This window comes from Vipera ursinii, assembly GCF_947247035.1.
Source record: "Vipera ursinii genome assembly, chromosome: 3".
Taxonomy (NCBI): Eukaryota; Metazoa; Chordata; class Lepidosauria; order Squamata; family Viperidae; genus Vipera; species Vipera ursinii.
The window spans coordinates 189,195,295-189,319,751 of record NC_139516.1 but is presented as its reverse complement, the minus strand read 5'-3'; the positions used below and the strand labels follow the sequence as shown (position 1 = coordinate 189,319,751).

The 124,457-nt window shown below is 38.7% G+C and overlaps 5 protein-coding genes across 5 annotated transcripts; 2 read left to right on the top strand and 3 right to left on the bottom strand.

Annotated features, from left to right (window-relative positions):
• Window positions 1–26,478: 26,478 nt before the first annotated feature.
• On the bottom strand, window positions 26,479–47,996 carry POP1 (POP1 homolog, ribonuclease P/MRP subunit). The gene is made up of 16 exons (XM_083357964.1): window positions 47,898–47,996; window positions 46,693–46,839; window positions 45,208–45,279; window positions 44,420–44,595; window positions 43,670–43,918; window positions 42,519–42,606; window positions 41,891–42,078; window positions 40,430–40,680; window positions 40,241–40,334; window positions 38,676–38,793; window positions 38,055–38,165; window positions 34,497–34,609; window positions 32,327–32,518; window positions 31,369–31,523; window positions 29,799–30,134; window positions 26,479–27,858 (listed from the first exon to the last, which is right to left on the bottom strand). Exons 2-16 carry the CDS (start codon window positions 46,835–46,837, stop codon window positions 27,204–27,206), a joined length of 2,943 nt encoding a protein of 980 aa, XP_083214090.1. The 5' UTR covers window positions 46,838–46,839; window positions 47,898–47,996; the 3' UTR covers window positions 26,479–27,203.
• Window positions 47,997–48,220: 224 nt separating this feature from the next.
• RIDA (reactive intermediate imine deaminase A) lies at window positions 48,221–63,804 on the top strand. The gene is made up of 6 exons (XM_083359388.1): window positions 48,221–48,363; window positions 57,601–57,706; window positions 59,666–59,720; window positions 60,574–60,642; window positions 61,423–61,478; window positions 63,568–63,804. The coding sequence occupies exons 1-6, from the start codon at window positions 48,299–48,301 to the stop codon at window positions 63,637–63,639; spliced, it is 423 nt and encodes a 140-aa protein (XP_083215514.1). The 5' UTR covers window positions 48,221–48,298; the 3' UTR covers window positions 63,640–63,804.
• A 3,745-nt stretch (window positions 63,805–67,549) lies between these two features.
• On the bottom strand, window positions 67,550–75,855 carry ERICH5 (glutamate rich 5). The gene is made up of 5 exons (XM_083359387.1): window positions 75,751–75,855; window positions 75,429–75,640; window positions 72,046–72,534; window positions 70,757–70,873; window positions 67,550–67,773 (listed from the first exon to the last, which is right to left on the bottom strand). Exons 2-5 carry the CDS (start codon window positions 75,517–75,519, stop codon window positions 67,751–67,753), a joined length of 720 nt encoding a protein of 239 aa, XP_083215513.1. The 5' UTR covers window positions 75,520–75,640; window positions 75,751–75,855; the 3' UTR covers window positions 67,550–67,750.
• Window positions 75,856–84,612: 8,757 nt separating this feature from the next.
• RPL30 (ribosomal protein L30) lies at window positions 84,613–90,334 on the top strand. Its single transcript, XM_083358962.1, has 5 exons — window positions 84,613–84,714; window positions 84,826–84,876; window positions 87,390–87,535; window positions 88,399–88,529; window positions 90,238–90,334. Exons 2-5 carry the CDS (start codon window positions 84,856–84,858, stop codon window positions 90,285–90,287), a joined length of 348 nt encoding a protein of 115 aa, XP_083215088.1. The 5' UTR covers window positions 84,613–84,714; window positions 84,826–84,855; the 3' UTR covers window positions 90,288–90,334.
• Window positions 90,335–96,492: 6,158 nt separating this feature from the next.
• On the bottom strand, window positions 96,493–123,645 carry MATN2 (matrilin 2; the record flags this gene model as incomplete). The annotated part of the gene is made up of 17 exons (XM_083360331.1): window positions 123,275–123,645; window positions 121,968–122,131; window positions 118,857–119,426; window positions 118,024–118,146; window positions 115,928–116,050; window positions 113,973–114,095; window positions 112,682–112,804; window positions 111,118–111,240; window positions 107,276–107,398; window positions 105,456–105,578; window positions 103,805–103,927; window positions 102,221–102,343; window positions 100,117–100,530; window positions 99,179–99,331; window positions 97,777–97,836; window positions 97,225–97,332; window positions 96,493–96,692 (listed from the first exon to the last, which is right to left on the bottom strand). Exons 2-17 carry the CDS (start codon window positions 122,080–122,082, stop codon window positions 96,493–96,495), a joined length of 2,727 nt encoding a protein of 908 aa, XP_083216457.1. The 5' UTR covers window positions 122,083–122,131; window positions 123,275–123,645.
• Window positions 123,646–124,457: the final 812 nt, after the last annotated feature.

Here is a 124,457-nt window from a genome sequence, read left to right as displayed (position 1 = left end):
GCCAGCCGTACCAACAGACTGAAAAATAGCTTTTATCCGTGGGCTGTTAGGCTTTTAAATGGGACATAATCTTATGCAGAATTGACTTGGGAGGCCGGTGTGTAGTGTAGTTGGTTCACATGGTGTGGTAGGATGGAGGGTTTGTTGTCACTGTGTGTTGGGGGGAGAGAGCACGGGGGGGGGGGGAGGCTCAGCTAATCTCAATGTACACATGTTGTACTTTGACAATAAAGGTTTATTATTATTTATTATTTATTATTTCATGAAAATAATGGGAAAAGAGTAAGTCAAAATCACACCTGAGTGTATGCTGGCAAGAATACATGTTTGTGCTGCAGTGCCACTTATCAGCTAATTACAGGTTAAAAATTGTGTCAATTGAAACCTATTTCTCAGTGCTGCTCTTGTTTACCTTACAGAAGTGTTCCCTAACCTTGGCCACTTGAAGATGTGCGGACTTCAATTCCCAGAATTCCCCAGCCAGTTGAAGTCCGCATATCTTCAAGTGGCCAAGGATGGGGAACTCTGCCTTATAGTATTTAGAATTTAGTATTTAGAAGAAAGACTTTCAACACCCTTTTTTGCATGCTACATTATTTAAGTGTACCATGCAATTTGCAAAACTATTTGCAGCTCTTCCTGGTAGTGATTTTTGTTCCAATTATGTGCTCATCAATAGCAGTGGACAAACACTATAGCAGCAAGTAGATTCAACTCAAGCAACTGATTCTTGTTCCAGAAACTGAACTTTGTAACTTCAAAATTGGCAAGCAAATATACAGATGTTGGAAACTAAGCCCAATACACTCAGGTTTTTCCCCCCTAATGGGACTTAGAGGAATTTAGGGCTTGGCTTAATCACTGAAGCAAAGGCCATGTGCCACTTCCCACAAGCGTTTAAACTGCAGCAAGCCACATTCACCATCAAGCCAACTATTCAGTCATTTTCTCAGTTCTTTCTCAGTTTACAAATATGCTATAATCTTTTAGCACCAATAGATTGTCATTTACAAAGCTGACCAATTGTATATATACACCTGGGCTGTGGACTGGTCCTGGTCCTGGTCCTGTTAGGGATCGGGCCTCATAGCCGGAGGTGAGTGGTAAGCGAGCAAAACTGCACATGTGTAGGATCTAGGTTGTGCACTCCTGCTCCATGGAAAAATTGTCTTCCACAAAACCAGTCCCTGGTGTCCAAAAGGTTGGGGGACCCCTGGTGTATATAACTGCATAGATGTGCACATACAATAAATTGGGAATATAGCTTATATAGATAGCTGAGTAAGTTATTCTCCGAGTCTGGACATTGTCTCTAATTCTGTTTGTGTGCTTTGCTCAAAGTGGTGCCTTCAGATGTGTTGGATTTCAATAACTAAAATTTGGGCTGGGAATTGGTCCAGAATTCAAGCACATCTGAAGGGCACCAGATTGGCTTCAGCTGTGCTCCTCTGTTGCAACAGCAATTTAATGATAGTGACTCACCTCTTTGCACTGATGTCATACAATAAATCTGTCACATAATGAGGGAGGCCATGGCTATGTCAAGTAGTTTGCTCTGCAAAAATTAGAAGTTGAACATTATTGGCTGTAATAGCCTGCAATCAAATTATTTTCACAAGGAACAGAAGAATTACAATCACTAATTTACAGGCATAATTTCTCTGTGGCTGATTATTATTCTTACCTTTTTGATAGCTAAACTTCTCCAAAGGAGAAAGTTACATGGTAGATTATATAAATATGTAAGATTCTTTCCTGTGTTAAAACAATACCAACAACAATAATAATAGAGTAGGAGGTCTTCTAGTCCAACCCCCTGCTCAAGGCAGAAAACCCTATACCATTTTAGACAAATGGTGTCCCGTCTCTTCTTAAAAACTTCCAGTGTTGGAGCATTCACAACTTCTGGGGGCAGGTTGTTCCACTGATTATATAGCTATAGATTAATTGTATATAGCTAACATATAGCTATAGAGTTCTGATGCCGTTTACTGCTATGTATAAGATTATTGTCATTTTTTTTTACTGTGGGCACAACAGCACACATCAAAAATAAAATTTAGTTGCCCGCTCTCAAAGTAAAACACATACATGACACACATCTAAACATACTATATACAATATATGTATGAACCCACACCCCTACATATACATAAAGAAATAAATATTAAATACTGTCCATTTGGAATATATAACAGAAGGAGGAAGCTTGAGAGTTCACAAGTTTAATGCTGTATGGAATGAAACTATTGCAGAATCTGGATGTTTTGCTACAGATACCACAAAGCCTCCCAGAAGGTAACAAGGAAAACAGGTCGTGAAGAGGATGTGTAGTGTCCCAAATAATCTTACGTACCCTGCTCAAGCAATACTTCTTCCTATATACTGGATGGGAGGGAGGGAACTGCCAATGATCTTTTCAGCCATCCTCACCACTCTCTGCACCGTCTTCCTGTCTGAAGCAGTGATGCTTCTAAACCAGAATGTGATGCTGTATGACGGGATGCTCTCGATCGTCTCATTTTTGATCCAAGTTACCTTTGTTCAAAAACAGCTAAAGGATAACCTAGTACCTTGACTAATTTTGTCAGATAAGTATCCCTAAATTTTTATCTTTGTATTGCATGCTTTTTTTTTCTGTGATCATTTTCTTCTTTTTAATTCATGCATAATTAATTGTATTTATTTGCATAATTTGCATAATTAATTTGTATTTGTGGATACAGGCTTGTTCAGTTAGATTTATCAGTTGGGGTGCAGCACACAGGCATATGACACATGTTTCTTCAAGACACTCATGCAGCATAGATGGGCACAAGATCGAACAGATCTGTTTCAAATATTTGGGAGTCGTCCTTCATTCTGCAGGCAGTAGGAAAGCCTATGGGGACGGCATTGCTCCTTCTGAAACAAAGGAGCTCATCAGCCATCCTTAAATTCCTTAAGATAAGAAGTGGCCACTGTATACGTGCAGCATTCAAATTATTCAAGGCCAAGCCAATACTGGTAGTTCTTCCTTAGGGGCTCTTCTCCAATTGCATAATTAAAATCCAAATTTCTAAGATCGGCCGGTTAAGACCCAAAATGTGTCTTTTTTTTTAGTTTATATTCATTTTTATTTTTCCATTTCTTCCACAAACAAGTCAACAAATATACCGCAATACATAGATACATACACGCAAGTTTGGGTGCTGCTCGTCCATTTCCCCTTTCACTGTATCCACCCTCCTTCTCTCTCTTTCCTCTTCTCTACTTTCTTTCTCCCTTTTTCCTTTCTTTCCTACTTCCCTCTTCTTCCTCTCCTCTCCTCTTTCCCTCACCATTCCCCTCCCGTTTCTCCCCACTTCTCCTCCTCTTTTCCTCTAACCTTCCTACTTCCTTCCCCCTCCTCTACTCTCTTCCCTCTCTCCTCTCCTTTCTTCCCTCCCATTCCTCTTCCGATACAATTGAGGGGTCATGTACGAGCAGCTCCTCTCCTTAGATTTTCAATATTTATATTAGGTATGATAACATTAATTTTCTATTACATCAATATTTCTATAAATCTGACCTTCTATAAATTTTTATACTACCTCCAGTTATGCAATACTGTGTCGCCTGGGTCTCCCTCCTTATCTCCTAATTTTTCTTCCATCTAAATTAGTGTTAGCCGTTTATTAAGCATATTCTCTTTTTCACCCACTCATAAAATTTTCCCCAAATTTCATAATACTCTGACTCTGTCTTATCTTTAATTATCATTGTTAATCTATTCATTTCCGCACATTCCATTATTTTCCTGATCACCTCTTCTTCTGGAGGAGCTTTCAGTGCCTTCCAGTTTTGCGCAAACACAATCCCCAAAATGTGTCTGTAATGCCACCATGAGACTAGAAATAGACCTCATGAAAGTGGAAGGTATTATTGGCTCAATTAGCCTTTTTGCCCCTTTAGACTTGCCCCATTAACTATGAGTGATGATTTTCTGTCCACATGGAAACAGGCCATGGCAACTAAAATCTTGCTCTTGGGCTTTTCTCCAGCCTTCTACTCAGAATGGGATATGATGAGGCCAAAGTACTCATTAACAAGGTATAGCAGACACAGAGTGCCCATCAGATCTCCAACCTTAATTGCCAGTGAATCCAATAGTATTCTGCCCCCTCCTCAGCTCTCCATGGCATACTTAAGTAATCTCAAAGTATCTAAACACCAGAGGGCCTTTACTCTGGCACAATGCTATGCTCTCCCCTCAGCTGACCTTGAAGGCTGATATAGGAAGATTCCCTACCCAGAGAGACAAGGCTCCTGGGACTTAGAGACTACAGAGCACATGCTTTCCCAGTGTCTGTGTTGCAGAAACATCTGCACTAGCTTCACTTCACCATTACTGCACCAATACTCTGGGCACAGACAGCAATTCTATACCTCCCTGTTGCTTTCAGATGCTAATCCTGCTATAACATGGAACGTCGCTAGGTTCTGCACAGCAGCCTTTAGAATCTGTCGGATGGCAACCTGTGCCATAAACCAGGCTAAATGAGCAGCTAGTTTGTCCTAAGAGAATGCTCTGTAATTTGATAGATATGCCACATACTAACCTTTATGGTCCCCTACATCCATTCAATGCTGCTACCCCTCTTTTTGGAGCATTTTACTTTTGTTTCTATATATACTTTTTACTATATTTATTTTTGTTTTATATTTTTTAGTTTCAAAATTGTTTTAGATTATGATGTACCTTCTATTTTTTTTAATTGACTGTACCTCACCATTTTAAGCCCTGTAACCATAAAAAAGATTGATTTTGATTTGATGTTGCTTCAACCGATGTCCTTCTATATCCTCCCCAACCTATTAATCAACTTTGTTCATTTGCTTTCAACCCAGATAGGCATGGATATGTGCATCAGTGTTTGCATGCCCATAGTCCTTCTGTGGTCATAGAAACAGCAAAGCTTCACAAGCCAGGTATCCAGGCTCTCTAGCAACCCTGGGTTCATCATCATCTTAGTCTGGACTGTGGTTTGCCAGCTTTGTCATCAAGGGGAGCAGACCCTTTTTCTGGCTCACGTTCACACTTGGCATTTCATGAAATGAATAAAAAGTGTTGTTGTTTTTTTTCAAAAAGCAGCAGTGGGGAGCCAGTAGTGTAGGGATTAATGACAACCTGGGACATGCCAAAGCATATCCTCATTTGTCCATGGAACACATCAGGGTTGACCTGGGTCCTCACAAGTTTGTTGTGGGGGATAAAATAAGTAGAAAACTAATGAGTTCCCAGAAATTTGCATTGTTTTTAATGCAAATTAATAACAGGTTATGATATTACAGGCTTATTAATAACAGGAGTGCCACCACCAAGGGAACGGATGCAGGAAGATCGCTAGCCTCCCCATCTCCAAGTGGATTAGGAGCCTCTGTCTTCAGTTCCAAACATACATCACTGAAAGTTCAGGGAAATCAACAGGATTACCATGCAAATAATTTAAATCAGCAATTGGTTCTCCCCCTCCTATAATGCTTGCTCTGATTAAGTTCCCAACTGCTCTCATGTGCATGAAGCCTATCTTAGCATATGTTCCAGGAGGAGCCTAGATGGTTTGTGCTCTGATTGGGATGACTCATTAGCTAATGGCTATTTTTGTGACCAAGACCTCTTCCAGTGAACCAGGGTTACTGCTCTTTTCCACACATAACATGAAAAATATCCTTCCACGGAGCCGAGTGAGCAAGAGCCCATCTGCTGGAACTTGGCTCTTGTTCACTTAAGCATTACACATGCCCTTTGGTAAAGCAAACCACCTGTTGCCTGTGCACAATTTAGCCCCAAGCATTCAAAATGTTTCTCAGAGGAGGAAATACATCCAAACCACTGATGGGGAGTGACAACCTTGGCATTCTTTTCAACTCCATTTGCTGGTGTGCCATTTATTGTTCTCTCCACAAAGGCTTGTGGTCTCTGGTGGAGTTTTTGCCCCCGCTAACAAAAACAGAAGAGGGGGTCTGAATAATGCCAAAAGCAAACAGCTTTTGCATTTCCCCGCTTCTCTCCTTCTCCTTTTCCCCAAGTCACCATTCTAGAACCTAAGAAAATATATGGCAAATAAAAACAGACTAGTGGGAGAATAATATCCCACACTTTGCAGCATGAGGTAGTGAACCAAGCTGCTAAATCAATCTATCTTGTATTTGGTTTCTGGCCTGGGACCAAAAATTGACTTTTACTTCAATGTTTTATTTTTAGAAATGCAGGCTAATCAGTAAGTAATTGCCAAATGTCCCTTTCAGGCCAGGTCCCTTGAAGATTTTTTTCAATATGGGTTTTGCTACCTTTGTGAGGCCACAGGTGCTGCCCTTTGAGTGTACCCCTTGTGTGGGAACAGAATGGAAAGGTATCCCACCTGCCAAAAGCCTGCACAGCAGCTTTGCATAAGATAGCTTACCAGTGCTTTTTTTCTAAAAAAATAAAAAGGTCCTGGAACTCAGAGGTTCTGTCACTGGGAGCAATGTTGGTGTCTTGCTACGGCGTCGCAGCCCGTCCTTTGCACCCCCAACCCTGCGGCTCGAAGCAACATGCCGTGGGGATTCCCCTCCCCACAGTTGCCATATCGCTGCCCGTGCTGAGCCCCCACCCGGAGCTGCTCCGAACCCCGACCCAGAGCGGTGTTCCTCGTGGTCTCTGGCGCCAAACAGCCTCTTTCCAACCACATCCAGAAAAATTTGTAACAAACATTGGAATTCTCAAGGCCATGTTTGGTATTTCCCAGCAATCTGTTACTGGAAAGAAAAAGGCAATTCCTGCTGTGTTACTGATCCCAGAGAAGCATTTGCATGTATGCAGGTATCCTTAGGGCGCCATAGTTATGGATGAGAAATATTGGTTGCAAAGTTGGCATTTCTAGATGTAATACAGATATTTTGGACTTATTTTTGTTTCTTTGCATGTTTGATATTTTTAAAAAGGCATATGCTACTGACCACACTTATTCACCTATGTAACATCTTTTGCTAGGATTCTGCTTGTCCAGAATGTGAAAAGTGAAAGATTGTGACTAAACAAAATTTTAATGTACAGATAATACCACCAGAAATTATTTTAGCCTTTTTAATTAATGTTGTTATTGATGTTAAGTTCACCATGGAAAACATCATATATTGTTATGTATATACTAGGTTAATTATTTAAAGACTGAAGTGCAACATAACTAGATTCTAAATAATCTATTTTTCAAAACACACAACAGTCCAAACACTAAAAGTAAAGTTCAAATTAAGAATATTTTCATTCTTAAGAATTGTTTAATTTAGTTTAGTTGTAATAGATGGTTATAGATTCAAAATAGTTTTCAAGAGTGTACAAAAGATATTATTTTTTTCTAGCATCAGCTAAATTAGACATATTACATTGAGAAAAATGTTTCTCATTTCTTTCCTGTTACCATTATTGATTTCATTGTAGAGTTGTTAACATAGGAAATAGATTATTTTGTTATCTAATTTTACCTTCCAAAAGACAGAAGCAGATGAAAAATGTGAGGTTCTTTCTTGTTGGCTTTTTTGAATTAGCTGTTTTAGATTCTAAAAGTTTAGTTCCTAAAGAAGTAACCTTGTAAATAATTTTAATGTCCTCCTCTAGTGCAGGGTAGGCAACCTTGGTTCTTTTATGACTCAAGAACTTCAACTCCCAGAATTCCTGAGCCAGCATGGCTCAGCTTGGAAACCTCTCTCTTTCCCCTCAGCGTGGCTGGCTCAGGATTTCTGGGAATTGAAGTCCACGAGTCATAAAAAAGAGCCAAGATTGCCTACTCCTAAAGCCAATAGAGAGAGCTTTTTTTTTCAAAAAAAAAAAAAAGGTGCCGGAATGCTGTTCTGAGCATTCTATGAGAAAAAAAGCCCTGTAGCTTATTATCTTTTGTAGGGTGCAAATAGCTGAGGTGGCACAGTGGTTAGAATGCAGTATTGCAGGCTAATTCTACTAACTGCCAACTGCCAGCAGTTCGGCAGTTTGATTCTCACCGGCTCATGGTAGATCCAGTCTTCCATCTTTCTAAGGTCAATAAAATGAGGATCCAGATTGTTGGGGGCAATATGCTTGACTCTGTAAAGCACTTAGACGGGGCTGTAAAGCACTGTGAAGTGGTATATAAGGGCTATTGCTATTACTTCTCATCATAAAAGGAGGGGGGCAATAAAATTAGATGTCCCCAATAGTGGCAAAGGGGAAGTCCCAGTTTTGATTGAACTTAGATGAAAAGCAATCCAAATTTAATGTTAGGTTTCTTTAGAAGAGAAGGAGCCACTACTGGGAATCTTAACATAGCACCCATTATACCAGTGTACTAATAGAATACTCCTTTGCTCCGTTTCATTAAATTCCTTAGGCTATTGTAATTTCAAATAAACAAACAAACAGGAGAACACAGAACATAGAACAACAGAGTTGGAAGGCATCTTGGAGGTCTTCTAATCCAACCCACTGCTCAAGCAGGAGACTCTATACCATTTCAGACAAATGGCTGTCCAGTCTCTACTTAAAAGCCTCCACTTACAACTTCTGAAGGCAAGCCAATCCACTGGTTAATTATTCTCACTCAGGGGTCTTCAAACGTGGCCCTTTTATGACTTGTGGACTTCAACTCCCAGAATTCCTCAGCCAGCGTGCTTGGCTGAGGAATTCTGGGAGTTGAAGTCCACAAGTCATAAAAGGGCCAAGTTTGAAGACCCTTGTTCTCACTGTTGGAAATTTCTCCTTAGTTCTAGGTTGCTTCTATCTTGATTGTTGTTGTTGTTGTTGTTAGTTGCAACCCTATGGACAACGTTCCTCCAGGCTTTCCTGTCCTCTACCATCTTCTGGAGTCCATTTAAGCTCACGCCTACTGCTTCAGTAACTCCATCCAGCCACCTCATTCTCTGTCGTCCCCTTCTTCTATTGCCCTCAATCTTTCCCAGCATTAGGCTCTTCTCCAGTGAGTCCTTCCTTCTCATTAGGTGGCCAAAGTATTTGAGTTTTAGCTTCAGGATCTGGCCTTCTAAAGAGCAGTCAGGGTTGATCTTCTCTAGGACTGACCGGTTTGATCGCCTTGCAGTCCAAGGGACTCACAGGAGTCTTCTCCAGCACCAGAGTTCAAAGGCCTCAATTCTTTGGCGCTCAGCCTTTCTTATGGTCCAACTTTCACTGCCATACATTGCAACTGGGAAGACCATAGCCTTGACTATACGCACTTTTGTTGACAGGGTGACGTCTCTGCTTTTTAGTGTGCTGTCTAGATTTGCCATGGCTTTCCTCCCCAGGAGCAAGCGTCTTTTAATTTCTTGACTACAGTCCCCATCTGCAGTGATCTTGGAGCCCAGGAAAATAAAATCTGTCACTACCTCCATTTCTTCCCCATCTATTTGCCAGGAATTGAGAGGGCTGGATGCCATGATCTTGGTTTTCTTAATGTTTAGTTTCAACCCAACTTTTGCACTCTCCTTCTTCACCTGCAACAAGAGGCTCTTTAAGTTCTTCACTTTCTGCCATTAGAGTGGTATCATCTGCATATCTTAGGTTGTTGATATTTCTCCCGGCAATCTTAATTCCAACTTTTGATTCATCTAGCCCTGCCTTTCTCATGATGTGCTCTGCATATAAGTTAAATATGCAAGGCGACAGTATACAGCCTTGCCGGACTCCTTTCCCAATTTTGAACCAATCAGTGGTTCCGTGTCCAGTTCTCACTGTTGCTTCTTGGCCCGCATATAGGTTTCTCAAGAGACAAATAAGATGGTCTGGTACACCCATCTCTTTAAGGACTTGCCACAGTTTGTTATGATCCACACAATCAAAGGCTTTAGCATAGTCAATGAAGCAGAAGTAGATGTTTTTCTGGAACTCTCTAGCTTTCTCCATGATCCAGCGTATGTTGACAATTTGATCTCTAGTTCCTCTGCCTCTTCGAAATCCTGCCTGTACTTCTGGTAGTTCTCGATCCACATACTGCTGAAGTCTAGCATGTAGGATTTTAAGCATAACTTTACTAGCATGAGAAATGAGTGCAATGGTACGATAGTTTGAACATTCTTTGGCACTGCCTTTCTTTGGAATTGGAATGTAAACTGATCTTTTCCAATCCTGTGGCCACTGTTGAGTTTTCCAAATTTGCTGGCAAATTGAGTGTAGCACTTTTACTGCATCGTCTTTTAAGATTTTGAATAGCTCAGCTGGAATACTGTCACCTCCACTAGCTTTGTTGTTGCTCAGCTTTTCTAAGGCCCACTTCACTTCACATTCTAGGATGTCTGGCTCGAGGTCAGTGACCACCTCATTGTGATTATCAGGGACGTTAAGCTCATTCTTGTATAGTTCTTCTGTGTAATTTTTCCACTTCTTCTTAATCTCTTCTGCCTCTGTTAGGTCCCTGCCATTTTGGTCCTTTATCATGCCCATTTTTGCATGGAACGTTCCCTTCATCTCTCCAATTTTCTTGAAAAGATCTCTGGTCCTCCCTATTCTATTGTTTTCTTCTATTTCTTTGCACTGTTCATTTAAGAAGGCATTCTTATCTCTTCTAGCTATTCTCTGGAATTCTGCATTCAGTTGGGCGTATCTTTCTTTTTCTCCCTTGCCTTTCGCTTCCCTCCTTTCCTCAGCTATTTGCAAAGCTTCCTCAGACAGCCATTTTGCTTTCTTGCATTTCTTTTTCTTTGGGATGGTTTTGGTTGCTACCTCTTGTACAATGTTGCGAACCTCTGTCCATAGTTCTTCAGGCACCCTGTCTATCAGATCTAATTCCTTAAATCTATTTGTCACCTCTACTGTATATTCAACAGGGATATGATTTAATTCATACCTGACTGGCCTAGTGCTTTTCCCTACTTTCTTCAGTTTAAGCCTAAACTTTGCAACGAGAAGCTCATGGTCTGAGCCACAGTCAGCTCCTGGTCTTGTTTTTACTGACTGTATAGAGCTTCTCCATCTTTGGCTGCAGAGCATATAGTCAATCTGATTTCTGTGTTGACCGTCTGGTGATGTCCATGTGTAGAGCCGTCTCTTGGGTTGTTGGAAAAGAGTGTTTGCTATGACCATCGTATTCTCTTGACAAAATTCTATCAGCCTGTGCCCTGCTTCATTTTGTACTCCAAGGCCAAACTTGCCTGTTATTCCAGTTATCCTTTGGCTTCCTACTTTAGCATTCCAATCCCCCATGATGATAAGGACATCATTTTTTGGTGTTAGTTCTATAAGGTGCTGTAGGGCTTCATAGAACCGGTCAATTTCATCCTCTTCAGCACCGGTGGTTGGGGCATAGACTTGGACTACTGTGATATTGAATGGTTTGCCTTGGATTCGAACTGAGATCATTCTGTCATTTTGAGGATTGTATCCCAGTATTGCTTTTCCTACTCTTTTATTGACTATGAAGGCTACTCCATTTCTTCTGAGGGATTCTTGCCCGCAGTAGTATACCTGATGGTCATCTGAATTAAATTCACCCATTCCTGTCCATTTTAGTTCGCTGATACCTAAGATGTCGATGTTCAGTCTTGTCATCTCTTGTTTCACCACGTCCAGCTTGCCTTGATTCATGGATCTTACATTCCAGGTTCCTATGGAGAAAAAATCTTTACAGCATCGGACTTTCCTTTCACCACCAGACATATCCACAGCTGAGCGTCCTTTCGGCTTTGGCCCAGTTGCTTCATTCTTTCTGGCACTACTAGTACTAGCCCTCTGCTCTTCCCCAGTAGCATATTGGACGCCTTCCAACCTGAGGGGCTCATCTTCCAGTGTCATATCTTTTTGCCTTTTGGTACTGTCCATAGGGTTTTCATGGCAAAGATACTGGAGTGGGTTGCCATTTCCTTCTCCAGTGGATCACGTTTTGTCAGAACTCTCTGCTATGACCTGTCCGTTTTGGGTGGCCCTGCACGGCATAGCTCATAGCTTCATTGAATTACGCAAGCCCCTTCGCCACGACAAGGCAGTAATCCATGAAGGGGTCTTTCTTGATTAGTTTCCATCTATTCAAACAACCTTGTAAAACAAAATTTCAGCCACTGATTTTCAGGTTTCCCATTAAGCTTCATATACACTGCAGAGGCATTCCTGGAGAAAAAAAATGGTAGGTGTTTCCAACCTTGTGCCAGAGGTAAGCAGCTGATAAAAAAAATCTCTTAGAACAGGGGTCATCAACCTTGGCAACTTTAAGACTTGTGGACTTCAACTCCCAGAATTCCTCAGCCAGCTCACTGAGGAATTCTGGGAGTTGAGGTCCACAAGTCTTAAAATTGCCAAGGTTGAGGACCCCTGTTTTAGAAGGCCAGTGGGATAAACTGAGGAGCAGAGCCCCCTGCTGGCCTTGTGGAAGACCAGCAGGACTTTCAGATCTTGGCTGTAAAATTATTAATGGAACATTTATGCCAAAATAACATTCTTCTGAAGTCTGCTAATATGTTGAGTATCATAAATAGAAATGTTAACACTATTACCTAATTCTCAAATAATTTGTATTAGTTATGGAACATATACTCTATGCCACTTTACCAAAACTAATTTCCCTTAATGTAAATACTACAAATATGCTATGTTCATGTAAACTCTACATATAAACCATATCTGCATATCAGTGACTTTATAATGTTGGGGGGAGGAAGTCCTATAAGCTCCAACCACGTTACCAATGACAAAGTTATAATGTCCAAAATATCTCTGCTATTACCATGGAATAATATGCAGTTGCCATATATTTTATTATGAATGTCATAACTTCAGATAATTCTAACAGAAGATTTGAACTGTGGAGGTCTTGGTGAGCTTAGTTGTTTGCTTGCAGACATTTCGTTACTGAACTAGATAACACCATCAAAATAGATGTGATGTTACCTAGTTGAGTGATAAAATATCTACAAGCAAACAATCAAACTCAGAGAGAACCAAGGATGCCACACTTTAAGATAATTACTGCATTTACAAACTTAGTTATTGAGAATGAGAAAATTCTTGTTGCAAGCTAGTAACGTTCTCAAGATTATGAAAGAGCAGGCTGGTGCCTCATGCTCTGAAGGAGAATGAAACTAAAAACAACCATCAGTTGTGAGGAATGTGATGAATTAGAACAGAGGTCCCCAACCTTTTGGGCACTAGGGACTGATTCTGTGGAGAAAGGTTTTTCCATGGACCGGAGAGTGCGTGGTTTTGTGTGCTGAATGCATCCCACAGATGGGGCTTTGCTTGTTTGTGCAGACCAGCTGCTGGCATGCTACAGCCCAGTACTGGACCATGGACTGGGGGTTGGGGACCCCTGAATTAGAACATAGGTCTTTTTGTTTGGGTACACGGATTCCTTTTTTAATCAACACAAGACACCCCATTTACACAGAGTGCCAGGCTGGCACGCCTAATTCTACCAGTCAAAAATACTTTGCTGGAAAGAAAAGATAGAAATAGCAGAGGGAAAACACCAAAAGTTCACTGTTATGGACAGCAATATTTTATTTTCTTTCCCTACCTTTCTTTCCCTTGCAGTTATTTGTGCAAACAGGGCAATTTTATTAAAATGCTTTTTGGAACCCTTTTAGTACAACAAATATTTTAATGCCAATTCTATGAAGATACTTACTGCACTATTTTGAAAAGGAAGGGATAGTGGAAATCACTAAGAACCCTTTCTAATCAGCAGTAGAAGAACTTTAATTAGTATATAAATACAATCAAGAAAAGCAATTATTCTTATATTACATAAGGCAAACAGGTTGGATTTTTATATCCAACCTAGTATTATGGTTAATTTGCTTGAATGTTAACATAATAATTATAGATAAATCAGTATGTCAGAGATGGTTTACTGATGGTGTTTTTCACCATTTCAGAAGCTGATTTATAACAATCTAGAGAGAGCACTGTTGGAAACCAGATGGTTTTGTAATTAATCTAGTCCATTGACCATTTGAGTACTAAAAATGAATAAATGCTTTGATTCAGGCAAAATTTCTGGTTACAGCCATGTACCAACAATATATGCACAGATCCTGGTCTTGATATTCATCCGAAGCAGTAGCTTAACCTATTTAACTTCTTCAAAATCACAGCTACTCAAAAATATACATGAAAGCTTCTGAAAAAACTCCAGTTTCTTGGCCACTCACAAACTGAGAACATTTATCATGCTCTCTATTACATAGGTTTTAACTAGTATTCCCAGCTCTCTGTAAAATATATTCCCAGAGCGGAAAAATAGAATTTTTAAAAAATGATCAGCAGGGGATAAGCTACCCAGTCTTCAAAAACGCTATGCAAGACTAAATAATGGGAGCCACATTGTTTCTCTCTGCCACTGAAAGCCTGAGCAGGCGTTCTGGTCCTCAAACTCCTGATAGGGAGTGTCAAATATAGACGCCAAGTTTAATTACGAGAACCTCTCAAAGGAAATTCATGAAAAGGAGTCAAAGCAGACTCAAATGTGAAACATAGCATTGTCTCATGATGGGGCAAAATGAGTAAACCGATCAGTACAGCAACTCACTGTGCATTTCATTCACTTCTTGAAAAGCGGGACAGGGAAAGAACCAGTAACTAAAAGTGCAAAGTGAAACAAGATTTTATTCATTTTTTTTTAGGTATTCAAGATTAAAAGGGCCTTCTTTTTTTTAAAAAAAAAAAAAAACAACCCTCAAGCTATAATAGGTGGCTAGCAGAGCTTTTTTGCCCTGCTAAGGTAAGAGAATTCAAGGCTGCCACAGAATATAATCCAGCCAGCAGCCTTAAGAGGTCCTTGTTTTTCCCCTCCCTCACTGAAGAAACCAGGACCTAAAATCTGCTTTTGCTTATTAGTTCTGGAAGGACATTTGAGACAATATTACATGCTTCACATTTTTTGGGTTGGAAAGGGAGATCCATCACCAAAGGCTTCATAGCAGCAACCATAACATCTGGAGTTACTGTTCTCCTCTATTGATATTCTGAAGGTGCTTGAAGTCAAATTGAATGTACTGGGGGCCTTCACTTTCCCCAGCGTGTCTCCAGCTTCTGTGGCACATTAGTGAAACAAGTATAAGAATACTGATTTGCAATACGGTAGTGAGAAGGGAAAACAAATCTTCCCACTGATCTCCAGGCCTTGGAACATGGTGGCTTCTACCTCAAGGGATCTCCACCCTTCCCAATTTTCTCTGTAAAAGGAGATGTTAACTATCATTCATCTGTTTTAAATACTGTTGATTAAAAGGAGATGAGGAAATGTAAGAAACAAATAATTGCCTTGAAAGGGATGTATTTGGGCTTGGCACAAATTAATAAGGCTGTAATAACACCAGCATGTCCAAACACAAGCAACTAGTAATATGCACAGTTCTTTCTTGATGCTACTCTACACATCATAGTATTTCAGAAGTTACAGAATAATAGAGCTGGAAGGGACCTTGGAAGTCTTCTACTCCATCCCCAGTTCAAGCAGGAGATCTATGCCATTCCAGACAAATGGCTGCCCAATCGCTTTGTAAAAATACTGCAGTGATGGGGCATCCACAACTTCTGGAGGTAAGCTGTTCCCGTGGTTAACTGTTCTCACTGATAGGAAATTTCTCCTTAATTCTAGGAGAATCTACAAACTCTGTTTGTTAAACTGCCATCTCCTACTTCTTGTCTTGTCCTCAGGTGCTTTGGAGAACAGCCCCTCAAATATTGGAAGATTGCTATCAAGAGGAAGACATGCTAATCTTCCTCTTTGTTAGACTAGTCATTCCCAATTCCTGCAACCATTCATCGTATGGTTTAGTCTCCAATCCCTAATCATCTTTGTGGCTGTTCTTAGAACTTTCTAGACACTCAAAGGCTTTTTTGTATTGTGGTAAACAGAACTGGACACGGTATTCAAGTGCGGTCTTACAACTGCAGTATACTGTAGAGGGGTACTATCATTTTTCGTGATCTTGATGCTATCCCATTGTTGATGCAGAGGGAACTGCATTGGTTTTTTTGGCAGCTGCAGCACATTGCTGGCTCATACTTAAGTGGTGGTCCACTAGAACACCTAGATCGCTCTCAATTACTGCTGTTGATATATATGTTGTTCATATGCCTTTTGTTCTTTTATTGTTATTACGATATACATATTTTCTGGAGAACAGGTTGAGGCACCTTTTATTCTTTGAAACCATAATTTATAGTCCTTTTGAGGTGATGTGCTCTTTACGTCCTAGGAAGCGTCCCAGATGAAGAATCTATAACATGTACTGGACTCTCCATTAGCTTTATAAACCTGAAGGGAAAGCAGCTGTAGAATGGCTACCATCTAAGCCTTTGTTGGTAATAAAAACCTTTTGCTGTATTTCACTGCCTCATTTTCAAGACAGACCTATCTACATATGCTAACATTGCCCTTCTCCAGAGTTCTAAGGCACAACTGGGACAAGTAAGTATTTTAATGCTTTTGCTTTAAAATTTATGATGGCAGTGCTTGAGTGCAGCTTTTCCCTGGCTGCTTCAAGCAATAAAAATGGCTCTGATGTGCTCTGTTTGTCTGTTTGCTTCATCTACAATATTATTCAGCAATGTAGCCACAGGCGGAATTGATGCATTTGTGTTAATAAAAAAGAGGACCAAATGGAGATATTTTTACAAGATAAAATATAGCACACAATTAAAATTCCACTTTTAAATTTTTTAAAAAGCCTGTTTTCCTAATAGAAGGCTTATATCAAATCTATCCTTTCAAAGTAAACCATTCCTGTCCTTCAGGGAATTTAAAATCTACATGTTTTCAAGGCTTATGCAATAATAAAGAAGTACTTTGCATATTCCCCAGCAGATGTAGATAAACCATCTATATTAGCAAGCAGCAGGTTTCCTCATATGTAGATCTCTAAGCTGGTGCCAAGATTCAACCATGGCTATTTATTCATTTATTTAAATTCGGGTGCCGTCCAAGTCTGGATGCTCATAATGTAAGGAACAAAAATACAGTACAAAACAAAACAAGATGAGATCTGGTCACTCCACACAAAAACAAAAACACATCCAACAAGGGTCTCCATCCAACATAATCAAAGGCCTTGGAGAAAACTCAGGTCCTTAGGGCTCTACAGAATGCCAGCAGGATGGGAGCCACACAGATTTTATGGGGATCTCATTCCAGAGGGCAGGCATTGCAAACAGATGAGGCTGGCCCAATAGATAGCACTGCCAGCCTGGCTGAGATTATGAGAGATAGGTGGTTCCTCAAATAACCCCGCCCTATGCCTATGACCAATGCCTTCCACTGCACTCAGAAATTTACTGGCAGGCAAGGTAGTTCATGAAGCAAAGGTGTCACACTGGTATAGGTGGTTCTTGACATATAACCACAATTGAGCTCAAAATTTATGTTGCTAAGTGAGACATTTGTTAAGAGAGTTTTGCCCCATTTTTGACTTACCTTCGTCAGAAGGTCGCAAAAAATGATGACATGACCCCGGGATACTGCAACCAGGGGGAGGGCGTTCTCTGTGGGTGCACCGGATTTATGGAACCATCTTCCGGTCGAGCTCCGGATGGCGCCCGATCTCCGCTCCTTCCGGCGCGATCTTAAAACCCATCTCTTTAAACAAGCTGGCCTGGCCTGATGGGACGGGGTGGGATTTTTATAAATGAACTTCAATTTTAATTTGTATTAATTTATGGGCATTGTTTAATCACGTTTTAATAATTTTTAATTTTTGTATCTAGTTTTTATGTATTGCCCTGTTCACCGCCCTGAGTCCTCCGGGAGAAGGGCGGTATATAAATTAAATAAATAAATAAATAAATAAATAAATATGTACCAGTTGGCAATCATCTGAATTTTGATCACATGACCATGGGGATGCAACGGTTTTAAGTGTGAAAAATGGTTATAAGTCACCTTTTTCCAGTGCTGTTATAACTTTGAATGGTCACTACATATACTGTTGTAAGTCAAGGACTATCTGTATACAGGCATGCACATTAATGCTTGCACTGCTGCATTCTGGATCAGTTGAGACTTCTGGTTATTTTTCAAGAGCAGCCCACATACAGCACATTATAATAGTCAAACTGTGACTAGGGGATGGGTGACTATCTGAAGAACTACCCAGTCCAGGAAAGGGTGCAACTGTAAAGATCCCCTTGGCCATAGTGTCACCTGTTCTTCAAGCAGAATTATGAGTTTGACAGAACCACCAGAATGCACACCACTCTTGAATGGGGAAATGCTACCACATCCAAGGGTGTATTGTATAGGAAGATACAATACTGTATCTTGGCATAGTCTGGCACACTTCTTTTGCTTTGGAAGCTGCTTAAAAGAAAAATTGTAATGTTCATCCTCTTCTCTATCAATGCTTTGTTTCTGCAGGATACAGGTGGCCTTCAACATACATTTGTTTAGCAATCATTCAAAGTTACAGTGGCACTGATAAAAGTAGCTTTTATGGCTTGTCCTTGCACTTATGGCCATCAAAGCATTCCCCACTATCACATGTTCAAATTCGGACTCTTGGCAATAAGCATGTATTTATGATGATTGCAGCATCCCAGAGCTACATGATCACCACTTGGGTCTTCCCAGATGGCTTCCAACAAGCAAAGTCAATGGGGGTGGGAACCAGATTCACTTAACAACCATATGATTCATTTAACAAGTACACTGATTGCTTACCGTGGCAGAAAAGGTAGTGGGTTCAACTCACTTAACATGTGCCTTGCTTATCAATGGAAATTCTAGCCCCAACTGTGACTGTAAATTGAGGATGACCTTACAGTTTTGTCGTTCAGTCATTTTTGACTCTTGACCCAATGTTGTTATTTTTTCGTGCCTGATAATCTCCTTCGGTGCCATCATATCTGAGTCTGATATGATAGTTGGGCTATTTTCATATTCTTAATTCACCTCTTCTTCCCTTCAAGGTTAGAGTAGAACAAGTTGTTTTGTTTGTATTGCCCCTTTGAAGTAGCCAAATATATGTGGCCTATTTCTGTCTAATGCTCTTTTGCAGCTTGTTGGAAGAGGAAAAAATGCATATTATTATTGCCAAACCCAAGATTAGATATGGTGTGCAAACAGGAAAAATGCAAGGGAAATAAATGGACCAGAGGCAAGATTATTTAGGGGGAGGGAGGAGGAAGAGAAAGAGTTCAGCCACTGGAGTGGAGGTAGCTTTAGAGCACTGAACTGGACAAGTTGGTATGTAGGAATCCTAATAATTGTCTCAACAAAGTTCTGCTGTGTGAAGACATTTGGGGGATGATGTTCCTTCTTAGATAACAATGGGACAGATAGGAAATACGAAATCATTCTTTAAATGATGTTACATACATGAATTGTGGCCTTTATGTACTGCTCCACCCTAATTCCCAATTTCTGGTATCCTAATTCTCTTTGGTCATAATTATTATTTGCCTGAGAATTCTTTGCCTGCATTACCCTCAATGCTATCACTAATCTATTGCTTCATTACTCTCAATGCTACTACCATTTTCCCCTGAAAATAAGACCCAGTCTTATACTTGTTTTGCCTCCAAAAGTGGCACTAGGTCTTATTTTGGGGGGATTCTTACCCACTTAGTTCAGGACCGCTGCAGCTAGGCCTCCCACGCCCAACATCTGTCACACTTCCACCTGACTTCTTCTGCAGCCACTTGAAGCTGCTTGTAGCAGGAAGCCATGTGGCACATTGTGCCGGTGCCACCGGTCGTGGCAGGAGGCCATGTGGCGCATCATGCCAGTGCCGCTGATTGTGTAAGGATACCATGTGGTGTGTTGTGCTGGTGCTGCCGCTTGCGGCAAGATGACATGTGGTGTGTTGTGCTTGGCATGCACAAGTGACACACCATGTGGCGTCCTGCCGCGACCAACTGCCAGCAACCAGAAGTGCGCCAGCAGCCACGCAGGCTCCTGCTGGACAGGGCTGCTGTTATTGCGAGGCAAGGCAGGTGTCTGGTCGTGGGAGGCTTGGCTGTGACAGCCCTGAGGCAAGTGGGGGGCAGCTCCAGTCCCCCCACCCACACCCTAGCTTGATTTTTATACCTCATGCAATCAGACGGGACGGAGTGGGCAGGGTCTTAACTAGGGCTTATTTTTGGGATAGGGCTTCTATTAGGTGCACACATAAAAATCAAGCCAGGGCTTATTTTCGGGATAGGTCTTGTTTTCGGGGAAACACAGTATTAACTTATTGCTTACTATTTTATTGGAATATAGACTCAGTCTATCAACTTCACAGTTGTACTTCCCTTTTAATCTGCAAGACCTGGTAAAGAAATATGGGAACTGAGAAAGAGATATGATTTAGTCCATGAACCTGATCCCTTGAATTCCCTCTAATGAGTTAAACCAGAGTCATTAACTATTTATATCTGTCCTTCTGGTACATCAGAGAATGGCAGCCCATGGATGGAAAGCAATGGATGGATGCACTTCCAGTCCTTTGTTCCCATTAATGTACAAAGTTACCTCGAACAAATAGATTTCATACAGACAACTCAGCTAATCAGATTCCACATGCATTTGACATTAGTAGTCAAGTCCCCCTGGATAATGGGCCAACAAATGGGTTTAAAAGGTTGCTTATAGCTACAATCAGCATACTTCCTGTAGGATTAAAAGTAGATTTAAAAAATCTGATTGCAGAATATGTTGAATTGCTTCTCTGGGCTTTCCTCAATGTTCCCATGCCTTTTTTCATCTGCTTTCTTTTGGAAAGATCTGGTTATAGTTCTTAGCTAATTTGATACATTTTTTGAGATACAATTTTGAGACCCTTGATATATTTGCCAACTGACTTACAAGAGCTATTGCACTCTGAAAGTATTTAGAAAGCCTGGATACAATTAATATGCTGACAAAATGGCTTGCAGAAAGAAGTTATAACTTTTGTTAACTCTTTAATCTAGCAACCGACTAGAATGCCACAATGTGCAATACTACAGAAGACAGTCATGTCTTTAGAAAGTCACAATATGTTTGAAAATACTAACACAGGTCCTGGCCTTAGCACACCTCCAAAAAACTACTTCCAAATAAATAAAGGATAAATTCAGATCAGATAAACCGATCTGATTAAGCTGAGTTGAAATCAATGTGTGGATGATAGGCAACATGAAGTCTAAACTGTGCATTTGCAATCATAAAGTCCATCGTGGTATCATGCAGAATGCCTCATTTTAAAGGAACCAATGTGAAAGAGGCGCCAGTTTTTAAAAATAGTTCTTTGAAGACTTAGCCATCAGCTGTGCCAATGATAAAAGACAAAAAAAATCATAATACTTTACTGGGACTGGAAGCTAATCCAGGATATTTTCTTTTAATCTGGCACAAATATGTTGGAATGGTCCCAAAGGTGCTTTTTCCAAAATGCAACTGGTCTTTCTTCTTCTTCTTTTTTAAAATGTTTCTCTTTTCATCCAAGAAGCTTCTTCAGTTCTATTTTCAGTTTATTTCATCCAGAAATAATAGGGGGTTGTAGCTTTCTGTTTGTTCTGTTTATTTGGTTGTTTTTTAAAGACTACATTTATTTATTTATTTATTTATTTATTTATTTATTTATTTATTTATTTATTTATTTATTTATTTATTTATTTTGGGACTTATATGCCGCCCTATCTCCCAGAGGACTCAGGGCGGCTAACAACAATAAAAAACCAGCAGTACAAAAGTTAAGAGAAAATTAAATAACAGCCCCAAATATTAATTACACAGTTAAAATTAAAACTTTTAAAAACCCATCATCAATCCAGGTCAGCCTGATGGAAAAAGAACGTCTTGAGGTCGCGGCGAAAGGACCGGAGGTCCGGGGCCATCCGAAGCTCAAGGGGGAGTTGATTCCAAAGGGCTGGCGCTCCCACAGAGAAGGCCCTCCCCCTGGGGGTCGCCAGCCGACATTATCTGGCCGACGGCACCCTGAGGAGGCCCTCTCTGTGTGAGCGCACTGGGCGATAGGAAGTCGTCCCCGGCAGCAGACGGTCCTGCAGATATCGCGGGCCTAAGCCATGTAGGGCTTTAAAGGTAAGTACCAGCACCTTAAATCTCGCCCGGAAGACAACTGGTAGCCAATGCAGCTCACGCAGCTTTAGATTGTTGATTTTTTTTCAAGTTTCATTTCATACTTACTGGGCAAATTAAAGCATGAAAATCTTGGATTTTTTATTTTTAACAAGAAATTCATATGCTTCTGCACAAAAAACAATTTTGGCTAGCAGCTGAATTCATCATCTATATATTAGTTGAAAATCACTCTGCACAGGGATATAGTAATTTTGATTAACAAGTCTTAAAATTTATAGTAAAATAATAAAGGGCCTAGAAGGGCATCTTTTTACTATTAATTATTGAATGTTTTAATATGTTTGAATTACTGTGACTAAAGGAACATTGAGATGTTTTAACATAGGTATTTTGAATGTTTTTCTTCATTTCACTTGAAGATTTTAATCAAGTGATGATCCTGTTATACCATAATATTGTTCCAACTGAATGAATTCCCCTACGTGGAAATCACATACAAACTTACATGTTAAATGTTTAATGAGATATGAGACTTTTAAATCCTTCACCGTGAGGAAATTTTTTTCTCAGCTCCAAATCAGAGTTCCTCCTAGCTGGAATATTTTTTAGGTATTTTAATCTTTAATTGAATGCACATATATATCTGATAGGGACGCGGTGGCTCAGTGGGTTAGGACGCTGAGCTTGTCGATCAGAAGGTCGGCAGTTTGGCGGGTCGAATCCCGAGTGCCGCGTAACAGAGTGAGCGCCTGTTACTCGTCCCAGCTTCTGCCAACCTAGCAGTTCGAAAGCACGTAAAAATGCAAGTAGAAAAATAGGGACCACTACGGTGGGAAGGTAACAGCGTTCTGTGCGCCTTTGGCATCTAGTCATGCCGGCCACATGACCACGGAGACGTCCTCGGACAAGCGCTGGCTCTTTGGCTTTGAAACGGAGATGAGCACCGGCCCCTAGAGTCGGAAACGACTAGCACGCATGTGCAGGGGAACCTTTACCTTTACCTTATATATCTGATAATGTTCCAGTAATGTTATCTGTTATTATATTTAAAAATCCTCTTTTTGTTAAGATGGTTTTAAATACATCATTCAAGGATTTACTTTTTATAAGACTGATTAAACAAGACTCAGAATATTTTTTTTAAAAAAAATAATATAACTCAACGGTTGTTTGGAAACTTTACAGCATTTGTAGTTATATTATTGCATATACTTTAAGGAGAAAGAAAATAAACTTCTGAACAGCTTCCAAAGAACATTTGGAAAATAAAGTTAAAGAAATTTAAATAAATTTATATTTACTTCAAACATATACTTTTCTGGGATCAGAGCTAATACTCATGCCTAGAAAAAGATACCTTTTTAAAGAAATCTCAATAGTTAACCTATAACCACTCTGAGTCATCTTGCTACATGGTCTGAAAGAATGGGAATCCTTAATGTGAACCACTAAAGACTTTACAATTAAGGTGCACAAGGGAGGGAGGGGAAATAATCATTACTCCTAGCATACTTTTTTCCTTAAATGTATAGATTTAGGCTTCCTTGGCCTAAATCTATAAATCATGACTGGCCCATATTATCCCTCATATATTTATATTTTATTCATTTTGGAATCTACATGCTATTATTACCTGGGTTGCAAAAATATGATTAACCACTAAATTGCAACAAAAATGCAGAGAACATTTGGAACAAAAACTTACATGAATTAACTTATTTATGTTTATCTTTAACCAGTCTTTCCAATTAAGAAAAAGTATAAAGCAGGCTGCAAGCTCACTTGAGATGATATAAATTGTAATAACATACCTGAAAAACAGCAGTTTTTGGAAAAGCAAGCTAACGGAATAAATGCAATGAATAGGAAAGATACAAGAAATAGGAAAAACAACCTTATTCTTTATCTCACCTTAACTGTTTTCCTTTACTTCAACTCATCCATTCCTGTACTGAGAATTGGCTATGGAAAAAGGGAAAAACCTTGCAGTAGGCCTTCGAAAATTATTTTAATGCCTCTTTAAGGTAGTAAATTGAAAAAGGAAGGAAAGAACCATCAACAAATAAAATGAAATATGAAAGATTAATTGAATGCAATCATTGTTACTATATGAAACACACTTTTAAAGTATTTTTAAAAAGATTTATTTGCATACATCTTTTTGATGCATTTGCCTGCAAACATAAGAGCCAAAATACTGTAGGGCATTGTTTTTCCTATGGGGACATCTTGTGGCCTGTTTTGATATTGGAAGAATTAACTATATATGCATGAAAGTGCAGTAAACATCTTCTTGCCACTTTTGTAAAAGGAAAAAAAAAAGATTTTAGTTTTTACCAAATACCAGCTTGCAACTAATCTATGATATTGTTAATTCAAAGCATGTTAAATTAGTATAATTAATGTTCTCATTTATATTGTTGTCTATACTGTAGATCAGGGGTGTCAAACTGCTGGCCCGCAGGCCGGACGCATCATGAGGAAACCGCGCCCACCCCATTGCCCACAATGGGGAAAAAGTTCCGATACGTAGCGTGATATCACGTGACGTTGCGAGTTTGACATACATACTGTAGATGAATTGTGACAGGTTTACCACAAGGAGAAATATCCTTTAATGAATTAAATAGAAAAGCTGGTTACTTAGAAAAACACAATATTTTCTTAAAAATAAAGCAGCTAATTAGTAGATAATAATTGTACTAAGAAGCTTATCTAAAATTGCAAAGACAAACTCTGGAAAAGACTGTTAGTAATTTCTTCCCAGAATACATTTATTTGATTACAAGCTTTGGCCTATTTTCAAAGTCTATAGCAGTTTAAAATTATACAAATGATTTAAAATATCTGCACATCTTTTAAAACTGCAATTAAAATATGAAGAAGCAATACCTTTAGCTCAAACAGTAAAAACTCTGATTCAGCTTATAGAATAGGCATGCCTATAGCAGCCTTCCTCAAGCTGATTCTCTTGGGATGTGAGGGATTTAAATTAAGCAATGATTGCATTCAATTAATCTGTTTTTTTCAAGCTCAAACCTTGAAAGCTTACTTATCTTATATATATTTTTAAAAAAATAATTTGAACTTTTTACAAAAGTTGCCAGCTATTTAAACAAAAATTATGCTATTTGTATAATAAAAATGTAACAGAATCTTTTAAAAGAGAACAAGATACATCTGTTTCATGTACTGTCTTAGCATACATTTGTGTTGTCAATGAAAAAAAACATGTCCTTACAGAATATCTACACATCTTTTAAAACTGCAATTAAAATATGAAGAAGCAATACCTTTAGCTCAAACAGTAAAAACTCTGATTCAGCTTATGAGGTATGCCTATAGCAGCCTTCCTCAAGCTGATTTTCTTGGGATGTGAGGGATTTAAATTAAGCTAATTCTCAAACAGCACAAACATTGGAAAAATTGGAATCCAATTTCAGACCAATCTGAAGTCTGGGCAAAATGTTCAAAATGCAATTCAGCCAGTGTTTCTCCTTGAACCAATAGTCCATCACTCAATGGTTCACATGTTGGACATGTTATGCTTTTTAAACTATGGTTCATTGATCAATGCACAACTGGCTAGGTTCACACACTAAAATTAGCAATGTACCACAATTTATAGAGCACAGAAGTCAAAACCAAGCAAAGCTGTTATGGCTTAGCGGAATACTGGAATCCAGCCAGTCTCCTCTTATAACTAATTGTTGCTACACAGAAAAATGGAGAGGGCCATATAAATCACTACAAACTGTTGGAGAAAACATAAGTAAATCTGTTTTTTTCAAGCTCAAAGCTTGAAAGCTTACTTATCATATATTTTTTTAAAAAAATAATTTGAACTTTTTACAAAAGGTGCTAGCTATTTAAACAAAAATTATGGTATTTATATAATAAAAATTTAACAGAATCTTTAAAAAGAGAACAAGATACATCTGTTTCATGCACTGTCTTAGCATACATTTGTGTTGCCAATGAAAAAAACATGTCCTTACAGAATTATACTAAAAAATAGCTGAACATTGTTTGAAAAAGTGGCTCTTTCATCAAAGGAAGATCAAGGCCAAAAAAGTTAAATCCATCAAAATGAATGTAAATATTTAAAACCAAGAGTCCATGCATATGTGTTGTTATCCATCTTAATATAAAATAAAGCTTATGATTCAAGTAAGACTTAAATTCCCAACATCATAGAAAGGTTCATTTCATTCTTTTTGGCCGTTAAAATGTGACAGTGCCTCTACTATATATTTTCCATTATGGTTTGATTCGAATCTTCAAACACACATACATGTTATTGGTAATTCTACATCTTAAACAAAACCTCAGATATTATTTAAGATCAGAATTCAACAACTTGAAATCATGTAAGGAATTCAACCAATTCTATACCAAGTAACAGAGCCATCCTGGGAAGGAGGACGAAAACTTCACAATTTATCTTCTCATGAGAATTCAAATACAACACATACAGACACAGACACAGACACTGATCTTCTGTTGTAAGAATGTTTATTGCCTTTAAAACATTCTAATGCTGACTGGTGAATGGTACTTATCATTCCAGACAAAATAGTTTGCCTTTAAAGTCAAGTAATGCAATTTCACTTTCCAATCATGAAAAATGGCACAGTTTGAAAGAGAAGCCAAGTTATCTTCTCCTGAACTTTGTGAAGACTTCTCCAGAATAGAAGATAACTACATAAGTAGAATTTGTTCAGAACAGCTAAAGCTAAAATGGGTAGCCCAATCCTTCATGCAGTTAGCAGTCCATAGCTTTATTAATTTTGGTTTCATTCAATGTTGTGTCAGATTCAGACAAATATGAAAAGTAATATTGTACCATCGTGCTATTTTCGGGTAGAACTCTTCTACATGGATTTCATAATCCAATCCCAGCTCTAGCAATATATTCAAAAGAATATTATTTAAAATGTCAATGCTAGCAGTATCAGGCAATGGGGAGGTATCCCTTGTTTAAACATACAGTGAATGCCAGTTGCTTTTAAAGCAACTTTTAAACGCATGTATATATTTTCAGAAAATTTATATCCCCCTGAATAATGGAAATGGGTACTTGAATCAACCATGGACACGGGTTTTTAAAGCCTGTTTCATGTTACATATAAACAAAGGTGCCATTCATTTTTGGAAGGCTTGAGTCTAAATGAGGAAAACTTTGTGTGTTTACTGCACGTTGTCTTTAGTACTCTTAAATATTATATTGAAGTTCAAGGCAGATTAAACTTCAACAGTAAGCCTAGCAAATCTGTACTGTAATGAAGCTGGATTTCTCAACAGTACAAGCCCCTTCTTGTCTGCCGGCTGATCAATCAACATTTGCAGCAAACCTGTCAGACTTACAAAGCCAAGAGCTTCACCACAGCCAGAGGCTAATGAGAAGTCCCCTTGAGTGACAAAGCCTAAGAGAACTCTGGAACAGTGAGATACAACATCTGGTAGAGGGTGAGGCCATAACCCCAAAACTAGATTTTCCTGTTTATCTGCTGTTCCATTCAAGGGTTTCAAGGCACTCTTTTCTGTTACCTTCCCATCATTTGATTTCTTTCTTCTTTCCTTTCGTTTCAACAGCTTGCTTTTAAATTGGTCCTTGTGCTTAGGTTCCTGAGGGCCACAAAAGTGCTGGTCTCTGTCGAGCTGAAGCAAGTCATCCTTTGCTGGAATGCAAATCATTGTGTGCAATTCAGGATTACCTTTTCTGAGAAGGGACAAGCTCACCCACACTAGGGCCCTGGGATAATGTTGATTAATAGACAATAGGGTATCTTCAGCCAGTTCTTTCTCATTCAACTTAGAAGCATGATGCTGTCGGTACCGCCTTTTGCCAGATGTAGGATGACACCAAAATGATATTTGCCTTAATAATTTTCTGGTCCTGTTGAAAGGATATAATAGATTATATTTTTCTAGTTTAAGAAAAAATAAAATAAAACATTTAAGAACTTGGGAGAATATGGAAAGCTCTCAGTTCAGACTCTAACCAACTATGTTTTTGTAGAATAATTTATTCCATGTTTCCACCTTCTCACTTCATTGTATTTTTCTTCATGTACTCTCATGTGCAGCATTTATATCCAAATATATTAAATTATGTAAAACCTATAGGGAGATGGAGTGGTACATAAACTGCACTTAAAAATAATAAAATGTAAAGTGTTTTTCTCTTTCTGGAAAACCTGGGTGCTCCATAGGCCATTAACGCTTCTTTTGGCTATAAAATAATAAATAAAATAAGAGGATGAGCACTCAAGATAATTGAATTGTATGAGATATTAATAAGACTCATGGTGGTGCAGTGGTTAGAATGCAATATTGCAGGCTAACTCTGCCCACACATCTGAGTTCGATTCTGAACGACTCAAGCTTGACTCAGCCTTCCATCCTTCTGAGGTTGGTCAAATGAGGACCCAGATTGTTGAAGACAATATGCCGACTCTGTAAACTGCTCAGAGAGTGCTGTAAAGCAGTATATAAGTCTAAGTGCTAAAGATTGTTACAATATTACTTCCAAACTTTCTAGGCTTGCATATGTGTAGACTGTATTTACTTTGACTTCAGGGAAGAGAATTTGTTCAAAGTTTAAAATAATTCATTGATATTTTTTTTATCTTGCTGAGATGTATTGTTAACTAAATCAAGACTTATAAATTAATCTAATTTTCTGGGTTCACTCAACAAACCAGAACCAGGGGGAGTTGGTTCAAGTCCACCCTCAGGGACAGAAGCTCACTGGAAGATTTTGGCCCAATTACTCTTAGTCCAACTACCTCATAAGATGATTGCTGTGTGGAAAATGGAGGAAAGGATGCTAGGTACACCATCTTGAACTCTTAAAGGAGACATAAAATGTAACTACCACTTTATTATGATTGGTTGTACAGTCAGCCAGATTGGATTTGGCATTTTTATCCACCTATTGAGTCCTTCCCAAGGACCTAGGATAGGCAGATGTTCTGGTCTTATGGTGTTAAAGGTATCAATGCAGATTATTATTATTTACTATTATTCAACAGGTAAACATATAATCTGGTTTCACACAATATGCTGGGCAAAATATCATTAATTTCTAGATCAATGTGTAGAGTGAATCCTTTGGCATGCTGGGCCTTTCCTCCATCAACCTCAACTGCATCACTCTAAGGGGCTTGGGGGTGGCAAATGTGGGAAGGACAGCGTTCCATGTGACCTGCATGTTGCTTTCCTCTGTACTGTACTAACATACATGGTAAATAATAAAATAATATTATATGCTCTATACACAAATGAAGTTCACATTGTACGTGTTTGAATTTAGTAAAATGGATGGGTGCAAGTTTGGCATCTCAACCTTTAAAATATCAAAGCAGAAGCCTCCAACCTTATGGGTACCAGGGACTGGTTCCACGGAGAGACCAGAGGGGGCGTGGTTTCATGTGCTTCCTGCATCCCGTGGATGGGGCTTTGCCTTTTTGCGCGGACCAGTTTCTGGCAGTGCCAGTCCACGGACCAGGGGTTGGGGACCCCGATCTAAAGAGTAGCAAAGAGTATGTAGTTCTTGCTATTGACATTCCATCCTAAGGTATTTCTTTATTTGCATAAGGAATGGCAGGGAAAAGATGCAGAAACTCAACAATTGTGCTGTTCTGACATCTTACAACAGTTCCTTAACTCAGACAACTGAAGAAAAGTCAGTAAGCAGAAAGATCTACCTAGGCTAAAATGAAAATTTTGTATCCTGAAGATGATGATTTGCTCTACATTTGCTCTGCATTGTAGGGATTCAATGCAGTTAATTACCTGAGAGTGATTGATACGGCACACATTTGTTTTACATACCTGAGAATACAGAAGGCCGGATTTGAAATGACTTCATCTGTTTTGCATGGATCTATTGCCTTTTCCTCATTTTCCATTTGCATGATTTGACAGGATGCATCTATTTGCTGGTCTGCTTTGCTTGTTGGAGCATCTACCATACTTGTTGTAGAGCTGGGACCACCAAGGACCTGTTCTTCAGATACACAGTCTTCCCTGTCCACAGTTGATATCTGCATAGTGTTCGTAGGGACTTTGTATCTAGTCTCCCAATCCTGTGCGAGTTTATCCCATGGACAGAGGAATGGAGCCAAGGTCCCGTGTTTAATATAATTGGCTCTTTTTGCAGGAGGTCGCCTATGATTAAAAAAAACTTTCTATTTTGCAACAAAGCCCATAATACAATATGAAGTTATCTATTTCCACAAAAACATAAATATATTTTTAAAATTGTTTTCCTCTTCAGCTACATACTGAGCTGCAAGACACATATTTGCATGTATAACAGACGATAAAAAAAATCTTTTATGTCCACGCAGATACCTGATAAAATCAGAAGCTTTAACACTGGACATTTTTCATCATATCCTGGTTATGTTATGAACAGCGAGATTTCATTTTCTCAACACTGAGCTGGCTTTCATATTAAGATACTTCCAAATATGCCAGAATGAATTCACTCCTTACTACTATGGCTCATTCTAAATCATCTCTGATCCCAACAGCTGCTGAATCTAGATGTTATGGCACACTAATGCGTGTGGCTCCATCATAAAAACACAGTGGAAACCTCTAAGCGGCTATTTATACACTCACATAAATTCTGGAAATGTAAAAGGAATTATGTCCGCCCTCATGTGGTACCCAACAGACTATTTCTAAAAATCCCCAAATAGCTTCAAGAGTGGGGTTCCAAGCATTCCCAAACTAGGAAGAAATTGACTTGTAGCTACTTATTGCAAATGAGCACATTTTAGAGACTAATTTCCAAATAAATATGCTCATGATACCATCCATAATATGGCTGTGTACATTTATTCTATCTTTATGTTTATGTTTATGTTTATTGGACTTATATACTGCCCTTCTCCCGTACGACTCAGGGCGGTTCACAAGGTATTTAAAATAACAATACAAATTACAAAAGTTAAGAACAATTAAAATAATTAAATTTAGTCCTTGAATAAAATAAAACCCCGGTTAAACTCCAATTAAAACCCAATTAAAATAAAATTAAAATTAAAATTCTCAGTCCTGGCCGGAAAGCTCAAAGAGCCAGGTCTTCAGGTCCCGGCGGAATGAACGAAGGTCAGGGGCAGTCCTGAGCCCTACGGGCAGCTGGTTCCAAAGGGCAGGTGCACCCACAGAGAAGGCCCTCCCTGTGGGAGTGCACAGGACGAAGGGAGCTTGATGCCGGCAGCAGGTGTTCCCTCAAATATCCCGGACCCAAGCCATTTATTTGGAAGGGAAAAAAGTATAAACATCATCATCACCACCATCATCCTTCTAGTGCACACAACAGGCTAATAAAATGCTACTGCATGTTGCAGGACCAGGTGTCTTGATCGTAACACCTCAGTGAGAAGTTTACCTTTTAAACTTCTCAAGGAGATTCTCCTCTAGTTCTTTTGCAAACTGGCTTCCAGCAGGGCAGTCTGGATAATCATGAGGAACATGGGGTGTCCCCTTATACAGGGAGTGTTTCAAAGCTTCTTGTAAGCCACCGACTCTTGCACCTTGATATATCTACAAGGCAAGACAATGACATGGTCTCGGATGCTGGTAAAATAAAAATTATTCTCACTCAGTTTAATATGGAATCAACAAAATGCCTTCACTTTTGGTTTTCTTATCTATGTTCCATGGGTAAAGGTTAAAAAATGTGGTGAAAAAGTATGTTACTTTTTTCACATGTTCAGTTTACTTACATTCTTGAGTACAATTATTTACATTTAAAATACTCCATTTAAATTAAAAACAGTTATTCTAGATTTATATCTGTTGCTACTTTGGAGTTGCATTTTTGCACTTTTAGATTTTCTTCACGAAACTTACACTATAATATCTACTGTATATGCAAGCATGGGTTAGATAAAGAAATACAGAAGTTCTTTTATATCTTATGGGGAAAATCTCTATTGTTATTTACTAACATATTTGCAAATATGGATGTCCAGAGAAATAGCTTGCCAATAAATGTTTGCATTGTGTATATGCTGTATATTATAAAAATAACTTTTGAATTAACTTACAATTTTATGAATGTAAAGAATTTTTACATTAACTTAAAGTTACCCTGTATTTTTCTGTGGAAAAAGGAGCACACCTGATTTAAGAAAATAAATACATGCATGCATGCATGTTAGACTGTTCTTCCCTTTGTTTCCACAATAAAATTGGAAAAGAAGTTACAGTCATATGTAAAAGTATATATGAACTTTCAATGGAAAATACAAGGCAAACTCTTCTTGGAGCACCAAGCATCGTGAGGTTACATAATACATAATTTATGTTAATTTCTCCTTATTTCACTTTGAAACATCACTTACAAAAGGCAGCCAGAAGGCCATGCCCCAACCTTTGGGCAGATAAATATCCCAGCCACTTCCCCATCCTAATCGATCAACTCCAAGCATTTTTCCAGGCTGTTGAACCAGAAGTATAGGAATCTTGGATTCTCGCAGACCCAAATCAAGGTGAGATCCTGGTACCAAAAGTTTACTTCTCAGATTATTCAAATCCTGGGAGGAAAAAGGAGGAGAAAATGCTGTGAAGTTTGGATTCAAAGATATTTCAAAAATAAATCAGAGCTTGTTAAGTGCACTGTATATTAGGCGTCCTCAACCCTGGGGCTGCGGACCGCTGTCAGGCCACAGGAACCAAGGCCTCCAAAGAGGCAGGCAAGTATGCAAAGCTTCATTTGCCTCTAGCCTCCATGAAAGTTCTTAAGAGATACTGAATATCACAGATATCCCTATAAGTTGCTGCAGTTAAAGCAAAGCTAATTTCAGAAGCTGGGGCAAAAAGATAAAGCAGACATTCTGAATGTATTTTCTGGGAACCAGTACTGATTAGCAGCTATATTATATGAAAATAAAACACTCAGCAGGTTTTATTATTACATTAGTATGTGGGTAAAAAACAGGGCAGTCACAAATGCATTTTGGATTGGCTGGAGCAGCCTTGCCCAACCTTCTTGTGATACATTGAGAACTGCAACTCCCAGAATTACCCAAACAGTGTAGTTAGTACAGATAGTCCTTAATTTAAAACCTTTCATTTAATGACCATTCAAAGTTACAATGACACTGAAAGAAGTGACTTACGATCATTTGTCACGCTTACAACCATTGCAGGATCCCATGAAAATTCAAACTCTTGGTAACTGACTCATATTTATGACTGTTGCAGTGTCCCAGGGGTCATGTGATCACCCTTGGCAACCTTCTGACAAGCAAAGTCAATGGGGAAGCCAGATTCATTTAACAAGTGTGTTACTAGTTTAACAACTGCAGTGATTCACGTAACAACTGTGGCAAGAAAGGTCCTAAAATGGGGAAAAAATTCACTTAACTAATGTCTCATTTAACAACAGAAATATTGGGCTCAGTTGTGGTCATAAGTTGAGGACTACCTGCAAGAGGACTGAAAAATATAAATAAGAGAGAAAGGGAACAAAACACTGCAAATATATGGTTGGAACGTAGTTGTCATCCCTGGCAGTCCTCCAATGAACATAACTGTTCTTGGTAGTGTGCAACTTCCATGTTAACATATTACAAAACATAGATGGGGAAGAACATGAGATGTTGTAGCTGAGCAGGTATGAGTCTGGTTACCAGTATTATTTAGATGTCCTATATATATTATCTGAGTCCTCAGAGGCAAGACAGGAAGAATGTAATGCTTAAATCAGCAGAAGTAGTTCTTGTTGATGGAGGTTAACCAACTGATTAGAGGGGCGGAAAGGACATCATACTATAACTTAGTCAACACCCACAGAGACATGCCGGCTGGTGGCCCCCAGGGGGAGGGCCTTCTCTGTGGGCGCCCCGGCTTTGTGGAATCAACTGCCGGTTGAGCTCCGGATGGCACCGGATCTCCGCTCCTTCCGGCGCGGGTTAAAGACCCACCTATTTGAACAAGCTGGCCTGGCCTGATGGGGAGTTAATTTGGGTTTTAAATATGTATATTTTATTGTTTTATTTTGGGCATTGATTTAATTCTATTTTAACTTTTGTATTTTTGTATTTTTATTATATGCCCTGTTCACTGCCCTGAGTCCTTCGGGAGAAGGGCGGTATAAAAATTTAATAAAAACTAAAACTAAAACTAAAAACATGTAAAATGTAACAGAAACTTTTGATTTATAAGCATATTAATAGACATTGCAGGTCTCAAACAGTACTTAATGTTGTGGAAGATACAAAAGACCCACAGAAAGTGGGATAACATGCAAATGTTACACATGAATGGCGTTATAACAACTTTTGTGTAGACTCAGATAAGGAGCTACAGAAACACAAGTTCACTCACCCAAGGAAAGCTTGCGGACTAGACTAGATTTTTACTGTATTTTTTTAAATCTAAGTTCAATGATCTATTACAGCAAACCCACTAGACAGAAATGCAAATTACCTAGGAAAAAAAATCAGCTTATAATTTTTTGCATAAACATGGAGATTTAGGAATGGGGATTGTTAATATAGTGAAAGCTACCTGTTCTGACATTTTATGGTCTGTGACGCTCTTACGGACATTGGAGTCCCAAAGAAAGCTCTGAGCACATTCTTCAGATACACCTTCTAACATCAGTTGTTTAACTTTATCTTCTAAAAGAAAAAAAAAAGAGAATCTTGTCATCATGGAAAGGCTACCATTATATTGTACAAGTAGAAAAGTATGCAAATTAGTAGCTAGGAGAAATAATTCTGATAATATATGTATCTCTAGTAGATTCTTCATTAATGATTCCTCATTAATTCCACAAAAACTTTACAAGTTGCTGTAGAACTGACATCTTAATTACAGTGCACTCTGAATTTAGAATATATTCTACATAACACTTTTAATTGCAGCTATTAAAAAATGGGAATTTGTGATTTCAATTTTAGCTTTATCCAGTAAAAGTGCCCCTCTGACCTTCAGCATTTAAGATATGAAGACTATATGTATTCCTTCCTAATTACATAGCCAAATGTGTTGGCGAATACTCTGTCATTAAGTGAATTTTTAAACACTTCAACAGTCATCCTTGTTTTTCTAGTTGAAGTATCTCAGATGAGAGCTAAAAAAGCTTTTGTGCAAAAAGATGGAGAGTGAATGAAATGCCGGATGACTGGAGGACAGCAAATGTTGTCCCTATCTTAAAACGTCTGAAAACCACATACCAATCAGTCTGACAGTATATCTCAGGAAATTCTAAGATAATAAAGGAATCAGTCAGCACATAGTTTTTAATAAAAATCTGCATGACTCATCAAAAACAAGTCTTGTTGCATTTATTTCACTTTTGGTTAGGTAAGTTCTTCAGTAAACTGCCAGGATGCTGTAATACCTTAATTTCAACAAATCATTTGACAAGATACTGCACAAAATTAGGATGCGCAAACTAATTAAATATGGGCTTGGATGCATGACAATTAAAGAGATACACAGAAGAGTCAGAAATTATGCTCAAGAAGAGCTCAGTGCAATACGGCTCTGAGTCAGGATCCTGTATTTTTATTAATTATTTTGGAGAGGAAGATGGACCAGATGTAGAGGTGGCACAAAATAAAGTGGGATGGCTAGTATTCTAGAAAGAATAAATAAAATTTAAAATAATCTTGCTGATTGGAGAAAGACTGAAATACAGGTAGTCCTTGACTTACAACCGATCACTAATTATGAAGTTATGACCTACTTGAAAAGGGGGACTTGCAACCTGGATCTGAATATCAGATGGCTGGAATCTTAACCATGGTAATTTGACCACACTTCAGACACATGGCAACACAGCAACATTTACAGCTGTTTACATGCAACCATGTTTTACAACAGTTTTGCCAGAAACTGTCACTTTCATTTTTGGGCAAAACCATACCATAGCAAATCATGGGTTCATTTAACGAACATCACAAAGACACTCATAAAATGATTGTTACAACCAGTGCTTTTTTTGTAAAAGAAAAAGGTGCCGGAACTCACACATGTCATACAACCTGCCTTGCCTACCCTACAAGTTTCCATCCAAAAAAGGTGCCAGAACTCCGTTCTGAGCGTTCTATGAGAAAAAAAGCCCTGGTTACAACTATAATCAGCAAGCCCCATTATGGTTGTAACCTGAGGACTACCTGTAATAGATGATAGCGCCAAATGCCAAGTCTTTTACTTAGGAAAGAGAAATTAAATACACAAGTCTGAATTGAGGATACTTGGCCTGATAATGTCGCTTGTGAAAAAGAATTTGCAAAAGTGGTTAATGAACGATGATTGAATAACAAAATAAATTTGCAAAAAGAGCAAATGCAGATTTAGGCCACAGTAATAGAAGTACAATTTCCAAATCTTGAAAGTGAAATTCATAATTTATTTGGCATTAGTTAGAACCCACCTCAAGTACTGTGTCCAGTTCTGGTCACCACATTTTAAAACAGATTCAGACAAACTGGAACAGATTCAAAGAATGGTAATTCAGATGATCTGGAGACTAGAAACTAAGTGCTCTAAATCAGGGGTCCCCAAACTTCGGGCCATGGGCAGACACCGGGCCGCAGCATGTCAAAATCCGAGCCACACAAACAAGGGAAGCCCCATCTGTGGGGTGCAGGCAGCATGTGAAACCACGCCCACCCACTGGTCTGCGGAAAAACCTCTCTCCACAGAACTGGTCCCTGGTGCCCAAAAGGCTGCGGGCCATTGCTCTAAATAAAAGATTGAAGGAACCAGGAATGAGAAAATTGAAGAGGGCTCTATTTGCATTTCTAATATCTAAAATGGTATAATGAAGATGCTAAGGTCTGTTATTTATCATTTTACAGGGAAAAAAATGGAATAATAGTTTAAGATCAACCAAACTGGACAACACAGGGCCTGCTGCAGCCTTGCTGAGGTCTCAAATCACACAGCTAATATGTGGTAGCAAAAGGCAAGATTTCACTGATGCTTTTGTCCTGAATAATAAATGGGCAACCAAGCCACTCCAATTTATACCCTCAAACTTCCTTTCACCCAGGGATGAAAAGCACCATTAGAATTTGACCGTTTTGTTAGTCTGATTTGGGAGAATTTTTTAAGAGTAGAAATGGTAGTTGTTTGCCTTCCAGAGCATTCCGCTCCTTTTCATATTTAAAACCCTGAAAACCCCTAAAACAGATGGAAAATATTCTGCCAATCTAGCTGAATGGGGGAACAAATTGCAGGTTCCAAGTCTAAAAAGTTTGTAATGTAAGATGTAAGGAAACTGATTCAAGTAGAATGTTAGGGAAAAAAATCTCCGAACTATTAAGAGCAATTAAGAGCTGATGTAAAGCATTGCTAGAAAGTAAGGTAACGTCTTCATTGCATGACTTGTGACACAGCCTAGAGGAACATCGGGATCCTCAGCTATTCCTGCACTGAACAAAGGCCTGGACATGGTGGCCTTAATGGTTACTTCAATCTTTATGATTGCACTGCAGATTTCACTGTATTATTGTCTTTGATTATCAATTACCTATAACAAGTAATGTAGCAATACCTTTAGGAAGACAGATGGCAAAATGCAAAAGGGTAAACAGATTGTTAAAATTGCACTGCTAAATAAACCATGAGCTACTGTGAGCAAATAAATGTTAAAAGTGAAATCATAGTCTTAAGAATCTAATTCCAAGCTGCAGCTTGCCATTATCAACCGATGATTATTTACTCCAATTATAGAAAAGAAAAAGTCTCTACAGTAAAGCAAGCAATATCTGCCAGGAACTCTTAAGACTTCTCTTAAAATATCTATTTCTGGAATAATTTAAACAGATAGAAACAAAGAGTTATTATCTTGGGTGATGGCACCTGTTGGCCTCGCCAGGATTCGAACCTGGATCATCTGTATCATTTAACAGAGGCTTCCACTGAGCACAAGACCAGTTTGGTGCCACGCCCCTTCCTCACCACTCTGTTCTCTAGATAATGCTTTCTGGCCTGGACACATCTACTTGAATTCGAGGTCTTAAGATGTCCCATGGCAATTTTAAAAACACATAAACTTAACCTGATATGATACAGGTTATATTTTGTTACATTGTGGACACGATACGCTACCTTGGTATTTTGCTGGATTTGGCATGGATTTCGATCTCTTCTTTGGTAAATTCACTCGAGGGTCGCCAACAGTCAAGCCCAGTACAGTGCCGGATGGAATGTCTGAGGAAGCTAAACCTTAAAATATACAAAACAGATGAAAATTTAAAAATAAACATTTGTTAACTTTACATTACATAGATTGTACCCAGCAAAAGAGGAAGAACAGATAAGTAACTTTTTCCTTGCTGTGATATTGAAGACTTTTTCCAAAATTAAACCCAGAACAGTAATCCCAATTGGCTCATTCTGCCATTCGATTGTTTCAAAAGAGAGGCTCAATCCCAGCAATAGAGTGGCTTAAAGGGTGGAAGGCTTTTAATTCCAGGATCAGTTCATAATCTAGGAATCCTTCTGAATTCACAGTTCCTGCCTTAAATCACAGATGTAGCTAGGATGGCCTTTGCACAGCTTTATCTTGGGTCTCAGTTACAGATTTTTCTCAGTCATGCTCCTTGTCACTTACGTTTTAGCCATCTCATGTAGACTGCTATAATGCCCTCTACTACACGGAGCTATCCTAAAAATATTAGGAATCCACTAATGGCTTCACCTATAGAAAGATATAAGGAATATTATTACACTTACCTTGCATCATTTCAAAGATAGTCTCTTGACGATGATGGAGAGATACCCAATTAGAACTTTTGCAGTTTTCTACCCACCAACTATTAATTTCAGGATCTGTAGGATCCAGGTCCTAGTGATCAGAGGAATAAACAGAGAATTTGTTGTTGTTAGTTGCGAAGTCGTGTCCGACCCATCGCGACCCTATGGACAATGTTCCTCCAGGCCTTCCTGTCCTCTACCATCTTCTGGAGTCCATTTAAGCTCACACCTACTGCTTCAGTGACTCCATCCAGCCACCTCATTCTCTGTCGTTCCGTTCTTCTATTGCCCTCAACCTTTCCCAGCATTAGGCTCTTCTCCAGTGAGTCCTTCTTTCTCATTAGGTGGCTAAAGCATTTGAGTTTTAGCTTCAGGATCTGGCCTTCTAAAGAGCAGTTAGGGTTGATCTCCTCTAGGACTGACCGGTTTGATCACCTTGCAGTCCAAGGGACTCGCAGGAGTCTTCTCCAGCACCACAGTTCAAAGGCCTCAATTCTTTGGCACTCAGCCTTTCTTATGGTCCAACTTTCACTGCCATACATTGCAACTGGGAAGACCATAGCCTTGACTATATGCACTTTTGTTGACAGGGTGATCTCTCTGCTTTTTAGTGTGCTGTCTAGATTTGCCATGGCTTTCCTCCCCAGGAGCAAGCGTCTTTTAATTTCAAACAGAGAATATAATCAGCTAATAAAGTTAGCTCCTCTCTCTGATACAGAGAGTGAGGAAAAATATGAGAACGTGAGCAAAAGTATTGGTTTAACCCAGGGGTCAGCAACCTGAAACAGTGAAAGAGCCACTCGGAACCGGTTCCCTCACAAAAGGATAAACTGGGAGCCGCAAAAAATCTGTGCGCATGCATGTACATGCGCAGAACAGGGTTTGACTGAAGAGTGGAGCCAAGGCGAGATATGCACCTACCCTGCATATTTGAATTGATTGGTTGAACTTTTTTAGTCCCACTTTTTTTTTTGGACTGCACATAGCAGAAGACTGGGAGCCGCAGGAGACGGCTGAAAGAGCCGCATGCGGCTCCGGAGCCATGGGTTGCAGACCTGTGGCTTACCCATAAGGCATTACAAAAACCATGGTCTTCCATGCTCTTGATAAGGAAAGCAACAGATATTCACTTTTTGAGTTATCAAAAATTATGTAATACTGAAAAAAGTTCTCTAAATCTGAAACTCGGGTTTTAAACAGAAATGCTAGCAGCTAGAGCACATTTCCTCAATCCTAGCAGCTTGATGGTGTGTAGGCTTCAAATCCTAGAATTCCCCAGCCAGCAATTCCCCAGTTAGGGAATTTGGGGAGTTGAAGTCATTTTCAAGCTGCCAAGGTCAACATTATCCTGTATTCCTTAAAAAGCCAATAGTATGATAGATAATTTGAAATAAGGTAGAGCTCCTTATACAATTTGTAAAGGTGTATGTTTCTGTAATTCAACAATTATAACTAGGAATATGCAGTGCTGACTATCGTAACCGAATATTATCTTGAACACGAAAGGAAAAAAATACTGAAATTACGGATTTACTTACTGTATGAACAAATGCAACTTTGAGTGCCTCTGTAAGGACGCAGTGTGAGAGGGGACCTATCAAACGATATCGGAGAATCTCCATTGTCAAGTCACTGAAAGAGGTAAGAAATCTATGTACCTATTCAGGCAGTTTAAATAGCTTAAATTTGCAAACAGTCAAGAAAAGTTAGCCATGTTCTATATCTACCTTATGGTAATTCCAGTAGCTTGTGATGACCAGCAATATGGTTGGTGTGGATCTCTGGTTCCATCGCCAATAATCTTTTTCACTGGGACAACTGTTTCTCCTGATTTATCCTTCCTTTTCCGTTTGTGGCCAACACGTTCAGGAATGTTCATTTTGTCTTCCTCTTGTGAAAATGGAACCACAAGTTCAGGTTCACATATCTCCACAGGCTCAGAACACTGGAAGACTGATTTTAATTCAGCAAGGATACCCTACAGAGAATTAGGGGGAAAGGTCTTATAAATCTGAGAACCATCTTTAATGTATCTCTGCCAGGATAAGAGTATTGTCCTATGAATTGGAAGGAATGGAATGGTTGAAAGTGAAGACCTATAGTACATAAGGACTTCATTCTCAGAATCCTTATTTAGCCTACCAACACTGCTCCAAACTAAGCCATGTTTCCAAAAGGCATTAGTTGGTACTTGACAATAAAACACCTTTTTAAAAACCTGCGGCAGTACTGCACCAGAAGGGAAAGTGGCTTTGCATTAGTTTTTCTGCCTGATTATTTTGGAAGAGACTATAAACCAGGAAGGGAATATTTGCTCTGTAGCTAGAAGACTATGATTTTTTTTCAGCTGTGCCATGTTTTTCTGGACTTACTCTTCATATTTATCCCTGAAAGAACAACACATTTTGGTATGCAATTATCTATTATACATAGTTATACATGAATATCACATACTTCAGGCTCCAAGCGCATACCACTTTTTGAATCCTCACTACTTCCTTATCAGGGAATCTAGTAATTGCAGAATTAATCCATCCTTTTAAGATATGGAATCAAGGGGGCCCCAACACAGACAAATGTCATATTTGTCTTTGTATTTCTGAGACAACGAACTCCTTTGAGTGACCTCCAAAAACGCCTATCAGCAGCAGCCTGAAGCCTTGTTCAGCTATTTGTAATGATATGTATCCAAATGACTTCTAAAAGGTCTTTTGATAGGATTCCCTCAGGAACATCCAAGCTAAACAAGGATGGGCAGTCAGCCAATAGGTGAAATGTAGGACTACCTACGCTCTTGGGTTTTTTTAACCAATCAAAAGAGCTATTAGTGGGCTGGATCCTCAATACCCTGACCTGGTGTAAGGCAACTTCCAGTGAAACTATCCAAATGGCAGAGTAGAGAGTGAAAGTGTTCCCTTCACAATATATGTATATAACATTTGCTAAGATTCTCTTTTAAGTCTGGAAGTTGAGTCATGGCAAACAGACTTTTTGGTTTGAAATGTTTCACTCCTTGTCTAAATGGCTCCTTCATGACTAAAAATTTTCATCAACATTATCCTCTGAGGAAAAACAATAATAATAATCTGAATCAGTCTTCCACTCAGAGGAAGGGCTAACGACAAATTGAATGAACCAACCCAAAGCATTTATAACATTCATAATATTTCACCCAAGAATAACGGTACCTGCTTAAAAGCTGGGTGTGTCCATACCCACAGTTGCCTGTTTTCAGAAGTCTCACCAGACCCGTGTCTGGGTTTCCAAAGGAAAGTAACTGGACCAAGCGTATCCAGAGGATACCGATCCTTTCGGTATAACACAAGGGAACCTTGACGCTTTCCAGATAGGCAAGAAATAGCTGCAAATGTTGGTCCTGACAAAGGAGACATCAAGCACGCTTCAAAATAAGCTTCTAAGTACTGCAAACTGTGTCTATCTAGATTCAAATGATTATCCCAAACTATCCCTTGAAAGTTCAAATGCAGGGTAAAGGAGGGCCAAGGGAGAACAGGAATACAACATGTGGGATTGTTTTTTACCCATCCACCCATCATAAATATATTTTTAAATAGACTCCATTTCTGTTTAAATTATTTTTGAAGAGAGGAAGGAGTCATGGGGAATGGGAAATAAAGTGCTTAAGAGTTTTCTTCTTCTTCTAAAGTTATATTGGAATAAGGATAAATGCCAGAATACAAAGGGCTATAGAAAATACGCTGAGCTCTTCCCTAGGAACAATATTCAGAAAATAGGCTGCTAAATTCTTGTAGATATCCTTTATGATAAGTTATTAATAGTTTGAAGAAACATTACCTGTATCTACATTACACATTCGAGCAAGGGCTGTTAAAAGTGTCTCCTCTTTTCCAATCAACTCCAGACAACAATAGTACGATAAATCCTAATATAAAAGAAAACTACAGAATTTCACTTGATAAAAAATAAAATTTGGCTTGCTAGAGAAGCATAAGAAAACTCGATCGTTTACAAAAATCATACTTTTCCAGTTTAATTTACAACTCTAAGAATAAAGAAAAACAAAACAAATCACCCTAAGAAAAGCAGTGATACGTACATATCCCAGAGAAAAAACAGCTGCTAATTCTCAGTAGCTTTCAGCAGAGAATGTTTTAACTGGCTACAGAAAACATACAATGGAAGGGAATGAATTGCATTTCGAGGTGAGACATCCCAATAAAATTATTCCAGTCTCCTACTGCAAGCACTCAAGTCTATTTCCTTTATTAATTTATTATTGATCAATCTGAAGAAATACAGTTTAATGTCCTTATCAGGAAACTGGACTGGTGAGATTCAGAGGAAATGATTAAGTCTGAAGAATTGTTGCAAATAAACATCAACCTATTTTACAACATTCTGCTTTTTAATACAGGTACTTATGTCTGTAATTGAGCCCAGAATTATAGTCATATGTCATGCCATTCGTTAAGACTTTACATTTTTTTTTACAGTCTTTGTTAAGCAAATCACCATGGTCATGAAGCAAACCCATTGTCTGGAATGGACATTTTTTTTGCCGGAAACCAGAAGTAAATGTTGGTTTCCAGCAAAAGAACATCATAAATTGTGTTCATGTGACCGCAGGATCCTGCAAACAGCCATAAATGCAGGCTGATTACAGAGTGTCCAAAATATCACATGATTGCAGGTGGGGAGAGGACGCTGTCGTAACTTTGAATCCAGACTGTAATTTGAGTCCATTTTAATTTAAATGTGACCAGCTGTAACCTGAGGATTACCTGTATTGAGAACTCTATAGCCAATATGACTGAAGACCTGAAAAAACAGAACTACATAGAATTTCTCAGATACAGACCAGCCTAGTTCAGGTTTTTTTTGTGCCCAGCACGTACAGCTGAACATGGCAAAGAAAGAACCCATGGAATGCAATTTTCTGCAAGAGCAAACTGATTGGCTAACTAAGAAGGATACACTTCTAGTACCTGAAGAAGGCAATGTTCTGTCATGGCTCTGTAGCAGGCTCTATAACTCTTCATTGTGGGCTTGTCTCCTAAGCAGTATCCCCATTTCTTCACCATGTGAAACCGCTTGGCATGCCAGATATGCGTTTCCAGCCAAATGTTTTTCTTCTGCCTGCGATTGAACTCCAGCACTAAGTTTATATGACGGCGCCTGGCTTTGCGGCACTTGCTCTTTGGAAGCGCTTTTTTCTGATGTTCAGGTTTCTCTGCCTGTGTTGTTGAAGCAAGGAATAATAGCATTCACTGCACTGTTTATTAAATTCAGATAGCCTGTGAATTGTGATCAGGGAAGGAAAGGGAAGAAGCCATAATGACCCCAAAATCAAAAAGGGTTCGAATCACCAGCAAAAAATAAAGGGTGGGAGATTGGGGGGGGGGGATATCTGAATATTCCACAGAGGCTGCCTTGACACTTTATTGTGATTAAATTTTGATTAAATTTTTTTAAAAAAGAAATCCCACATTTTCTTCTAGACACAAACTTTGCAAACCTGGGTGACTCTATATATCAAGGAATCAACTTCCAGAATTCTAAACATGGCCATGTTGGCTGGAGAATGTTAAAGATTGAAGGATATCTAGATCAGTGCTTATAACACTTGGCAGCTTTAAGCTATGTGGACTTCAATTCCCTAGTCATCTAGTGTGCAAAAATTACCTAGCGTACAAGGTATTATGAAAGCTAAAATAGGTAAAAAAGAAAAAACTCACTTCTATTCTGGCAAGTTCACGGAGACGTCGTGGCAAACGTTTAATATTATGACTCATAGCTCGCCTCCTCATATGTCTAGGCAAGGACTGAAACACCAAAGTATTGGACGATTTCTGTTTAACAGCCTTCAACATAGCCTTAATTTCAGCAGCTCGAGCTTGCACAAAAGGAGACACTGGAAAAGGATATTTTGCTTTAAAAAGAAGTTTGACAAAGAGACAGTATTCTGTATTCTGAAGCAGATTTCCCCAAGAAAAAAGATTCTCTGACCTGTTTTTATTTCTGTTTTTGCCCATTTACAATTTAGCAACATTGATTTAAGCAGCTGCTAATTCAATGCTAATGTCTGCTTATGTTTTGGGAAAGCAATTGCTATTTGCGTAATCTAAGAATCAGCTTGCTGAAGAATATAGAATCCAGCAAACTACGCTTGATTAAAACTAGAAACAAAACTTCCAGTATTTTTCTTGTGGCCATCCTAAGGATGAGCTCAAGGTTTGCTCTGGATAATTTTACAGTTCAACACAAAGGAAGGTCTATAGATAAAATACAGCAGGGGAGTGGAGACAAACTGCATAGCAAAGTCTAAGATCAGATCAGATTAGAAGTGGCTGTTCTTGCCTACTTTATAGCATTTAAATCAGGGGTGTCAAACTCACAATGTCACATGACGTGTCATGACGTATCATGACTTTTTTTTCCTGTGCCGGCAATAGGTGGGCACGGTTTTGGCATGACGCATCCGGCCTACAGTTTCACAGATGTATGGCTATTGTTGGATACTCACCTGTAATGCATTTTGGCATTTCATGAGAAAGTTTTTGACAGAAGCCCTGTTGTGACGTTTCAAAATGCAACTCTGTTGATAAATCAGGGGAAAGTTTTATATTATAAAATAAGGTGTGTACATAAAAATTTAGCAGCAAATGTCTATATGATAAATTAAGTATAAAAAAATACATTCTGTCATTTTCTAAAAAAGTCTGAGATGATTTATACTTCGTCATGTTGCCACACTACGGAATATATTTGTATGGTAGTACCCTTTACAAGTAAGTTATGTTTATCTGACGGGATGGGGTTGGGTTTTTAAAACTAGTTTTAACTTTAATATGTATTGATTTTATGGGCATGATGTTTAATGACTTTTTAATCTTTGTATTCGATTTTTATTGTGTATTGCCCTGTTCACCGCCCTGAGTCCTTCGGGAGAAGGGCAGTATAGAAATCAAATTATTAAATTAAATTAAATTAAAATCAGCACCGATCAAACAGATTTTGTAAAACATTATTTATATCAAGAATAACTATAAGACCCAGCTTATGGTATAGTATGAGGTGGCTGGATGGAGTCACTGAAGCAGTAGGCGTGAGCCTAAATGGACTCCAGAAGATGGTAGAGGACAGAAAGGCCTGGAGGAATGTTGTCCATGGGGTCGCGATGGGTTGGACACGACTTTGCAACTAACAACAATATGGTTTTGAATTATAGTTAAGATACCAGTCTAGAAACTGGGAAACCATGAATTCTAGTTCTACTTTAGGCCCAGAGTCATCTGGAGGACCTTGGACCAGTCACTTTCTCTAGCCTTCAGGCAATGGCAAACCACTGCTGAAAAACTTTGTCAAGAAAACTGCAGGGACTTGCTGAAGAGTCGAGGGAGGGAAAGGGGAAGGAAATCTGACCTTGACTGATCTAAAAAGCTATGCAGTGATGGATTGAATAAGTACTTGGATGGGAGACCCCTAAAGTGTTCCAGTAGACTGAAAAAATATCCTGGAAGGAGACAGTAGCAAACCTCTAGAAATCATGAGATCCTGAGTTTTAGTCCTCCCTTAGACTCAGAAGCTGGCTGGGTGACTTTGGGCCAGTAACTCTTTTTCAGCTCTGCCCAACTCATACCGGTAGGATTCTTGTTGTGGGAAACAGGCAGGAGCAATATGTATGCTACCCTGACTTGTACAAAATAAAGGTGGAATATAAATAAAATCAAACTAATCAATCAATAAACTACCAGGAAATGTATATAAACTTGGGGAAAACATTGTTTGTTCTTACACCTTTAAAAATAATTTGAAAGTGGGAAGAATGTTAAGTGGCAACGCCTCAGTCTTCATGTTCTACCTGTGATTCCAAGACTATAAGACAGTGAACTTGAACAAGCAATAATAATAATTCTCAATGACCACTAACAGACCTCTTGACAAATTTCTTAGTTATTTTAAGAAGTTGAACATTATTCAAAGATGTAGCTATCAATCTAATAAATACCTTGCTTCTTCAGCTGAGGAGTTCTTTCACCTACATTCCAAAAATATGCTTCATTGTGACTTGGCCCAGCGTCAAAGGGATAGGTCACACTAGCAGGTTGATTTTTCATTTTCTTGCCCCTTCTTTTTTGTTTTGCATTTGACATTTCTGCAGTAGAAAATGACGCATAATAAAAGCCTTTATCTTCAGTGGTTCGAAAAACACAATAGAATACACATGCAGTATTTTAAAGCTGCTCATTATTTACATTTTTTCAACATTCTTTACTAAAAGAGCAACTTTAAAAAAAATTATAGAATTAACAGTAACAACCTATTCCCAAAATTGAATGGCACCATAACACTAATGTACAAACATAAAATTCATTAACACAAACTATAAAGTGCACACACTGCTTCCTTTTCACATCTCTGGAAGCAGTCAGAAACATTTATACAAAAATATAAAATTAAAAAATGAGCTGTAGTGAGTGATAACTCTTGCAGTCACATGCACTGAACAATCTTTTGCATTTACATGCATTACCTTCAAGCTGCAGGGAAATATGTCAGCATCTGTCTTGATGCTGCTGCACAAATACTGTAAAAAGGTGCTGCTAAACCTTTTGCTGCTTTGGTACAGGAATAGTATAGTACTAATGCTAACAAAGAAGCAACAAGGGAAAGGATTTTGCTAATCACCAGACTGGTGCTGAAAACGGGGACCATAGCACATTGCTAAGCACATTGATTTGTGCTTTAAAATTGTAAGCCGCCCTGAGTCTTCGGAGAAGGGCGGGATATAAATGGGATTAAAATAAAATAAATAAATAGCACCCTTTCACTAACATTTAAATTTCTGCAGCCTCACTGGGTACCCAACAGAAAGAACATCAGCAGGATTCTAATGAAGGTATTTCCTACCACCCAAAAATCATCAATCCGGAAGAAAATGGACTCGCCCCAAAGAACATTATTGCACTGGATAATCACACAACTGAAATTGGGCATCAATTCATGAACGTAGGCAAGCACTCAAAAACACTGCTGCACCCTCACTCTCACAGACAGCTTCTTTACAGGGCAGTTCACAGAGAAAGGGCAATGCGCCTCTCCAGACACACAGTGTTTTTCGGTTGCGGACATTCATAAGCAACCAAAGCCTCCATTCCCTTCCTTCGACGCGCCCTACCGTTTTGCTCATTCAGGAGCCAAAGAGTCACTCACCTACCGCGCCCTCGTCGCACGAGGCTTCCAGCTCGGACGGAAGAAGGCGGGGCGCTTCTCCCCTGGAATCCGCTTCTCTCCTTCCACCAATTGCGTGGTACCCGCTTCTCCGAAAAGGAGCCGCCTTCGAGACCGGCTCCTGAAACGCCTCCTTATCATGAAGACCACATGCCCCAGAATCCTTCGCGGCACCTATGGTGGGCGGGAAAGGCCCTAAATATGGCTCTTGGGAAAAAGCGCTCGCGCTTTTTGGATCTGTCCGCCGAGGGGGCGGTGCGGCCGAGGGAGGCGGGGCAGGGGCTGGGTTTTCGGGTGCGGGTAAAAGTTCGGGAGCAGCGAAGCGGCGGCTTTGTTGGCTTGGAAGTTGCTGAAGGAGGGGTTGTTCTGCTGCTTCTGCCGCTATGGCTGCGTTAGTGAAGAGAATCATCAGTACTACAAGGGCTCCCGCTGCTATGGGTCCCTACAGGTAAGGGGGGGGGAAGTGAAAAGTGCTTTTTGGCACAGCTTAACCTGTGGAAGTCGCTGCCACCAGATGTGACCTTTGCCCAATTGATTTTTTTCCCCGGGTCGGTTCCAGAGGGGAGAGCACGGATTACCGTAGCTTCTGCACGGGGAGGAATGTGAAATGGGCTGTTTCTTCCCCAGAATAGGAAGAAACTGAACATGTAGTATTATGCAATAACTTGATTTGACAACTTTAGTTGTTTTACTGAAATGCAATAATGTAAGACATTTAAAAATGTGTAGCCCTAAAACTGGTGCTTTGATGCTGGTTCTCAAAAGCATTGCAGCGTCTGAAATATGATGTCCACGTTTAGGATAGCTTTAAACAAGAATAAGAATGGGTTTTTTATGCATAGGTATAAAGCCTATAAGTAATGGATAAGATGCCTATTAAGCATATATCTACCAAACAAGGTTAACAAAACGAGCAACCAGTCACACAGCCACACTGGCACACAAGACTTTTATATAAGTTAAGGAGAATAGGACAAAAAAATCCTGCTGATGATGTTACCTAGTTTGGTAATAAAACGTTCAGAAACTATATTGAAACAAGTTTGGAGAACAAACAGCTGTCAAAATGTTTACAAAAGCATCTTGAAGACTTTCCAGGAGCCTGCTTTCTGTTTTCTCTGAGGGGCAATACCAAATTGTTTGGAGTAAAGTCCCCTGAAGTCAATGAAATTTACATTTGAATAAATTTCTGTATCCCTGACTGTTCTTTGGAAGGACAGATACTGAAGCCGAAGCTCAAATACTTTGGCCACTTAATGAGAAAAGAAGATTCATTTGAAAAGACCCTGATGTTGGGAAAGATTGAAGGTAAAAGGAGAAGGGGACAGCAGAGGAGAGATGTTTAAGATAGTGTCATTGATGCAATGAACATGAATTTGGGCAAACTCCGGGAGTCAGTGGACGACAGAGAGGCCTGGTGTGCTACGGTCCATGGTGTTGTTGAACAGTTGGACATGACAATGACTGAATAAGACCAGCCTTGCACTTATTTCGAGCACATCTTCACTAAGACTCAATCTATATCTGAGGGAAGCTGGTCTGATTGTAGTAATTTTTTTTAATTTTTGAGCAGAGTTATAGGAATTCTCTATCAGTGTTGCTAGGAATGCCACAAAGCATAATAAAAATTGTTAAATTTTAAATTGTGATATATTTTTTCCTATAGCCTCAATGTAGCATTGTAGATTTTTTTAAGGTATCTCTGCTGACCAGGTACAAGGGTTTTGGAATTTTTGCTGCATTTTTGTTGCTCTTGTTATATGGTTGAATCAACAAAATAAACTATTATCTAGGTCCTAATATTAGAAAAAATGTATAACCTACGATTCATTTTTCTTAATTTACATTTTCATTATCTCTTACTTTGTATTTTTACGAAATAATCCTTGAGTTGCTCAACTGACATAGTTAATGAATACTATAAAGTTAAAGATTGCCACTCCTGTTTGCTTGAATTCAGGTTCCTCAGTGTCTTCTTCTTGCAAGTGTGCAGATTAAAACTTGTAAAACAATACTGTGCCAATCTTATTTTCATATTTACTAAAACAATTCTAATAACTATGTTACTATTTTTCTGTTTTTTTAGGCTCTGTCCCCCAAATCAATGTATTGTGGAAGGTCACTATGTTTAGTTCAAAGGAAATCTTTAATTCATTTCATATTAAAAAAAATACAGAACTCTGATTAGCAATATCCTGTTTTATGCACAACTTTTATGCACAAACTAAAGATTTGCATAACAGCAGTGAATGAGCTTAAATGCTTGGAGGGTGACTGCCAATTGGAAAATAGGACTTGTAAAGTCTTAGAAACTACTCAGATTGGTAGGAGGCAGCTTTGCAAATTCACTGTGCTCCCCTGACAGGACACTTAGCAATATCCTCTTTTATGCAAAACTAAAGATTTGCACAACAGCAGTGAATGAGCTTAAATGCTTGGAGGGTGACTGCCAATTGGAAAATAGGATTTAGAAGCTACTCAGTTTGGTAGGAAGCAGCTTTGCAAATTCACTGAGCTCACCTAACAGGACACATGATTTTAATTCAGAGTATTCACTAGTGACTAGGGATTCACTTTAGTATTTTCAAAGAGACTTGGATGAAACTCATAATTATTTTCTCTAAACATGAATCAGTTATGTAGTAATTATAAATGCTGGTCTGAAATATAGTAAAGATAGTTATAGCCTTTTGCCACTTTCAATGTTTTTAGTTCAGGCTAAAATGTTGTAAATATTTGTTCAAATAACTAATAAAAATGCACATTCATAGCATTTCCAACGTTCTGCAATATTTGATTTGGGATGAGATTCCAAATTGGCTCTCATCCAAAATTCTTTTTTTTTTCCTGCTCAAGGATGCCCAGATTCATGCTTGGTTTCTTTACTTCTAACCTTTCCAGTAACAACGTGTGAATTGTAATCACTGCTGACGAAGTTTCTTAAATTTGTAGAATGGAAAATTGTACAAGCAGCTAAATTTTGCTAGTAAATGACTCACTGTGTAAAAGGACTGGCCTGCTGTTGTTGCACTTTTCAGTCATTTTTACAGATGCTGTCCACACTTCAAAAGACTAATTAATGTGTAAATGTGTATAATGTGTAAAAAAGAGCTAATCCTTTCTCAAGGCACAGCCTTCAAAGTTGCTTGTATGGCAAAACCTTTTTCTCGCCAACAATTCGTAGACACTGGAAGAGACCCGTACTAGTCTATCGTGACCAAAAATCAGGAGTCTGGTAGCAGCCTTCCCAAGTAACAGATTTTATTAAAAGACATTAATTATTATGAGCTGCAGCTCACTTCATCAGATCTCTACGATAGTAGAAAGTTCGGCTCTTAACTCCACCCTTAATAGGTTCGGGCCCAGATGGGAAATAATATGAGATGACTGGAGTTTCAGTTAAGCTGTCTTGATTTAGTAGAATGTGACCTACTATAAAATAAGCATGTCCAACTTTATGGGCTGCGTTAAAAATGAAAGCTTGGGCCACATATAAAATATATAATATAGTTAATTTATATAAATAAACTTTTTTCTTACGATTGTGTGGGGCCACATTACTAAAGGGCCATGTTTGAAAGAGCCATGGTTTGAACCGACTTGCTACAGAGGGAAAACACAAAGATGATATATTTTTCAGTGAGGGTTCAGTAGCCAGCGACTATTCATAACTTAGAAAAAAATGAAGATTCACAAGGTGTATTGATTGATACGTCAGGAAATAAAGATGATTGAAATAAGGATATTCCACACAGGCACGTTTGTAGGAATAGGATAAGAAAAATGATAATGGGGAAACAACAGGCTTAATTTAAAAAAACAAAAACATGTTTTGAATGTTATTAGAAGGTAAGCTCAGTCCCATGCATTTGTTAGTGAAAGAAACTTTATTTTTCCCGTACAAAATTGACTTCGTGTATTTTTAAAAATTATTTTAAACTTTCAGCATGCGGTCATGTAAACAGAAATGTTGGTCCCAGTCTGTATTTATCTCATTTAAATTGACTTGAAAGCTTCTCTATATGAGCATTGCAAAATGCTGCTGCAAATTAATTGGTTAATGCTCTAAAGCATTTAAGAGATACCTGCTGAGCTGGCATGCGAGTTAATGGCAAAGGTGTGTTATTGAACAGCTGGAAATCAGGTTAGAAAAACCATAAGAAAACTTGGGAATTTACTTCCCAAATAGCCATTTATTTAATTTCTATTATTTTATAATATTTAAACTCATCTCAATCCTGTTAGCATTAATTTTACAGATAGTTGATTAGTTGACATCGTTTATTTCTTTCTAGTAGCATTAACATCAATACCAAAAACTTCAACAGAACTTAGATTAGGTCTTATTCAACCAAGCCCTCCCCCCATAAATAACAGAGGGGGGGAATGGTTCCATTATATTTTTAATGAAAAGATATACAAAGAGTCCTCAAACTATTACCTACAATTTTCATCGCTACGCAAGGTGATTGGTGAGTTGTACCCAATTATATGATGTTTATTCCATGGTTGTTAAGTGAATCACTAAAGTTGTTAAGTGAATAACATAGTTGTTAAGCGAATCCATTTTCCCCATGGACTTTGCTTGTCAGAAGGCAGCAAATGATGATCCTAGGATGTTGCAATCATAAATACAGACGAAGTGCCCAAATTTTCATTGTGTGACCATGGAGATGCTGCAGTGGTCTTAAGTGTGGGGCCCAGTTGTAAAATCACTTTATTCAGTGCCGTTGTAACTTTAAAGAGTTACTAAATGAATGGTTGTAAGTCAAGGACTACCTGTAAGTAACTTGCCATGTAAGCCATGCAATATGACTAATGCTACATTTAAAAGAATATTGGTCTGCGGTCTCCTCCGATGCCGATCACCGGGCAAGGGCGGCGTCTCCGCAGATCAGCTGTGCGGCGGAGGCGCCGGCAACGAAACCAACAGCAGCAGCAACGGGCAGCGGCGGCGTCTCCGAGGATCAGAGGAGGCGCCACGGATCAGCTGGGCGGTGGAAGAGGCGGCAGCGAGGACGACCGCGGCCGGGACTGCTTCTCCAGGCCTAGTCGTTCGCCACCCATGGGCCTTGACAGCGGCGGTAGCACTGACGGCGCGGCATCTTCGACCCGCCCCCTGTACCGCTACGGCCGTTGCAACAATCCTCAAGGAGACGCCGCAGACCAGCTTTACAACGGTAGCGGCAGCAACGATGACACGGGCGGTGAGGCAGCTACTCTGGGCCCTGGTCGACCGTCCTCCGAGGGGCCTTGACAGAGGCCCTGACAGAGACGTTAGTAACAGCGGTGCGGCGTCTCGACCACCGTGGGCTGCCCCTGGACGGCGGTGCCTCCGAAAGATTCACACCAAAGGAGACGCTGGACAATGGAGGCGACGGCCCGAGCCACCTCCTCGAGACACCTTGATCGGAGACGGCAACACCAGGGGCATGACACCAGGGACTCCCGTACCTCTGGGAGACCACGCTCTGGACGGTCCTCAATCAATAGGCCGGGAGCAACGCCCAGAGGATCAGGGAGAGAACTGTTTGGGGCGGCTGAACCACCGGAGCTGACGCCAATTAATGGATCCCTCCATCCTGCCTTCTGCCCACTCTCACCCATCTTTGCCCATTCTCTCTCCCCACAGGACATAACGGGCCTGGGTGCTAGCCACAGTGGCAGAGTGGCTGGGCCTTACACCTGCTACCCCATAGAGGTGAGAGCTCTATGGGGTATGCCTCACCCAGAGTACGTTCTGGACCACCTCCGGAAGCAGAGACACAACCCATCGTGAGAGGATGAGGAGTGGCCTGCTTCTGGGGGTTCGCCCGGCCAAGTGGCAGTGGCAGGGCGACGATCCAGATACGCACCTACCCGACTCGACCCTCCTGCAAATTCACCATCCGGGGGACAGCCTTCCCGGAACCACCTGTGACTATGCTCGTTCAATACTCTAGCATAGCACTGCACGCCCTCAGGGGTTCCCCACTCTCCTGGGTGCGACCCGCCTGCATCACATCCAATCTTGATGACGGACCCAACCACTGGGCCTCTGAGAGATGGCCAGGCAGGGTCAGGGGCCTCCAGCATAAGCCCAACAAGAGGCCCCTGATTAAGTTCTTAGTTAAGTTTTTTGTGGGGTTAGGGAGGGGGGAGGGAGGAGACTATGGTTGTGCGGGAAAGGCACGCCTTCCAGCCACCATAACGCATGCCAGGCCCACGGCCGTTCGCGACGGCGTACATCGAGGACCAGTCGCCGATAACACCCAGTGGCGTACTGACAAACGTCCCATCCCTAGGATGGTGGGGAATGGCAGAAGGTGCACAGACAGAGGGCCGTATCGTCACCGGGAGTGTCATCTCCGCTCTGTACAGGCGGTGAGACGCTCCGACCCTCTGTTCTCCCCCGGAGGACCCGGGAGCAAAGGTGCGCACCCTCCCATGCTAAGGCTGGTCTACCTGAATGCAAGGTCCGCAGCTAACAAAGCTCACCTCATTCGTGACCTAGTGGAGAGTGAGCATGCGGACCTGGCCTGCATCACGGAAACCTGGCTGGGCCCAGAGGGGGGTGTTCCTCTGGTAGACCTCTGCCCGCCAGGTTTCCAGGTACTGCACCAGCCCCGGGCTCATGGGAGGGGCGGGGGAGTGGCAGTTATCATCAGGGAATCCCTTAGCCCGCGAGAGACCACCGTCCCTCAGATGGTCGGGTGTGAGTCTCTCCTACTGAGATTCGGCCCAGGGGCGCAGTTGGGTCTGCTGCTGGCGTACCTACCACCTAATCGTGCAGCGGCGGCCCTACCCGAGCTACTCGATGTCCTCTCAGGGTTGGTGGTTGAATTCCCAAGACTCATGGTCTTGGGCGACTTTAATCTACCGTCCCTGGGAGGATCGTCCGAACTGGCTCGGGAGTTCATGGCTTCCATGACGGCCATGGACCTGCTGCAAATAATTTCTGGGCCGACTCATGAGAGAGGCCACAACCCAGACTTGGTGTTCTTGTCTGGACGGTGGCGTGATGATGTCGGTGGGGGTGCCACAACTATTACGCCCCTGTCATGGACCGATCATCACCTCCTGCGGCTAGACTTCCCCCTTGCCACCCCCCACCGTGGGTGCACGGTGCCAGTCAGATGGTACCGCCCTAGGCGCCTAATGGACCCTGATAAGTTCCAGGCAGCGCTTAGGGACTCGCATGCACCCCCTGCTCACAGCTCGGCAGAAGCCTTAGTGGAAGCCTGGGAAAAGGCAGCCACGGAGGCTCTGGACCGAGTTGTACCCTTGCGGCCTCTGACCCGGCGCAGATCCCAGCGAGCCCCATGGTTCACCGAGGAGCTCCGGGAGATGAAGCGTCGGAGACGGGGCCTAGAGAGCCGTTGGAGGTCCAGTCGATCCGAATCCGACCGATTGCGACTAAGAATCCTCACCAGGTCTTATCTCGCTGCGATAAGGGTGGCAAAATCCAACTACTTTTCCACCCTCATCGCGTCCGCAGATAATCGCCCGGCTGCCTTGTTCAGGGTGACTCGCTCCCTATTAAACCAAGAGGTGAGGGAGGAACCCTTGCAGGGTCGAGCCGAGGAATTTGGTCAATATCTGCTGGATAAAATCGCTCGGATTCGAACTGGTCTGGACTCCAACTGGGCTGAGATGGAAGAACAAGACATGGACAGTCTTGTCGACGTCATCTGGGAAGAATTTGATCCTGTAACTCCTAAGGAAGTGGACAGGATTATGAGAAGGTTGAGCTCCTCCACATGCTTACTGGACCCGTGCCCTTCCTGGCTGGCCTATACAGCTCGAGAGGCGACACGAGGCTGGTTCCTAGCGGTCATCTCTGCTTCTCTGAGTGAGGGTCACTTCCCCACCGCCTTGAAGGAGGCGGTGGTGAGACCTCTCCTCAAGAAGCCCACCTTGGACCCATCCTCTTTGAATAACTTTCGTCCAGTCTCCAATCTTCGCTTCCTTGCGAAGGTTGTTGAGAGCGTGGTGGCGCACCAACTTCCTCAGATCCTGGATGAAGCGGTTTATCTAGACCCGTACCAATCGGGTTTCAGGCCGGGCTACAGCACGGAGACGGCATTGGTCGCTCTGATGAATGATCTCTGGAGAGCCCGGGACAGGGGCCATTCCTCTGTCCTAGTCTTATTAGACCTCTCGGCGGCTTTCGATACCATCGACCATGGTATCTTGCTGCGACGCCTCAGGGGACTGGGAGTGGGAGGCACGGTTCTACGTTGGTTCTCCTCCTTTCTCCAGGGTCGCTCGCAGTCGGTGCTGACAGGGGGACAGAGGTCGACCCCGAGGCCTCTCGCTTGCGGAGTCCCTCAGGGGTCGGTCCTCTCGCCTCTCCTGTTCAACATCTACATGAAACCGCTGGGTGAGATCATTCGCAGTTTTGGAGTAGGGTACCATCAGTATGCTGATGACACCCAGCTTTTTATCTCAACTCCTAACAATATCAGTGATGCCCTAGACGTGATGTCCCGCTGCCTGAAAGCGGTCCGGGAATGGATGGGGAGAAACAGGCTTCAACTGAACCCGGACAAGACTGAATGGCTGTACGTACCGGCAAGCCAGGAGAGTCAGAACGTCCCACTGCTTAACATTGGGGACAAGTTACTTCCCCCGGCTGATAGGGCCCGCAACCTGGGTGTCCTCCTAGACTCGCAGCTCTCCCTGGAAGACCACATTGGAGCTGTGACCAAGGGGGCCTTCTCCCGGGTTCGACTAGTTCGCCAACTACGGCCTTATCTAGACCTGGATTCCTTACGTACAGTCACCCATGCCCTTGTGACATCTCGCCTAGATTATTGTAACGCTCTCTACATGGGGCTGCCCTTGAGATCCACTCGGAAGCTTCAACTGGTGCAAAGTGCGGCGGCACGGACACTCTTGGGAGCCTCCCGATACTCCCATATCACACCTCTCCTCCGTGCGCTGCACTGGCTTCCGGTTGCCTTCCGTGTGAAGTTCAAGGTGCTAACAATGACATTCAAAGCCCTACATGGCATGGGTCCGGACTACCTACGGGAGCACCTTCTGCCGATGTCAGCACCCCACCGTCCTGTGCGCTCCCACAGAGAGGGCCTCCTCAGGGTGCCACCGCTCAAGGAATGTCGGCTGGTGGCCCCCAGGGGGAGGGCATTCTCAGTGGGTGCGCCAGCCCTCTGGAACACCTTACCTACCGAAATCCGGATGGCCCCTGACCTCCGTACCTTCCGTCGCGACTTAAAAACTTTTTTGTTCCAGCAGGCTGGCCTGGCATGATAGCGTTAATTGGGGTCCCAGTTTGTGTGCATTAGTGTTTCTTATTATTTTATTGTTCGGTCTGTATACCTACCCTTCCTCTGTACACCGCCCCGAGTCCCTCGGGAGAAGGGCGGTTTATAAAAACTAATAAATAAATAAATAAATAAATAAATCCTATAATTGTTCCACTTTGAGAGGAGATTATTAACATCTATTAACTCATAACTCTGATGCAAGTTTTAATGTTTTCTGATTCATATCACTTTGAACTAAATTCTTGCTGTGTAGAACAAACATTGACAAAAAGTGGTGAAAATAAACCAGGTTTCTAAAGGTGGCCCAGTAAGGATTTTGTTACTACTAATAATTATATATTCAAATAGCAAATCAATCAATCTTTCTTGTTCTGTTCCCTGATTCCTGTTTTTCCTTTTCTTTTTAACTCTCTTAGCCAAGCAGTGTTGGTAGATCGGACCATGTATATTGCAGGGCAACTTGGTATGGATCCCTCAAGTGGACAACTTGTTCCAGGAGGTGCAAAAGAACAAACTTACCAGGTGAAATCTGACCTCACTTATTCTACTAACAAGTCTAATATTACTTTTATGGTTGGCCATATAGTCAGCAAAGTGTTTAGATTGGATTTAGGACGTTGGATAGGCAGATGCTGTTGCTTGATGATGATGATGATGATATAATAATGATGATGATGATGATGATGGAAGGGACCTTGGAGGTCATCTAGTCCTACCCCCTCCTCAGGCAGGAAACCCTATACCATTTCATACAAATGGCTGTACAGTCTCTTCTTAAAAACTTCTGGTATTGGAGCATTCACAGCTTCTGGAGGCAGGTTGTTCCACTGAATAATTGTTCTAACTGTCAGAAAATTTCTCCTTAGTTCTAGGTTGCTTCTCTCTTTGGTTAGTCTCCATCCATTGCTTCTTGTCCTGCCTTCAGGCGCTTTGGAGACTAGCTTGACTCCCTCTTGTTTGTGGCAACCCCTGAGATATTGGAACATATAACATTTGTTGTATGAAAAGAACACATCCACAAAGTTCAAAACAGAGGATCTGGTATTTTATTTCATTGTAGAAATAGACATTATTATTTGAGCTCAATAGAGCTGAAATAAAACAAATCCCTATTTGTAATTTCAAAGAAGACGCTCTGTCAGCAAAACAAAGAGTGACTGAACTAAATCCCACCATTCCCTAGTGCCAAATATTTAATTGCTTCTGCCTTTTGACTTCCATTGACAAAATCATCAACTTTTATCTGCCAACAAATGTTTGAATTAAAACTGAATGACCTTCCTGATATTGTGGTCGTGAAAGGGCAATTATGCCTGCTGAGTTCAGCTTAAAAGGCACAGGACAGAAGCATCATATCTTGTGGGGGGGGGGGTTTGATGAACAAACCTTCCAGAGACAAGAAAGTATTAATATAACTTTTTTTAAAGTTTTTGAACATTAAGTGGTAAACACTTCATGATATCTGTGTATATGTTGATTGCTACAATAGACTGTTAAATGAAAAGGTATACATATGAAATCCATACAGGAGCATGCTAAGCAAACAAACAGTTGAATTGGGTATGTAAAATAGAGGTCCTGTTAATTATATATCTTCCAGGAAGCACTGCAAACTCTAACACAAAGTAAAATACCTGCCCTTTTCCATACTATTTCTGTATATATAACACCAGCTGCCTGCAATTAGTGCAGGTTCGCATCCCACCAGGCTCAAGGTTGACTCAGCCTTCCATCCTTCCGAGGTAGGTAAAATGAGGACCCAGATTGTTGGGGGCAATTAAGCTGACTTTGTAATAATGCCGCTTGGGGTGTGTGTGAAAGCCCTAATAAGCAGGCATATACATAGAATGAAGGCTACTGCTAAGCTTGTAAGCCGCCCTGAGTCTTCGGAGAAGGGCAGGATATAAATGGAATTAAAATTAAAAAAATTAAATTAAATTATATCAAATTGTGTTTCCTCAAGGATTGCCCTATGGATGGCAGTCTAGCATAAGGAAAAGAATGCAGCTGCTACTATATATAATTTCCATTTGTTGTACACTTACTTTCCTACCTTGAGAAAGTTAAATTCAATCAACTAATTGAATCTCTGAGGGGTCCTTGGTGGTTTCCTAACTTGGTTGTTCTCTTGCGGATGTTTCATTACCAGACTAGATATTGAATAAGGTGCTAGTCTGATGACGTTACTTAGTTTAGGGTAATGAAACATCTGCAAGAGAACAACTAAGCTGAGAGAGCACCAAGGACCCCCTCAGTTCAATCTTAAACTACATATATTTTTGTTTATTGGTAACTGAATCTCTCTGCACTGGGACTTCCATCATTAAATGTTTTCTTAGCATGTTTTCATTATCACATGCTGTTTTCCATGTATTTCATGATGTTTTACTTTAAGGTTTGCATATGATTGCATTGTACCCTGTTCTGAGCCCAAGGGATGATGTTGTCATGTTCAAATAAATTCAACTGTGTCCTCCTTAGGCCCTCCAAAACATTGGGGAAATTCTGAGAGCTGCTGGCTGTGACTCCTCCAATGGTATGTTTACACTCAAATAAATTAGTGAACTTATCTATAAATTTATAGAGAGAAAAATATATTTTCTGCCTAATGAGAAAGAACAGCTATTCATTGATTGTTCAGGATAACTGTTGCAATGGTACCCAGGATAACAGGATAATGAAGTAAAATTTCACTTCATTAACACTGAAAGGTAATTACCATTAACAACGTAAGGTAATTAAAATTTGTTTCTGGGAACATTTTTCAATCCAGTATAATTGTTCCCTGCATGATGATGGTTTTTATCCTACTTTTTTATGGAAAACTCAAGGTGACAAGCCTCCTAATTCCCCTACAACAAAAACCCTGTGAAGTGAGGCGGGCTGAGAGAGAGACTAACTCAAAGTCACCCATCTGGCTTTCATGCCTAAGGGAGATATAGAACTGACAATCTCCTGGTTTCTAGGCCAGCAACTTTAGCCATTGCACCAAACTCGGCAGACTCATTTTGATTAAATGTTACTATTTGGTAACAATTCTTTGGGAGTCTCAAGGGGTCAAATCTAAGATTTGGGGAGAATGTGTGCATTCTTGGGATCATAGATTTTACATCTCTACTGTAGAGTAAGTGTTCACAAATTGTCACTCTCCAGAGATGATAGATAACATATAATAATATCTAGACATCTTGATCCATAACCGTGCAAGCTGAGGAATTACAGGAAATGAAACCTAACATCTAATATAATTTTACATAATTTGTTTTCTGCCCGTCTCGCCTCAAGGCAACTCTTATGCACAAAAGTTCAGTCTTAATTTACTCAATTTCTCAAATGTATATAGCTAGGTGATGTGAAGCACAATTAAAAACAAGTTTCTTCATTTTTAGTGGTAAAGACTACAGTACTGATGACTGACATGAAGGATTTTAATGATATTAATGAAGTCTACAAGCAATGTAAGTATGATTAATGGCTGCATATTTAATTTCTTCACCATATTTTTTGTTTGGGTGAAGATATATTCAAATATGTCTTTAGGCTTCTGCTAGAACTATAGAGGTTTATGAATTATGTTATATCAAAGTACAAAGCAGTACTTAATTAGAGACTGTAAAGGAACATTTGAGGTGTATAATCTGTTAAAAAGCATACAAATAGCAATAGCACTTAAACATATATACCGCTTCATAGTGCTTTACAGCCCTCTCTAAGCAGTTTACAGCGTCAGCATATTGCTCCCAACAGACTGGGTCCTCATTTTACCGACTTCAGAAGGATGGAAGGCTGAGTCAACCTTGAGTCAGTTAGAATCAAACACCTGGCTGTGGGCAAAATTAGCCTGCAATACTACATTCTAACCACTGCACCACCACGGCTTTTTCCGTTGATTAGGTTACAAAGTGCTTTATGTAGGACTAAAGCTAGAAAGTGCTTTATATGGGACTGAAACTCTGTTGCTTGGTTCTATAAATCCTTCTGCTTTGTCAGACCTCATGGCATTGTTCATACCTTGCGAACACATTTGTTTAGGAAAATGCTTCCTTTTGAAAAAAATGGGGATTTAAATTCTTAAGATTGCTGATTTATCTACTTGCATTCTATATGAATCTATGTAGAATCAGGAGGCTTTGTCCTTACCTAACTTTATAACTTACTATTTAATATAGATCAGGTACACACGGTTCTCTACTTGTGCAGTCATTTATTAATTGGAGCTCTTTATCTACTCCATACAGTTTTCAAGTGCAACTTTCCAGCCAGAGCTGCTTATCAGGTTGTAGCTCTTCCAAAGGTAAGTATCAATTCTTATTTCTCTAAAAACTGGGAATTTAATGTTTTCCAGATTAGAAAAAAGGCAAACCCTTTTTCTGCATTTTTGTTATGTTCTTAAACATAACTTGGAAGTTGAGAAGCTAGCTACTTCTATTATCAGTGCAGTCTTGTCTGTGTTTATTCAGAGATCGCTTGCTGTCTTTCTGCATCCTCATTTGAATTAAGAGAGTTCCTGTAATTTGCACAAGACATAATATTTTCTGTTATTACAATACCACCATGGGATAACTCATGGATTTGCACCAGCAAAGAGAGGATTAAATCCATATCAACTTGGGGGGTGGGGGGGCAAGAGAGAGAGAGAAATGGGGAGGAAACCAAATTGGTGCACTCAGATTGATCATTATGCCCTCTGCTCTTTGGATGAGCTGTGTTGGGGTCTGACGTGCAGTGCCATCAATATACTGATGATATTTAGCTTTATCTTGCTATCCCAGATCAGGCTGGAAATGCTAAATTTTATGTCCCAGGACCTGGAGACCGGAGGTCAAAACAAGTTAAAACTGAACCCAAGAAAGATGAAGTTGCTGTTGTTCACCATCCTTTGTTAGCTCTGGGTTTTTTTAAGGTGGTGGCACTGCTCCTTAGCAAGCAGGTCTTCAAACCTGGTTCATAGTTCTGCTGAATGTGTAGCTCAGACATGTCAAACACAAGGCCTGGGGGCCAGATGCGGCCTGTGAAGTGGTTTCATGTGGCCCGCGAAGCCATCCTGGAAATAGTGAGGGAACGGCCCCCACTGCCTTGGCCCTGGCCCAGAGACCCTCAGATCTGTCCCACTCCTGCCCAGGCCCCCATAGGCACCCTTGATGCGAACGATGTAGAGCTGGCCATGCCCACCCAGTAGGCCATATGCACTCTAGCTACGCCCACCCAGTAGGCCACACCCACCTGGCCCCTTGAGGGCAACCGCAATGCTGATGCGACTCTCAATGAAATTGAGTTTGACACCCCTGGTGTAGCTGGTATGCCAGCTGTGTACGTGACTGGAATGGAAGGACCTGGCTACAGTGACTCATGTCCTTACTTACCACTATCTATTGAACTTCTGTAATAAACTTATGGGTTACCTTTAAAGTCCACAGAGAAGCTGCATTTGGTCCAACTTATTATTTGGTTCAACCTATTATTAGCACTTATTAAGTACTCCTTGTTATTTTGAAATTATTACAATGTTTTGCAGGCCCTCAAAAGTTGCCAGTAGAATTTGAAGTGTAGCTTGAAATGCTAGTTTTGACTATGAAGCCCTATATGGCTTGGTACCAAGATACGTTCAGAACTCTTGTTCCACATGATGTCAGTCTGAGATGTCTTCTAAGAGAAACTAGTAGCGATGTCCCATTTTCATGAACTAAGGGGACCTGAGGCCAGAAAATGTTACATTTTGGTGATGGTACAGCCTTTCCCAGAAAGGAGATTGATTCTTTGATAAAAGCCTTCCAGAAACCGATGCAACCAAGCTTTTCTGGAGGGAGGGCTTCTGGAGCATAATTGTCACCATTTATGTTTTATTTGGTTTGCATATTACTGTGATTTTGTGAGAGGAGAGATTGATTAATTTACTGTAGGTTTTACTATCCTTGTAAACTCATATTAAATGTATTCAAATTAAATATATTAAACCAGGGTTCTTCAAAGTAGTCAGTAATGACCCCCAAACATTGATGGGACTATCCAAGGGATCAATGTTCGTAGGAGATGACCAGGCTGAGCCCAAGGGAGGGATCAAATGCACCAACCGTCTTTAGTCCCTTTCCCAGCCACAAGAGCTTAAGCTTGCAACAAACATTTATATTCATCTGAACTATTTGGATTTCCTGATTTATCCAGTGCTTGACAACGCTCTTCTTATTACTATTATTTATAGTAAAATAGCATTTATTTTTTTCATATTTTAAATTTCTGCAAGCCTGGCTGGGGAATTCTGGAAGCTGACATCCACAGGTTGAAAAGCACTAATCTAAAACATAATGAGCTGAAGAGTTTGAGGAGCCCTACATTAAACAAACCAACTCTGCCCTGATTTTATATGTTATATTTCTTCTTTCCAGGGTGCCTGTGTGGAGATTGAAGCTATTGCCATTTCGGGGCCCCTTCAGGATGCCTCACCAGCTAAAATCTAGTAGCTCTGATTTCTTTTTGCCATGGTCATCCTCACTACCTATAGGATTCAGTTCTTCTACTGATTTTTCAAATAATGTTCATTCCTGAATTGTGAATCTGACTCATTTAGGTGTATTTGGGTGAGCAGATTGACTCATGGACACCACTGTACCATCAAGACTGTCTTGTTCTTTCTTGGTATAGCAATGTCCTCAGTCTAAGTGACTTTTAATATGTGTGCTGTCTGGGAAAGTTTTGGAGTTGAAATTCACACATCTTAAAGTCACTGAGGTTGAGAAATATTGGAGTATAGTATGAGTGAAGGAGACTACCAGACTAAATACTGCAAGCTGCTTAAAAGCATATTTTGAGAGAAAAAGCAATAGAACTCTTCAGATAAACTTGACATAGATATTTTCAGAGTAGATTTTCTAAAATTTGGGAGATTAACCTCTAGCTGTGTACTACATTAAGCAGAATTGTACATTTTAAAACATTAGAAGAAAAATATATGAAAAATAAATTAAATTGCTGTAACACTGATCAGTGTGTTGATAACATCAGTTTTGGCTTTTTTTGGAGAAAATTAGCTGTTAAACTTACCAGTTATATAATTTGTGTAGTATTTATATAATTGGCTTTTGAAAGGAAATGCTTAATTACATCACATTTTTTCCCTCTGTTGTAAAAGTGTGTTTGGGCTTTCTGAGTAAATCTTCTAATAGTCAGGTTTAGGGATGTGCTCAATTAAGAAGTTTCGGTTTGGATCCTAGTTCAGTACAGTGGAAAACAACTTGCCTGTCCAAATTGGAATGTCAATTCAGAAATATTCAAATGTTTTTTTTTCTTCAACAACAAATCAGTATAACTCTTTGTGTGATTGATTGATCTTACGGGATAGTATCACAAATAATTTTGCACCAAATTCCAGATAAATAGGCAATTTAAACAGAGCACTAGTATTATGCTGAGCACCCTATTTCTTTTTAATGATCAATTATTTTTGCAATATTAAGATAAGTTTTTTAGACACTCCCTAGGAGAACCATTTTACCAGTTTTCATATGACTAAAATCTGGATTTGATATTACACAGCTTTTCCCATGATTTTATTGCGTCTGCATCATAGTTATTGATACACAAGCAATAGCATATTGGTTTACAAAATGGTCTCCAAATTTAGATTCTAGCTTGTATAGAACAGCATGAGGGAGAACTGGGCTTTGGTCGCAACTGGGACGTGCTGGCCAAAATGTCAGAAAGCTAATACTGTCCTTACATGTAATTTGACCATAAGGCAGGATTAGAATTCACTGTCTCTCGGTTTCCAGCCAGGTGTCTTTAATCACTATACCACATTGCCATATAAACAAATATAGTCCTCAGTTGAGACCAACAACTAATTAAATGAAACATCATGGAACAATGCTGGACATATGTCAATTCTGTTGTGGTTAAGCAAATTACTTGTGATCATTAAGTGGAATAGCATGCGACTATGATTTGCAAATGACTGCCAGCTTCTCAACTGGTTGTTTGTCGGAAGCTGTCTGTTAAACTCAAATAGTGATCTTGTAACTGCAGGAAACTGCAACTGTCTAAAATGTATGCTGATTGCCAAATGCCTGAATGGTATCCGGTGACTGGAGATGCTGCAGTGGTTTTAGGTTTGAGGATCAGTTGTAAAGTTATATTTTCAATGCCAATATAAGTTTCAATGGTCGTTAAACAGCAGTCATTAACTGAGGACTACCATAGATCTGGCATAAAGGGATGCAGAGTGGATTTGTTTGTGAGCAAACCTGGGGAATTCTTGTTCATAAATATTGGAAATTCTATTCAAAGCATACAGGTAAGATGAACAGCATAAGAAATAGAAGTGGTATCACTGCTGAAGGTTACTATTAATCTCCCAGAGGTTGTGGACAATATCTTCCTAAATACAGGTAATCCTTGACTTACGACAATTGAGCCCAAAATTTATGTTAAGTGAGATGTTTGGCCCCATTTTACAACTTTTCTTGCCATAGTTAAGTGAATTACTACAGTGTTAAAATAGTAACACAGTTGTTAAGTGAATCTAGCTTCCCCATTGACTTTGCTTGTCAGAAGATCACAAAAAGTGATCACATGCAACAGTCATAAATATGAGTCAGTTTCCAAGCATCAGAATTTTGATCACATAACTATGGAGATGCTGCAATGGTCGTGTGAAAAACAGTTGCAACTCACTTTTTTCCGTGCCATTGTAACTTTGAATGGTCACTAAATGAACTGTTGTAAGTCGAGGACTACCTGTAAAATTATCCAAGTAATCTGAGATTTGCTGGAAAACTAACTAAACTAAGTAGTGGAACAAATTTTTGATTTCTCTTTTTTGGTAGTTTAATTTTTCAGAAGGTAGGCAAAACAAGGTCAACTCTCCTGACTTAATCCTGATCAACAAGGAATTGGTCAACTGATTGATGCTTTTTAAGAATTTTGAAAAAAAGCAACCATGTCAATGAGTTAACTAGGGAGGAAAAGTGAGAAAGGGTCTGGATACAATGCTTTTATTAATGCAACCAAGATTGTATTTTATTTAGCTGCTATACAACTATTTGCTCACGTTCAGCTAGTAAGTCTTGCTATTCCTAGATGCATCTTACATGCCTACCCACCAAATCAATTCTGTCCAATCCTGTACCTACAGTATTCATCTGATCTATTGGATTTGGTCCAGCATTTGAGTGTTTTGAATAGTGACTTTGTCCATAATGTCAATCTCCTTAATTTTGTATCATTTGATCAGCATCCCATTCTTTCCATCTTGTGGGTCTTTTAAAAAGGGTGTTGAACAGCACCAGCTAATAACGTCACTCTACTTTCCCTCCTGAAAAATACAGAACAATTTCTGAGCATCCTTTGGGGCTTGCAGGTCATCGAGCTATAAGTCCATCTGACTGCAATATACCGTATTTATTTACCTTAGCTGCACATACATGAGAGGACTTCACAGATACTTTGCAATCACAATGCACACCATCCGTATCATTCCCTTGGTTTAGCAGCACAATCATCAGGTCAGAAAAAAAAATAGCCTAACTTGATTTGTTCTTTACAACCCCTGGTCCCAGGAGACAGTATTGTCTTAATGTTTTCCATAAAACCTGTAGACCTTTACTGAATAGACTCCTATATTTGGACAACATTACCATATTCCACAAATATATTATTTATTTTAAAGTTTAAGATTACATTTTAGAGACTTTTGAGAAGGCATGAGACCAGCCATATCACACAAATAGCAGCAAAGAATAAATTTGTTTCTGAAAATGAGTGAAGCACAGCTCTGCTCACTTTATTGGTTGCATAGTTTAAGAGAATACTGTAATCATTTATTCCATTTTTAGTCTGACATTTGCAAGGTAATTGTTTTTTTTAGTAGGCTATATCTCCCCCAATTTTTAAATGTCAACAATTCATACTAGTGCTCATCTAAGTATTTCGAGGACCACAATCACCATTTTCATTAGTTTCAGGAAATGTAATTTATATTTTGTTTCCTATACTATATTAAAGAAATAAGATTAATACTATAAATCAGCCTAACCTCATCCTGTCCCTTTCCAGATAAGAATTACAATTCTAACATGTTTACAAGAAACTTCACCTAAGAAATGTACTAAATGCAATTAAATAATCTATGACTGCAAAAACGCCACTGGAATTTGGTTATTTCCACCCTATTTTAGACCATATACATTCTTAGCTCTAAGATTACCTGTACTTGCATTTACAATTTATATTATTTGTGCTATATTATCCTTCACATTTATTTTCTACCTAAAGCAAGTAAAAGTGTTCTGTAATTTGTAGTTCCAGTGAACTGATAGGCAGAAGGCACTTTCTGGCAGGTGTGATGGTTTAACAATGCAGTTCTTCAGTGGTGCCTTGGCAACTTGATTTTTCCATTAAAATTCCTTAAAATGGTTTTCGCTTAGTATTCAATAGTTGTGATAAGTCTATACAAGCTTTTATAAAAACTAGATTTCTGTCAAACAGGAATATAAATTTTAATTGAGCGATCAAGGATAAGGTCTAGCCGGAAGCCATAAAGTTCAGCCATGAAGTCCAGCCAGAAGCCACGGGTCATTCTTCTTCGTTAGCTTGTTCTGTAATATAAAGGCAGAATTTAAAAAGTGATAAAGATTTTTAGGTGGAGAATTTTTGAAGTAAAGGTATGTGCACATACCATGAAAATTTGCTAGTGATCTTCATGTAAAAAAACAACCCAATACAATAGAATAAGCTTTTAAAAAGATAAATTTCAGATTGGAAATGGAGATCCTGAACAGAATCCTAAAACAGAATTTAGATCCTAAAACTGAACAGACAGAAGAGATTCTGAAGCTGAATAGATAGAATATCCAACTAGATCAAGGGTGGATAATTTGCAGCACTCCAGACATTTCTAAAAGAGAACCAGTTTGGTGTAAAGGTTAAGGCAACAGACTAAAAATCAAGAGACTGTGAATTATAGTCCCACTTTAGACACAAAACTGGCTGGGTGATCTTGGGCCAATCATTCTCTCTCATCCCTAGAAAGCACTCAATGGCAAACCACTTCTGAAATCTTGCCAAGAAAATGGCAGGGACTTGTTCAGGCATTTGCTAGGAATCAGCACAGATTTGGAGGTACCAAAAAAAAACCCCAACCCCTTTTATGAACTACTGTCCCCAGCGTCTCTACTCAGCATAACCAAAGACCGGTTTCTACTTTGGAGGACTATATGCTCTCACCAGGTAAAGGAGATCACTCCTTCGCTCAGGGCGGGAGTGATAGAATATAGTCTAGTGCACAGGTAGGCAACCTCGGCTCTTTTATGACTCATGGACTTCCGCTCCCAGAATTCCTGAGTCAGCTGCTGACTCAGGAATTCTGGGAGTTGAAGTCCATGAGTCATAAAAGAGCTGAGGTTGCCTACCCCTGGTCTAGTGGAAACAATTTGCAGTTCGTTAAAAATAAATTTGAAATAAAAATGTGGGGGTTTTTTGTGTGTGTATGTCAGCACTGTAGTAGCACGTAACCAACCCTCATGGGTCCTAGTTAGTACTTTGATGGGAGACAGTTAAAAAGTGCTTTTCCTCCCTGAAATAATTGTAAAGTTTCTCAGGAAAGAAACCTCTGCTGTCAGGAACAATAAAAAGATATTGAACGACAGAACTTTTTGCTTGTTCCTTTTTGTTTGTCTTTACCTGCTTTGACTTCCAGCTAGTCAGATGAGTGAGGATGGGAAATCTCAAAGCTGTAGCAATAATCTGATACTTAATAAAAACAAGTTTGGCAAATAGTAACTATGGAATTAAGAGTGTTTAATTAAGCATCTCATTTTCCAAGTTCTTTCAGCCTATTATTGTCAGCTAATTGGTTTACATCAGAAGATTTAAGGCTATGTTAAATGCTTTCCCTTTTAAAACAGGAACCTGACTGAACAATAAGGTGAGGGTATAGTAACCAAATGCTTAATCTGTTCATCTTGCAGCCTGCTTTGATGAAGCCTGTCCCCTACAACATTACAGTATTTCTTTACTATGGTGCAGAAAGTTATGCTAAAAAAAATTTCAACAATAATCTTTGAAGGGGAGTGACAAGAAGAATAATTATAGGGGAAAAATGAATGGTACAAGTGTAGGAAGGTAGAAATCTGAAAGGGCTAACAGTCACAAGTAAAACATGAACCAGTGGTGTGCTGCACTGCTTAAAAAAGCAATCACTGTATTAACTAGAGCATAGACCCCAGATCATGGGATTTAACTGTAGCATTTACTTTACCCTATTCAGACATCATTTAGAATTTTTGTCCAATTCAAAAAAGACAATGAATTCAGAAAAAGGCTATGAAAATGGTGAGGAGTCTTGAAACCAAGCATTTTGAGGAAGAGTTAAAGGATATGGGAATGTTTAGATTACAGAAAAAATAAATCAGGAGAAATATGACAGCAGTCTTCAAATAAAGACTTGTCACACAGAAGTAGTAGACTTATAGAGGTAGACATCAACTTACGAGTGTTATTGAGCATTGAGTGAATTATGGTCATTGCGTTGTGGTGGTCATTAAGCAGATTGTGACCGTGACTGATTTTATGACTTTTTGTGGCAGTCAAAAAGCAAAAGTAAAGAAAGTAGGTTAGAAAGTAAATCTATTTTTTGCAATGGGTGCTTTTGCCAAAAACCTAAATGCCAGTTTCTGGTAAAAAAAGTGTAAATTGTGATGACTGCAGGATGCTGCAACTGCCATAAATGTGGACTGGTTACTGAATGCCCACAAAGCTCATGTGGCTGTGGGGTTGGTGGGGTGGATGGCAGCTGCTGGAACTTTGAATCTGGGTTGTTACTAGTCTGGGAGTTGCCCAATTGAATGATCACTAAGCGAGCAGTCGTAAGTTGAGGTTCACCTGTTCTCCATTGCCTGAAAGGGCAGGATCAGGACTAGTAAGTTAAGACTACAAGGAAAACGATTCAAAGCAAATATGAAGAGCTATTTCTGAATATATGTAATCAGTGGAAATGGCTGTCACATAAAGTGATTTTTTGCTGGAGGTCTTCATCAGGGCAGAAAGACATCCTTCGGGGATGTTGTAGTGCACTGAACAAGAGGTTAGACTATTAACTTTGAGGTCATGCCCATCTATGATTCATCCTATACCTTTAGTTCTCTTTTGAATATACATATCCATCATGTGCAGGTTCGCACCCCACCAGGCTCAAGGTTGACTCAGCCTTCCATCCTTCCGAGGTAGGTAAAATGAGGACCCAGATTGTTGGGGGCAATTAAGCTGACTTTGTAATAATGCCGCTTGGGGGTGTGTGTGAAAGCCCTAATAAGCAGGCATATACATAGAATGAAGGCTACTGCTAAGCTTGTAAGCCTCCCTGAGTCTTCGGAGAAGGGCGGGATATAAATGGAATTAAAATAAATAAAAATAAATGTCTTCTGAAATAGTTTCTCAAAGAAATCCCCAGCAAATGTACGTATCAATTGGCTGGGTGCTAACCTGAAATTCTGCTGTAGAACACACAAGAATATCAATACAACATATTGTGTTCTTAATATATTACATTATACTACATTTTTATGTACTCCATCAACATACCTATCTCCGTGACCAGTGTAGCTTCTCTGGTTTCTTCTTTTGTTTCTAAGGCCCCAGGTATTATCTCATGGTGCATCTCAGTTTCCATCTTTTCCCCTGTCTCACCTGGTACAGTAACTATAGAGATCAAGGCAAGGAATACTGAAAAGAGCACTGAGTGTCTCAACTAATTATAGATATTACTTTGTCAGCCATAGATTTTCTTTAAATAGGAAAAAGCACAAGAGATGCCTAGTATTGCTGCTGAGATATAGGTGCTTGTTTCTGAAAAATTCAGCCACTAAATGCTTTTTGTTTATCATTGCAACTGTCTGTTTCCTTCATGTTCACTTTTTTTGTGGCTGGCTCTTTTGGAAAAAAAATATTGGTAAAACGATTGAGAAATTAAATTACTAAAGCTGTATTAAACCACTTTCATCTATTGGCAGTCCAAGTCAAAACATGTACATGCACATAGGTGGGAATTCCCATTCCCCAAGTATTTATCTACTTTGTTAAAGTAATTCAATAAAATACTACAGATGCTGTTCCAGCAGGACACATTTTCATAGATCTTGTCATCATACTGGTACAGTATAAGAATCTGTATTTGTAGCTCACAATTATCCTAAAAAAGAGCTTGCCAGGTCTTATGTAAAAATGCAGGATCACCATTACTTCCTCCTTTCCGTTATCGTCTCGATTTCTATACATCGTTAGAGTGAGCAAGACTTAACATAAATCAATGCAACATGTCACTTTGGCAAAAACAAAAACAAACATTCCAGTAGTCTGAACCAGACAACACAGTACTATATTTTGGGTCAACAATACATACAAGGATCAGAATAATTTTATCTGGTCTGAAATACGATATTATCCTTAGCAACGATAGAGATGGTTTTGTCCCATTTGTGTACATTCGCTAAATATACATTAGAGCTTTCCCACTTAAAGTTACTATCTAATTACCACTTTATCTGGTAATAGTTACTGGAAGGAGGAACAAATAGCATGCGGTCATTTAATCTTGAACAGCTATTATAGTCTTTAATTACTTTTCCAGGATAAATTATTATTATTTTCAAATGCTCAAATACTTGCTCACATTCACTGAGCAAAGGTTTCTGCTTCCAGGCAGAGGACCCAGTTTGTTAGGGGCAATATGCTGACTCTGTAAACCACTTAGAGAAGGCTGTAAAGCACTGTGAAGCAGTGTATAAGTGCTATTGCTATTTGCATGTAAAAATAATTGTTTGAGCATGTGTGGCAGAACCTGTCCCTTGAAATTGCAAGAGAATATTTATTACCCTCTGTTAGCTGTTCCTCTTCATCCATAAGCAGTTCCGTCACAATTTCGGTTACAAAACATCGGATTTCCTCTTTTGAAGGCTCAGGGGTGCCCCCTTCTGAGGTTTCAATAGGTTCAGGCTTCTTATCCTGGAGAGGTTCTAAAGGTGAAGAACCAGCAGCTTCTGCAGCAACTTGAGGATTGCTAGCCAACTCTGTTGACTCCATAGCCTGAGGTCCACCAGCTTCAAGGAAGTCTGAAGACAAGCATTGACTTCTGTCAAACTTTTCTTCTGGTGCCATTAGCTGAGGCTCTGTACCCTCGGGATCTACTCTGTGACAGGTAGAAAGGTCACATTTTGTTATTTCCTGAATCAAAGCATCAGGCTCCTCTTTGTGGAGATCCTCATCTGTTTTTTTCCAAGATCCAAGTTTCACCTCCTCCAGGGATTCAAGTTTAGTCTGGTCAGATCCTGTGTCATTTTTATCTGTGATAGGCAAGCTGTCATCTGATTTCCCAATGTTGATCAAATGTGTGTTTTAAAGAAGAAAGAGAGAGAAACAGATATAAATATTTGTGACCACTTTTAATCATGGACTTATTTTTATGACTGTTTTGCATTTTGTTTCTTTCTGAATTTGCTATTTACTCACATCTCATCCCACCCATACGATTTATTATAACTTGCAAAACATTATTCTTTAAAGTATTACATGTTGCTTTGCTATAACTAATCTCTGGGAAATAATATGGACAGAACTGTATATGTTTTAAATATGTGTACATCACTGTGCTTACATGTAGGTAAATGAGCTAAGGTCTGCTGTTTCTGTGGAGATCAGGCTGACCCTCTTTCTATGTTCAGAAGAATGCTGAAACTGTTCCAGAAGGCATTGTACAATATTCAGGCATCTGCGCTTTTATATTTAATTGTTTTATTTTTTATTTCACTGTTATTTGATTTTATATCTGCTTACAGTTGCTTTTCTTTATATCGCGCTAACTACAAGGAGCCCTTTCACTGTGATGGGATATGATGGACGTTTCCCACAATATACAAAATCAGGGGAAAAAACCCTTGAAGGAGAAGTTCAAAAAAGCAACCTAAAGAACATTTTCATAGATATAAATTATTACCTGCTGCGGGTAGAAATCCAAATAGTAAAAGAAATAGAATGCAGTATCTTAAGAGAAGACATGCTTAAAGCATCTGAAAGCTGATCAAAATCACTTATAACCCAACATTTTATTGCAGGTCCCATGTGAACAGGTTTATTTTCTTCAATATTTGTAATTATATTATTCTGAATAAATATATATACTACTTCAGATACTATTATTATTGTTATTTATCATTATAATGATTATTGGCTTGTAAGCTGCCCAGAGTCATTTTTAGCGTAGCCACCATTCTGAGCATTAAAAACCACCAGATTTTAGCAATTTTCCTTCACATTTCAATGCTGTTTTCTTGACAGTACAATTATAAAAAAATGGTTAGACCTAACATCATATATTGTATGTAACACTGGCCTTTCATGTAATGTATTATCAAAGCATGTCAAATGGATTAAGAGATAATTCAGAAGAGTTAGAAAATCATTTAAAAACTTTTCTAAAATTGTCATATATTAGCAGTTGTATAGTTCCTCAAAAACAGAAATGAGAAAACTGATTTAAGACTTTAAATTACAAAAGTAGAGAATGCTTATTTTAAAATACAACCATAAAATTAGTCAGAAATAAGGTTTGCCATACTTAAAATTTATCACATCAAAGTGCACACAAAAATGCAATTTTTATCAACATTTTCTACCTGAGTTGATATTGAAGAAAGCATATCTTTACATAGCTTTCTTTAAAACTGATGAATAATCTTCATTAGTTTCAGTACAATTCATCTCAGAATTTTAGCAGTTCCAGTTCAACCACGGTTTTTCTTAATTTGCCAGAAAATGTTGAAAATAAACATTAAGGACAAACCAACTTGCCGAGAGAGCAATACGTCCTTATTTATTAGTTATAAATAAGGATAACGGTCCTATGTTAATTTGTTAAAAGAGAATCATTCAACCAAGTGAGAATTTATTCCCCAGGATCTACTGCCTGTTTCTAGAATAGAATTTATGACTAGGTCAATCCATAACAAATGATTGTGGTTTCCTCTTTTTTTAAAAAATCCCATTTATATCCCGCCCTTCTCCGAAGACTCAGGGCGGCTTACAATCTAAGGTACAAATCAATGTGCTTAGCAATAGCCTTCATCCTATGTATATGCCTGCTTATTAGGGCTTTCGCCCCCCCCAAGTGGCATTATTACAAAGTCAGCTTATTACCCCCAACAATCTGGGACCTCAGATTTCTTCTCAGTGCCATAGAGAATGGACAATGGTATGAATGGGGGCAAGACAAGAGCAAAGCTTAACCTTTGCAGCTGGAGGCTGGAAATGACCTGCCCTTGGATACTGGAATGGGATACACAAAGGAGAAGTCAACTAGGGCAGAGAATAGAATAGAATAGAATAGAATGGAATGGAATAGAATAGAATAGAATAGAATAGAATAGAATAGAATAGAATAGAATAGAATAGAATAGAATAGAATAGAATAGAATAATAGAATAGAATAGAATAGAATAGAATAGAATAGAATACTTTATTGTCATTTAAACGTACACTAATCAGCATACATTAAAATGAGATTTCGTTGCACACAACTCTCAAAGTACAGGCTGTCCTGAAGTAATAAAGACAACAAGTTCCCTTGTCCAGTGCGCTCCCACAGGGAGGGTCTTCTCAGGGTGCCACCAGTAAGAGATTGCCGGCGGACGACACCCAGGGATAGGGCCTTCTCAGTGGGGGCGCCTGCCCTTTGGAACCAGCTGCCAGTGGAGCTGAGGACTGCCCCCCCCCACCTCCGTTCATTCCGCCGGCTCTTCGAGCTCTCGGGCCCAGGCTGAGGATTAACCTTATTTTAACTGGGGTTTTACTTATACAGGGACGAATTTAATTTTTTTAAACTTGTTTTTAACTTTTGTATTTTGGTTTTTAATTACCCTGTAAACCGCCCTGAGTCCTTCGGGAAAAGGCGGTATATAAATGTAATAAAATAAATAAATAAATAAATAAATAAATAAATAAATAAATAAATAAATAAATAAATAAATAAATAAATAAATAAACGTAAGCAGCTCTTCAGATCGTGGGGGGGGGGAGCTGCCTTTCCTAAAATTGTGACTCCTTCTCCGCGTTGATTTAGCCCTCTTATCAGCCCGTTTTTTTCCCCCCCCCAGCCTTGAATATCTTACAGCCTCTTCCCCCAAACTCCGCTTCTTTGAAGCGATATCTCTTGCGAGGGCGATTCCTCCGCTTTGGCGCACGTTAAAAACCGTCGAGAACTCACCGCACTGGGGCAGTCCGTTGGCCTCCGGGGATTTGGGAGTTTGTCGGCCGATCTCCTTGACTTTGGTCTGGGCGCTGCTCGAGCACCCCATGGCGTGGTTAGCACCGGCTGCGGGGCGCGGAGGTCCCAAGGGCGCCAGGCAGCCAGCTGAGTCTTCTCGGCTGTGGCCGCAGGTGAGACCCCCCCCCGCCGGCGAGTCCACTCTCCGCTTCCTGCTAGAAAGGAATACGCGCAGGTGGTTCCTCCTCGGACAGGGGGAAAAGCCCAAGCAAAGCACACCCACCCACACCCACTCCCGCGTTGGGCTGGCAGAGAAACTCACCCCTTGGACGCTCGCGCGGGAGAGTGTTTATCGCTCCGGCTCGGTTGCCATAAGAACGGCTCAGTCAGGGGTAGTTTCCAACATGCCTCCTCTCAGACTTTTGGCATGCCTGGTCTTGGTGCGGGGCGCAGGCGCATCTGCGGCGGGCCAGAGCCGGGACAGCAGGAGAGGCAGGGCGTTAATGGCAGCCACGCGCGGCGATTCTGAAGGCAGCCTTGTCTGCCTGGGACGTTTCGCCAAGCGACCCCCCCCTTTCCCCCCCCCCACCCGCCAACTTGCCGTCGTTGTTGATTCCCCAAGGATGCACAATCCCCAAATCCTTTTTGACACGACAGTGATCGTTTTCAACAACTCTTCGCGGCTTTTTCACAATCATCTGAAGTAACCGCACTTCAGTGTGCTAAGAGCATCCATAGCTACAACCAACTTTCCGCCAGATATGTGGGCCTGTAATTCCTCAGCCAGGAAGGGCACATCCCGAAGTGCCAAACGTCTTTCTTGGTATGACTGTCATGGTGGTGAATGCAGTTCAAAAAACAAGGCCTCAAGATTATTTGGGGCTGACCTGCAGATGGGCAGTGCAGTCCTCAATAAAAGACACTTAGGGAGCCCCTAAAATTTATGTTTGACAAGGCCAATACTACCTTTGATTATTACTTTTCTTCTCTTTTGTAATTTCCCCCCCCCATAATATTTTGATAACGGGCATTGAGCAGCTTAGCTTTGTGAGCGTGGGTGTTGTGTGCCCGTGGTGGGATGCCATATGGTCTTGACAGACAATAGCACTATTGTATTAAACAGTTACTCATTTACTTGGTTGTTCGGTGACTTGGTTTGCAGTGCTCAGGTACAGTAACCATAATGATTTATGTTTTGAAAACTAGTTTATTTCCTGGTAAAAGAAAAGCAAAACAAATATTGCAGGTTCTTTAATTATCTTAAATAGCTGTTGCATCAGGTGGTCCATGTGGGTGATGCAGCTAGTAATTGTTTAACCTTCTGAACATTTGCAACAAACAGCCAGACATGGGAAGTATGGAGCATATAAGCTGGAGGCAAGTTTGCACAAAACAGGTAATCCAAAGCAAACAGCTTTTGTTCGATTAGAAAATACTCACATGCAACGCAAACATTAGTGAATACCGGACAAAGTACATGGCATGTACTTTCAGATGTAGTCATGAACATAAAAAGTAACAGAAGTTATTGAATATTTATTGGATATCTGTTGGGTTCTACAAGTTGACTGGTATAATTCGTTAAATTTCTGTTTTACTTTTTATTACTTTCTATTGTGTGTGTACACACACACATTAGAATGTAATAAAAAGTAGTAAGTATTAAACACCAAAACCATGTAAAAAAGCAGAAGGGTGGTCTAGGTAACAATCTTGCTACCACTTCCAGCATTACCATCCACTCTTAATCTTTTACTCTTGTGTTTCATTAAGAAACATCAAAGTTTATGTTTAAAAATTTTATTACCTGTTTCTGTAGAGCTGGAACCAACTACCTAATTTTCCATAGAAATTATCAAACAGATTCTGTAAACATTATTCATATCAGGAATAACTATTAGGTCCAGCTATGGTATAGTAACTATTAGAACCAGTTTGAAATAATAGTTAAGGTACCAGTCTAGAAACTCTAGTTCTACCTTAGACCCAGAGCCATCTGGAGGACCTTGGACCAGTCACTTTCTCTTACCTTCAGACAATGGCAAACCACTTCTGAAAAACTTTGACAGATCTAACAAGCTAACCAGGGATGGATTGAGTAAGTACTTGGATGGGAGACCCCTAAAATATTCCAGTAGACTAAACGGAAACTGAAAAAAATATCCTTGAAGGAGACAGTGGTAAACCACTAGAAACCAGGAGATCATGAGTTCTAGTCCTCCCTTAGACTCAGAAATGACTGGGTGACTTTGGGCCAGTTTCTCTCAGCTCAACTCAACTCATACTGGTAGGATTCTTATTGTGGGAAACAGGTAGGAGCATTATGTATGCCACCCTGAATTGTACAAAATAAAGGTGGAATATAAATCAAATCAAACAAATCAATCAACAAAGAGCAACAAAGATGATTAGGGGACTGAAGACTAAAACATATAAGGAACGGTTGCTGGAATTGGGTATGTCTAGTTTAATGAAAAGAAGGACTAGGCTGGGGGTGACATAGCAGTGTTCCAATATCTCAGGGGCTGCCACAAAGAAGAGGGAGTCAAGCTATTCTCCAAAGCACCCAAAGGCAGGACAAGAAGCAACGGATGGAAACTAATCAAGGAGAGAAGCAACCTAGAACTAAGGAGAAACTTCCTGACAGTTAGAACAATTAACCAGTGGAACAACCTGCCTCCAGAAGCGGTGAATGCTCCAACAGTGGAACTTTTTAAGAAGAAACTGGACAACCATTTGTCTGAAATGGTATAGGGTTTCTTGCCTGAGCAGTGGATTGGACTAGAAGACCCCCAAGGTCCCTTCCAACTCTATTTTATTATTATTATTATTATTATTATTATTATTATTATTATTATTATTATTATTATTATTATTATTATTATGGATCATTGCACAGTCAGCCAGATGTTCAGACTGGATTTGGCATTTTTGTCTACCTGTTGAGTCCTTACCAAGGACCTGGGATAGGCAGATATGGATGTTTGATGGATGGAAGCAGTTCCTAGTAAGGCGTCTTCTTCTTCTTCTTCTTCTTCTTCTTCTTCTTCTTCTTCTTCTTCTTCTTCTTCTTCTTCTTCTTCTTCTATTATTATTATTATTATTATTATTATTATTATTATTATTATTATTATTATTATTGTAGCAGTAGTAGTAGTAGTAGTAATAGTAGTAGTGTTGTATCAGTAGTGTAAATATGAATATGCAATTATTTTGGGGGATTCCTTATCAGTACTAATTGAGAGCTACTATTGTGAAAAGATAGCTATAGTAAATGGATAAAATTGCATCTGCTTTTACAATCACTGTAATTTCCACTGCCAACTAAGACAGTCATTAAGTGAATCATCAAAGCTATTAAGTGATTTCCATGGTCGTTAAGCAAATCCAGCTTCCCCTTTGACTTTGGTTGTTGGTAGCCAGCTGGGAAAGTTGCAAATGGTGATGACATGATCCCAGGACCCAGCAAACATTGTAAAATACATGCTGTTACCAAGCACTCAAATTGCGATCATGTGACTGGAGGGATCTGTGATATCATAAATGTCATAAATCTGGTCATAGATCACTTTTTTAATGCCACTGTGAGTTTGAACAGCCACTAATCAAATGGTCATAAATTGACGGCTACCTATAGAACAGGCATGTCAAATTGCTGGGCCGCAGGCCGCATGCGTCATGCCAAAACCGCACCCACCCCATTGCCAGCAATGGGGAAAAAGTCCCGATACGTCGTGCGACATCACATGATGTTGTGAGATTGACATGCCTGCTATAGAGCATCTGTATGTCACTATGTTTAAATAATATATCAGAGTAATGCATTTCTCTTTAATACTTTGTCATATCTTATTTGCATTTTATTTTAGGAACAAAAAATATCTGTATCAGGCATTTAGTGGCCCACAATTGAATCCAGTTTTATCAAAATCAATGATCTATGCCATGATCAAAATGAAGAATGGACATTTACAAGGATGAAGTCTGGCATATTAGAACATCTTTAAAAAGTTTCTCCTCAAAATTTATGCCACCTGGCAAGGAGGTTTGTGGCAGTTTTCAAGGAGGTCTTTCAGCACCAGCAGTTCTACCTCCTTTGTTACAGCTCTATCACCGCCAACAGCCTGCATTGCATCAGCATACCTTGGATATTTTTGGCACCTGCTCTGAACACCTTTCCAAAGGTGGATGGATATTTAGAGGCTCTGACTTAGAGCATATGGTGTCCCACTCCCTGTTCGCTTTAGATATCCAGCTATCCAAGGGAGCTTGGAGGTTACTCCTTTGAGAAGTCTTGGGAAAATGGCTTTCTCTTTTTTGCCAGGAAGTGATATGGATATTAGTATAGATAATTGGGCTATTCCTGACCGAAAGCCTGGGACTGATTGCAGGTCATATTATAAACCATCTCTGGATGAACATTGATGGGAGAAATAAATGAAGCTGTGACCTGCAAATATACCTATGGACTGTGGATAAATAGGCTTGGTTTAGTAGTTCAGTTCAGGTACATATGGATTGGTTGTTAGTTTGCATCTGGTTTCCCATGCTATTTAACATCTGTATGAAGCCACTGGGAAGGTTTATAGCTAGTTGTTATTAATATGCTGATGATGTCAGTTATATTTCTTTCCTACAGGCTCTGGATTAGATTCCACAAGACTTCTGATTGCCTCCAGACAGTAAGGGACTAGATATGGAAAAATAAATTGACACTCAGTCCAGATAAGACAAGTTGTTATTGATTGAAAGGGCTGGACTTGGGAATTGAAAAGAAATACCTATTCTGGATGGGATGCATTCCTTCTTAATGATCAGGTTTACATTTGGTGGGTATTTTGGGATCCATCCTTAATGCTGGACAGCCTCATCATATAAGTAGCAAGGAGGATAATTTATTAGGTTCTGTTCTTTAACTGCATCCAGTTGGGAGGAAAGAAACTTGACTTTGGTGGCTTATACAGTGATAACCTGAAGGTTGGGTTATTGTACAGTAGTGTGTTCTTTGTGGGACAGCAACAGCTCTGGAAATTCAGAAATGGCAGCTGGCCCAGAATGCAACAGTATGGGTTGTGAGTAATACTTCCTGAAGGCCTTCCTATGTTGCCCATTGAGTGTGAAGCCTATTTCAAGTTGTTCATAATAGGTTTTTCATGGGTACCAGACCACCCAATCTCATAGTGTCCACTCTGCACCTTTAATTCAATGGAACACATTTTGCTGATCCTTCCCTTGGATACATCTGACACCAGTTGTTAATTCTGCTTGATTCATTATGTAGGTCATACTGTGGAACAAACTGGCATTGGAGTTGGAACAAGTCCCTTCCTTATTAGAGCTGAGTAATTGGCTCAAAACATATGTTAATCCAGGCCTTTTGTTTTAACTCTTTAATTTTCAAAACAATTTAATTATTTGAAAATATACATTGTTTTAGTTTAATAATGTTTTAATAATTCTTTAACTGTATTTCTATCAGTCACTACAAGCCATTAAAGGAGGTGTAATATACTCTAAATAAATGAACAAATGTATTTGTTAGGTTATTATATTATCCATCTATTGGCTGTATTTTATATTTTTGATTTGTATTTTACCTTTTTTTTGCAGTGTACATAATGCTGACTCCTTCTATTTTCCTCACAACAATCCTGTTAGATGGGTTGGGCTGAGAGTGACTGATCCAAAGTCACCAGCTGGTTTCAATGCCAAAGGAACAACAGGAACTCATAATCTGTTAGTTTTGAGTCCAACACTTTAATACTATATCAAATTTTATATTATGTTTTGAGATGTGCAGTAGGAGTTGATTATTATTTTCTAGGTTTTATCTATACTTCTGTGCTCTTTGTTTTCCTAGATTTTTAAAATCTGTTTTCTGATTGGTGATAGAAAGACAAAAATGTCAGTGTTGATTCAGCAGACTGCAACCTTCCAAAATTCTCATTGTGTTGGATTTGGAACAATGAGGTTTATTTTGTTCCTAGACACCAAATGAATAGGACAGTACATGCATCAGAGGTAATTGAATGAGCATGTTTACACTTCCTTTATACATGATAATTTATCATGAACCTCAGTCTGCCACTTTTAATCCCATAGGATGAAAACTAATTAGTGTGGTTGCCAAAATGTAATTTTAACAAAGCCCTTTAGCTTGTTTGATGAGAGAAACACATGAAAGAAATGTCCAATATCTGCTAATTTTACAGTGTTTGGGAGGTTCAGAATATGGTATTAGGATCAACAATGTTCATAGTGATAAAGTACCAAACTGAGTTGAAAGGTAGCAGTAGTAAAGTAAACTGTACAGGTAGCCCTGTACTTACAATCACAATTGGAACCAGGCTTTCTGTTACTAAGCAAGACAGTTGTTAAGTGAATCATGCAGTTGTTAAACAAATTCTGCTTCCCCCATTGACTTTGCTTGTTGGAAGCTGACTGGGAAGGCTGCTAATGGGGTTCCCATGACCCCAGGACACTGCAAGTATTGTAAATACATGATGATTGCCAAGTGTCCAAATTCTGATCATATGAATGTGGGGATGCTGCAACAACCATAAGGATGAGTATTGGTCATAGGCCATTTTTTTCAGTGTCATAGTAACCTTGAATGGGTACTAAATAAATGATTAAATGGTTAAATGTCAAGGACTACCTGTAGATCAAATGAACAGACAATACAGCTAACTTAAATGGCCCTTTTTGTCCATTTGCAAACTAACAGACTTCAGAGTCTCATAGACTTGAAAAAAATAACTTGATAGCATCATCTTCTCAGTGCACATGCAACTGTTTTAATAGATGAAGACATGTTGTGGCCTGAAATTAAAAAAAGTAAGATTCTACCTCCTTTATATATAAAAGTTGACTGGATTGGCCATCAAACCTTACTGTACTTTGATCATACTTTGAGGATAAGAGAACATCTACCACACTATTAGATGTAGTAGCCTGTTGTAGGAGGACCAGGACAGGATCTGCATCATATACATTTAGAGGAAGACATTTAGACTGAAGTCCAAACTACGACCCTTGTGCAGGAATCCTTTGCTCCTAGTTAGTGTTTTGCCATTTTCATTGAGTAGTTTTCTTTATTTTATATCAATCCATATTAGCTTTATTTTTTAAATTCCAATGCAATCATTCAACATTTATATTTATTCTATTCCTCTTGATCAAACTGTATTATTCAGTTACTACATTCAAATCATGGGAGTTATCAATCAGGTCTCTGATGTACTGATAAGACATATGTCTCCCTAAGAATTCAGTTCCAGCTAGATGGCAGCAGTTAATCAGTACCTGGCTGATCTTAAAAATAAGCTGTCTAGAAATACTCTGCATATAAATATTAATAGTTATGATCCACTAATTATTTCCTAAAACAAAGTGAACAGCAAAAAAAATCTGGTGGGAAAGAATTTACTCTTAATCCAGGTTGGATTAGAAAATAGCAAAATGGTGGTTAGCATTTATGTTCAAAGGTGCTTTTTTGATAAGTGGGACAACACAAATTTTACATTCCAAGATGTTAGAAAGATATCAATTATTCATCCCTGTTTTACAATAATAATATGTTCTAGGACCAAAACTTGATGGATATCTTTGACTCATATCTCATTATTTCATAGAGAACTGTTTTATTTTTCAATTTAGTACAATATGTTCAAAGTGACTCATATACCTTCCCCATTGTTTTCATTCTTTGATTTTTATCAATCTTGTCACTTTTTCTAGTCCCATCCTATTATTTCCCCCCACCCCCCATACAATTTAGTTTTGTTTCTACACTAATACATGCAGTTTTTGGGAAAACAGCATGACACAAATTTGCCATTGTCTTTTTTATATTATCTTTTTATTGTTCAGCCTGAAGAACTGCTGTTTCTGTTACCAAGCTGGTCCCAGTTACCTCCATGGCCAAAAGCTCGAAGGTGGTACCACTTGTTGAGACAAAAGCTTGTGTAGTTCTACTCAAGGTAAAAGCCTGATGGAATGGTGATTTTAAGCTTAATTTGAAGAAGGGAACAGAACTGATGTTCACTAGTTGCTGAGAACAAAGCAGATAGGGAACACAGCAGATAATTAGAGACTTTGCTACCCAAATTCCTTTATCCTAAAAAACGGTGCCTTATCAATGAATGTTAGAGAAACTGGGAGTGATAAAGTACTTATTAACTGGTTCATTTTTCCCTAGCGAACACATTGCCATCTTCAATGCGAAGTTTTGTTTACCAATGAAATTATACAGTAATTGCTAATGTCATGATTTCCCATTGTAATGTTTTAATGTTCTAATGGCTTAGAACAAATCTATGCACTTGTCCCACAGTCCCAAATGCCCTCTATTTTGCAACTTAAAGACATTTAAATTTTGCATGTTAATTGATGCACACAAGAGGTTAAATGAATCCAGTTTGTTGGGACAATAATCCAGTTTGCTGGGACAATAATCCAAGTAAGAATGTACAGTATGGCGCTGTAATTTTCATCTGAAAATATTCAGGATTTCAAATATTATCAATTTGGACTGCACGCAGTTGTTACTCATAAAACTCAGGCACCAAGTTGATCCGGAGTTAAAAAAAGAGATCTTAGAATCTGAAAAACACCCATTATCTTTGCAAAGTAGCTTTTCCATCACCACTACCACATACAATACAAACCACAAGTACTTGAGGCAAGCAAAAGGCATTAAGTGGGTGGTGATCTCTTTGTATAGGATATAGAAATAAATGATACATATATTAGATGTGTGTAATGTGTCAGAAAACATGGTTTCCTAAACTTGAAAAGGAGGCATGGATGCTATGCTAAATTGCTAATTTCATCTATATTAAAATGCTAATAATGAACCCTAAAATTTTATGCAGCAGTTCTATACAGCCAAACTGACATCCTCCAATTATTCATTTCTAACCTTGGCAACTTTAAAATGTATGGACTTCGACTGAAAGTGGAAGTCCATTCTTCTTAACGTTGCCACGGTTGAGAAACGCCGCTTTACCCTTTGCATTGTGAACCAAGATAAAGATCGCACCCTGCGTAAACCTACGAAAAAAACGCTAATTTTATGAAGCGCGGTTGTCTCGCGATTGTTGCGTGCGCACCCTCAATGTCAGCGAGAAAGCCGCGAGAATTTTTGGACAGGCGGGGAGGGGGGGGCGCGAGGCGTCTGCTCTCGCGAGAGTCGTTGTTGGTCGCGCTGACCCGCGTGATTCTACGCGTTTCGGCGAGGGACTTCCTTTCCTCGTTGCCCGGCCATCTTGGAGGCGCTCCTCTGGTGAGCGGGTCCTGGGCCTTTGGAGGAGTGGGGAGATGCCTTGGGTGTGGGCTGCGTTTGGCGGGTGGCCGCAGTGTTTGGCCGCAGTGTTGACTATTTTCCTTTTCGCAGGCAACGGCAGGGCCGACGTGAGCCGGCAAGATGGTGGCCGCCAAGAAGACGGTGAGTGAGCGTGCCAGCCAGTCAGCCGGCTGACCTAACGATAGAGGGGAGAACCGGGATACTGAGTCCGAGGGCAGAGGCGAGAGCTTGTGGAGGGAGATAGGAGCACTCCAACAATTGCGAAAGGCCTCTGACTCGAAACGACGCATTTCTGATCAAACGGGGCGGAGGGTTGCTCATAACACCTAGATCGGGGGTAGGCAACCTTGGCTCTTTTTATGACTTCAACTCCCAGAATTCCTGAGCCATCCATGCTGGCTCAGGAATTCTGGGAGTTGAAGTCCACAAGTCATAAAAAGAGCCAAGGTTGCCTACCCTTGACCTAGGTCAGGGGTAGGCAACCTCGGCTCTTTTATGACTCATGGACTTCAACTCCCAGAATTCCTGAGCCAGCTTGGCTGGCTCAGGAATTCTGGGAGTTGAAGTCCATGAGTCATAAAAGAGCCGAGGTTGCCTACCCCTGACCTAGGGCAATCGCCAAGGGCCTCCCTCCTAGAACCTCCTAGCTTTCTGCCCTAGTTATTGATTCCATGCTGGTTGTCATATGGAATCGCAAAGATAGATGCTATGAGATATAGAAGCATGTAAGAGTCAGTTTGTAGCTCTTTGGGTGATGGCCCTAGGTATTGCTGCATTCTGGTGCCATCTGTACTGTATATGCGCACATACTGACAGGAATTATATGGAAGATCTAGGCTTTGTTGCAGCTATGAAAAATGTGTTTAACCAAGGCTTTGCCATAGCTGTTTAAATATTACTGAGTTTGGATTGCATAAGTCTCTGGATAATGTAAAGGTAAAATATACATTAATATACATTAAAAGAGCCTTGGTGGAGCAGTGGGCTAATCCCTCCCTTAAGTAACACCAGCTGCCTGCAATTAGTGCAGGTTCGCATCCTACCAGGCTCAAGGTTGACTCAGCCTTCCATCCTTCCGAGGTAGGTAAAATGAGGACCCAGATTGTTGGGGGCAATTAAGCTGACTTTGTAATAATGCCACTGGGGTGTGTGTGAAAGCCCTAATAAGCAGGCATATACATAGAATGAAGGCTACTGCTAAGCTTGTAAGCCGCCCTGAGTCTTCAGAGAAGGGCGGGATATAAATGGAATTTAAAAAAAATGTCTTAAAATATATAGTATTCCATAAATCAACTAGCAAGGGTGTCGTGGCAAGATTGATGATGATATTGATATCCATTCAGTCATATCTGACTTGGTGGTTCTATGGGCCAGGTCTCTGTATCTTAGGACCTTGCACTGAATTTTTTAATGCAAATATGCTTTATTTTAAAAAAATAGTTCTTCTGAAACTGACATGCTTTTGAATAAATGCATTCAGCTTATAGGCATTTTAAAAGATTGTTTAGTTTTCAAAGTGTATTAGTATGAAAAGAAATGCCAGTGTTTGGGTCTTTTTAACACTACTGGTTAAGCAATTTATGAATTCTCTCTTTATGACTTTGGTAGAAGATTGAACAAGGACCGTAATAGAATTATAAGCATGACTAGCTTTTGCTCTCAAACCACTTAGTATTTAAGACTGGAAGATACAGTTATAGTATAATAATTCTTGATGGAGCTTTTGAGAGAGAGAGAAAATTCAAAAAATATTGTTATTTAAATGGATTCTTTTAAGATGTTTTGGCTGCATTGCACCATGTTTAAAAAAAGCTTGAAAACTATGTTGAATAAAATGTTACATTTTGTGGTGGGATCAGCGTATAGAGCCAGATATCTAGAGAAAAAGTAGACAAGGTATTTTAATGTATTATGTATTACAGAAGAGCTAAGAGAGCCTTTTCACAGTTACGTGTTGTGTGTGTCAGTTGCATCCTGATCTGATCATCTCATGATTGGATTACTGCAACATGCTCTTCATGGGGCTACCCTTGAAGAGTGAGCAGATGCTACAATTGATACAAAATGCAGTACTGTGGACAGTTCTGGAGACCCCTTTAATGACACATGTGACACTTCTGTTACAAATACTGAACTGGTTGCCAGTTTGCTTTTGGGTCCAATTCAAGATGTTGGTCATTATATTTATAGCCCTTTGTGGCATGGGTCCAGGGTGCCTGAAGAGCTAGCCCACACTGCTTGCTCCAGTAGAAGGGGGCTACTTTGGATCCCATCTGCCAAAGAATTTCAACTGGCAGGGTCCAGGAGAAGAGTCTTTTTTGTTGTGGGCCCCCCCACTCTGGAATATTCTGCTGGTCCACCCCAACATTTCTTCCTTTGGGAAGAGCCTGAAAACTTGGGCTCTGTTGACTTGGAGTCCTAATGGAGTGTGCTATGTTGACATTGGCTGATGCGATAGAGAAAATCCCCAACCCCAGGTCACCCATCATCTTGGGTTTTAGCTTTCCCATTAACTCTCCTAATTTTAATTGTCTTGTATTATCTTTCTTTTTGACTTTTTATTGTAAGCTGCTTAGAGTTCCAGTGAGATGGGTGGCATAAAATGTAATACATAAAATGCACAAAATATTCTATACATCCACTTTTTTTTACAGAAAAAGTCTTTAGAGTCCATAAACTCTAGACTTCAGCTGGTTATGAAAAGTGGTAAATATGTACTTGGATATAAACAAACTCTGAAAATGATTCGGCAGGGCAAAGCCAAGTTGGTTATTCTAGCGAATAACTGTCCTGCTTTGAGGTACGTGTGCATTTTTTGAATAGTCGTCTTATAGGATCACATAGAGTTGTTTTATAGTATTAATGAAAATGTCTTACCATCAAATGAAAAAGATTTACTTGACATGTAGATTTGGCTTTTGTACATAGCTTTTCAAATATATTAATTAAGCAGCTGCCGGCTATCAATTTGTTGCCAAAATTTAATTTTGGCAACGAAGGGAGGTTTGATGGGACATTCCAAATAATTTTGTGATCTTGTAGGTTATAATCTTGATTTTCCTTTTTAAAAGCAGGAAGACTAGTATTTGTGATAGGGTAATGTGAAGATAAAAGTTCTGAATAGATATAAGAAAACTGATGTAGGTTGATATGCTCATGGGAAATGTATTTTATTGATGTATTAGAATTGATAAAATATGTTCTGCTTCCATATAGCAATTATATAAATACAATATTATATTGTATAAAGTCTGTATAAGATCTTGCTTTGCAAAATTATCTATACAGTTCAATAAGCACTATTAAATGTATGGAGTATTGCCAGCACCAATTATCATGTTCTTTGGCTAATAGCTGAGAGAAACTAAACTTATTCCTCAAACCTAAGTTCCAATCTATATTGTAGGTTAAAATAGGTTTAATCTAACCTTCATAATGCATTAGTCCCATAAAAATTAATGGAGTGTAAATTGAGATTGAATTAAATAGTTGTCTTGTGTGTTTATTTTGTTCATTGTACAGAGTTCCATTTGGTAAACTGATGACTGTACACTTTAATAAATGAATAAAAATTAGTTGTTAATGTCCTAATAGGAGATTGAATAAAAGTAAAATGTGACAATCTGGAACAAATAAGTACTCTGTTTATTTTTGTACCGTTAGAAAATCAGAAATTGAATACTATGCTATGTTGGCCAAAACTGGTGTGCATCACTACAGTGGCAACAACATTGAACTGGGAACAGCTTGTGGGAAGTACTACAGAGTATGTACACTTGCTATAATTGACCCAGGTATGTATGTTGTATTTAGCATCTTAGTGTCTAGAGATGAAGCTGTTTTTTAAATATGATTTGCCTTTATCTTGTTCTGTTCACTAGGATTCTCTTATCAGTTCAATTGAACTGATAGCGTTCAATTGAGAATTCTGCACTTCAGTATGCTAATACAAAATGAATAGTGTTTGTAAAGCAAAAATCATATAATTTTATTTCATATGTGGTTTAAGAACCGTTAAATAACATCATATTGTGATGGTGGGCTTGTTTTGTAAAATGTCAGTACACCATTCAGGCTTTTAGTAAATATTTATACTTTTATATGTTAATTATATTCATGCTAAATGACAGTTGAATCAGTAAATACATGTAGTGCTTAACTTACAACAGTTCATTCAGTGACTATGCAAAATTATGTCACTGAAAAAAATGACTTATGATCACTTTTCACATTTAAAATCATTGCAGCATCCCCATGGTCAGGGGTAGGCAACCTTGGCTCTTTTATGATTCACGGACTTCAACTCCCAGAATTCCTGAGCCAGCAGGAATTCTGGGAGTAGAAGTCCACAAGTCATAAAAGAGCCAAGGTTGCCTTACCCTTGACCATGGTTATGTGATGAAAATTCATATTTATGTCAGTTGCATTGTCCCAATAACATGTGATCACCTTTTGCGACCAGTGGGGAAGCCAGATTTACTTAACCATGTTATTAACTTAATAGCTGCAGTCATCCACTTAACAACTGTGGCAAGAAAGATTGTAAAATGGGGAAAAACTCATTTAACTCTCTTACTTAGCAGCAGAAATGTTGGGCTCGATTTTTGGCATAAGTGGAGGACTACCTGTACAAAAAGTAGCCTGTTTTTAAAATTAAATAAAAGCAAAGCAATAGGCAGTCTTAAAGATAGTGTGGCCTCAGAGTAGTAGTTATACTTGGCATCTCTTCAACTGTTTCCTAAAAAATGAGAAACCTGGGGCAAGTCAAACTACTGTAGGAAGAGAGGTCCATAACTAAAGCATTTTCATTGAGAAAGGTTTAACTTCCGGCTGTTGCTCCATGAACCATTGATGGGAATACCATTAGATTCTCCCCTGCTGATCTTAACTCATGACTTCGATGGGAAGTTGATAATTTGTTACTTAAACTTTAATAAACTAATGTCAACATCTTAAAATGCAATAAAAAAGATTTATATTCTTACTAGAATAACCTTTGTCCTGATTAGAAGAAAATCTGTTTGTCAGGAGGACATTGAAATTGATACTGGGCCTGTAGGTCCAGTGGAGCAAATAATTCTAAAGTTAAGCATCTGGTAACTAATAAAAGTTCATTCTTTGCTGTAAAGGTTCTTAAAGCGCATTAGAAAGTAATTTGTCAGAGGCTAGGGATTTAAACTATATGTGTTATATAATTGTGAGAAATTAATTTATCTTGATGCAAAGTTAAATGCGAATATTCTCGCTGTTCTGGGTTTGCAGTAATCAGGACAGGCTAGACATTCGCTATATTACCACTATGCACTGTGTCCTCAGAACTAGTTGGTCTTTCTAGTTCTGATTTTTACCTGCAAGTTACATTAACTGATTGAACTTTGTAGTATGATCTATCATTGGGAATATATTAAAATAAGGTTATTGAGAATTTTTTGTAATACAGTAAATTGTGCATGACAAAGGTGTTTGTGAAATTTTGATACTGAAATATGTTTTCCCCAACAGGTGACTCTGACATCATTAGAAGCATGCCAGAACAAACCAGTGAGAAGTAAAATTAATAAACTTTACATTTTGTGTAATAAAACTGGCTATAAATCTATTGTTGGTATGAGTTCTTATAAGTCAGACACAACAAATTATATGCAAAGTTTTATGGAGAAATCAAATAGTAAAGATCTAAATTAGAGGTCCCCAACCTTTTGGGCATCAGGGACCGGTTCTGTGGAGAAAGGTTTTTCCGCAGACTGGAAGGTGCGTGGTTTTGTGTGCTGCCTGCATCCCATGGATGGAGCTTTGCTTGTTTGTGCAGACCAGTTGCTGGCATGCCATGGACCGGGACTGGTCCACAGACCAGAGGTTGGGGATCCCTGATCTAAATAAAATAATTTGATTAGGAGTTAAAGACCAATGGGATTAAAGAACGTAGCCACATTTGGCTCTGCCGATTGAGTACTGTATCTGAACAGGAGAGATGACATAAAAAAATACACAAACTCCTCTACAATACCCATTAGAAACCCATCTAGAACACGGGTGTCAAACTCGTCACATGACGTGTAGTGACATATCGCGACTGCATTGCCAGCAATGGGGTGGGCGTGGCTTCGGTATGATGAAACTGGCCCGTGGGTCAGCAGTTTGACACACCTGATCTAGAGTCACTTAGTTGTATAAATGCAGGAAGGAAGGAACCAACCAACCATCTTCTAATTAGGGCTATGCAGTGCTTCACATTCAGAGTGGAAAAAGACATTCTAAGTGTGCTGAGAGACTTGCAACTCTGTTGCAGAATAGAAAAAAAAGTGCTAGGCTGGAGATAGGTAGAAGGAAAGTGCTAGGAAGAGAGGAAAAAACGTAACTGAGGGTGCAGTGAAGCAAAGAACAAAAGCCCTGTTAAATATTGTAGAAAAAGTAAAATTCAACAAGCAAACACTAAGCAACTTTTAGGCCTCAAGAAAAATTAATTCACCCTTTGCATCAGCCTTTAGTCCTTTGACTGTCATGCTAATTCTGTACTATCAATAAGGGTGACTTCACCTTTCTTTACTTGGGGGAACCTCCACACATTAACAGTAAATTAGGATATAGTTAAGCAAATTCAACCTTTTATTTAGAGCAAGAAAGACAGAATAACTTACGAACTGAAAGAAAAACAATAGTTGGTGGGACAAACATTGGACACAATTTATTGTGGGCATAATTCAGATCTAAGGCACTTGTTAATTTGTTCTGAACTTGTAATAATACAAAACTTCATTTTGAAATGAATTTTCCCTTGTGATGGCTATCCATTCCTCCAAGTATCCGTTGGACAACGCTGTTAGAATACTTGCATGATACATCTGTTTGAGAATTTTTGTTTAAGAAGCTAAGGTAGTCAAAATTTTGGTATGTATTTCTAGCAATAAAATTACATTTTATACATTGTCTCCCCAAAACCTATCCCACATATAAATACTTAGTGGTTAAAATGAACTTAGGGAGTGTGCCTTAAATTGGTTAAAGTAAAGGTAAAGGTTCCCCCACACATGCGTGCTAGTCGTTTCCGACTAGGGGCTGGTACTCCGTTTCAAAGCCGAAGAGCCAGCGTTTGTCCGAGGACGTCTCCGTGGTCATGTGGCCGGCATGACTAGACGCCAAAGGCGCACGGAACGCTGTTACCTTCCCACCATAGTGGTCCCTATTTTCTACTTGCATTTTTACGTGTTTTCAAACTGCTAGGTTGGCAGAAGCTGGGACGAGTACCAGGTGCTCACTGCTACGCGGCACTCGGGATTCGACCTGCCAAACAACCGATCTTCTGATCGACAAGCTCAGTGTCCTAACCCACTGAGCCACCGCGTCCCATTTAAATTGGTTACTTCTTCCCAATTTCCCTATCATCAATCACTTATGGGAAGAAGTGCTGGCTGTAGGAAGAGTATAAGCAACTAATATTTGACTGCATCCTTTTGGTACAGTATTACAATGAATAGTGAACAATATTTAGCCTTTCCAGATTTCTAAATAGTAAAAATTGCCTTTTATACCACTATTTTACAATATTATATAGCTTCTCACTGAGGGACGTGGTGGCTCAGTGGGTTAGGATGCTGAGCCTGTCGATCAGAAGGTCGACAGTTTGGCGGGTCGAATCCCGAGTGCCGCGTAGCAGAGTGAGCGCCTGTTACTCGTCCCAGCTTCTGCCAACCTAGCAGCTCGAAAGCACGTAAAAATGCAAGTAGAAAAATAGGGACCACTACGGTGGGAAGGTAACAGCATTCCGTGCGCCTTTGGCGTCCAGTCATGCCGGCCACATGACCACGGAGATGTCCTCGGACAAGCGCTGGCTCTTCGGCTTTGAAACGGAGATGAGCACCGGCCCCTAGAGTCGGAAACGACTAGCACGCTTGTGCGGGGGAACCTTTACCTTTATAGCTTCTCAATTGAAAAACTAGTTTTTCTAAGAAGTTTGTAATTTTATCTTAAGTCAATGCAAATATACAATATTATATGGTACTCTACTGAAGTTACAATTTCTCCATTTTGTGCGAAATGTACCTACTTACATAGCTTTGATACATTTTCTTGTGTATAAATATCCAACAAAGATATATTGCTGCTCAAGAAATTTCATTAGTATCTTAATTGACTTTCCAATGCTTCTATTCTTTTTGACATTTCTGCCAGTAAATACAAGTTAAGGAAAACAATTTCAGACTGCTTCATTATTTAAGAATATCTACACATATAATTGACAACCAGTTACTTCTTTTAAAATTAAAAACCCAGAAAACCCATGAGTAAAGAGTTAGCTGTGTATCTAGTTTTATTTCCCAAAATCCAGTGTTGATTACTTCTTGGACATTTCATTTTGGCAATGGGAAGATGGGTGTTATTTCGTTGTTATTAATAAATAGCTGGGAGTTAGAAATCCTTGCTGAGTTACTGAAGATCAAGAATGGTACAAGTAGAATTCCAATCATAAAGCTATTCATATAATTGTAAACTGTAATACAATTGTTTAACCTTTATTTATTTATTTATTTATTTATTTATTTATTTATTTATTTATTTATTTATTTATTTTATTAGGTTTCTATACCGCCCTATTCCTGAAAGACTCAGGGCGGTTTACAGGGCAATATTTAAAAGACAATTAAGATAAAAATAGAATTAAAAAGAATTAAATTAATAATAGCCCAACAATAAAACAATGTTAAAACTTAAAACTAAAACCCCCCTCAGTCCAGTTAGTATATATTACATGGGAAAGTGCATTTTCGCATCAATAGTAGTATCGTGTTTGTGGTTTTTCCAAAGGCATACACACACAAACACACAAATAAAACCAGGCTTGTGGAATGAATGCTAAAGAATTATGAGGCCTCCAGGCCTAGAACAGACTTCCAGAAGTGACATCCACGCACTTCCGGTGGGCCATTCTAGGACTGGGAAACCTCCAGGCCTCCGAGGCCTAGAACGGATTTCCAGAAGTAACATAGTTTCAGCCTTTTCTCCAAACTCAACAAAATTTAGCTACCGGTTCTACTGAACCGGTGCGAACCAGCTGAATCATACCACTGTGTTAGGGCCATAGCTAGTCTAAGATACCAAATCCCAGGAGGCGCTAAAACTGCATCTTCCTTGCAAATCAATCTAAAAATACAAATCTTCACATTGGTAGGAGGTGGCACCATCGGTCAAAATGGTTGATGGACACTATATACCCTCAAGCCCAGACTGCAGCAAAAATCAGTGGAAAACATCCCGATGCTTGGAAGATTCAAAGGCAGTTGAAACTGGCCAACAGAAAACATGTTGGGTAGATACTGCCGATGACAATAATGAGCTTATTTAAAGAAATAATAATCGACAATCAACACATCAGGTTGCACAAGGAATTAATTGAACAACAAACCACATTATATAAACTGCCATTCTGTATTTTGAAACTGCAGCTAGAGGGGGCTCGTACTTCATCATCATCACTAATGTTCTTAACGAGTGATGCATTAGTTACAGTGTACTTAGTAGGTCAAATACTTATGGTATTGCCATTCATGAAAATCAAGACAGCAAAACCAATCCTGAGATTTAGCATTATTCATCATCGTAATTCTCTCTATGTACTGAAACGTCAACAAATTGGAACAAGAAGAGGATATGAGAAAAAGAGTAGTGCATTTGCATGAAAACCATATAAAGTTGCCAGAGGACAGAATTAGTAATGCCAGATTTGGGCAGCAAAATTCCAGAGAATTGCAAATAAGGAAAGCTTTTTTGTTGCCATCTAGTGTTCAACTGGACTCTAGCAGCCAAATTCTGCAAGAAATTTTCAAATAACTAACAGTACTGCATTATGGCTTGGCAATGCATGCCTTAAAAACCAATTTCATCTCCACTGAAATTGGCCTGCCAGGAAAAGCAGATGGTGGTTCCATTTTTCCATTGTTAGCCCAGCCCTCTGGAACAGCCTTCTATGACAAGCATGATTGGCTTCAATCCTAGTCACCCTCCAGAACATGCTTAAAACAACTTTTGTGGGAAACATTTTAAGATTAAACCTAGATGCTTTTTCTAAAGCAGTTTTGTCTATTTTTTCTTCTTGGTTTTACACTTAAATTGTTGTGGTGAGCTGCCTTTTTGTGTGAGTGCCCTCATAAATAAATAATTAAATAAATATATAAATAAGTATATAAGTCAAATAAATAAGTAAATATCATCATTGATCCCTGGCAATTGCCTGGATAAGTCTGCAGTTGTCTTGGCAAGATTTTTGAAAATGGTTTACTGTTGCCTTCCTAGGCCTGCAAAAGAGTGACTAACCCAACACCACTGAGTTGGCTTTGTGACTAGAACTCACAGTCTCTTAGTTTCTAGCCTGGTGCCTTAATCACTACAGCAAACTAGCTTTGTGATCTGCCTCTAGAAGCCCCTATATAATTGTATAGGTGTTCATGTGATTAAATAGATAGATGATAGATAGATAGATAGATAGATAGATAGATAGATAGATAGATAGATAGATAGATAGATAGATGATAGATAGATAAGATAAGATAAGATAAGATAGACAAGACAGACAGTAAGTACTGTGTTACATAGAAGCCAGGCAGTAGCTAGGAATCAATATTAATTTGAAGGGACACACAATTATATTACATAATAATTAGTAACTGCAAGGAAATATTCACTAATTAATCTCCTTACCATGGAATAGGATTGGGTTTAGGGACAAACTGTGTTTGGACAGATGACTAGATCAGCACTTTAAAACTGATAGAAGAAGTTTGTATGCCTGTATTCAAAGATAGCCCTGCTATCAACTGATAGTTGGGTTTCTTTTGGTCAGAGAATTAGTGCTATTCCAGCAAAAGCTATAATCAACTGGAACACAACTGTCAGGTATGGGGAGAAACTATACTATGGAAAAACAAAGATTAGATATTATTTCTCTCTCTCTCTCTCTCTCTCTCTCTATATATATATATATATGTATATATATATATATATATATATATATATATATATATATATATATATATATATATATATATGTATATGTATATATATATATATATATATATATATATATATATATATATATATATATATATATATATATATATATATATATATATATATATATATATATAATTCCCCTGCTTTCATTGCCCGTCAGGTGGTATATAGGATAATCCGGGTTTCTGAAATGGGGATCATCTTGGAGACCTAGTGAGTAGAATAGAGATTTCAGTTTGAAAGGATTGATTTTCCCATCTGTGCAACCAGAATAGCCTTGAAAGACAGAGTATAGGAATCAGTGTGTGGAAATTATATTCCCACACAAGACTGACATGGTTATTAGATACAAGGCTGATCATATGACTGTATTATCAACATAATTAATAAAGTGCATTAGGTTGTATTTGGGGGAAAATGTGTGGAAAAGTAAGGTGGAAAAACTACTTTAACATCATAGCAAAGGATGATTTAAAGGTGTATCAGGTATAGTTGAGAATTGGATGGAAGCAATGTAATAAGGACATGCAAAAAAGAGGTAGCTATCATATTACAGAGAAGTTTGGTGAGCTTTGTCTTTTTCCATAGGCCTTCCATGTAGAACAAGGACACATACGTACTTTAAATCCACTACTAGTGTACGTTTGGCCAATTATTGTTACAATACATTTTACATGTAATTTAATTCATGGGTTAATTTTAGAAGGTCTTAGTTCCAAGTGGACTAAGTATAGGACTTCAGCCTAAGTGCAATCAACAGTATATCTCTATACAGAAACAGAAATATAATTCATTTTCAAATATATTGACTTGAAAATCTTTATGAAAAATTAATAGATATACAGAAAGGATATGTTGCTGAGTTAGTTTCCTAAATTCAGTAGTTGCAAAATTCTGGAAATTTATAAGATTCTCACAATTGCATAGGTCTTTCTTATCATCTGAAGGATTTGCTGGGGGAAAAAATAGGTGGAGTGTATTTAGTTAAATAGTAAGAAGAAATATATTTTCATTGCAAAAACAAAATCACTACAAAATCTATTTTGTTTTTAACCCATTGCACTCATTGGAAAAATGGAATTCCTGGAGTGACAAAAGAATTTTAGAAAAGTTCCTTTCTCTCTCTCTTTTAATTACTGTAGGAAAACAGAGACATTTGAGATTAGATTGAGGATTGTTCCATGCAATGCATGAATCTTAATACTGAATTATGGTAACCACTATAATAAAAGTGTAATTGCCCAAGGTTTAGATAAGAAGACTAATTATAAACAAGGGTTTCAAATTGTTAGTGGAAAATTCAGTGGTTTCATATTTACAAACAAAAAGAAACATAATAAGTGGGAAACTGCCTTCTTCTAAAACATATATCCCAAGAATCCTAGGGAATCAATGTGGATGCATAGCACAATTGTTTGATGTGACAGAAATAAATTATTCTAGTTATACAAAGTAATGGATGGTCTAAACGGAAATAAATTTTACCTGAACCTTTTGTCCATAATTGCTTTTCTTTAAAAAGATATTTATGATGCACAGCAAAATTGGAACAGGAAAGAACATCTGTGATTGCTAAGGTAGATATTTCAGGTTCTACAGAGGACAATAGAGTGAGACCAGAAGTGAGGTTATATTTCATCCTCTTATGAAGTGGTTTCTTTGTATATATGTTTCAAAAAAAACCCTGCATTTTGGTGGATATTAAGCAGTATAAAGATCTGCATGATAATTTCTGGATTAGAAATATTAATCTGGACAGAATATAATTAGTACACTTGGGGTAAATATGGCCTTTGGTTGCATTTTTGCTATATTGACCAAAATGTAGCAAAACTGCTGTTGTTTTTGCTGTTTATCAGTAACTACTATATGTGGCACAGGTATCATTAAAACTGATAACCTACTCAACACTTTCTGTATCTTATTAAGAAGTATTATTAAAATAAAAATGACACCTTAACTTTTCTTCTGGCAACGGCAGAGTGTAAAATAATCAAACTGAATGAAAATGACATGCATACACTGATGATTTCAAACCTTCAGAAAGTAAATTCATTGCATGAAGCTGATTTGTTGTTTCCTGGTAATCCTTTAGATCTAGAAAAATATTGACAAAATGAAATAAAATAGGACTTATTGCCAAATGCAGTCAGATTGTGATAGTCAACTACAACAAGCCAGATACTGCAATAGATTTTGTAATTTAAAAATTAAGTTGCTAGAATAACTTTTGAATATAAAATTAGGGATAGTTTGTTTATTACTGATTATATTTAGCGATTCAGATGTGAACTCATTTATACTGATTTTGTGATCTTAGAGATTGGGAAAATGTTTCCAGGATCACAGAGCTTTATGGAGAATAACCTTTTTTTTTTAAAAAAAGCTCCTCATAATTCTTTGGAAGCACACAGGAAATAATCTGAAGGACCACAGAGTCCACAACTCTAATACAGGTAGTCCTCAACTTACGACCAAAATTTCTGTTGCTAAATGAAACATTTGTTGAGTGAGTTTTGCCCCATTTTACAATTTATTTTTGCCATAGTTGTTAAGTGAATCACTGCAGTTGTTCAAGTTAGTAACATGGCTGCTAAGTGAATCTGGCTTCCCCATTGACTTTGCTTCTCAGAAGGTCACAAAAGGGGGTCACATGTTCCCAGGACATGGCAACCATCATAAATATGAGTCAGTTGCCAAGCATCTGGATTTCAATCACATGACCAAGGGGATGCTGCAATGGTCGTGCCAAAAACGATCAAACGTCACTTTTTTCAGTGCTGTTGTAACTTCAAATGGTCACTAAATGAATTGTAAGTCAAGGACTACCTGTATTTATTTAATGAGAAGAAGGGCATGGAGTTGGACTGTATCCCATTAGCTTCAGCCTGAATGACCAAAGATCGGAGAAGATGGATGCTGAAATCTGATAATAAGCCATCAAGTGAAAAAGTAAGCAAATGAGTCTTTTTCAATCCAAGGAGGGTGTTGTGAGAACACAGAGAGCAGCACAAATGGAGTGTGTGGAAAGTCCCTTTACATTAATGAATATTCATCCCATATTCTTTTACAAATGGTCCTAGGTAGTTTTTAGCAATATATCAGAATGCAATGTTTACAATGGTTTTTTGTGGAGTTTTGACTATGTCATTTTTGTTAAAGAGACTGAAGTAGTAAATACTTTAATTTATGATTTTGGCCTTAAAATAAAGTTATACAGTTCTTAAGTGATAAATTACAGAAATATTATTCTTCCTACTGGTGTACTGCTCATCGTGTTTTACTTATATTCCAGCAGTTATGCAGATGCTCAGAAGAAATGGACAGATTTACTTATTTTAATCTCTTAGTTTCCAATTCCAACGGACTCCCAGATTTCTATCTGTGTTAGTTTTATATTGTTTCTTGTGTAGAATATTATGTGGTGCTTATTTAGTACCTTCACAGATTCTTTTCTGTAGTTTTTCAGTGATCTCTTCCATAGCTTTGAATTCCTGAGCATAAAAAATATGTTTTTCAGCAGGATCAGAAGCAATTACTTGTAATTCTTTTTCAATTGATTTCCCTATTCCAACCGCATATATAGTGATTCCTAAAAATGAAACAAGTTTAATTTCATAATTCAGTTCAAGATTGAGCTATAGCATTAAAGCACTATTGATTAATAGAAAAGAATTGTACTCAAAAACTTAGCTACAAAGAATATTTCAAAAGCAACCACAATAAAATGCAAGAGTTCTAATTAAAATGAAGCAAGTTACATTTAATATCATAGAAATCAACTGGGAAAATTAATTCTGAATAACCTAAATACTATTATTTTCATGTACTATAATCAAAGCCAAAATATACTGTCCTCAAATTTCTTACTAAGTTGGTTACATCTAATTGCTTTGGTGTAAAATATGTATTTAGTCATTGCCTATTATTGTTACTATGATTGCAGAATCAGTCAGGGGAGTCTCAAACGTAAATAAATTCATTTGGACTGGCATTCTATGGGCAAATTTATTCATAAGTGCTCCACGCTTATAATTTTTATCTGAATTAGGTGTTATAGATTACTGTATTCTGCAAGTTGATTTCCTCTAAATACATTTGGATTACAACTGCCAGAATTCCCCAGAAATATTGCTTTGAAAACTGAAAATTTATATTGAGTCCAGTGCAAGATTTCCAAACCTTCCTTAACATCAAATAGTATGCATTTCACTTCTAGAGATTCTCCAAAATCCTTCTTCTAGAACTTAATAAAAAGCTCTAGATGAAAAAAAAGACACCGTACATAACTTATAAGAACAAAAGTAATAGCAGCATTACTTTTGCAGCTTTCGTATTTCTTTTATAGTTTATACTTCTAATAAATATTCATCCTACCACTTTGCTTTGCTTTAGCTGCCCATTCAGAAACATTGTCTTGGGCCCGTCCATCTGTAAACAAAACTGACACTCTGGGAACATTTGCTGAGATGCGCCTGGCTCCCTCTGCTTCAGTGAAGCTTCTCTCGATCATTTGCTTCAGGGCAAGCCCGGTCATGGAACCTTTCCCCATGTATTTAATTTGTGTCACTGCTTTCTTCATATCTTTGGCTGTGTTGAATTGTTTCAGTGTGAATTCTGTGCGAACCTGGCTGGAATATTGCAACAAACCAACACGTGCAGCTCTGGGAGATATTGTAAGAGAGTCCAAAATTCCCAAGACAAATTCCTTGACAATTTCAAAATTATTTTCTCCTAGGCTTTTCGATCCATCTATCACAAATACCAGATCAATTGGGCCTTCATTACATCCTGTTAACATAAAATGAACAAATGGAATAAGGGAATATTGTCAGCCAAAGAACCTATTTCTCCAACCTAAGGATTTATCATAGTCATTATGTTCAATGGAGTTGCAAAGGTACTTACATAAAAATAAAATAAAAGTCATCAATACCAACACGCTTTTTCTAAAAAAAAATGACAAAACATCAAAACAAGTTCTTATTTTTAATCTCTGCAATGAGGATCTGATGACTGGAGGAAAAAAATGATAGGGCTGAATTAAAAGCCTTTCCTCATTTATCCTTACAACAGGAAAAACATGCTTAAACAGAATTTTATTCATTTATTAATCCTATTTATAAATCTATCTCACAAGAAATGATTCTGAGTAGTCTACAATATTTTTTTATCATATCCTCACAAAGTTGCTTTACCTGAAGCGTTTGAAGTCCTCTCAACTATTCTGATGTTAAAGTAGTGTTTCCCCTTTATCCCAGCACTAGTTTCCCCATAGAAACACTTCAGTGTATTCTCTAACCACTCTGTGAACGGTATAATCAGGTGACCCCCATTCCAGTGATTACTTTTTAGAGTGTTGCAAATACAGCTCCTCCTTCTGGTCAACTTCCAGAATCATTCCGCTTTGGGCAATGAGAAAATCTGGCTCTTTGAAGCCAGGCTATCTTCTTATATTGGCCATGTACAGGAATCCACTCCCGGCTCAGAGAGATGGCTTTGAGAGAGGGTTCAACCCAAGTATCCTCTATCTTCTGGGGAAGGCGTATCCATGAAGTGGCAGAGAACAATCTCTGATGCTTCCTGATGCGGCCCTCTCACTGCCACATCTCACCAACTGCTTTTGGGGCTCCTTTTGTTGTGATTCAGGGTCAGCCTGTGGGTTCGGCAGTTGGGTCGGATGACTCAGATGAGGGGGAGGAGGGGGGTGTTGAAGAACTTGCTGATGATGGCTTTGAGGCTCCGCAGAGCCCCCAGCCAGGCCCCTCCTACCTGGTGGAGACCCAGCTGTGTGAGCCTGACAGCGTGGATGAAGATGACCCACAGCTGGCCCTGTTCAAGGACGCCCGACGCAGGAGGCAGTCAAGTAGGAGTAAACAGAGGAAGGCAATGGGGCTTCTCGGAAGGAGGGAGAGAGAAGCCACGCCCTGAACTCTTTATAAAGGACTTGTGTGGGGAGGGCTGGTTTGCTGAAAGCAACCGCTCAGATAGTGTTTCAAAGCTCCGGTATCTTGGTTCGTGTCTTGTTTGTTTTTGTAATAAATTTGGCAGACGTATTCCAGCCTCTTGCCGTCTGTAAAGGGGTTGCCTTTTCTGCAAGGCCGGTAGCAGGCTGGTACAGAACACCTTTTGGACCAAATGGATAATGCAAACTAATTAAGTATAATAACAATAACTATGTTAACTGGTTCTAAGTTAATTGAAATTATTGTAACTTAATTCTAATTTCATTAAAAATCACTTTCAGTTTCTAATTTAGTCCAAAGTATTGCTTTTTTCCCCCCTAGCTCCACTTATCTTTGGGACTAGAGTTCTTAGATTATTCAAAGATCAAGAGCAATTCTTTTTCTCCTTAAAAGCTGCACCTGTGTGCACTGAGCTGTAGTTTAATATCATATCTGAACATGGTCAGGATCTCTTTTGAAAGAGACCCCTTCCAGTAATAAAATAATAATGTGGGCAATAGATATAAATTACTTACTTTTGCATGTTTTCCCATCATTCCATAATATAAATCCTTCATGGCATTCACAGACATATGAATCATTATTATTAATACAGATATGTTCACACCCATGGTCAATGGACTTGCAGATTTCTTGATCTGGGTACAATTAAATAAAGTTCTGATAAAAGACATGATATACTAAAAACATGATATACTTTATTATTTTCTAAAGACATGATATACTATATTATTTTCTATAATACTTACTCCTTAGCTGTATATGCAATCTGGATTTCAAAAAGATTTCAGTTTCTACAAGTTTAAAGAAATATGAGGCCCAGTATTGGGGACAGAAATTGTCAGATCAAAGGAAGCCAGGGGAGGCTTGGAAATTTCTCAAAAATAAGATATTGAAAGTATAATCATACATCAGGTTAATGGGAAAAACATGGAATGGAAAACATAGGACATACAGACGGTCAGGAAACTTTTGACCCAGGTAAGTCAAAAGAGTCAAGCAAAGGAAATGGAAGAGGTGTATAATCACCAGGGAAGCAAACCAGCAAGTAGCTTATATCCCCATAAAAGTTTAAAAGTATAAAAGGAATTTAGGCTTGCAAGCAAAGCTAAAACAAACAAAGGGTGGTTTTTGTTTTTTAGCTATATATATGTGGTAAAAAGAAGAAAAAGGAGGCAATGCAGTCACTTGTAGAGGAGAGAATAACAAAGCTCCTCAACTCTTCCACTTTATTCTTCTCCACAAGGAGAGAATAAGCAAGTGAAAGCAAATAATGAGATATTTAGCGAGCAATCAACTACCACAAATGAGTTTAAACCTCCTAGATCAGATTAATTACATTAACTGTGCTAAAGGAGTTTGATGAAGTTATTTTGTATCCCTTTTCTATGATCTTTGAGTAATTCCAGAGGTATGTAGTGTTATAGAGAAATGCAAATCTTGAAGGCTTTCTTCAAAAAAAGGGGGAGGGAGTGGACCTGGGTAACTACAGGCAAACAGGCTCATTGCTGATACTGAACAAAACTTCTAATATAAAATAAATTACTAAGCAATCATTTTGTGAGTATTTAGAAGAGATAATAGTAATTTCCCCTTTACATTCTGTATTGATCCGAATACACTTAAAATTATAGTATTATGCACCTACAATATTGTATTATAGTATTATAGTATATAGTAATATAGTATTATGCACCTACAATATTGTATCAAATTCTGGGCATTACAAAGATATTGACAAACTGAAATGTATCCAGAGGTGACCAACCAAAATGATGAAGGGCCTGGAAGGAAAAAGTCATGAGAAAAGCTTAGAAACCCTGGAGTATATTTAGTTTGGTGAAGAGAAGTCTGCAAGAAAGTATGGTAACACTCTTCAAGTTCCTGAAGGGATAACAAGAATTGTTCAGAGTTAGTTTAGAACAAGAAAAGATGGATTTAAATCCTAAGGAAGTAGATATTGATTGGACTTTAAGCTTTTCGGTAAAAGCTGTTCAGTAGTGAAACAGACTTCTTTAGGGGCACGAAACCTGATCGGTCGTGCTGATTATCCATTCCTTTTTTAGCATGATAAATTCTCTTCAGGGATGCTTGCTTACTTCTGCAGGTTCTCCTATCCTTGTTTAGCATGAATCCTTCATGACACTTGCAGACATATGATTCACCATCACTGTCACAAAGATGCTCACATCCATGGTCCACCAACTTACAAAGATCTGTATCTGAAAACAATTGCCAATGCAATCTTTTAAATTGACAAACTAACACATATTAAAATAAACATTTATTGCTCTGCTTTCCAACAGATCCTGTCTCATAATCCCTATTTCTATTCCTTGTTTTATTTCACAAGTCTCAAACAAAGCAAAGCAAAAACCCCCAAAAACCTTAGCCAAGTCAACATCTATTTCCTGCCAATAAGATACTATTTAATTTACAAAAGCTGTAGTTATTCAAAATGCCGCTGGGGGGGGCGCAAAAGCCCTAATAAGCAGGCATATACATAGGATGAAGGCTATTGCTAAGCACATTGATTTGTGCTTCTTAGATTGTAAGCCGCCCTGAGTCTTCGGAGAAGGGCGGGATATAAATGGGATTAAATAATAATAATAATAATAATAATAATAATAATAATAACAATAATAACTGCAGTTTTTATTATGAATGACAGGCAACACTGACATTCACAGTGAACACATTTCCTTGCCAGACACTCCCAGAGGTCCTATCACCAGTTACAAGTACAGATGTGTGCTCTTGGTTACATTCAAAATCAAAATTTCCAAACTATTCCGTCTTTGTTGAATTTAGAAGATTTGAGTCCATTTGAAACAAAGTGAGAAATTGTTCACCAAAGGCAGCAACTGAGTGGGATTTCACATTTCTCCAAGGCCTCGGAATCAACTGATACAAATTTACAGGAAGAAAAGAAAATCCCCATAAAGAAAAGCAAGAAAAACACTTATTCCAAGAATCCTATTTATTTTTATGAAAAAAATGTAAACATTTCAGCCAGGAATCTGTATTAAACATTTTTGCTATTGTTAGCTAACCTTTGTTGTCTTTTGTAATATCTCTGTTCAAGGTCAGGAATTATGTGCATTTCAGGTAGTCTTTTATGCGCATACTCAGGTTTTAATTTCTTTCAATTTTCCTATGATTTATAATCATTTCTTACTGTCTATTTTTTATGGAGTCCATGGGATAATAAACTAGTCTTTAGGGGACCAGTACCATAGAGGTTTAACAGGAACACTGCATGTGCTTTTAAAGCTTTATTTTCCTTAGTGATTGGATTTGTAAAAAGACATTTACTTTTTTAAAATAAAGTTTGATTTTGTTTGTCTGTGATGAAATTGGTCTATTTCCCAAGTAAAATTGAAGAGCTGGAATTTCTAATTACTTACCTTCATTTTTTTTCTTTTTCTTTTTTCACTGCCATTATATCAATATGAGAGCCCTTTTTCTCACACACTGGGGATAGGGAGAGGGTGCATCCTCAGAAATAAAGCATTCCCAGAAGATTTTGTAGATGGCTGCAGTGGTGATTATCAAGCAGCTTCAAATAAACAGAGTAGGAGGTGGGGCAAGGATGACTATTCTCAGTGGTATTCTGGGAGAGCATGTTTGAAACTTACAGACTTTTACTGTGCAAGTTCAGCCATGCTACAAGTTTATTAATTTATTTTTGTGAAATACACATTTAAGAACTAAACGATACAGAAGCAATTCAACTAAAATCAAGCTTACGTTTGCAGGTTTTCCCATCACTATGAAGCACATATCCTTCAATGCATTGGCAAATGTAAGATGTTCCAGTGTTCATACATAAATGTTCGCAGCCATGGTCATTCAGCAAACAATAGTCCACTCCTGAGAACATGTTTAAGCATAATTAATTTATTTATATAGGTACATGCTCTATAATATGCTGTTTAAACATTTGTTTGGTTTAATTGTCCCTATCTGTTATGTGAACAACAGAGACAACTGATCTGGGTGTGTGTGTGTGATAGTATTTCTTTATTGTAGCCATAAACAGCCCTGGTTTCTTTGGAGCTAAAGTTATTGTTCTGAAAACTATTTCTCTTAAACTCTTATTGGAGTTTTAATTATCTTTTCCTAGTTCAAACACAGAGACAAATTCTTAGAGAAGCCAAAAGAAAACAAGGGTATTGTCTACCAAGTCTGTTTTCATCTGTGGTCAAAGCCAGGTGGAAAAGGGGCAAATGGTGGGGTTTATTTATTTATTTATTTAATTAATTAGATTTCTATACCGCCCTATTCCCGAAGGACTCAGGGCGGTTTACAGGGCAGCATAAAATACAATATAAAAGATAATATAAAATTAAAATAAATTAAATTAATTAAGCCCAACAATTAAAACAATATTTAAAAAGCTAAAACCCCTTCAGGTTTGTTTTAAATTACTCCAGTCATTGGAGGTGAGACCACTAGACATGGGAGTGCCTGTTCTAATATTATGTTACCATGATGAGTGATGGACTGGGTCCCTACCCCATCTCTAAGGGGTTGTATAATTTAAAAAAAAGATATAAAGAAATTAGGGGGGAAAGAGGAAGAAACTGAAGACAAGATAAATGACATAAAGATTGAATAATATTTTAAATCCTTATCCTGAATTACTATACAAAATATACTATATTATATGTTGGTGCCAAACCCTGTCACAGGACAGACAGAGCTCACGTATAGATGCCTCTGGCATCTCTGGTATTTTAAGAAAAACTAGCTTTAAGAAACCTTTAACAATGAAATGGATTGTTTGGATAATCAATTGTTGGATGAACCCATGAAATAATGGTGTCTTTAAAAAAATTGAAATGTTTCTCAATGAGTAGTATGGATGTTTAGAGTCATTGGTGCTCTCTGAGTATGGTTGTTTGCTTACAGACAATTCATTACCTGATTAAGTAAAATCATCTGTGCTAGTGAGTGTGGCATTTACTTCCTGTATATGTATAGTAGCTTACCCTACCATTGTTGGAGGGTGTGATTTTCACCTTGGTAGAACCTTAATTAGGGAACTGTTTTACGCTTTTTTATCTGACATTAATCCTTGCTTATCTAGGTAGGAGCTGCTGGTGAGGATGTATTTCGGTCTTTGTTTCCTTCTTAGCTTTTTTTTATTGTCTCTTTTGAATGATATATAAATGTGGTTTATCTCTATGTGTCTATGAGTGGCTGATTTGTTTGAATGCTGAACTTCCAGGAGTTCCCTAGCGATTTTGAATTTAGCTGGGCATATTTCATATGGATTACACATGTGTAGTATGAGCCACATATGCTTAAACTTCCACAATTCTTTCTATGAAACTTGAAATTTACTGCTGTATTTTCTTAATGGAGTCACATTTTGTGGAAAATATCTCTCCCCATGTCTCAGTTCCTTTGCTTTCTGAGTAGTTTGGCAAAGCACATGCTTTCCTTGACCATTTAATCCAATCACTGCTAATTAACTTGAAATTCTACTTGAATAAAGCTTTGTTAGAAATTATGGAAGCACTGTTTTGTTTACTTTTATAAAATATCTCAGGCAAGAGTCTTACGTGAACAAGTTTTCAGATCCTCATTAATGATGAATCCTTCAGAGCACTGGCAAATGTAGGATTCTCTGGTATTTAGACAGAGTTGTTCACACCCATGATTGAACTCAGCACAGTAGTCTATTCCTGAATTGTTGTGTTGAGCAGTAAAAGAAAAAAACACTTGAATTTTCAAGCCATAAAATATCCATATACTGAAACTTCAGAAACAGAACCATCCATTACAGATTATACCTTTTTGTCCTTGACATTTGTTCCCATTTTAAAAAACTATTTACGAAGTCTATCCCCATATAACAACCAAAATAACACACAGGGTTCTTCCGTGTAGTATCTTTCTGTTGCTGCAGCAGCAGCTTTGGCTAATAAGGCTAAGGCTAATAAGTTACAGTCAGTGAATTTCCAGCTCCCTTCAACATTTTGAAATCTGACTGAAGCTAAACCTTCCGTTTGCAGTGTTGCAGGCTAGACAATCTGTCCTGACTCACAAAGCTTGTCAGTTTTCCAGTTTATGCTAGAGCCTGCTGATGTTAGCAAAAGGAGAATTGTGCAGTTTGAAAAAGGTGGCAAAAAGACCTCATCCCATGCCATCCATCTCCTTGGTTCTGGGGATTGTTTCCCACAGTTTTAAATTTTTAATGTGCATAATTTCAAATTTTTAATTGCTTTTCTCTTTATCTTCTTATGATCTGTGAGATGCCCAGAGTCGCCCTATTGGGAAAATTGTTGTTGTTGTTGTTGTTAGCTGCGAAGTCGTGTCCGACCCATCGCGACCCTATGGACAATGTTCCTCCAGGCCTTCCTGTCCTCTACCATCTTCTGGAGTCCATTTAAGCTCACGCCTACAGCTTCAGTGACTCCATCCAGCCACCTCATTCTCTGTCGTCCCCTTCTTCTATTGCCCTCGATCTTTCCCAGCATTAGGCTCTTCTCCAGTGAGTCCTTCCTTCTCATTAGGTGGCCAAAGTATTTGAGTTTTAGCTTCAGGATCTGGCCTTCTAAAGAGCAGTCAGGGTTTATCTCCTCTAGGACTGACCGGTTTGATCGCCTTGCAGTCCAAGGGACTCGCAGGAGTCTTCTCCAGCACCATAGTTCAAAGGCCTCAATTCTTTGGCGCTCAGCCTTTCTTATGGTCCAACTTTCACTGCCATACATTGCAACTGGGAAGACCATAGCCTTGACTATACGCACTTTTGTCGACAGGGTGATGTCTCTGCTTTTTAGTGTGCTGTCTAGATTTGCCATGGCTTTCCTCCCCAGGAGCAAGCGTCTTTTAATTTCTTGGCTACAGTCCCCATCTGCAGTGATCTTGGAGCCCAGGAAAATAAAATCTGTCACTACCTCCATTTCTTCCCCATCTATTTGCCAGGAATTGAGAGGGCCAGATGCCATGATCTTGGTTTTCTTAATGTTAAGTTTCAACCCAAGTTTTGCACTCTCCTTCTTCACCCGCAACAAGAGGCTCTTTAGTTCTTCTTCACTTTCTGCCATTAGAGTGGTATCATCTGCGTATCTTAGGTTGTTGATATTTCTTCCGGCAATCTTAATTCCAACTTTTGATTCATCTAGCCCTGCCTTTCTCATGATGTGCTCTGCATATAAGTTAAATAGGCAGGGTGACAGTATACAGCCTTGCCGGACTCCTTTCCCAATTTTGAACCAATCAGTGGTTCCGTGTCCAGTTCTCACTGTTGCTTCTTGACCCGCATATAGGTTTCTCAAGAGACAAATAAGATGGTCTGGTACTCCCATCTCTTTAAGAACTTGCCACAGTTTGTTATGATCCACACAATCAAAGGCTTTAGCATAGTCAATGAAGCAGAAGTAGATGTTTTTCTGGAACTCCCTAGCTTTCTCCATGATCCAGCGTATGTTGGCAATTTGATCTCTAGTTCCTCTGCCTCTTCGAAATCCTGCCTGTACTTCTGGTAGTTCTCGATCCACATACTGCTGAAGTCTAGCTTGTAGGATTTTAAGCATGACTTTACTAGCATGAGAAATGAGTGCAATGGTGCGATAGTTTGAACATTCTTTGGCACTGCCTTTCTTTGGAATTGGAATGTAAACTGATCTTTTCCAATCCTGTGGCCACTGTTGAGTTTTCCAAATTTGCTGGCAAATTGAATGTAGCACTTTTACTGCACTGTCTTTTAAGATTTTGAATAGCTCAGCTGGAATACTGTCACCTCCACTAGCTTTGTTGTTGCTCAGCTTTTCTAAGGCCCACTTCACTTCACATTCTAGGATGTCTGGCTCGAGGTCAGTGACCAACTCATTGTGATTATCTGGGACATTAAGCTCATTTTGGGAAAATTGGCAACATATAAACTGAGTAAATAAATAAAAATATACTAAGCGGGTATCAGAAGGACAAAATTGCCGTCCAAGAAAACCGACCAAAACAGCAGAAACAACAATGGTTGGGCAGTTCAACCTCCCCTTGTGATTCCATGAATAGTTGCTTTCCTATGACAGTGGCAATTTTATTATGCTGGACATTATGCTGGTGCTGCTGTCCTTATCATGTCAAAAATCTGATTGCCATAGTGCTCATTCTTCCTCAAAGAGCATTAAGATTCAGCATCTTTCATTCTCTAATGATGTATTTCCCTGTCACTATTTCTACGAAATATAATCACAGAATTGGGGAACACTAACAATTAGCTGTAAAACATCCAGGAAGATGTCACTTCATCATGTTCTCTTCACAGGTATCAACAGGATTTTAAAGGCTATTGGAATGGTACTTTGAGGTAAGATCTTTCACCGAACAATAGCTCAGATTCGTGGGCAATTAATAGACTATGAGAGTATGGAGGAAGAATCACATGTCATTCATTTATTTTACCTTCTGCATGTAGCAGAAACAAGGATTTTAAGTAAGGGAAGAACTGTAACAGTTTAGTTGGTGGCGTATTAATTAGATAAGTTATAAATCCTTTTGATTGGTTGTTTGGAGACAGCATTGAATAGATGCTGATAATCTGCATGCCTTTTACATTTTGAGTCAGCAGCAGTGAAAATAGGGAGGTTTCAGGAAAAAGTCTGGAGGCACTAGCGAGTGCAAATGATGGCATTCATTAAGATGCTGAAAACTGAACTGATCTGGAGATTCCCCTTGTGGGAATCTGGTAGGAAGTGTCAGAAATCCTCTTCCCTTCCCTTCTTCAACAGGCACATAAGTGGCTGCTGCTGGATTGGAAGGGGGGGGGGGAAGAAAGGGATGTGATTATCACAAAATGTTGAAAATGAGGATGACCTGACTGTAGCAGCAGTCATTAGCACTGAAGCAGCCACTATTTCCCCAAATTTCATTTGCTCAGGAATTTTGGCCACATTAATTAGTCCATTTGAGGTACCTTGGTTAAAAAAATGTTGCCCTATGAAGCACCATTGTCTAGTTAAAGGCATGACAGTGAGAATATGAGTAGTATATAGCTTGAGTTTGAGCTACAAATTAGTTTTTATATTTTCTCTTCTACAGGTAGTAGCATGTCACTAATGAAAAAGCTTTCTTACCAGTAATTTATAGAGTTTTTTGTATCAGAGATAGCCAAAAAAATAAATAAATGTAGATTCTCATAAATTTAAAAAAAATGTAGGAATTCTCACTATTTTGGCTACCATCTATACTTAAAAAATAAAGATTAGGTAACCTAGCATTTATTTGTTCTTTTTTGGGTTTTGTAACAAATCTGTTATTTGTGAAATAAGCAAACATATTAAGTCACTTAATGAATTAATTTTAAAGGCACGATATTGTTATAGCCAACATATTCCTAGGGGACATCTTTTGTATCAAAATTAATTCTGATATGCCAATTTATTCTTTCGAATAAACTTACTTCTGCATGTTTTGCCATCACGGTTTAGAGTGTATCCAGTTTGACATTTGCACAAATATGATTCTTCAGTGCTAACGCATTCATGCTGGCAGCCATGTTTACCTAAACTGCAGATATTTATTCCTATGGAAAGAGACAACTAATAAACATGTCAAGTAAAAATGTTGAAAAATAATATAATTTATAAAACACTGATTAATAATCAGCATACCGTATATAGCATCAAAGACTTCACCTTTCGTTTATGTTCCCAGAAAGCGAAATTAAAAATTACCTGAAGCTATTGAAGGCAGTTGTGTTTGTGTAAGAAGGATCAACAAGAGGACTAGAGTTTCCAAAATTTTGGGGACTGGTATTTAAATTTGAGGACTGGTTTTCAAAGAGAGTTTTATATTGATATTGGTCGGCCTGGCAATGTACAGTAAACTTGAGAAATTACAGAGACTCACAGCTAGTGATAAGGCCTATTGGTATGATGACAGCCCTGCTTCAGGCCCTTAGTGGCCACAATTGTTTTTTAATTGTCCCAAATACCTTGGCTTGGGAAATCCATTACTCTAATCTACCTTGGATAAACCTATATTGGATTTTGTACAAAAATAGGGTAGCAGTTACCTTGTTTTTGTTTATTTGTACAGCATTAGAACAGTGAAATTTCTGGGACACTTTTTTTAAAAAAATTGAGAGATTATGAAAATATTTGGGTATAAAATATGAGACAGATTATATGCTTCCAGTGTCCATTCAACACTGAAACCAATTTTTAATTTGGAACACTTTTATATGGTACAGAAAAGGGCAGAGATTTTTTTTTCTATTGAGAACACTTACTCAGGAGTAATCTGCTTTAAGCAACATTTAAATGATGAGCAGGTCTATAGCAAATAATAAGTGGGGCTTAATCTTTCTAAGACTTTCTTCCTCATATCCTTGTTTTTATCTCATTTGAGTTCTTTTTGATATTCAATTCTCTCCCTCTAAAAAGCAAGTAGGCAAGCAATGAATAGTTAATTCTTCTCAGAGGTTTAATTGGTTATGAAATTAGGCTGAGGGTCACAGATAGTCCTAAGACCCCAGTTCCCATCACCCTGATAGAGTTTTCAAATTATTTAAAATTTAAGTCTGTGACATTTCTGGTAATCTGCTTTATTTACATGGTACTGCATTAGTTTCCTATTTAAGAAATATAAAATCTGTTCTAATCATCCAGATCTTGGCAATCACACTCCCCCCCCCAAAAAAAGTGTTTAGTTTTGGGCTTGGGTAGAATTCCAAGAGAAATGGGAATTGTTCCCTAGGAAGACTTTTTATGCACATGTTGTACTCTGACTGGTACACACAGCTTTTGACAATTTAAAAAAGTATATAAATATGTACTTGAATGAATAAACAGTTGTCTGTACATAGGAATGACTATTTAAACTGGCCATTATAAAGAAACATAGGAAGGAGGAATTTTCATAGGCATGTTCTAAAGTTATAATTGAAAAGAGATTATAAATTATAACAGCAATGTTGATAAATAAAAGCAGGTGAACTTACTATACACTTTAGGGCAACATACTTTTGCAAGTTCTCTTATCCGGATTAAGAGTAAATCCTTGCTTGCATTGGCAAAAGTAGGATTCATCTGTACTGACACATTCCTGATGACAGCCATGATTTTGCAAAGCACAATGGTCTGGTCCTGAAGATTGAGAATAAATTCTTAGAAAAACAGTAGTGGAAAGTACAAATATACAGAATGGAATGAAGATTAGCAACACGGTTTTAGTGAGCACTTTTTATCTTTGAAGATTTGGAAGTAGAGCACTTTCTTCATATAAATATTACACAATACAAAATTTACAGGCATTCCTAGAAACATAGGAATGTGCTGTTTCATCCCCCACCCTCCTACCACATACTCCAACCATGGCATAAAGATGCCTCAACATTTTTAAGGGGTGTCTAATTCAAACACTGACTCTCCAGCCTTTCATGGTGTATTGATCGCAATGTAAAAGAATGTAGATAGGGGTTATGGATTTACTGCATGTCATCCTATTGACCATCACTCTGTCTGCTCTTTGTCTAAGAGATCTTGGGTCAAAGCAGACCTTTTTGTCTTTTCCTCAAGGCAGCATACACTCTTTCAATCTCCTTCTGATAGGATGTTGCTAGTTGATATTACGGATTTTCCTATCCCTATAATTTTTTCCCTATAATTAAGTCTCCTTTCTGTTACATGTATAAAACTTATTTAATATTTGGTCGAGTTAAATTCTCACCGTCAGGAACATGCACTCACAACTTCAGCCTCCAAAACTAAAATGACCATTTCCTTTTTTTTCCCTGAGATAAGTTTTACTGTACGAACAATCAGCAACACCTCAATGACAAGTCTGGAGATTAATGCTTTGGGTTAGGGATCTTCCCAGGTCTTATTAGTTGCTTAGGTCTGCTACTGGCATGCCTGTGCCCATCCAGTTGCTGGCATTGCTCTCATAACCTCTCAGGACTCAGGATTATCAATCTCCTGACACTCGGGCATATCCTCCTGAGGTTTATCCTGAGGAGTATGCTCCTTAGTGTCAGGAGTATCAGTCTTTGTTCTCTTGATAAGCATTGCTCTACACATCTGTTTTGGACACCTGATTTTTTTTCCTTGTTGCTAAATTAACTGAGAATTAGAAATTACTCTGCAAAAAGTATTTCCTAGGAACGGGTATCTGAAATTCTTTCTGGTAGAGATGTTATGGGGTGAATCTTCTGAATGCAAAGGAAATACTGAATAATCTCCTTGCTTTGTATGCAAGGTGGTACATATAACCTTTGAAGTATTAAATAGCAGAATTGAGATGTAGATAACTTACGTTTGCAAGTTTTTTTATCTGGATTTAGAACGAACCCCTTATGGCACTGACAGTAATAAGAATCTTCAGTATTGATACACTCATGTTGACAGCCTTGGTTATTCAGGGCACAATAGTCCACAACTGAAGCACAAGCAAGATCAAATTTAAGACAAGTTACTTTGATACATGATAAATATGTATCAATATGATGAATCTTCAGAGACAGTTAAACCTACAATACAATGGAAACTAGCTGAATAGAAAAACAACTACAATTGATGGAAATTAGGAAAAGATAACATAAAAGGAGGAAGTAAGATAAACACCTAGCAGTTTAAAAGCGTCATCATGAATAGAAAAATAGATAGCACTTTGGTGAGCAATTAACGGGGGCATGAAAGGAGCCCTCAACTGGGCATCCCTTGGGAAACAGTGATGTTACCATTTAATCCTTTCAATCCAGAAGCGCTTTGGTGCTTCTGACACGAATGCAGTTGATACTGAACAATATTTGGAAGCTTTTTATCATTTTGTTATGTCAAGCCTGCGTGTTTTACCCAGGCATAAGACATGTAGATTATTTGCTGGAAATTCCAATCAAATCAAATTTCTCTTAAATAACATTCATTTTCAATTGCCTCATGAGATGCAATATTAACACAAATCTATTATAATTATTGCCACATTTTAGGAGATGATTCATTGATTAGTTTCAGTAATAAAGCTCCAATCAATAGGAAAGCATATATCACGGAAATAATTTTGAAATAATACAAACAGTAAGTTGTATTGCAATTTTTAAACAAATGTGTATTTCATATTGTACAGATTTATTTAATAGAAAATATATCATTATTTCTGCCTCCAAGCCAGCAATTAATAACAACAATATAGGAAGAATAGAGAAAGAGGTTAATTATAATTAAGGGGAAAAAATCCTATGCAATGCCTTACTTCATACTTTGAAGTTGCCAGCTCCTGCTGCAATAATTTTTGGAGGTTTTTCCCTCTTCAATAAATTGAGTGGCATGATGGCTTAGAGGTGAAGATGCTTGCCTAACACTTGGAAGGTTGAGAGTTCAACCTTCAAACAGATAGTTTCTCTATCTGTTGTGAACTCTGCGTGGTGTAAGAAAGGTAAAATGAGGAACCCAGATTGTTGGGGGCAATATGCTGACTCTTTAAATCACTTAAGAGATGGCTGTAAGCACTGTGAAGCGGTATATAAGTCTAAGTGCTATTGATATTGCTATCTGGCCAGTAAACGCTGAACTCCAACCAGTCATGCCAACTCTACCCCAAATTAAGGGATTACAATCAGAAAAAGGGAGTTTTTTCCCTCCGCAATAAATGTGTGTATACATCATTTTATACAGTATATGCATATATGCATGTGTGTATTAAACCGCACTCTTAAAAAAAGCAGGGTGGGACAAAATATGTCCATTGAATGAATAAGTATAAGAACACACGTATAGATGTCTTTCTCCTTCCTGCAAATCTCTTTCCAGAAACGGCAAAAAAGAGTAAGGGAATGAGTCAAAAGAAAGATAAAGAAGAAAAAAGGAAGAACAAAACTGTGCATAGAGGACATGAGGGAAGAGGTAGGATTGGCATATCTCTATTATTTTAGCTTCCTATTTTGATTCCTAGTATCATCTCTTCAAATCCTGCCATTCTTATAAAGTGTTCATTGTAGACGTTAAACAATCATCTTTGTCTCGTTCTTTTTAGTTCTCTGAACTGTGCTGTTTCATTTTAAGATATTCTGAAACCGAGGAAATGTCCAATTCACATTCATATAAACTTTTTATATAATACAAAGAACCTACTATTGTAAAGCAAAAAGTCAACATTCTCACCAGAAATCTTTGAATACAGACAATAATTCAAATGTTACAGGATTATATTGGAGCAATAACAGAAATCATCAGCTATTTTGGGAATTAGTGCAATTGAAAACAAATACATACTGAAACAATTCTTCCCATCTTCTTCAAGTTCATAGCCATCATAACATTGGCAGACATAGGATCCTGGTGTATTCACACATATGTGCTCACATTCATGCTTTTCAGTCTCACATAGATCCTGGACTAAAAACATTTCAAAAATGATAAAACATTATTGTATGAAGCAAGAAATTGTATTCTATTTCAGCATTCAGATGGCCAGGAGAGTTTAAAAAATATAATTGTATTTCTTGTAATCTATTTTGGCATTCAGATTGTCAGGAGAGTTGAAGAAAGTATAACTAAAGAATAAGAAATGTATAATAATATATAAATATAAAATATAAATCTTTTAGCTTCTGGATTAAATTAGAGCAGTAACATTTTATTCATGAAATGTACCACTGGACATAAGTATTTGTATGTTTTGTTGAACAGAATTCTTCTAATGTTTGTTGGCATACCCTTTGAGAATTTCTCTCCATCTGCAGCAAATATTATAATCAGATAATGTTTTTGTATAACTTTTTGTTCCATTGCAAGAACTTGGAGATGTCATTATTATTTACGGTATATCTAAAATTATATTGTATAGTCTACTATGAACACATCCCAAAATCCCTTCACATGACAGCACTTTGGATTTAATTCCCAATTGCTCAGAGAAAGCCAGTGTCACAGTAGCAATTGTTTTTGTCTTCTGCCTCTGCAGGAATTGCTGATTAGTTATATTAATGTAGAGCTAGCTCTTCAAATGCAAAAATCCTGAAAACAACTTGATTACAAGACTGCATATCACAGTGCAATTCAATCAACTGACAGAGGTTCAGAATATTCTGTATATAGTTTCATTTATTTATTGCTTTATCTTATACAAATCTACTAAACAGGAAACCCTATTGAGTTTGTTTGGATTTCATCCTAGTTAACTGGATTGCAGTCTCAGATTTCAGTATGAGTAAAGTTTAATTGGATCCAAGAATGATGAGAGGGAAGAAAACAGCTGTAGTGCTCTTTTATAAATGCAAAAATCATAAACTATAAATTTATGATTCAGATATATTTATATTTTATATATAATCACTGGTGATAGATTTTATATGAAGTTTAGAAGTTTTATATCAAAATAAGTGTGAAATTTAGTGTCTAAAATCAAAGTCTTCTTTTGATTCTGATTATTTTTAAGAAAATAACAAATGTTGAAAGGAGCATGAAAATTGGGGAAGAAAGAGGAAAATAACTGAGTTAAAAGTTTGCCTACAAAAAATAACTTAATTCAAGTCATAACATAAAAATTGCACAATGCTTTATAATTTACACTAGTCAAACAATACTGATCTTAACATATACTGCAGCTAGCTAGCATTAGTGTCAAAGACATAAGATACGTTTATTAGACATTACTGAAGGAGAACCTTGATGGTTATATTGATTGTATGCCTATATTTCTGCAATGTGTAATTCTGCCCTGTGAAATTTTGCCCTGTGAAATTTTGTCAATACTTTCAACTGTTAGTGCACACAACAAATATATAAATTTATTGTAATTTCTAAGATAAATAATGAGACTTTCTACCCATAAAAAATAATAATGTAAAAAATTTTTAAAAAATCTCCATATAAGTAGGGAAATCTCTGACTCTTCCATTGTTGCTGGATGTTATCTCCCATTAGCCCCAATCCATAGTAGTAATACATTATCTAGTTGTTCAGCAATATTTCAAGAGCCACAGAATGCCCATCCTTGCATGTTCATCTGTGTTAAATACTTTGTCAAAGTAGACCTCATATTTTTTGATAGTGATAAATATAGTACTACTCCATCAAAAATTATAAAACTGATTAGAAGTCAAGATAGAATACTTTCTATTTCCCCCCATTAATGTTGCTTAAAATCACAGATTGGAAGCATACTTGTTGGAAAGAGGGAAAATGTGTGTGAATATTGTGTTTACGAACTGTTTTATAGTGTGTGTGTGTGTTATATGTGACTAGATATATTTGCACACCTCTAATCTGCAAGTGATGCAGTCCTTGGGCCAAAATGTTGTACCTCCCTACCATAATGTCTATTTATAAGATAGTGAGCTATAAAAGAAGTAATACATGAAACTCACTGCTACATCTTCTCTGATTTGAGTCCAGAATATATCCATGTTTACATTTACATACATAAGAGCCAGGAATGTTGATGCAGAAATGGTCACAACCATGATGAGTTATACTACACATATGCTGGACTGGGGAAAAAAAGCAATACATAAGTTAACACAAAAAGTAACTAAAAATCCAATTTATGAACAGATGTCTCCCCAAAATATCAACAGAACAGAAAATATGCATGTTAAAGTGATAAAACATGCATCAAAACTGATTTTACACTTTGTTAATGTATATTGTAAGATTCATAAATCTGTACATTTTAGGCATGAATATCAATCAACAACTGTGTAAGTGAACTAAGAACTGAGCTACACTTTCAGGAACGCAGCAGGATTTACTTAATTTATTATAAATGTGTTTCCCAATTCCATGCACTAAATATGTTTTTTTAATTAAGCACCCATTTATGGTTTTCATTCCATTCATGTTGACTTTTCTTTCTTCCCATCACTATTTTCTTTACAATCCTTTTTCTACAGGTAGTTCTCAACTTATCACCATAATTGCGACCAGAATGTTTGTCATTAAGTGGGACATCATATGACCGCATCTTTTAGCAACTGCAATCCTTGCAATCCCCGTTGCCATTGTTAACTGAGGATCCATCACAATTCAAGCCATTCCAGTCCCAAGCCTCAATAAAGTAAGGGACTGCTTCCAACTCTCCTTACCTGCCTATCTCCTCCCTGCCTCTTTGTCCGCCTTGGTCCCTGCCTGGTGGGACAGCAAGCAGCCCCCAAATCAATATTTCTAACACAGCCTTTAAAATATATATTTAATACCTTACCACAAATTTTAGTTTGGAACACAGAAGTCAGTGATTCAATTTGGCTGAAGTTTGCAACCAGAAAAACATGGTCTTCATAAGGTTCACTCCCAATTGACTTTAGTGTATTCATATCAACTCTTCCCACTCCAATAGCAAATATTAGAATTCCAGAATTTCGGGTTTTTGCTGCAATTTCTGAAACTGGATCTTGTGGTCTCCCATCTGTCACTATCATGATAACTCTAGGTACATTCTCCCTGCGTGGCCGAGCCCCTTCAGATTCTGAAAATGCAATGTTCATTGCATACTGAATAGCTAATCCTGTCATGGTTCCAGTGGCAAGATACATCATCCTTTTCACTGCTCTCTCTACATCCTGTTTCTTCTTAAAAGTCTTCAGTGAAAATTCATTTTTGACTGTGCTGGCATATTGGATTAATCCCACTCTAGTCTTATCAGGACTAATGTCCAAAAATTGCAAGATGGTTAAGATAAATTCTTTCACTTTTTCAAAGTCATACGGGCGAACACTACGAGAGCTATCAATGACGAACACAAGATCAAGACGTTTATTACTGCAAGCATTTTCTGGAATGAGAATTAAACAAGATAAAAATTTACATAAGCAGCTTTATAAAATAAACCATCTTCAAAATAAAAGTGTCTAAAATTGTAAGAAGTTTTATTTACAGGTAGAAAACATTAAAATATAAATATTAGTTCCACAGGATTTTTTCCACAAAAGTTTTAATATGGGTTATAGAACTGGAGTTGAGCATTGTAAGCTATTTTTTTTTAAATCTAACCAGTTGGAAGGACTGTTTTACGGCACTTCTGACCATCACAAAGCATCATTCACTACCTCCCCTGGTGGTCATGTAATTGTGATCTGGCTGCCTGGCAATTTGCTTGCACTTACAATTGTTGGCCAAGCACCTGCAATCATGTGATCACCATTTGCAATCTTCTCTGCTGGCTTCCCAAGGAAGTCCATGGGAAAGCCAGAAAGAAAAATGAAAACGGCCACCACCTGCCAGTTCCCTCTCATCTCTGGGGTTGGCTGAAAGAGCTTCCTACTAAATGACTTCAACTTTGAAGCAGGCATGGTGCTGAAATCCTTTGGCAGGGAGATCTTTCAGTCAGCCCCCAGAGATGAGAGGGAGCTGAAATCCAAACAAGATTTTCAGTCCCTCAGCAAAGAGGTAGCATGGTAAGGTAAACAGCATGGAGTGCCTGGGGAGGTCCTCGGAGGCCTGGCACAAACTGCACACATCTTCTCACACAGGGTCTGAAAATCCTTTTTGGATTTTGCCAGGAAGGATTTTCATCTCCTGAATGGAGAGGCAGGTAAGGAGCACAAAGTGCCTCAGGGGAGTAGGAGAGGTCCTAGGAGCCCTGGCATAGGCCATGCACCAACGTCTCTCTGTTCAGAGACTAAACATTCTGCTTGGATTTCAGCAGGATTTTCAGCTCCTAAGCAAAGAGATACTCTTGCATGGCCTGTGGCAGGTCTCCGCCATCCCCTTGCCTCTTCTTGCATTCTGTACCTGTTATATTCTGCTTTTCTTCAGCTATTTTCAATTTTTCATTAAAGCACAATTTCATTTTCTTTTGCTTTTTGTATGTTTCTGTGTTTGGATACTTTTGTTCACTTCATCTTCTCATGAATTTCAGTTCTCCAGGAATTCATTTCAATTCAGTTTTCCAGTTTTTTAGATTTATCAAATCTAACCAATTAAATCTAGTATTTACTTTCTATAATCATATGAACTATATTGTTAGTTATGATGGTTTTGCTTTCATTAGTTTTAATTGTAATTCTACAAGAAGGAATTGCAACCAACTTATTATTTGCTGGGTGAATATAGTTTCTCCAGGTATGTTTAGTCATTCTTGGATTGGTTAGGTGTTACCCAACTGATGATGTCCATGTCCAGTTACTCTTTAAATAGCTGGAGAAAATATTGACTATAAACACTGCATTTTCTTGGCAGAACTGTATTAATTTGCCTTCTCTTAATTTCATATATAAGGCCAACATTTCCAACTGTTCATTTTAATTCACTAATACACAGAATGTCAGTATACATTCTTGATATTTCCCCACTGACAGCATTAAATCTGCCTTGCTTTGATCCATTATCTAAATGATGTGAATTATCACAAATGACATATTAATGTAAAATTAATAATATCTGCTTCATCCAGATTATTTTAGATACAACATATCTATTATTTCAGAGGGACATCTGACAGAATTTTGATCTACTTCATTTGAGATTCACTAAATAGGCTGCATTAAATCTAGATTTCAAAAAGAAAAATTGGGTGAAGCAGGAAAAAATAGCTTTTATTTTGTAATTTGGAGATTAAACCTCTCCTGGGAATCAATCATTTATTATACATAAGCAATGGAAAGAGAAACTATGCATTATGTCATATAGTTAAGCTTACAACAGAGATTTGTTATCCTAGTTTACCCCAAGATACTATTACATATTTCAAACATAATACAAATAGATAATTAATCTTACTGACAGTAGTATTTTACAATATGCATACTTTACTAGAAGCCTAAAAGTATAACTTATATACAGATGAACAAAACATTATCCTAGAATGACTTTTTAAATTATAAAAGCTACTTCCGGAAAGAAATTTTGGTTGAAAAGGCAGGGAAGGAATGGAGGAAATTAAGTATATTTCTGCCTATATTTCTGCTCTAAATTTTATTGTAAAACTAAAAAGAGAAAAGCTATTTTGAGATATGGAAAAGAAAAACAATAGTAAAGAAATGGTCAAGCACAATTTTTTATAAACTCAATGTCTTCTTCAGAAGTAGCTTTTATTTTAGATAAATATTATAGGAATGTATGTGTAATATATAGTTTTGCCTTAATTTGATTCATCTAAATCCTAATTTTAATTTTATTATTTGCTATATTTTAGATTTATTTCAAAACAAGTCACTAGTCCAATAAAATATCTAACTTCCCTTTCATTTGCTATTCCTTCTTCCACTGAAATAAGTTATTCCATACAAATCCCAAGTCCCTATGCCTCTCATCTGCAACGTTGGGAAGATAAACTATACACATTTCTTTGCTTTACAAACTCATGGCAACTTACCAAGAAAAGTAGCATCATTTCTTTGACTTAAAGGTGTTCTTGGAAGATGTCGCTCCCTGGCTGAAACTTGAAAAAGTCCAACCAGCAAAAGGAAATATAAAATCATTCTTTTCATTTTCAAGAATAGGAAAGAATGGAGCAAAAGGGATAATCAGAGCAGAACTCTGTAACAAGATAAAGAAATTATGAATTTTTACCAGACCACTGATGCTAGAAGAACAAAATAACCCTTGTTTCTCATTGTCTTTTTAACATATATCCCACCCTAATAATGTTAGCAGAAACTTTTAGAATGAATTAGAAAAATACTTTTTACAGATATTTGGGTACTCTGATCCTTTCATATCCCATTCATGGATGGGCCCATTTGATCTCACTAGGTCCTGGAGATCCAGTCTTGAGCACTAAGTATATTCTGGAGACAACACCTAATATATTTCCAAAAAATATACTAGAAACCACTTTTAGGGACTCTTCACATGTTGGGAGGCAGATTGGCAGCACTGGAAAAAAAGCACTCAGTATCAGGCATTAATTGGGTTTCAATATTAAAGCAGCAACAAATGCCACTGTTTCCATATGAGAGGCAAAAACTTTGTTGGAGAATCACGTCCTCAGGCCTGCTATAAAGATTTTTAAGTGAAAGAAACCATTCTTCTTAAATGAGATAAGCGATACAAGGCTGTGGGAATGAGTGCTGCAAGTGGAAATATTTGAATGGTGCCAAGATCCCTTGAGGACAGTCTGGCAAGACTATCTGCTGGAGGCTGAGGGAAGACAATTCAAGGCTATAGCTTTAAAGGACTTGGCAGCAAAGGAAATACCACTCACTCTCATTTGTCCCCTCTCCGCTTTAAATCTCTATATTAAGGTTACGTTCAACAGTTCCACTCTGCTCGGCTTCAGTCATAATATTCCCTGCCACTGCTTTCCTCTTGAACTTTTTCTTCTTCTTGGCATTTTCTCCCTTTCTCCCTTCTCCAAGCAGGTTTGATGTATTGCGAAGGGGGGGGGGGACGGGGGACGGGACTGGCCACCGAGCCCATAAAGCCTTTTCCCCTTCAGAGTAGGAAGGGATCTGATTTGTGCCTCCCCTATGCCGGGGTAACTAGCCGGATTACTTTCTGTCACAGGCAGCGGACTCTCCAACCCCCAGAAATTGCCCCTTCAAGCCAGAGGGAATCACATTTGCGGGAAAGCCAAGTCCCAGCGTCAAGCAACGCGTTTAATTCCTTCAGACCAAGAAGACGCCCGGGGCGAATAGGACTCGAGTTGGCGCCAAACGTCTCTTCGTGCTCCTCTCTTACCTGCCGCGCAGGTGGGTCCGCCTCCCGAGGTGAGGCGACGGCGAAACGAAACGCGGCCCGCTTGACTGCGCCTGCAGAGCCGGCGGCGCAATTCCTCCCCCGTCCCATCCGAAGAGAGGCGCTCAGCCCTTGTCTGTTTGCGCGAAGGGGAGGAGAGACGGCCGGAGGTCAAGCCCCGCCGCGCCGGGAGGCTCTGCGGAAGGGTAGCGCCGCCACTCAGGGAGCCGAAAAACGGGAGGAGAAGCAATTCCATAACTGCGGCCTGGTATCCCTGCCTCTCTTTTATCTACCGGCGGAACAACTAAACCCTGCTTTCTTATTGAGGCTTCTGGATTTCTGCTGAGCCTGCCGGTTGTCGTCGAAGCGACGTTTTCTCCCCTGCTCTTAGGCTGCGATCCCGCGATGCTAAGCCTTCTTTTGTTTATTTACTTCGTCTTCTTCAGAAAAATAATATCCAGACTTTTCTTCAAAAGGAAGCCAAGATTACTGGCAACCATGAAATACCAAGTGATATGAGATATAGGATTCTTTTTGGGGGGCTGGGGGGGGGGAAGGCAAAACTAAAGAAAAATCAGAAATTAAAAGGGGACCTCAGCTGCTCTGGGGATATACCTCAGAGGAAGAAACAAATTTCTCAACTCAAGGCAAAGGCGGTGGAGGGATCCCCTGGACCTTGCATGGAAAGGGGAGGCTGCTACTTGATCTTTGATCCTTGATCCTCCTCATATCTGAGGGATCTGGAAGAGGCTTCCAGTTTGGACAGAGGATCTAGGAAGAGCATACTGAAGAAACTGATCCTTGAGATGTCAGCCTCCCAAGCCTATTATGTTTATTGTAGTTGCCTGTGTTCTATTGTTAGCAAATACTTTGGCTATCTCAAATGAAATACCATGTATTTATTTTAAATAATCTACCATTTAAAAAAAACAAAGCCGATTCTTCATTTTCTACTTTATTTATTCAGGTGGTCATATGGTGTGACAGTTCAGTCTCAACCTCTTGGTGTTTTATAGAAGCAGTTTCCCTTTGGGAAATATGTATAAGCACCATAGCCTTCTTTCAACATAATAGTTATAGTCTGAAATGTTTCTAGTTTACTTCACGATTAACATTAGGCTTAAATCCATGCAGGATTCTCCTGTTTCTTTACTTTTTTCTTCCCTGCTTCTCAATCTGTTGTCTA

Coding starts and splice junctions, on each gene's coding strand:
- ERICH5 (XM_083359387.1), bottom strand. CDS start 75,519: ATGGGGTGCTCGAGCAGCGCCCAGACCAAAGTCAAGGAGATCGGCCGA. Junction 72,535..75,428: donor CAACGGACTGCCCCAGTGCG/GTGAGTTCTCGA, acceptor TTGGGAAATCAG/ATGACAGCTTGCCTATCACA. Junction 67,774..70,756: donor TACACTGGTCACGGAGATAG/GTATGTTGATGG, acceptor TTTATATTACAG/AACAAGCTAACGAAGAAGAA.
- RIDA (XM_083359388.1), top strand. CDS start 48,299: ATGGCTGCGTTAGTGAAGAGAATCATCAGTACTACAAGGGCTCCCGCT. Junction 59,721..60,573: donor TGGCTGTGACTCCTCCAATG/GTATGTTTACAC, acceptor CTTCATTTTTAG/TGGTAAAGACTACAGTACTG. Junction 61,479..63,567: donor AGGTTGTAGCTCTTCCAAAG/GTAAGTATCAAT, acceptor TCTTCTTTCCAG/GGTGCCTGTGTGGAGATTGA.
- RPL30 (XM_083358962.1), top strand. CDS start 84,856: ATGGTGGCCGCCAAGAAGACG. Junction 84,877..87,389: donor TGGTGGCCGCCAAGAAGACG/GTGAGTGAGCGT, acceptor TTTTTTTTACAG/AAAAAGTCTTTAGAGTCCAT. Junction 88,530..90,237: donor ACTTGCTATAATTGACCCAG/GTATGTATGTTG, acceptor TTTCCCCAACAG/GTGACTCTGACATCATTAGA.
- POP1 (XM_083357964.1), bottom strand. CDS start 46,837: ATGTCAAATGCAAAACAAAAAAGAAGGGGCAAGAAAATGAAAAATCAA. Junction 45,280..46,692: donor TCCTCAGCTGAAGAAGCAAG/GTATTTATTAGA, acceptor ATTTATCAACAG/AGTTGCATTTTGAAACGTCA. Junction 38,166..38,675: donor TGAAATGATGCAAGGTAAGT/GTAATAATATTC, acceptor TTTAAGGTTTAG/CTTCCTCAGACATTCCATCC.